At 37.5% G+C, this 144,179-nt stretch overlaps 8 protein-coding genes and 1 non-coding gene across 12 annotated transcripts in view; 5 read left to right on the top strand and 4 right to left on the bottom strand.

Moving 5' to 3' along the window:
• The window catches only part of PPA6 (pyrophosphorylase 6), a 2,264-nt gene extending 26 nt beyond the window's left edge, over positions 1 to 2,238 (top strand). The window contains exons 1-6 of the mRNA XM_086607114.1: positions 1 to 377; positions 462 to 622; positions 701 to 801; positions 878 to 1,059; positions 1,615 to 1,713; positions 1,831 to 2,238. The exon at positions 1 to 377 is cut by the window's left edge and continues 26 nt beyond it. Coding sequence (XP_086463240.1) covers positions 147 to 377; positions 462 to 622; positions 701 to 801; positions 878 to 1,059; positions 1,615 to 1,713; positions 1,831 to 1,923 — 867 coding nt within the window. The 5' untranslated portion in view covers positions 1 to 146 and the 3' untranslated portion in view covers positions 1,924 to 2,238. The remainder of the gene's footprint in view (positions 378 to 461; positions 623 to 700; positions 802 to 877; positions 1,060 to 1,614; positions 1,714 to 1,830) is intronic.
• Positions 2,239 to 3,093: 855 nt separating this feature from the next.
• On the bottom strand, positions 3,094 to 14,107 carry LOC147502158 (putative sphingolipid transporter spinster homolog 2). Its single transcript, XM_086607116.1, is given in 18 exon segments — positions 3,094 to 3,488; positions 4,109 to 4,187; positions 4,722 to 4,850; positions 5,540 to 5,659; positions 6,202 to 6,315; positions 6,400 to 6,476; positions 7,167 to 7,288; positions 7,511 to 7,549; positions 8,209 to 8,290; positions 10,197 to 10,218; positions 10,220 to 10,263; positions 10,346 to 10,448; positions 11,043 to 11,117; positions 11,242 to 11,317; positions 11,414 to 11,518; positions 12,393 to 12,494; positions 12,929 to 13,057; positions 13,810 to 14,107. Coding segments are annotated over 18 exon segments (1,671 nt in total). The 5' UTR covers positions 13,962 to 14,107; the 3' UTR covers positions 3,094 to 3,387.
• Positions 14,108 to 14,523: 416 nt separating this feature from the next.
• On the top strand, positions 14,524 to 14,606 carry TRNAL-UAA (transfer RNA leucine (anticodon UAA)). The gene has a single exon. It is a non-coding gene; the product is annotated as a tRNA-Leu (tRNA).
• Positions 14,607 to 42,107: 27,501 nt separating this feature from the next.
• On the top strand, positions 42,108 to 43,616 carry LOC147502156 (putative F-box/LRR-repeat protein At4g15060). Its single transcript, XM_086604457.1, has one exon. The coding sequence runs from the start codon at positions 42,108 to 42,110 to the stop codon at positions 43,614 to 43,616; it is 1,509 nt and encodes a 502-aa protein (XP_086460583.1).
• An 8,575-nt stretch (positions 43,617 to 52,191) lies between these two features.
• Positions 52,192 to 60,731, bottom strand: LOC147502155 (uncharacterized). The gene is made up of 4 exons (XM_086604456.1): positions 60,472 to 60,731; positions 59,012 to 59,882; positions 52,745 to 52,857; positions 52,192 to 52,315 (listed from the first exon to the last, which is right to left on the bottom strand). The coding sequence occupies exons 1-4, from the start codon at positions 60,729 to 60,731 to the stop codon at positions 52,192 to 52,194; spliced, it is 1,368 nt and encodes a 455-aa protein (XP_086460582.1).
• Positions 60,732 to 66,148: 5,417 nt separating this feature from the next.
• LOC147502154 (uncharacterized) lies at positions 66,149 to 67,379 on the bottom strand. Its single transcript, XM_086604455.1, has 6 exons — positions 67,227 to 67,379; positions 66,937 to 67,134; positions 66,695 to 66,781; positions 66,522 to 66,632; positions 66,345 to 66,443; positions 66,149 to 66,229 (listed from the first exon to the last, which is right to left on the bottom strand). Exons 1-6 carry the CDS (start codon positions 67,374 to 67,376, stop codon positions 66,149 to 66,151), a joined length of 726 nt encoding a protein of 241 aa, XP_086460581.1. The 5' UTR covers positions 67,377 to 67,379.
• A 21,041-nt stretch (positions 67,380 to 88,420) lies between these two features.
• LOC147502153 (putative FBD-associated F-box protein At5g50270) lies at positions 88,421 to 90,093 on the top strand. Its single transcript, XM_086603855.1, has one exon. The coding sequence runs from the start codon at positions 88,592 to 88,594 to the stop codon at positions 90,020 to 90,022; it is 1,431 nt and encodes a 476-aa protein (XP_086459981.1). The 5' UTR covers positions 88,421 to 88,591; the 3' UTR covers positions 90,023 to 90,093.
• A 26,093-nt stretch (positions 90,094 to 116,186) lies between these two features.
• Positions 116,187 to 119,185, top strand: IRX9-L (Nucleotide-diphospho-sugar transferases superfamily protein). Its single transcript, XM_086607109.1, has 4 exons — positions 116,187 to 117,176; positions 117,427 to 117,676; positions 117,807 to 118,011; positions 118,502 to 119,185. The coding sequence occupies exons 1-3, from the start codon at positions 116,377 to 116,379 to the stop codon at positions 117,975 to 117,977; spliced, it is 1,221 nt and encodes a 406-aa protein (XP_086463235.1). The 5' UTR covers positions 116,187 to 116,376; the 3' UTR covers positions 117,978 to 118,011; positions 118,502 to 119,185.
• A 683-nt stretch (positions 119,186 to 119,868) lies between these two features.
• LOC147502151 (symplekin) lies at positions 119,869 to 139,032 on the bottom strand. 4 transcript variants are annotated; one of them, XM_086607107.1, is made up of 27 exons: positions 138,689 to 139,032; positions 138,197 to 138,356; positions 137,608 to 137,700; positions 136,843 to 136,945; positions 136,557 to 136,719; positions 131,608 to 131,782; positions 130,771 to 130,899; positions 130,091 to 130,681; positions 129,257 to 129,874; positions 127,412 to 127,480; positions 126,551 to 126,664; positions 126,225 to 126,470; positions 126,073 to 126,120; positions 125,801 to 125,947; positions 124,946 to 125,110; positions 124,784 to 124,846; positions 124,548 to 124,667; positions 124,344 to 124,427; positions 124,202 to 124,249; positions 123,853 to 123,927; positions 122,815 to 122,910; positions 122,530 to 122,610; positions 122,384 to 122,455; positions 122,112 to 122,156; positions 121,864 to 121,947; positions 121,663 to 121,766; positions 119,869 to 120,607 (listed from the first exon to the last, which is right to left on the bottom strand). In XM_086607107.1, the coding sequence occupies exons 1-27, from the start codon at positions 138,889 to 138,891 to the stop codon at positions 120,490 to 120,492; spliced, it is 4,014 nt and encodes a 1,337-aa protein (XP_086463233.1). In that variant the 5' UTR covers positions 138,892 to 139,032; the 3' UTR covers positions 119,869 to 120,489. The 4 variants fall into 4 exon arrangements, 2 of the variants coding, with proteins under 2 accessions (XP_086463233.1, XP_086463234.1); XM_086607108.1 differs by having other exon boundaries at positions 124,548 to 124,658; XR_015221608.1 differs by having other exon boundaries at positions 120,046 to 120,607; positions 122,815 to 122,903.
• Between the last annotated feature and the right edge of the window lie 5,147 nt (positions 139,033 to 144,179).

Below are 144,179 nucleotides of genomic sequence, written 5' to 3'. Positions count from 1 at the left end.
TGAATCAGCGGTAGAAACACGACCAGATACACTGAAAACCCACAAAACATTTTCCACTCGAATACACAATCCAGGAACTTATGACTCGTGTGGTTGACATACAAACCTTTTTTTGCTATCTATCTATCAAGAGCAAATAAATAAAAATGGCGACTAGTACAAGAGCTATAGTAGGAGGAGGAGGAGTTCACAAAATTACTTGTTCATTACTTTTCAATAACCGCTTCACTTTATTCTCTCTCAAACAAACATCTTCAAATGCCAAGAGATTCTACACTTGTAAAGCTATTTACAAACCTCAAATCCAAGTCAAAGAAGATGGCCAACCTGAAACACTTGATTACCGTGTCTTTTTCCATGATGAATCTGGCAAAAAGGTACCCCCTTTTCATTATCTTTTGTTAATTGCCTATTATAAATGTTGTTATATATATATATATATATATATTGGCATTGTGTAGGTTTCTCCGTGGCACGACATACCATTGCACTTGGGCGATGGCATTTTCAATTGTATTGTTGAAATACCGAAAGAGACAAGTGCAAAGATGGAGGTTGCTACTGATGAGCCATTCACTCCTATAAAACAGGATACCAAGAAGGGGAAACTGCGATACTACCCGTGAGAAACCTTTTTTTTTTTTAAAAGCTTTATAAACGTTTGATGTCTTCTATATATGTGAACTATTGTCTTTCTCAGATACAACATCAACTGGAATTATGGATTGCTTCCACAGACATGGGAAGATCCGTCTTTTGCACATCCAGAGGTTGATGGTTCATTTGGAGATAATGATCCAGGTGAGTGAAAAAGGCTTTGTATTTATTTTTTTTATTAAGTGCAATCTATACCAGCAATCTTTTATTGTTTTTTCAGTCGATGTTGTTGAGATTGGTGAAACTCAGGGAAAAATTGGTCAAATTCTCAAGGTTAAACCATTAGGTGTTTTGGCCATGATTGATGAGGGGGAGCTCGACTGGAAAGTAATTGCAATTTCGCTGGATGATCCAAGAGCGTCACTTGTGAATGATGTGGATGATGTTGAGAAACATTTCCCGGTAACATCTATGGTCTATTTTCCCAATTAACAATTATCTCCTAGCACACTGCTGCTGATTTATGATACCTATACGATAGAATTCCTCATAGAAGAAAAGAGACGTAACAGTTTACTGCAATGGATCTTGCATAATATCATCTTCCAAGTTTACTGCAGTGTATCACTCTCAGCAATTTATTTAGCATTTATCTGATGTGAACAATCAGATAACAGCATTAGACCCACAATTCGAGTTCATGTTTGGGATGAATTACCAATATGTTTTGGCTAATAAGCACTTTAATGGAATTTTTTTCTGCATCTACACATAATCATGTGGTAATGAAGGCTTTCTAGAGTTGAGATTATTTTGAACTGAATTGTTACTCCCTGATCAAAAAAGGTCCTTGCAAAGTTACTGATAATGGGTAACGGAATTCATGATTCTAGAGTAGTACGAACTGGAAAGTTGACTTCATTCTCATAAAAAATGGAACTGTTGCCTTCATTTATCAAGTATGCTGTAAGTATACTAGAACATTATAGTATAACGTTTTACTTTGTCATCCTTCAGGGCACTCTCACCGCAGTTAGGGACTGGTTTAGAGACTACAAGATCCCAGATGGAAAGCCTGCCAATAAATTTGGTCTTGGCAACAAAGCAGCGAATAAGGTAATTGTATTATTGTCCATTTGTCCTAGGTTCAGATGGTCAGTGTTGTTTCTTTGATGTCTATATACCAAGCTCCTGTTCTTGTTTAATTAATAGTTGTACTCTTGCTACGAGTAGGATTATGCTCTAAAGGTCATCACTGAAACCAATGAATCCTGGGCTAAACTAATGAAGAGATCGATTCCTGCTGGAGAGCTCTCACTTTTGTAAAGTATACAATTGGTTGAATTCATGGCTGCAATGCTTGCTATTTACAACCCATCGAGACACTGATTCTTTTGGCAAGTCCTGGTATTTATTCTTGAGAACTATTCAGTATAGTTAATCACCGAGCGTGATTTTTGTTTAGCCAGTAAAAGGGAATTAGAAGCAGACATCTTGTTGACATTAAGAGGTTCTCGGATGAGTGATTTAATTTTCTGAATTTGGTCTTGAGAAAGGCTTTGTTATATCGGATGAAAGAAATACATCATATCTCTAGTATAATATATATCAAGGTCCTGCGCAGTGAGTTTATGCTATTAATGTCCTCTAGAGAAGATTGCATATAACTTTGCGTATTAGTGATATGGTGATATACATAGACATAAGTGTCACAGTGCGTGTCTGTTAATCCTCATTTCCAGTTGTAAATTCCATCCGAGTTTATTCTTCTTACAAATACATACAGTGAACACCGCAAGGCGTGATTGGGTTGATTCAGATCTTGGTTCTTCCTATTGTTCCTTTATCATTTCTTCAGCTTCCGTAAGGAAACTCAGTGAATAATATTATTTTGAACACATAAGGTTACTGCAGCATCTCAATCTCGTTGCAAAAAATAACTTTGCAAAGTACAATTTTCAAACCAATTTGCTCTGTTGAGAATATGGGGATACCGAACTAGAAATCCTTTCCGATGTTAAATGTTTAACCAACGCCATCTGGTACTCCACTTTTAATCCACTCCTGAGCTACATTCCTCTGCCAACATGTCTATATCACCGTCTGAGTTGTTGTTCTCATCTTGTTCCAGGCGTCCAGCAGAGGAAATTGGCTCAAGGAGAATAAGACATCCTCCATTTCATCACCAACAGCTATTTCCCTTCCCTTCCCTTTTTATCTGATTGCTCACAATCAAGGTTACTCATCATATCTCCCATTTTGTTTCTCTATTCAACTGCGTTGCTGTCTGAAGTGAGTCAAGTCTTTCCTTTCACCCCAAGTTGCTGAACCTTTGGCTTCCACACTTACTGGTCAGTATTTTATTTATAAATCCTTTAAAACAGGAGCATGTGCATCCGCGTCCCCAGTTATATTTGCAAGAGAGGTTTATGATTTTCGCGGTGACATATATATACTTTTTTAAGACAATACAACATATACAAATGAAGTAAACTCTTCCAGAACAAAACTGAATACAGTATAAATTCTATGAAACCATCAAATTGGATCATAGATTTAAAGAATGGTGACAGAAGTTTAACAACATTTATCATAGTCGGTTAAAAGTAAAAGAAAAAATAACCTATACAACTGCAAATAACTTGAAATTATACTGGAGACTTCTGTTTTTCCTAGATACATCTTTGAAGCTCTCCAACAGCCTTCTACCACCACAATGAATAAACAAATTAATTACATTAGATAAACTTGAAAACAAGAGAGCAAGCACACAGAATCCATTGTGCGTCTTTATGGTACAGCAGACTTTGGTAGTTCAATTGGGTTTCCTTCAAGCAATGGTTTTTGGTTAGACTCTTCATTAAACTTGTCCGCACTGTCCAAAAAGATACCTAGAGAAACGAAAAAACAGATATTGGATTTAGTACAGAGTAACCATACAGGTAATTCTACCCATAATAAGATTGTATGCCACTTGTTCCTAGATAGCAAGTGGCCTCTATCGTTCTTAATGCCTTGATGGTAATTGTGATGAGCTTGTTGGTAATGACCTTCAACTTTGAATTTAAAAACATCTCACTCAAACTCCTATATATTTTATTTTATTTTTGATTGGTAAGCCTGTTTTAAATGAGATCAGTAACTCTTTGATGCTGGCGGGGTTTGAGCCCCAGGCCTCTGGTATCATCACCCAAAGGTTTTACCGACTTTGCTAGTCGGCACCTATATTGGTTTCACCATTACAGTTATATATACCTAAAGATGCAAAAAGTTTGCTTCCACATCAAATGGCGACAGAACCACCATGAATCTCAGGATGAAAAAACTAGATAACCAGTGAAATAAAAAGTCCAACATACTACTTGTCCATCTGACTGCATGAGTACTTTTTATTCTCTTAAGGAAATTGTGATCCAATTTTATTCATCAAAGTGTTCAAATAAAACGATGATGTAAGAAAATTAAAACTTATTGCTATTTTTTTCCGGAGCAGCAGCAGATCACGACTTACCAATAAACCATATAGCAGCTGCTAGGAAAAGAATGGACGTGAGGATAAGAGTAGTCGTCCTCCAGTTGTTAATTTGATCCTGCACGACACAAAATATTTATTCCGTTAAAAACAGATCATAGATGTTAGTGGGCAAACAATCTATCACCTAATTGGTTGAGAATGCTATTAATTGCAATATCTGTGCATCTCTACATAAATCATGTGAACTTGTGAAGGCAAGTGAAAAAAAAGAAAAACACATTTTATCTTTGACCATCGAGTGTATGTTCATGTTAAATGATTTTATGCATCCAAATCACATTTTACGATATCTATATCTGTATATCCAGGTAACTGCACATTCTAAGAATTGAGAAAAATTTGATAGAAGTAACCAATTCCTTGATGTCCTTTCAATATCACGAGCCACTACCCTAGTACACAGACCATCAAATTTTTCAAGGAGGCAATCAGTTCACAGACAACTAGAAGGTGATTAAGTGGATTTAACTCTAGGCAACTAAAATGACATGGTCATATGATCATCAATGCTAGTCTAAGGACCTATATTCAACAAGCAACACTAGTTACTCAGTTCATGAAAATAATAGCGGTTAAGACAGCGAATAACCTGGAGTTCACCAACTAGTGGTGAAGAAGGAACATCTCCAAATATGTGGATACAAATTGTTGAAACAGCCATAGACAAGGGTCTTAAACTGGGTTTAACGCAATGGAGACAGACAAAGTTTACAGGAGCCTGCAAAAGACGAAAAAAATGAATTATAATAAAAAGGTTTCAAAATGTACCAAGTTTTGGAATATCAAGCTGCTACTTTGTGTTGATGGCCCAACAACATTAAGATTTTTATTTTCTGATTATACAGATATAGGTAAACAACTACTGAATAAGATCATCTAAATTTCATTGAATGAATTTTTAGATATTGCAAATCCAGTTATTAAACAAAAATAAGATAACCTGAAGGATTCCGATCTGACCATACCGGTGGGTTGTGCTATCACACAACTTGGTAGAGTCCTGGCTGTTATTATGTTGTTTGTGTTATACTCAACCGCTGATTAGGACTGTTAAAGACCTAAACTCGTCCTGATTTTGTTCCTGTTTGATTCTGCTCTGGTGAAGTAGAATTTATTTTTCCTTGCTACTGCTTGTCATATCGGTTGGTGTAGGTTATTTTTAAGGGCTAATTCTCCTCACCGTTTTGGTAAAGCTACAAATTAATGTGAAAACTCGCTGTCTCTCTCTCTCTTGGGGAGGAAGTCAATGAGTTCATTACACGAGTATGGTACCAGCCTACGAGGAGATTTATTTAATTGTTTGAACATAAAATGGGGTAAATGTCGCTCATGAACACTGTGCTGCCAGGTTAACAGCTGTATTAAATGAAATGACTGAAAGTAACAAATTAGCTCTTTGAAGAATACCTGTGTGGCAAAAACAAGTAGTTCACCAACTGCGAAAAGTGCGAAGAAACCATACACGTTCTGCATAGTAAAGGCACTAAAGCAAAATATCGCACCCAAAAATGTTGCTCCAGAAAGAAGCTGCCAAGGAAATCAAAATAGACATTAATGACAGACAATGAATGACAAAAAATGCTGTTAAAAACTGGCTTAGTGATGGAGAACATGGTTTACAAAACAACAAATTATATCTTTATATCTTTATTTTGTGGTGAAATGAGATAGCACAGGAGTAGATGGATTAACGCATCTTTTATCAAAAGTTCAGCATTGATACTTGCATTTGTTTTAATCTTGTGAAGAATCTGGGAATCATCCATAAGAATGGCCCTCACCCTAGTCATCTTCCTGTGTTATCTCAGAGATTTTTGGTCGAAGATTTTTCAGAGAATCAAATTTGAAATTTAGACTGACAGATGATATCTTCAGAGAGTTTATGGTTCAGTGTTTTGGTATAAAAAGTTGAAGAAAAGGACGCTAGTTGGAAAGTGGCAATCATTATATTCTAGCTCCTTGTATCTTTGGTCTAATCTGCTCAGTATAACAACATATGTTTAATGAGGCCGTCTTCTGTTGGGTGAAAGACACTCCATTAAAAGGCTTTCAAACGTTACTGAAATTACCTTAAAAGCATTCTTTATTGTGGAATTCATGCGATCAAGGATGAAGCCTCCTGCTAGTGTTCCCACTATTCCACAAATAATTGTAATCCCTCCAAACAATGTATCTGCATTATCCTGTCATAGAACTTGACTTGATAAGTACACTGTATGCAAGAATGATCACAAAGAACAATGTCATGAAAGTGATCGAGATCTCACCATATGATAGATACCATAACCAGCCTTTGGTCCCCAATATGAATAAGCTCCTATGACAAAGTTGTACGCTACGTAACCTGAAGGGAAAAAGAAGCAACATCAATAAATCAAAATCTTGTAAACATAATACAAAAGGTAACATAAATGATACGAGTATGACAAATACATGAAGTAGTTCAATAAAATAAGGCGAGTTCCTCAAGAAACAGAGAGCGACATGTTTAAATATCTAATTCAAATATATTATGTGTAATCAAAGGCATCAGAAGTCCAACAAATATATGAGAATCATTAATATATTTTCCAGGGTTCCAGGGACAACTAAATTTGATGCCTAAACAAACTCATGATCATGACTGCTCTTAGAAACCTTAGATTTGGCTTCTCGAAAATTTGTGGCCACGCAAAACGTGGTCTCCAACTAACGGTGAAGCTGAACGGTCCACAATTCTTCAATTTGTTAACTACATTAGATAAGAGTAGAAGTCTCAAAATGAAATAAAATTTCTGGAAATGTTTTACATTGTGACGAGATAATATATATAAAGATTAGCTGAACTTCGAGTGCACTAACGATCACGAGTTTATTTATGTGTCCCCAGAACCCTTCCCTTTATATATTAATACAAAAGCGGAATCAAGAGATAACTGGTCATTCAGAAGCTTATTGGTCTATATCATACAGCAAACAAAATCACATCTATATCAAGCTCCAAACAAAAAGATTGCAATTGAAGCACCAGGATCGAAGAATAGAGTCAACGTACCAAAGACATTAACGACGTAAACCTTATCAAACAAAGCTTTCATATCCTTATAAAACCTTGAACCTTTGAATTTCTTCCAATACCTCAACAATAGATTCAAATGCTTGTCTTCATTGTTAGACCTGGAACAAATAGGGAACTTAATACAGGTAGCTCAGTCAACTCGCTCTACTTCTGTAATCAATCAATTAAAAAATTTATTTCTATTACTTCTTGTGGGCTGATACCCATGTAAATATTTCTCGGTAAGTCCGTGCACTAATATGATTTCTCTATTATGCCTGGAAATTAATATCGCTTCCTAGTTGGAATAATATTAAATTCATATAGGGGATAAGACATACAGTTCACGTTTCATCTGTTTGCATGGATGTGGGTTTTGCCTGAAAATATATCCAATTTTCACTAATTAGTCGGACATGGAAAACGGAATAGATTTGTTTACTTCTCAAGATCACGATCAATTTTGAATTTTCTACTGATCAGGTTAAAACTCAAGCAGAATATAAAGACAAACACATACAATAAAACAGTCTATCCAGCTATTTACAATAATGAGATGCATTGTACTAGATTCAACTTGTAAAGTTGTACTATACAATATTGAACTACAAGCTATTATGTGAAGATCTTGGGATACATGCCATATATTATAAACAACCTTGTGATGTGTATCAACATCTGTTGCGAACCATAAATTTCTATTCACAGTGAATGCCTCAATTCTAAATGATAAATGACTCACCACTACGAGGAACAGGAAACTCAACTGCTTTTAGTTAAGATAACCAATAAACTACTACTGGATTACCCTACTCCACTTGCATCTCCTTGCTCTTATTGAACATAAACACTCTCTTAGCACACATGTCATTTGCTAAACTCAGTTATCCACAAACCAAAAGTGGTCATACTAAGTACCATTAAGAATGTAAAGAAATCTTGTCAATCAGACACAAATGCATGCATGCATATATATACTTGGAAATATACATAAGCATAGGTATGGTACTTAATGAGATATACTGTAAGAAACCCTTACAAGGAAGTTTTTTTAGACGTGTGATCATTAAATTCGTCAGGTCTAGTCAAACTATCAGCTTTGACACCAGAGGCCTGTTTTCCTGCAACCAAAATGTCATTATCAGTTGTAACCAAGAAAAATCACTTCGAAATAAGACAAAATTATGGAGAGACATCTATATAAATATTTAACTAAAAGCAAACGATAGTTGTTCATGTACTCTTCATTAAAAGCCATAAAAAGATAAAATTAGAGACAGACATCCACATGCATAAGTGACAGACGATTTCTAAATAAGTTAAATTATGGATAGACATATGTATGAATCATCTTAACTAAAAGCGATAATAGTTCTTCAGGTTCACTTAACGAAAAGCAATAATAAGGTAAAATTAGAGACAGACATCTACATGCTATGAAGCACGGACATCAACACCTACACGGAGACATGAGCATGTCCTAAAAAAGTAGGGCACGGACATGGCAAGGACGGGATATTAAATAATATTTTAAAGTTTAGTTTACATTGATCTAACCTTTAGATTTCAAGTCATATTTTAATAACTGAAGATTCTTAAACATAGGAGCAATAACTAGAGTCATAAAGATATCTCACACAACTACTTAAGTCAAGTCCGCGTCCCTGCTGTGTCCAAACTACCATGCACGTGCCGCGTTGGACACGTGTCCAGGCCGCAACCGTGTCCGCATCCGACACTGACACAATGGAATTTTAGAGTTGTCCAACATTCAGAATTAGTTATACTATAAGCGTTCAGAATTAGTTGCAATATTTTTATACTATGTACGCATTCAGAACCGCGTGTACAGGGGTTTGGAACCTTGAATAGCAAGCTTGGCCGGCTGTCTAGGTGTTGACATAATTGGTTTCCAACTAGTTATATCATGTCTTTTACTTGTTTTCTTAAACGATATAAAGAAATTAATAAATAAATAAATAAAAATAACCACAAGAGTTTCATCATTGGCTTTATGTTACACCTGTTCTATATTCAGCAAACAAGCTTTTTCTTGAACTTCAGTAATTGGATCAAAAGGTTCGTTAAAGATCACTTGGACCAGTAACCAGAGTATCAGTAGTTGCGTGAGCTTCTGTATTGAGCTTTTTATTTCGTGGTTCATAGCAAATGTGGTGTTTTTCTTCTTCCTAAGGCTGAGTCCAATGGTTTGAACCTCTAAAACACTAAACCACAATAGCACAGTATATGCGGTTAGTGGGATAGCGTTGTTCCACCCAATGGTTTTTCTTTTGTAGCCGCCACTCACACTGGCGTGTAGGAGATTTTTTTTTTTTTTGTAACTGCTGGAGAAAAAAAAAAAAAATTGTAACCGCCGTTCACACTGGCGTGTGGCTTGGAGAGAGAAAAAACAATTTTTGTAACCGCCATTTACACTGGCGTGTAGAGATTTTTTTTTTCTGGAGAGATTTTTTTTTTGTAATTCACAATGGCCATTTGATTTTTTTTTTTTTGCCATTCACGTGTGGCTTGGAGAGAGAAAAAACAAACTTTTGAAACCGCCATTCACACTGGTGTGTGGCTCTTTGTTCTGTTGGCCGCCACAAGATTTCGTTTTGGCGTGCAGAGCATACGCTATATCGTTAAAATTGACTATATACATAGCGAAACTTATACCGATAGCGTTAGCGGGTTAGCGATTTCACGTACCATTGGATCACAATTTACGTGATATTTAGTGTTTTGCTGCACCATTGGACTTAGCCTAAGGGGATAAAGCAATGAACCGAACTTCTTCACTAGGCTAGAAAACCAGGATCTCACCTATTATAGGTTCACTGATTGAGTCCAAGTTGAGGGGAGTTTCAAGCTTAGTCATTTGGATATAAGCATCCTTTGTACCTTTGTAGGCCTTTTCTTATAATTAATAGGATTACATTAAGAAAAAAATAATATCAAATGTGGTCTGCAGTGTACACTGCTAATTCTATTATTACTCATTCAAAGTTAAAAGAGAAATTGCAGTACCTTCAGCTTCATGAGGAAGCACCTCCCCAGATGTCAATCCCTTTAATTGATTTACCATCAGAAAACCCTTCATACATGAAATAGATAATCTAAGTACGTTTATATTTCATAAAAATTAGTAAATTCCTATTAGCAGGAAAACCACGCACCTTTCAGACTCAAAGGTTTTATAACAAAAGCTAAAACAGCCCATGGGAACATCAAAATTGCCTCCCCATAGAATGCCCAACGCCAACTGAAGTGAGTTGCAACCTGACATTTTAAGGGAACACAGTAATGTTATTTTCAAAGAAACGAAAGCCCAAACTCTGCTTTTACCAATTGTAAATAAGCCTGCAGTGATCTTTTACCAAATCTCAAAAGTTTTAATTTTATCTTCCTAACATTTACCAATAATTGCATTCACTATTTAAATCCAATATATATTCTCATAAAGAATATATTTATATGCATTGAGCAAACTGGTTCAAGTACGTTGGGCAGAGCAAACTAATAGCAACTGGCGAGTCAACTGACGTATGAATAACGTTGACGGTAAAACCAATGGTGTACTCCACTGTGTTGTAGAGGCAGTCAAGTTAGGGGTGGTCAATGAGAAGATGCAAATATTTATATTGTACTTGGTACAGGGCAAGGTGAAAGACATGCTATACTATTAAAGCTAGTCCATATCTTGCGATAAAAAAAAAATAAAATTAGAGGAGTCGTTCAAGAGTCTGCCAGGTTTCATTTTAAACAAATAAAGCCATATTAAAGGCAAAGTAAGACTAAGTGCATCTTAAAAAAAACTTCTTTGCATCTAATGTGCAACAAACAATCAATATTGTCCAAAGAAGAAAAGCTTACCAGTCCACCAAGGACATAGCCACAAGCAATTCCACCAGGTATACACATGTAGAAGGCTGCAAGCCATGCTGTTTTCTGACAACATAAGAGGGAAGTATATAGCATTGAGTGAATCAACACATGCACCGTTAACATTCATGATAAAAACGTATATGATTCGAAGACCAATGTATTTAGCCCACAAGTTAAGAAACGGAACCTGAGCAACTGGTGCATTATCATCAATGAAAGGAGCAGCAAGACTAACAAAAGAAGCTTCGCCAACACCAACAAACCTACACAAACGAAAAGGTCAATACTTCCAAGTAAGAAACATGAGCAGTTCTGATTTAGTATCTAAGTATGCAGGCCCTGTATGTTAGTACACTTACACACGGAAAACAGCAATGGTCCAAAAATTACTTGAAAAGCCACAAAGAGCGGTGGCAATAGTCCAGACTGACAATCCAACCCCAATAAGCCTAAAAGGGTTAAACCTGCAGAAAGAGAATAATAGAAGCAAAGAAACAGATGGATCAAGTAAATATAAAATAAATAAACTCTAGCTTTAAAAGGAAATACTGTACTACAGTATAGTATCAACTTGCTTATTTTTCATTTTTATTATAATGTTTTGGGGAAGAGGGTGATTAAATAATATGAAATCTGAAAACAGAGAATAATAATATTATTTATTATTAATATTAATATTAATAATAAAATAAATAAAATGAAATGAAATAAACCACCACCTACAGCATAAATGAACCAATTGAACAATCAAATTTTTTGAGGTGCTGATAGTAAGTTTAGAAATTCGAAAGCACAACAAACAAGGACTGTTTTTGCGAAATATTTACAGTTAATGTGTAGATCGTCCTACCTAAATCAACTGATTTGGACACCTCTTGAATTTGATTTGGTCATCTATTTAATGAATTTTAAATGTTCTTTAAGAACTATCTCCATATCACAAAGACTTGCTTCAATATTTTTTCAAGAATATCGTTTTGTTTTTTTAAGAATTATCTCCACTTACAGTTAATTTTTTCACGACTTGCATAGTTTTTAGGTTTTAAATATTACAAAGATTGCATAAAAGGATAAGTAACAGGATTAAATGATATCCAACCAGAGAAAAATGCAAGAATTAAGATTCCATTCCAGTGTGATAAATTGGACAGTTGCAAGTGGGGTTGCTGTATACTTCTATTGACCAATGAACTTCCATCATTAAAATGAAACAACAAAGGACTCCTAAATAGCAAATGCATAGCTCTATTTTGCGTGTGGATTAAACTTTACAAATTTAGAAGATGTCATTTACAAATTTGGGAAACAAAAAGAGGTGCACATTGTCTAAGCATTTACCTCTTGGCTAACGATGCGAATAGAAAGGACGACACAAGAAGCCCTCCAACGAAAGCAGTTGACAAAATACCATCTTCGAAATTTGTTAAGTTAAAATCTCCCCTGTAAGCGTCATGAAACCAATGAGAAGTTGAACTAGAAAAGTAGTAGTATGTAAGTTGAAGAAAACAAAAAAGAAAAGACGTTGAAGCAGAAAAGTGGAAGTATACAAGTCGAAGAATAGAAAATGGACGAGTCAGATATCGATGATTAGATCTCTTCACATACGTTTTAAAGAGAAGGTTACAGTTAAAATAGGAAATAGAGCATAAAAAACATCGAAAGCTAGAGAGATAGTAACTTAATATTATAATTAGATACAAAGAAGGATGGAATCAGTGTGAGCCGACAGTAACTAACATCTGTGAAAGAAAAGGGGAAAAAAAACAACAACAACTAGCATATGAGTCTCTTGCAGTCCAGATTTTTGGATACAAGGGTCTGCCCTTCAAAAAAATTACATTGAAACAAAAACTAAAGTTACAACTAGATCTTACTGTATTCCAGTTCCCGCCATGCATACATCATTCGTACACGTTCTCTGTCTTCCATTTACACCATTGCTTGACATTACTCCTCGATCAACATAGTTCAATAAATTAATGACACAAAAGATAAAGAGCAACCTGCAAACACAAATTTCCTCGGTTAAATTATAATTTGATAACTACAAAGACTAGGAACATAAGAACAGATTACCAAGTACCAACTAGAGCAAATTCCTCAACTCAAAATTCAATTGATATCCTAATACAAATATCTTGATAAAAACAAAAATAAATAGTAGAGTAGTACTCCATATTGCAATGATCAACAAGTACCACTACCTGGAAAAACAGCTCTACGGCACTACAAGTAGAAGCTTCTCTTCTTCTTTCTTTTTCCCAATAAAACAACAAGTTTTATTAAAATAGTTTGGTAGACAATGTCACATTACAATCCAGCTTACAAACAGGTTTTACACATAGGCACATGTAATATGAATTCGTTCCACCCTAATGCTACTCATTACATGGTAAAAAAACACTCAATATCAAGCAATTGTCTTGACACTAGACAAATTTCTGTGAAAACCCTCTACTAAAAGTCGAAGCATCTAATCGTTGCAAGTATGCCGAACCTAATATAACCCCTGGAACTTTAATTTTGTAGCTAGAAGCCTAGGATACATGCATTGTTTGAACTTTGATGCCTAGAAGTGCAACTTCAAAAACATGGGATTAAACAATAGGTAATAGAAGTACAGTGTGCGATCAAAGTTTCAATCTTTCTGACAATGTAAGACAAATTGCACCAGTTTTAACTCATAACATTCAACAATAAAAAAATAATAATCTTATTATTCCAGAAAATAAGAGAGAGAGAAAAGAAAGTATACCTCTTTGGGCCAAACCAAGAAGGGTTGGAAGAAGCCTTGGCCATTATCTCTGCATCATCAACATGGATAACAACTGATTCTGGTTCTAAGTTTTTTCGCGGTTCTTTTGTTTGTTGGGTGGCATCTTCTTCTTCTTCTTTTTTACCAAACATTATAAACATTATTGTTTACTGTTGTTAAAAATAGATACTTTTTTGTTTTTCCTTTTTTCTATAATTAGGATTTAAGGAGAGGTGGTTCACGGAAAAATAAAATATCTAATGAGCTTTGTGTTTTGAGCTGGGAGAGTTGAGTGTTTTATAAGTTTTAACTAAACCTGGATTCTGTCGCCAACCGTGTGGGTTAAAGTAGTTATATAGATCCAAGTCATCCAACTGTTTTTAGGAATTTTCATCGTCATTTACAGATGCGTTCGATGTATGATATCTGGCTCTACGTCCACAAGCCAAGTGCGATTTCTTAGCTCGCAACATCATTGGATTGTAAGGCCAGGGGTTGGAACCGTCTTATAAACCAGATTCTACACAGCCAACACCATAGCTGGTGTGACTCCAAATCTGGACCAGCTGAGTTGTGGACCTTGTGGTTTTGGGTACATGAATTTGTTAAGTGCAGAATGCTGTGGATTTGGGAAGCAAAATATACTGTTAATTTCTCTCAAGTTTCAGTTCATGAAACGTGTTGAGTCATAGACATAAGAAAACAAATCAATTAGCTGGTTTGCCCGAGAGGTTAAGGGGGAAGACTTAAGATCTTCTGCACATAAGTGCGCATGGGTTCGAACCCCATAGCCAGCATTGTTTTTGTTACATTTTTATTATCAAAGCCATAGCCATATTTTGTTGGTTTTTTAATCCATTTTGATGATTTCCATGCCATAGTGGAGAAATCATTTAAGGGTAAATGGTAAAACCCTAATAGGCCAGATTGATTGTTTTGTTTACATTTTTTATTGACCAAGTTGCTTAACTAGGATAGAAATTTAATTAGGCCAAACATAGTTCATGCATATATGGTCTGGGAGATAGATCGAATGGGATATGGAGAGGATGTACATGGTGGAGTAGATCCAGCCCGCCGCCTTCCCCTGATTTGGTGAGTCTCTTCCTTTTATAGCATTTTGCTTGAATCTTTTTCTTTTTGCGTCTTCCACTCAAGACCTGGCTATGAATGACATTAATGTCTTTAATGTGTGTCATCAATTTCTCCTGTGTAATTTTCTCCTATGCCCTTTTGATCAGAACCGCCGCCTACCATTAATGTGATAGAGCTAGGATGAACGATTTGCAGTGACCAGGTTTACTACGAAGTAGCATAAGTAGTGAGAATTGTTCCCAAGCATTGGCGGGCTTAAATTTGTTGAGATCCAGGGCGTTAGAGCTGCTAGTAAATATGATCGTAACTCGTAAGCTTATAAAGTTTCTACCTTGGAGGAATTTACTGTGAGAACCCATATTTGGGTGTACGTCCTCAAGATAGAGCAGGATAGAGCTGCAAAAGTTTAGAAAGAAGTTACTTTCTCTACCTATAGGCTCACCAAGGGTCCAAGTACATTTGGACAGTTTGATAATAAGACCTTGATCATATATCTTGTATGCTCGAGTGCCTTAGATTTTAGAATTCCTAGATCACAAAATTTCAGTGTTAATTGGTTAAATAATGAGAGTACATATCAGCAGACATTTTATTCAGCATACTATGTAAGATATGATATAATAGTCCAAAGACCACTATATCATATCCTCCATAAAGTGGTCAACAAGTCAAAACCTTTTCGGTTTCTAAATTGATGTGTGGGTTACTCCTTAAGTAAATATCTTTTTACTCATGTCTTAATTGCATTGACTAATTAAGAGAAGAAGGTTAAATGACTTACTCCACCAATTATGGGAAGATGGAAGACTAAAAGACTTTGAAACCACCGTCCTCTCTCCATCCTTTATATAGGAGTGGAGAAACCCCATATTTCTCTACTACAACAATCAACACATTAAAGCTTATAAAGGTTTGGAAGAGAAACGGTGATTTGGTATTCATCAACACATTAAAGTTTATAAAGGTTTGGAAGAGAAATGGTGATTTGGTATTCATTATTGGATTCTACACATTATTTTTTCTATGGATCAAGGTACAACATTTCATTGATTCATTATTTACATTCTTCATATTATGTTAAATAATACGTGATTCATGATCCACTAAACACTATTAAATTTGTGTTTACATACTAAAATCAAACCTTTTGCCAGGAATTGTTCAGTGTTAATTGTCTTTTCACTCTTTTGTTACATTTTACACAATAAAAAAACGATCGTTCATGTTTGTGGATATGTTTTGCTCTTTACATTTGGTTCCAAATACACGCTCATTGCCAACACTAGAGTCAAATAAGAACAGGGCCCTATCCTCAAATCTTTCACACACACACGCATAACCTCATTCTATGCATCAATAAAAATTGGAAGTTGAGCGCATTGTTGGCAATCAGTTGCGAAATTAAGCTTATGTGGGTGTCAAAATTGAGCTTAGGCACGCGGCAAAGTAAAGAAACATCATTATTACTTTTCCTTGTATATTATTGGTCGAATTTGACAATTGTACACGGGTTGAAATTAGCACATCCTCTAGACTTATTTCAAATAGAGAGTGCCTCTCAAGGACAAAACAAGTGAAATAATCACTCCCAAGCCCAAGCTTTTTTCATAATCACTCTCAAGGACAGGGATGGGGAAGTTCAAGTTTGCCCTTGAATACGTGTAAACCATCAAATACGGCTTCAGGCTTCAGTTACGTGTTTCGAATATTTCAAAAACACAAAACAGACGCAGAAAAAAAAACCCCGCAAAAAGTTCTCCATAAACCGAAACCCTAAATCTCAAATTTCTATCAAAACAAAACAAAATGTCAAATTCACCATTGCGGACTGAAGAGAACACATGCAACACTGAAAATTGCACAAATCTAAGACTTGAAAATCATATTTATTGTGAAGAACACCAAGAAGAATTATCAAATACTATAGAAAATGTTGTTCAGTTTTATGATGAGGATAGAAATTAAGAAGTTAATGTGGATGAAAACAGAAGAGAAGGTGATATAGAAGAAGAAAATCAAGGTATGAGTGAGAAAACAGAAAGTGATGATTTGAATGAAGAGGATGAAGTAAACCAAGAAATTGTGTTATTTTCAAAACAAGTTGAGGACGGGGAAGAAGAAGAACTACCATTAAAGGTACATTTAAATGATGTCGAATTATATTTTTCATGTTATAATTATCGAAATTCGTGATTTTTTTGCTAGAAAAAAATATGAACATTATTTGTTCATATCAATATTAGGATTTTCATGGTAACTTTCACAATTTACATGTTAGGATTTGAATGTTAGGAAATATATGTATGAACATTCATTGTTCATACTCTTATTGGACTATGAACAATCAATGTTCATACTCCTGTTGGACTATGAGCACCGCATGTTCATACACCCATTGTAATATGAACAATGATTGTTCATACTCATGTTGATTGTTCATACTCCTGTTAAACATGATGATTGAGAACACCCATTGTAATATGAACAATTAATGTTCATACTCTTGTTGGACTATGGTGTGAACAATGATTGTTCATACACCTAGTGGACTATAAACAATCAATGTTCATACCCCCATTGTAATATGAACAATCAGTGTTCATACCATGATTGGATTATGAACATTCATTGTTCATACACCTAGTGGACTGAATTTCACAAATTCTTGTCATTTAGAACCTGCAAATCAATAAATATAATTTTCAAACCTACAACAATTAAAAAGAATAGTGACAAGTTAGAGTCGAACCACACCTTGAAATGGAGAAATTAGAGCGAAGAGAATTAATGAACCAATAACTAACTAGGTACGTGAGATTTAAAAGAATTTTTGGATTTTTGATTTTTTCAAACTAATTTAATCTAATAATGAAAATTTGCTTCTATTTTATCAACTAATTAAACTAAATTTTTTCGGTTTTCACGAATTCAGTTAATGAGAAATCCTAATAGTGAATGACTTCATCCCTATTTTTGAAGAATAGATTATTTCAATATTTCCAAATCTTTATTCCCCTTTATTTTATAAATTTCATCAAACAAACTCCAATGCTAGTTGTAAATTTAATGGATGATTTTTTTCAATACAAGCATTTTATGGACGCTAGTCACGTTTAAAAGAATATCTCAATAAATAAATCTTCCATTTCTTCAAGCATATACGTTTGTTTATCTAAGTATGAAAAATCACCACATAAAATAGAGGAGCATAAACCATCCACGATAAATAATTAAACATCAAAACCAAACTTTAAAATAGACTTATATAAGAACAAACAATGGAAAATACCCCGAATGGTGATAGAATCCATGACTATTTTTCTCTAAGTTATTTTGGAAGAATATCATTAGACATAATTAAATCAACAAGATATGGGGAATTAAAACTTGAAAATATAAAACTAAATCTATATCTTCATGATAGGGGATTCATCTTCCACCATTAAGGTGAATATTTTACCCTGTCATGCTAACAGAGTAATCAAAAGAGTAAAAGAATACCACCATTATATTCAACCTTGAAATCACTTTATTGCTCGTCGGAAAAATATCATGTACACACTTTTATCTCTCTTCCTCACAATGTAACAAAGAGAACAAAAGATTAAAACTAGCCTAACACTGTGACGTATTTTTCTTCTCAAAACTTGGATGTCTTCAATGCCAATTCTCTTATCTATTTATAGCTTCTACAAAGAATATCTTGGTGCATATAATATCTTCACACAAAATGGAAATAATCTTTGGGATATGAAGAAGAAAATATAAGATAAAAGAATTTAGGAAATAAAATATAGAAGAGATATTATCAAGGTATGAGGATGGAATAAAATATAAATTGGTAATCAAATAAAGGATAAAATAGAATGATATGGTTTTGAATTAGGAATCACTACAAGAAAACTGACTTTTGGCCACAGATACAAGTTAGCTTTAGCCACGGTCTATGGCTGTGGCAGAGTATCTACGGTCTTTATCCGTGGCTAAAGCTTTTAGCAGCTGTGGCCAATTACGTATGTGGTTTTGAGTTTAGGTGAGTTTTTGGCCATGGTCATGTTTCTTTTTCTTTGAACCGTTGATGTAAATCTATGTTTTTGTATCCGTTGATCTCTTGAAAAATAAAGGAGCGTGAAATGAAATGTATCACTGAGAAATGTTCATCAAAATAGCTTTAGGGTAAACCCTCTTGCTCGGTTTTCTTCCCACCTCTCTCTCTCTCTCTCTCTCTCTCTCTCTCTCTCTCTCTCTCTCTCTCTCTCTCTCTCTCTCTCTCTCTCTCTCTCTCTCTCTCAGATATGGGTGGCAAGAAGGAGTGGGTATAAGGTCGTCTCTCTCCTGTCTTCCCCATTTCTTCTTCAGGTTGAGCTCTTTATGTTATCACCCCATTTATTTTCCTAGAAGTCATCTTCTTTCTCTAAATCATCTCATTTTTTTCAAAGAGAAGAACGACGCCTTCAATCGAAGGTAATTATTCTTCCTCATGTCTCCCTTTCCCATATCAAAATTTTACTTTTTTAGGGTTAGGGTTTACCAATTTCGGCTTTGAAGGTAGTGTTTTTCTTAAGATATTTTTGATAAATTATGTTCATATGAAATGACTTCATTCACTGTTTATTATATTTGATGTAAACATGTCTGTTCAGCGTATTCATTTTTGCATGTGTTTTTTTCCCCATCTCTGTATTGGTGTGGGTTTCGATTGTTACTCATGTTTGTATTATTCTTTTTTCCATAGTTTAGAACTTATTTATGGGCGTTTAATTTGTGTTTGGGTCATTGTAGTAAGGTTGTGGAGCTATCCATGCTTTTTTCCATTCACGTTATCCCCCTTCTTTCTCTCATGCCACCTAATAGTGTTGTACTTTGGCAAAGCAGGTTTGTTATCTTATCCATTATGATATATTTGATCAAATTGCTTGATATATATTTAAAATTGTGTAATACCTAATTTGTGATATATTAAATTTATTAGTTACATGTTTTTAAGAACTTGAGCTTGTAAGTTGTGTATGTATGCGCAGACATGGAATTGCATGCCTTTAATACTGTAAGTATTTGCTTTCCTTCTTTTAGTGTCTTAGGAGATATGAATGACAGAATTATATTATTGATTTAACTACTAAGAAAACTAGTAGGAAAACATTCTGATCCATGATTTAGTTGCTTCAATATTTTGTTGTCCTTTTGATAGTGAGATGCTCCCATTTGAATTCCCTATCTTCCTCTTTGTTATTACATATTTTTGCTATATACAATGCCATTCTAATTAATAATTTTACCAACAGTATTGGAAAACCCATGCTAGCTTAGGATGCATCCAATTATAAATAATTTTGATTGTTTTGGTTATTGTTTGCACAAGGTTGAACTCATTGCCCTTACAAGATGTTCAAAACTTATTGTCTTGTAATTTTAGTCTGAGGTCAACGTGACATGCTATTCCGGTCCTAATCTTTGAATTTTTATTCAAAAATACTTTATGTTTTCTCCATTTCAATCTGTTGAAGTAAATTTTTGTTCTAAAACTTATTGTGGTCCTTATGTTTGACTAATTGCAACAAAAAGCAGGTCCGAACTAACCAATTGGTGATAAGTGGAATGGACTCATGAACTTCTATGTTATAACTTATAAGCTAACACTACACCAAAATAGGATATTAGTAACGTTCACTTTTTTTAATTCCTAACAGTTTTTTACCGTGAAGAAAGTTTCTTTCATCAGATTACCGTTAGAAATCATGATAAAGCGTAACAACAATTTTTTATTATAATTGAGTTAATTTGTAACGTTTTTAGTAAGTTTTCTTACGAAAAATAAGCGCTACCGACTTGTGAATTATACGAGAAAAAACAAAAGAATTAGAAATTTGGAAATTTAGAAAAAAGTCGCGCTATTCTAAGTCCCAATTATTCGCAACTCTCTTTTAACTATTTTAACTAAGTAGCAAAGAAACTCCCTTTCATCGATTCTCTCCCTCTATCTCAAATCTGTTTTGACCTCTCTCAAATCTATCTTAATAAATCTCTCAAATCTCATTCATTTTCATTGTGCTCTATCACAGTCTCGCTACTGTTTGCTGCTGCCACCGTAAGTACGCCTTCCCTTTCCTCTTCATTTCAATTACCTAGAGTTTGCTAATTGTTCAGTACCACTTACTTCTCTCTCGCTTTTTTACTCCATTATGATGTAGGGTTTGCTCAGTCTGATTAAGTCCAAGTTCAGTTTGAGTTGGTGCAAAAAGGTACGATTTTTACTTTTAACTTGGGTGTGTTCTTCGAGTGAAACTACTATCTTGTAGTCTGATTTTTTTAGGATTCTAATTATGCGCATGGTTTTTTTAATTTTGTTACTTTTTTAACAACCATCAGCTCTATTGTAAAACCTATATTGTTTCTGTACAATGAAACTGGTTTGGATTAGGATATAAAAATTTAAATCTTGTAACTTTTTTGCTCCAAAAGTCAATGGTGTATATGTATATTTATCATTTTTTTACACTATTGGTGTTAGTGATGATAATTTGTTGCCATGAATTTACTTATTTATTGTTTTGTTATTGCCCAAGCATATTATTTGATTTGGTAAATATGGATTTTATGGATGAAATTTTCCGAGGAAAAGAAATCCAAGCATGGTATGATGAGTATATTCTTCTGTGTACAGACTTTGATTTGGGATTGCGATTCTCCTCTTCTGTAATAATTGTAGGTACTATATTTTGTTGTTGGACTATTCCCACCATACGGGTTGTTAGCTTGTTATTAGGTGTTTGCCTACCCTGTCTTATACCGAAGACCCCTTGGTATTCCTTACGTTTTTCTTGGGCACCTCTAGTGAAGTGGTAGTTAACATGGTACTAGAGTACGTGGTAGATCTTGAGAGGATCGGATGTGTGTTATGATATGTATTTGGCGGGTTTGGTGAAAGGAAGGTCTTGTGTGGTGTGTTGCCCTCCATTTATTTGTATATATTACTACTTCTCTCTTGTGTGCTATTCATTTTAATATTCTAAGTTTGTCTTAATTGTCACTAGACAGGCACAAGATAGTATTGCTTGGGAAGCTTTCAGTTCCAATATTGTTTGGGTTGCTGCAGGAAATGGTACGCAAGTTTTCTTAATCATTAGAATAGTAATTTAATTATCATGTTTAATTATTTGGTTCTTTGTAATTTATGCATCATGTATAAGTATTTATTGGTAGTAATGAAAGTGTCACCGAAAGTACCTAATTGATGAATCCTAGGAGATTGTTGGAACTTGGAATCGCTCAAACGCAAAATATTCTCTCAAAAATTTGTTCTTTCCAATGGACTAAAAATACTTTTTTTCCCCTAGGTAGTCTAGGATTCTAGGAGTATCTCTTTATTGTATTTTCTCCAACCAAATGCATCTTCAGCTAAATTATAGGAGCCTATGTTTTCAACAACATCTTGCAGCATCAAAAGGTTACGAGGATATCACACTTTTCCTTATTCAAGAAGGTGTGGACGTTAACATTTTAGGTAAGCCTTTACGTGTTGAACTAAATGTTATTCTATCCTTCTAGGCCAGTATTATTCTTATGGTTTGTTTGGTGTCTTTTGGAAGTGATACATCAGGAGTAAGCTGTCTTGTAGTAACTTGCCTTCAGCAGAGGTGAATACATACATCCATCTGTAATCAAGTTTATAGTTTACATCCATTTTTGTTTCTTTTTCCTACCTTTTAGACTTTTTAGAAGCTTGTGTAGCATTTGACCTTAATGCGGGGTGCTTGTAACATGCAGGTCACAGTTTGTAGTCACTTGGCTTTTTTGGCGGCACTTTCGGATAAAGGTAAATATTGTTCTTATTGCTTTTACATGGCTGTCCAAGCCCGGATAAAGGAAGGAAAATGGTGGTGCCTTGGACTCATCTCTTCCAATCTATAGATTTTAATTTATTTGATATTTTGGATCATGAAATTGGTATTTCTAGTCTGCATTACTTAAATGTGTTTCGTCGTCACAGGATGGCCTGAAGCCTATTCAAGTTGCAGCTCAAAGAAGCAACCGCTCAGCTGTTCAGCTGTTGAAGTTCTTTTACAAGTGACATCTCCTGTTCAAGTTATTTCCAACTGGAGTATTGATGGAATCATTGAGCATATGCAATCTGATGGCCACAAAGATCAGGTTTTTTTATCTGCTCATTATTCTTTATAGGTTCATATATTTGTTAGTTTTTTATTAATTTTGTTGAATTGATTGATGCAGGAAAGACCAAATGTGAAAGAAGTTGATGTGTGCAAAGAGATTGCCGAGTGCAAAAGCAAGAAATGCCCGAGGTAATCGCTTACTATATTTTTTCAATCTGCATTTTATTTTTCTTGTTTACATTTGTTAGTACTACCTTGCGTTATATATTAACTTCGCATGAATGTTTCCTTGTCGATATGCTCGGGCGATATTATACAAGGCTTCCTTTGTCTTTGGTTTTGGAAAGTACTTACATTACCGAAACTTCTAGTATGAGATCGAACTGAAATTTCTTAACTACCAACTCCTAATCCAACGCCTAATCGATAGTCACCTTTCAAACCAAAGAGAGTTGTGAACAGATTCATCTACCATCTTTTCGCCTGGTGGTTTTATGATTAATTTCAATGACGAAGCATCCTCCCACAAAACCAAAGGAGCGCAGCTTGAGCATCCGGTATGATTTCTATTTTAATTGGACCCCGCTTTTTATTTTGTCTCTATTCGATCGTAATAGCATAATATCTTCCAAAATTCAATCCATGCCGCGAAAAACTCAAAGCTTCTTAAGGAACTTCCCCAACCTTTGGGTTGATAACAAAAGCTTAAGTCGAGTTTGTAAGATAGAAGGTACCACCGGCTTCCCCCTTCTCAAGCAATTACTTAGACTAAAACCAACGTTTGCAATTTGAGCCGGAAGGTTTGTTCTTCATAATATTGACCACTCACCAATGATTCCCACAAAAGTAAACCCCATTACTGAAGTGATGGAAACGATTTGAATCCCTCGTGACATCTCTCAATTATTTACTAACACAAAAAAAACCCAAAATACAATATATTCAACAAAATCGGCAGATCTACAACGTCCAAACCACGCAAGAAGGAATAGAGAAGACACCAAATAATTATGTGGTTTTGAGTTTCTTCTTGTTATTGATGTCTGCCATGAATGTTTATTTCTGTTACATATAATTGAGTTCGGTTTGCAAATATATATGCAGTTAGAGATGCTTTTATTTGACCTTCTCTTTTTATAACTTTCTACCCAAAATGCATATGATTTAATTACAATTAATATAAGCTATAGTTGTTAATGCAGACCTTAGATCCCAGCAATGCAGCTTTACTCTCTAATAAGAGTCTTTGTTGGGCCCGGTTAGGACAAGCTGACCATGCTTTAGTTGACGCCAAGGCATGCAGAGCTCTGAAGCCAGAATAGGCAAAAGGTTGCTACAGAGAAGGTACACCTTTACGCTTTCTGCAAGTAAGAATTTTCTCTCTTCTTTGGCCGATCATTGAACTGTATATTCAATTGGCTTTTATATGCAGGTCTGGGACTTTAGCTCACATCTAAATGCTTTAGTAGAGATGTATGTAATAAGCACAGGAGACTCTAGCTCATTTTCTATGGATTTGTTAATGAAGTTTAGCAGGCACAAATATGAAGGTTTTGCTCTAGACTGGAGTTCTATGGTTCATGGAAGGCTTGTACCTGGTAATATTATACAATGTTTGTTTTTGTATCTTTTTATTTTGTTCACTTTGGTCTAAGAATAGATCTATTCGAGGGTCTTGTTGTATATTTGAAGTGATATATCTCTGTTTGGTGATGTATTGGAATGTAGATGGAGAGCAACAACAGGAGACCTAGCAGTTAATGAAAGGTAAGGTCCTTGTGTGGTTTTCTTTCGTTTCATATGTGACAAGTGTATGCGGATGTTGGAATATTCACGAGTTTTGTTTTGGAAGATGGGTTCTTACATATGAGTAGTGTGAATGTATGGTGTATATATATTCGAAGTGTAGTATCTCTGGTTGGAACTAATAGAGGTGTATAACACTGATATAAGTGGAAGTGATGTATATATTGTTTTCATTTTAATTTTGGTATATAATTTATAGTGTCCTTTTGATTCGAGGATTGGTTATTTTACTTAACTGGCATTGGTTAAGATGGTTAAGTAGTCAGTTCTACAAATCAATATATATTTGAGTAGTTGGGTTTACGACTGAGGTATGAGGTTTTAATATATTGTATATCATTTAATTTTCAGGTTATGATAGGATTTATGTCTATAAAATGTTGAAAATACAGAGGAGACTGTCGAATTTTTTTTGTCTTTTGTCAAGGTATCTGACAAGGTTATAGGGTTTTGGGGCGTTACATAAACTTTCATGTCTATACTATGCTTCTATTGCTACTAGTCTACTACCATACTCTATTTTTTGAATTCTGTAGTTTGAGTATAAGAAGCTATTACATAAGAATAAGATATAAGTATATATATATTTATACATATTTGTTTTCTACTTGCTTGACTCCTTTTTATTTATTTCTATTGGTGTATACGATGAAAGGGACTTTTCTGATGATACCATTCCAAAGTCATCCCTTGATGCTTGCAACTATTGAAGGTGAGAGTTATATACAAATGACATGAGAGCTTGAATTTAAGGACAAGTCCTATTGATTTGGAAAACAATGTGTATTTCATTCGTGGCAAATCCTATTTATGAAAAGACATTTTGGTGATGTTATTTTAATAAAAGATTATGTGATTGGATTTACTTGTGAGACTTTTTGTTTATGTTATGGATGATTGTAGAATACCCAATAAGTTGGGGTATCTTTATGCGGGTTCAGTAGTCTCCCAAAAAGGGTGGTTTTGGGGCAAAATTTTTTTTTTTACATATGAAATAGTTTTGTAACGGTGGAAAACCGTAACTAAGCTTTGTAATGAGTAACACTTTCGAAGCAACAAAACCGTTACCAAAAGAAAATTCACTGTTACAAATTTTATAAATCAGTAACACAAAAAAGCGTTACTAACTTTATAAAACTGTTATTATTGTTAGAAAAGAGTAACGGTCAAAAAGCGTTACTAACTCTATAAAACTGTTACTGTTGCTAAAAAAAGAGTAACACAATTGAGCAAAGAAAACTGTTAGTAAATATTTTCAGTTACGGAAAAAACCGTTATAATAAATAATTATGTAACGGTTTTAAACCGTTACGAATATTAATAACGAATTAGAAACGCCAAAACTGTGACACAAAAAAACCGTTACAAATATTTTTAGTAACGGTTTTTGACTGTTAGGGATGTCCTGTTTTGATATAGTGTAAGTTGTAAGCTCCCATTGTGGGACTATTAATCTCAACAGGATTGCATAGTTTTATTAATTGTTTGAGTGATAATTGTTCAGATGCCATGTAGCTAAAGTTCAACACCGTACTTTGCTAACCATGTGTGTCGCGATGCGATGGCGACTCTTAGAAAGCTTTTGCTCGTGGCAATCCTCTCGAGGAGTCTTGAAGGTTTGACCCAGTTCTTGATTTTGCTTGGTTTAGTATTTGTATTGGATCAATTTGTTATATATCTAATTCAATTTTACTATTAGCTCACTTGTATTAGGACCTACCCCAAAATTTTATTGAAGTATCTTCAAGTAGACTTTCAATTTGGAGAAGGTAGTTGACTTTGATATCTCATATTGAACTTTGGGCTATTGATCGGTTCCTTGAAAATTTGAAGCCTCTAGATGTCCGGAATTCCTATTTAGTTAACTATTGTGATTAATTTGAGTATTTGACAAGGTTTCAATTGTGAGTTCCAATATCGGTTGTTCCTCTTTTAAAGTTTATCGCTTTTAGTTTTGTATGAATTGGTATAGTTTTTTTTTCTATGTAGAGTTTGGAGCTGCGACTCTCGCGAAAAGAAGAGACTATATCCAAAGCAAACAAGATTGTCTATCTCTACCAAGGTGCGTATGCCGGGCTATACATTTTTTATATATTCGCTGAGTGGTATTGAGTTCTCTAGTAGATGCTTGGTGTATTCCTAGCATAGTCAGATGGATTTATGCAAGCAATTTGTTGCTGCTCAAGCAGACATGGTTGTGGTATCATTTATGCGATATGTTCATGATATTGTTGTTCTACAAAAAGAATTGAAGAAGTGGAAGTTTAGGAACTTGGGGGTTGTATTGAAGATTGAGACCCAGTGCATTTGAGAAATTGCCTCTTTTGTTTTTCGCAGTAATCGCGGTCTCCTAATCCCTTGGGGATTATGATTGCCAGAGGTAATCTTGCTTTAGAATGTGGATGGGTAAGGCTAGCAGACATTCAAGAAGAAATTATATCTATATGTGGAGCTGCTCACATTCCAGTCATCAGGGCAACACAGGTTTTGGAGTCACTTGTCAAGTCAGGTCTGCCTACTAGAGCTGAAATTACAGATGTGGCCAATGGAAGGAGGTAATTGGTGCTTTTCTTTGCTTTCTTTATTAAGTTACGATAACATTCCTTATTTCCTTAAGGACAAGTAGTCAACACATTTACCTAAGGATTTTACAGATATGATAACATTCCTTATTTCCCCAGGTTTTGATGTTTTCAGATATTTTTATCTCTATATTTTTTGTAAGGTGGCTTCACCAATCAATAGCTACCCACTTCATCCCATCCGGCGGAAGATCGAGCCATACATGTATCTGAAAACAATGCTACTATGAAGGAAAACCTAGTCAATAGATTCTCTAGAGGATTTCCAGATAGGCTTATTATTAGCTCATTCCTAATACTTTGACTACAATTTTATTGCTAATCAATTTGATGTTTATAAATCTCAGAAAATGGTTGGTTGATATGTTTATAAAAGTTGCCCATGCATTGGAAATCACTGCATTTAGCAGCCTACTTCTTCCAGGGTGTCAAATATGAATGTTATGCCAAGCTAACTTGGCTTGGTGAAGCTCTGTGCTAATGAAGAGTTTTCAAAAATTGATTGAAAAATATGTTTGCAAAATTTATGTCTTTGGTTCCATCTCAGTGTTAGTCAAAACTTGCAGGCTTTGATATTGTTTGGGAATAAGATAAAAGAATGGCCAGGTTCAGTTTTATGTTCACTTCCCAATCTCTTGTGCTTAAAGCTTGACATTAACTCTCTCAAACAGGTAAAACCAAATGTTATTATTGATTTGTTAGTTGGATGATTTTCTAGTGACTATTTTAGTACTTTCTCTACTTATACTTTTCTTAGATGGAGCAGTTTCTTAGAAGCAAAGAAGTTGGAGTCAACGACTAATTACAATGCAGCGTTCGGCTGGGATTAATTTGTACAACATTTTACAACACGTAATGCACGTAATTGATATTTGCTATATCACACGATTTTCTGTGCGATTGGTGTGTCGTTTTAGTTTTAATGGTTGCTTTTATATGGCTGTAGCTAAGTCTTCAAAGCTTACTCTCTAAGGTAGGATACATGATGATGAGGTACAACTAAGCGAACCTATGTATACAGACTTTGATCCGACATAGTTGAGGCATTGTTTAGATGGCTAGGAATGTAGTCTACCGAGTTTAGGCATTATAAATGGTGATGTTTTCATTTTTTTTTTGGAATTTTTAATAATTTTCAAATTTCTTAAAGAGTAGTTAGTAGTCTATTATCTTCTTTTATGTAAGTTTGGATTCCTAATTGGACCTTTGATGTAAAAATATTTATGTTAAGTACTGTTTATGAAATTTTAAATTGTGGAGAATTATGATTCTGGGGGGTTTTATTGAAATGGTAGATCTTTGTATGATATGAACTGCGGGTGTGATATAAAGGTACTGGAACAATATTTTTTTAAAACAATTGAAAGTTGTATGTAGGTGTGATATAAAGGTGCTGGAACAATTTTTTTTAAAACAATTGAAAGCATTTGCCACGACCTTCAACCGTGGCCAAACAATACATCCAGCAGCAAACCCCCACGATTCATATAAGCATTAGCCACAGTTTCTAGCTGTGGCAAAAGAGTTATTTGCCATGGCTCGTGGAATGGTTTAGAACTGTGGGCAAAAAACAAGCTTTGACCACAGCTAAAAATCGTGGCAAAAGATTAGCCACAGGCGCATTGGCCACGGTCGTGCAACAGCTAATGACCGTGGCAAAAGGTCTTTCGCCACGGTTAATGGCTGTGGCTAATACTCAGTATTCTTGTAGTGAATGGAGTGATTGGCAAGAATATGGAGGATATGGGAGAATATATATGGTCGAAAAAATATAAGGTATTAAGGAATGACTTGATATGATAAAATCAAAGGAATAAATGATTAATGGAAATGGGGATATTTAATGTGGTGAAAATGGTAAGAATATATAGCGGTAGTTGCAATTATTCTTTCTTGATTTCCTTCCATAATTATCAATTCTCTAACATTTCCTTCCATTCTTGATAGCACAATTTATTCCACGAGTTCCCATTTATTGATTCTTTAAATGATCATCTTTGGTTCATGGGTTCGGGCTTTGATTGGGCTTTGACCAACATCTTTATTTCCTACAAAAAATATTAAACGAAATTAATAAAACATATTTTGCATTAGACTTTTCCAAAGACATGCACATATATGCAAATAATCCTTTATGACAAAAAAATGTGCATAATGTCATGGAATAAAACAAATGTATGGTTTTACGTTAAAAATACGCAATTAAGCATAAATAATATTTTAAAGTGCCTATAAAACTATATATAAAATATACAATTTTAGGCACTTATTATGGACTATATATGAGCAAATGAATGTTCATACACTTCATTGAACTATGAACATTCGGTGTTCATACACCTAATGGATTGTGACCAATGAATGTTAATACTCTTTGTTAGATTATGAACATTCGGTGTCATACCATCAATCTATTTAACAATATTAACAATGAATGTTCATACCTATCGACTATGAATGTAACGCCCGTGATTTTTTTAATCGTATTTTTTATTTAATTAATAAATTTAATTAATTATTTATTTTCAAAATTGGCCGAATTGGACTCGGGATACGATGCCCCGGTTTTGGGCCGAGTCGTGTTGAAACTGGGTTTCGGACCCAAGATATAAACACTTTTTCTGAAAATAGGGTTAAATAAAATAATAAAATATTAAAAATGGGGCAGAGAGAGAGTTTGGTTTATTTGGATTGGGCGAAATGACGCCCGGACTATTTCTAGAGATTCGTGGAGCTGTTAAGACAGGTGAGTAGATTTTATCTCTCACCCCTACTAAAACTATGATTTTCGTCGGTTTAGTATTTATGTATTTTAATGTCAAATGTTTCCGTTCATTTTTGGTTTGTTTGGCTATGGTTATTCGGCTAGACAATGATTAGTGTACCTTTTGTCAAAATATATAACTGTTGAAGCTTTATGCTTGGTAACGGCGGCGCGAGCCCAGAGGGTAGATTAGTTTAAACTTGAATACTGTTATACTGTATTGTTGTGTTGGTTGATTTCGGTTTGGCGGTGGAACTGTCGGGGGTATGGAAAAAGAGTGTTGTCGGTTGAATTATGGTTGGGGAAGGGGGATCGAGCTATTGGTTTATGGGTACTGTTGGAAGCTCGAAGCTTCGACGTTAATGGCGTCGCCCACAAAAGAATAAAATCCTCCTGTTAGATATTGTTTGAACTTTTCTGTTGTGGTTTGTTGTTGGGTTGTGTAGTGCGTGATGTCGAGGCAGTGCAGCTGTGGAGGGAGGCGTCAATGGCGCCGAACGCCATTACTGCTATACTGGGGTGGGGCGATTTTGTTTGTGTTTGAACTGTTTGTTGTTGTGGATGAATGGGTTGATGTTTGGTTGTGAGGGGGTGTGTTTGAGGTTTGTGTGAGGGCTGTTGAATGGTGGTGGAAGCCATTAATGGCGGCGGCAAGAAATTTCTAGATCCAGTTTTGGTGATGTTGGATTGGACGATTTGGGATTTTCGTTTTCATTAATGTTAGAGGGTTTTTGGTTGTGAGTCCAACCGACTTGTTGAAATGGGAGTGGGTGGCCGGAAAATTTTGGTGGCTGCTGGTGGTGGAGCTGCTGTGAGGAAGATGACCGAAATTGGGCCTGGGGCTTGGGCTTGGTTCTTTGGGCCGGTCTAATTTGTTTTGAGTTGGGCTGATCCAAATCTTTTAGATGGGGCCAGTTCTAATTTTAGTGGTTGGGCCAAAAATCTAACTAGTTTTCTTGGGCCAGTTTGATTAGTGTGTTGGGCCAGTTTTGTTTTAAGTCTTTGGGCCAGAACTTAGTTTGTTTTGTGAACCAGTTTCAGTTCAATTTTTGGACCGAACCACTTAACCGCTTTTGGGCCCGTTTCTAATATTGTTTGGACCAGTCCATTGGACTTAAAATAGATCTTTCTGGGTCTTTACATGTTTAAACTTTCGGTTTAAGGTTTGGGGGCGGGTTAGGTCCGAACCATCGCTGTCACGAGCCCCATGAAGCTATGACCTCTTTTGCTTAAATGCTACTTAATGACCTGGTATTTATTACTAAACCGCCGAACACCTAAAACAGCAGTTTGAGTTTGATTTTGACTTGGACGGTTTGACTTTTGACTGGTGTAGAGACGGTTTGACTTTGACCATCGACCGTTGACTTTGTGGTTGACTTTGACCTTTGACTATGGACGGTTGACTTTCACATTTGACTTTGACCGGGATAGTTTGACTTTGACCATGACATGTTGAATTTGACCTTGACCATGAGGTGTTGACCTTTGACCGATTGACTTTCTTTGTTGACCGATTGACTTTGACCGTTGACCGTGAATGTTGACTTTTCCAGGTTTTCATATGTTTGTTTATATGGATATATATAGTAATAAAAAATCGCCGGATATCAGTATAACTTGGTTGCAGAAATTATCTAATTTAGATTCGACGAAGTAGTGTGTAAAAGCATATTGGGCTTTGATTTGATCGCGGGATCGCTTTAATCAGATTCACGCTTTTATGTGTATATTATATGGACACAATATATAATAATAAATCTTTGTGGAAGCTAGTATATATTTGGTGGTCATTATCTAAGAAAGATTTGACCTTGATGTTGTGTATTTTTGACACGTGATGATATTGAGATGTTAGGAGACATTATATTCTAATAACGTTATAATAAAATGTATGTGATCACGTTGAAGATTATTATGACATGATATCATATGTTGGGATATGTATATTAAACGCAATATCTTGGAGAAATGTATATACACTCCATTATTTTATATGTGAGATGCTAATATAAAGCGTGAATATTGAATATTTACGGGAGTGTGGTGTAGTCTAATAAGATATTAAGACGCGTGAAAGTATGAAAAATGGTTATGAGATATATTGAGATATTTCTAGAGATTGTGGCTTAGTGCAATAAAGGTAATTGACCGCGACGTGATATAGTAGAAATGTTTATGAGTCATAGATGTATTTATGACACCGAATAAATTACGAACGAAAAATCCTTAACCCCGACTACCAATAACTCATGTGATTGGCCCTTCCGGGCGTTTCGTTAAATCGAATTTGAATGGCGCCCTTCTTCCGGCGCTTCGATTAAGTTTCGAACGGAATGGCGCCTCCGGGCGAGCCGAATAGTGGCTTGATTATTCCGTTCGCAAAAAATAGAACGATGACGCTAATATTTTATGCCGAATAGTGGCAGTCTTACATAGATTTGGCTTCCGCGTGTGAGGATTTACGGTGTGATCGGCATCCAGTGGGTGGTTACGCAGCGAGCTGAAAGTGGCTCATTATGTAAGGGGGAGGCATGTGGATGTACATGTTCGTTGGGTTTGCGACATGTGGTAGCCGAGGAAACTAGGTAAAGACATAGATAATGACGTGATTTTAGGGACACAAAAGAAAGCCCGAAATAATCTAATTATGGTAATATGTTGGTAAATGATATATCTCAGATAGATGATTTGTATATGGTCATCGGGTTATAGTTTAGTTAGAACCTAAAAGGCTTCGATGGAGGAACTACATGCCTTATTTATTATGAAAGTATAGGTTGTTGTGTGTGGTTAGTGGGGAAGTTAAGCAGCCTCGGTGGAGGAACTACCGCCTTTAGTTATTGAACTTAAGGATGTTATATTAGTCGTTGAAAGTTAAAGCGCTCGATGGAGGAACTAACCTGCCGCGTATGGATCAGGGTATGTATATGTATAATTATATGTTGTATTTTAGTATTACTCACACCAAAGATTTTATAATGTCAACCGATTTGCATGTTTGTTTATCGGTGTGTTCATTCAATGAACATAGTTGATAAGTTTTTTGACAGTTTAGTGTTGAAGAAGAGAAGATCGGGTTGCTTGTGGTTCATAAGTTAGATCGTGATCTCGTTGTCAGGTTTTGTTTTCCCTCGAGGTGATATAGATTTTCGGTTGAGATAATATTATTGGCATTTTCATTTGTAAATTGTTTTATAATGAAGAGGACTTTGTTTAAGTTAAAATTTTTATCGGGTTTTAATTATCCGCGATATTTTAAACCGCGTTTATGGGTTTTGGGAGTGGAGAGTCGCCACACCCTGAGATCGAAGAATTAGGGGACAAATAATGTTTTTCCGAATTCTATCGAAATGAGGTGCGAATTTTGGTATCGAGCATTTGTTAGCTTTAATTTTAGGGTGAGTCTAGGTGATTCCGGATCGTGGTTTATGGGTAGTGTTTAAGGAGTTTTATTTTCAAAACTATTTCATTAGTTGTTTTATTTTTACAAACAAAACGAAAAAGAGATATAGAAATAAAGAGAGTCAATATTTTTTTCTTGATTGGATTGTATGTGTAATGTGTATATTTATATTAGTTACTTTGTGGAGTGCATATGGAATGTTTTATTTTTTCCTTATCATATGAGGAGTGGTTATATGTGTAATATGTTAATTATTAACGGGTTTGATCAAAATTGCGGTCGTTGTAATATTGATTTATTGTTTGTGTTCATTTTCACATGGATTATGGATTAAGTGCAATAACATGTTTGTGAACTTTGTATTTGAGTGTTATGTTATTATTCAATAAATAATAAGATATTTAATCTATATTGAATGAGTTGTATTATTTGATGGTTTTGTGGACGATCGAGTAAGGAACTAATTGCCTCGGTGTTGGAGGAACTATCTCACCACTGCATTAACGTTAATGGATGAATAGTATTTTAAAGTATAAGAGATTAAGTCGCTCAAGTGATTAATTATAAATAGAGAATAATAATAATAAATAAATAAAATATCGTGTATTCTTTTGAGATGTGTATACTTGAGCATGATACATCGTGTGTTCTTTTGAGATGTGTATACCCCACGATACACGCCAGTATTCTTTTGAGATGTGTATACACGCTATTATACTTTTTTATATATTATTGTATATACGTGAACTATTACCGCATGTGATATGATTGATTTATATCGTTAAATTAGTTCCACATGATTTTTGCATATTCGAGTATTTATTCTGAATTGTTCTGTTTCAGTCTATATGATTTTGATAGAGGAATATGAAAAAAAAAAATATATATATATATATATTATTTTTGATACGTGCTATATTTGATCTAGTTGCAAGCATGAATTAGGATTCAAGGGTTGTTTTAAATTTAATATTTCGGATAGCATGACTAAAGTAAATATAGAGTTTATTATAGTATCAATGACATGAGTGATTTTTGTTTTAAGTGTGTCAGGACACTAATTTTTCTTTTATGCATGATAATGAAAACTCCATAATGTTTTATGAACTTTTTCCATATTATTGATTAGTTACGTAGAATATTTTTCGTAGAGTCTACTACGTGTCAAGAAACTACATGCTAAAAAGATATAATATATTTATCTGGTGTTTAAGTGACAGTAATAATTTATTTTAATATAGACAGTTAAAATGTAATAGATTTTGTAATGGCATGAGGATATATATTCGGGTATTATTTTAAAAAAATAATTAATATCAATGTTATCTTGTTTAAGTTTAATCAACGTGTATTCTTGTATAGGTTCTAAGTTAATAACCAACGTTGTTTGTTCGTATAGCTTTACTTCCAAATCTCGGGACGAGATTCTTTTGAGATGATAACAGTATACTCCTCAGATTTTTAATAATGATTTTTCTATTTAATTAATAAATTTAATTAATTATTTATTTTCAAAATTGGCCGAATCGACTCGATGGATACGGCCCCGGTTTTGGGTCCGAAGTTCGTGTTGGCTTGGGTTTCGGACCCAAGTATATAAACACTTTTTCTAGAAATAGGGTTCATAAAATAATAAAATATTAAAAATGGGGCAGTAGAGAAGGGTTTTTTTGGAGAGGGTGGAGCGACCCTCGGACCACAGAGATTCGTGGAGTTGTTAAGGCAATTGAGTAGATTTTATCTCTCACCCCTACTAAAACTATGATTTTCGCTTCGGTTTAGTATTTATGTATTTTAATGTCAAATGTTTCCGCTCATTTTGGTTTGTTTGGCTATGGTTATTCTGGCTAGACAATGATTAGTGTACCTTTTGTCAAAATATATAACCTCATGGAAGCTTTATGCTTGGTAACGGCGCCGAGCCCGTGAGGGTAGATTAGTTTAAACTTGAATACCGTTATAATCGTATTGTTGTGGTTGGTTGATTTCGGTTTGGCGGTGGAACCGCGGGGGTATGGAAAAAGAGTGTCATTCGGTTGAATTATGGTTGGGGAAGGGGATCGAGCTATTGGTTTATGGGTACCGGTTGAAGCTTCGAAGCTTCGACGTTATCGGCGCCGCCCACAAAAGAATAAAATCCTCCCGTTAGATATTGTTTGAACTTTTCTCATTTGTGGTTTGTTGTTGGGTTGTGGTAGTCGCGGATGTCGAGGCAAGGAAAATGGTGGGGGGCGCCAATGGCTAACGCCATCGCTATAATTGGGGTGGGGCGATTTTGTTTGTGTTTGAACCGCTTTGTTGTTGTGGGATGAACGGGTTGATGTTTGGTTGTGAGGGGTGTGTTTTGAGGTTTGTGTGTGGTCATTGAATGGTGGTGGAAGCCATTAATGGCGGGAAGAAATTTCTAGATCATTTTGGTGATGTTGGATCGACGATTTGGGATTTTCGCTTTCATTAATGTTAGAGGGTTTTGGTTGTGGAGTCCAACCGACTTGTTGAAATGGGAGTGGGTGGCCGGAAAATTTTGGTGGTCACCGGGTGGTGGAGGAGCGTGGAGGAAGATGACCTAAATTGGGCTGGGGCTTGGGCTTGGTTCTTTTGGGCCTGGCCTAATTTGTTTTGAGTCAATGATCCAAATCTTTTAGATGGGGCCAGTTCTAATTTTAGTGGTTGGGCCAAAAATCTAACTAGTTTTCTTGGGCGGTTTGATTAGTGTGTTGGGCCGGCTTTTGTTTTAAGTCTTTGGGCTTAACTTAGTTTGTTTTGTGAACCGGGCCAAGTTCAATTTTTGGACCGAACCACTTAACCGCTTTTGGGCCCGTTTCTAATATTGTTTGGACCAGTCCATTGGACTTAAAATAGATCTTTCTGGGTCTTTACATGTTTAAACTTTCGGGTTCTAAGGTTTGGGCTTGGCCAGTTGGGTCCGAACCATCACCTTGGTCATGAGCCCATGAGCTATGCACCTTTGCCCTTAGCCATGACCCATGGCTATTGAATTATTTAAACCGTCGAACACCTAAAAACCAGTTTGAGTTTGATTTTGACTTGGACAGTTTGACTTTTGACTAGGACAGTTTGACTTTGACCATCGACCGTTGACTTTGACGGTTGACTTTGACCTTTGACTATGGACGGTTGACTTTCACATTTGACTTTGACCAGGATAGTTTGACTTTGACCATGACATGTTGAATTTGACCTTGACCATGAGGTGTTGACCTTTGACCGTTGACTTTGACTGTTGACCGTTGACTTTGACCGTTGACTGTGAATGTTGACTTTTCCAGTTTTTCATATGTTTGTTTATATGGATATATATAGTAATAAAATATCGGTCGGATATCAGATAACTTGGTTGGTAAATTATCTAATTTAGATTGACGAGTAGTGCCAGAAAGCATATGGGCTTTGATTGGGATGGGATCGTTTTAATTGTACTCACGCTTTATGTGTATATTATATGGACACATATAGAATAAAAATCTTGTGGAAGCTAAGATATATTTGGTGGTCATTATCTAAGAAAGATTTGACCTCGATGTTGTGTGATTTTGACACATTGATGATATCGAGATGTTAGGAGACATTATATTCCTAATACGCTATAATAAAATGTATGTGATACGTTGAAGATTATGACATGATATCATATGTTGGGATATGTATATTAATGCAATATCTTGGAGAAATGTATATACACTCCATTATTTTATATGTGAGATGCTAATATAAGCATTGGTGAATATTTTCACTTACCTGAGTGTGGTGTAGTGCAATAAGATATCGCACACGGAAAGTATGAAATATGGTTATGAGATATATTGAGATATTTCTAGAGATTGTGGCTTAGCGCAATAAGGTAATTGACCCGCGACGTGATATAGTAGAAATGTTTACGAGTCATAGATGTATTGACACCGAATAAATTACGAACGAAAATCCTAGAACCCGACTACCACAACTCACGGATTGGCCCTTCCGGCGTTTCAGTTAAAATTTGAATGGCTTCGGCGCCCTTCCGGCGCTTCGGTGCTTTAACGGCCTTCGGGCCGTCTCCCGGCGAGTCGAATAGTATTTGATTATTCCGTCGCGAAAATAGAACGATGACGCTTAATATTTTATGCCGAATAGTGGCAAAGTGCTTACATAGATTTGGCTTCCGTGTGAGGATTTACGGTGCGCGCATCCCGCCAGTGGTGGTTACGCACGGAGTGGCTCATTATGTAAAGCGGAGGCATGATGGATGTACATGTTGTTGGGTTTCATGCGATTGTGGTAGCCAGTGGAAACTAGGTAAGACATAGATACGACGTGGATTTTAGGGACACACAAAGAAAGCCCCGAAATAATCTAATTATGGTAATATGTTGGTAAATGATATATATCTCAGATAGATGATTTGTATATGGTTGGTCGGGTTATAGTTTAGTTAGAACCTAAAGCCTCGATGGAGGAACTACATGCCTTATTTATTATGAGTATAGGTTGTTTGTGTGGTTAGTGGGAAGTTAAGGCCTCCGAGGAGGAACTACCCGCCTTAGTTATTGAACTTAAGGATGTTATATTAGTCGTTGAAAGTTAAAGCGCCTCGATGGAGGAACTAACTGCGTGATGGATTATTGTATGTATATGTATAATTATATGTTGTATTTTAGGGTATTACTCACACCAAAGATTTTATAATGTCAACCGATTTGCATGTTTGTTTATCGGGTGTGTTCATTCAATGAACATAGTTGATAAGTTTTGACAAAGTTTAGTGTTGAAGAAGATCGGTGGTCGCTTGTGGTTATAAGCAAGATTGCATCTCGTGTTGGTTTTGTTTTCCCTCGAGGTGATATAGATTTTCAGTTGAGATAATATTATTGGCATTTTCATTTGTAAATTGTTTTTATAATGAAGAGGACTTTGTTTAAGTTAAAATTTTTATTGGTTTTAATTATCCGCGATATTTTAAACTGTTTTTATGGGTTTTGGGAGTGGAGAGTCGCCACACCTGGAGATCGGCGGTCGGGACAAATAATGTTTTTTCCGAATTCTATCGAAATTCGGGGTGTGACAATGAATAACCATTGTTCATACCTCAATAATTGTACAAAACACAAAAAACTTAATAAAATGGATGATATAAATCATAAGAGACTTTTAAAAACAAATTCCAAAACTCAGATTCATATTAATAAGTCAAACAAAAACAAAACATCAAATGGCCTCACTAGTGCTTCCCACATCAAAATATTATTGCAAAGCCCTAGATACCCCATCGTCACTAGGCAACTCTACCATTGATCTAGATTCCCCATCATCAGTTGGCACATGAACAGATTTCCCAAGGCAAGTCTTTCGGTCATGTCGGTCGGTCTTGTGGCATTTTTCGCATTTGTGGGCAGTATAGCGCATAACACTTGTGCTCTCAATTCTCTTAACTTGTGGGCTACCCGGAGCCCTCTTCATATCTGGTGGCAGAATGCCCACTTCATCAGAAACATCCGAACAGATCTCATTGCGGCTAATTGCAGTGATTCCATGAAAGCAGGTGCTGCTAATAAAAGTTGCGAGAAATGCAACTTCAATATATGAATACACTGAATCCCCTTTGCAATAAATACTTGCAATCGCATGCCAACAAGGAAACCCATCTATGCCCCAATTATTGCAAGTGCACTCTCTATTAAGCAAATCTACCCGATACTCATGCTTCTCTCAGAATAACTTGAAACACATGCTTATTTGACCTTATCACACCACACACCACGAGCCTCCCTCAATCCTCTAAGCCAACTTCGATTCCATTTTAGGAAAAAGAATAGTTTTCTAGTTCTTGCACTCCTTCCTCCGCTCGGATGCCATATTCATCATCTTAATGCTAATTTCATCTAACATGGTTGTAATGGGCAGATAACGCTCTTTGTCTATCCGGTTGTTGAAGCACTCCCGAGAGAAGAGCACATCTCACCATAGGGCACCACTTAAAGTACGATTTGACCAATTCTCATAAGGTGCCCTAGACATTTAAAATTTGAAACCGTGATTCCACCTATATTCAACAATTCAGCCATGCGCTCCTCAAACACCTCATGTGTGGCAACATAAACACATTTCTTGAATAAGGCCACCAACACTTTTGTCAAACCACATGTCTTTGACAAAACTGTTCTAAGGTTGTTCTCCATGTGCCACAAGCAAAAACTGTGATATGAGCCAGGAAATACAAGAGGAATGTTCACAAGCAAACCATGATGTCTACCACTCAGAAAGGTATACCTCCTCTCATACCCAAAAGCCTTCTTAAACATATCAAGAAACCAAAACCAATTGGATTCATTTTCAATATCAACAACACCAACAACAAGAGGAAACAATCCTACAAAACAACATAAGATAACAAAATATGAGATAACTGAAAAGGTATGAACACTAATTATTCATAGCGGAAACAGGTATGAACAATAGGTGTTCATACCTATTCATACCTAAAACAGGTATGAACAATACATGGTTATATTTAAATTAGGTATAAAACGTGCAAGTAAGATAAGGGAAACACCTTGATCGCCATTTTTGGCAGTAGCAGCCAAAAAACACCCTTTATATTTTGATCTCAAGAATGTCCCATCTAAATATACCATCGAGCGACAATATTTAAAACCATAAATACTTTATTCAAAAGCAACAAATACCCTCCCAAACTTCCCATTCTCACCATTCACTTGAAGATCAACACAATTCCCAAGATCTTTTCGCTTCAACTCTTTTGTATACCACAAGAGTTCATTATAGGATGAAGCAATATCACCATACAACTCTATAAATGCCAACTTCTTACCCGCATAACTCATACTCACGACTATAAAAAAAGTTAATATCCGCCAATGACAAAGAAGGTTTATCTCTAACAAAATCTAAAATATGAGTCTTTACAAGATAAGAAGTGAGAGGTGGATGTTTGTAGTCTTTAAATGCAAAACCACATGTGTGTGTGAGATTAATCTTCTTAATCTCAAAACATCCATATGAATCGCAAGAGTGTATACACCATTCACATTTCTGCTCTTTCTTATTCTCACAAACTGCGGTCACTCTAAACTCTTCATTCTTGATTAATTCATATTTGTAACCACTCACAATAGAATACTCTATCAATTTATAGCTTAAACTCAAAGCACCTAAAGCAAATCGTTACTCCAACACCGCCATCAAAGTTACACCACCAAAAAATCGGACTTGTAAGTTTTATGAGCAACAACCTCACCACCACCACCACCACAACTTGATGAACTTGCAAAACTAGCATAACTAGAGGTAATCAATGAACTCACACAAACAACCAAATTAATCTTTATAATTGGAATCTTCTTTGCAAAACAATAGCAAGCCAAAGAATGCAACTCCCCATCGATTGAATCAAATTATCTTTCACGGAGAAATACATATTAAAACACCTTAATCCCAATTCAGGGCCATTTGCCACATAACTCTTGTGTAATACCATCACGTAAGAATTCAACCTAATACTTAATAGAAAAGTGTCGACATTGTAGCAAAAGACTCCAATCACAAGATGATATATATAAACCGCAAAAAAATAGACAAAATCACAAATAAAAAATATTTCAGTTGATTCATACCAAACACTCAGATGAACAATCGTTGTTCATACCAAACAATAATATGAACAAATCTTGTTCATACCCAACAAGGATATGAACAATCTACCCGTTAATAATATAATCTTTAGAAACATAGCAAAACCAAATCAAAATACTAATGTTCAATTAAGAATGAACATAACAAACAAAACATTAAAATCTAAATCTCAAATCTCATATCCGATTTAACTAATGAACAAACAAAATTAAAAACTAAAATTAAATTCACGCTTTTAAACAAAATTAAAAGCATAACAACATGAAAAAATCGAAAAATCATTATATGATTTTAAATATGATTTCAAATTGGTATAATGATTGAATATACCTTTTAGAGAGCTTGATTGAAAGCTTCAGTTGAGATTTTAGGAAATAACTCGATCTTCGAGAGAACCATTGAAAGTTTCAGGTTGAGATTTGAGAAAATCACTCGATCTTGGTATAGCAACCCGTGAGCTGTAGCAGACGCGGGTGATTTTCCAAATTTGAAAATTAGTTTCCTTTATATACAAAATGGGGAAGGGTAAAAGTGAGATTTTAAAAATAGAAAAATAGTCGGGTCAACTTATTTTGTCCTTAATGGTTATTAAAATTTAAAAACTGGGTTGGGTTCCTGGGCTATTTAAATGTAGAAATTGGGTTTGTGAGTGATTATTAAAAAATCATGTCCTCCTAGTGTTGTTTTGAAACGAAATCAGCCCAATTTCTTGTATTTCAAAGTCGGCCAATAGGTCAAAATGGATTTGATTTAGGAATCACTATTCCAGACCAATTAGGAAAGCTTAGGTTACCTACATAGTGTAGGACGTACGTGCAAAAGATCCAGATTATCTTTTGATCAATCTATTATTGAAACTACTTTTCTTTGAAGATTTGACCATGAGTTGGTATTCGTCTGCTGATTTTTCTTCTTCTTATTCACCTGATTGGTCTTCTTCTTATTCACCTGATTGGTCTTCTTATTCAACTGAAGAATCCGAAGATGAAGAAGTGTGTTCTAGCGTGCCTCCAAGATCAAAGAGACAAAGAACGTCTCGCTTAAGAGTTGGAACGGATAGAATTAGTGCTTTACCTGATTCACTTCTTCTTGAAATCCTCTCTGTTCTGGACATGAAAGAAGTCATCGCCACGAGTTCTCTTTCAAAAAGATGGATGTACTTGTGGAAATTTCTACCTATTCTTAACTTTAGTCACTCTTTATGGAAGCAGCCAAGAGAACGAAACCGTCGAACTATAAAACACAAGTTTGTGCAATTCGTGAACAATGTTTTGTTGATGCGTGATGATTCCATTGACATTCAAAAATTCTGCCTATTTTGTTCCGAATATTGCGAGTTGAGTCAGATCATTAACTGGGTGATGGGTGCAGTTAAAAGAGGACATGTTAATGAATTGATTATTAATTTTGCAAGTGTTCGTTATACTCGACCAAAAGTAAAAGTGTTGCCTTCTTCCATATTTACATCAGCGATCTCAGTATACAAGTTATGTAAAGCTTATGGTACAGGATCAATTCAACTTCCCAGTTCAATGTGCTTGGCTTCTCAACTCAAAACGTTGGAATTAAGTCATGTTCTGCTTCCTAAAGGCAATTTGGACGGCGAGCTAGTATTGAGCTACCCTATTTTGGAAAACTTGTGCTTAAAACGCTGTGATCTTGGCCATATCGCTACTCTAAATATCTCTGCTCCTCGGCTAGAGAACTTGGTTGTAAAAAATAAGTACAGAGATAGTCCTTGCAAGATCAAGGTATCTGCTCCGAAGCTAGCATCATTCTTACTCAAAGGTTGGTTGTTCGGGGATTATTCTCTACATAACCTTTCCTCTCTAGTTAACGCACAACTTGATAGTCCTGATGAAATACATCCAAAATTGTTGAATAAAATTCTTAAAGGTCTCTATAATGCCACTTCAATTGAATTATCTGTGTCAGTATCAAGAAAAAGGTCTACAGATACGCCGGATCAGCAGTTCAATCATTTTATCAATCTCAGGTGTTTGCGCCTTACCGGATGGGAGGGTAGTTCTTCCGTCCGTCCTTTTTCTAACTTGTTAAAGAGTTCTCCTCGCATAGAAACCCTTGCCATGAGAATAAATCAGGTATACAGGGATGGAGACTGGGTAGAGTTGCTCCCATGCATTGACCATCTTAAATCTCTTGAGATCTTGGGAATTGTAGGTTGTAAAGACGATCTTAAGTTTATAGAATTTGTTCTAAAGTCTGCAGTTGTCCTAGAGGTTTTCACAGTGAGAACCTCTAGTGCCTTGTCAAGAAAGAGAGAGAAAGAGCTGGAAGATTTTGGTAAGAAGATACTTTCACTTCCTACTGCCTCAGCAAGGGTCCAAGTAGTTCTAAGATCTTATAGCCACCTCGATACCTTTGGTTGAAGTATGTAGAGTCTCACACATTCTATAAGTGTGAGACCGTATCTTATTTAGTAGTTTCTATTCTGGTGAAACCAACATAAATATATGAATTGTAGGTTAGAGTAAATATACTCTAAACCCTACCTTCTTCTTGTGCCTCCATCCTTTCTTCTTCATCTCTACTTCATCTCTTCAACCTAACCAACTAACCACTATATGAATCTCCTAGCATAATTTAACATGGTATCAGGAGCCGACTCTGTTTAGAGAATGCTAAGAGAAAGATCCGCAGTTTCAAGGTTCCAGTTTTAGTATTAGTTGTTGTCTTAGTATTGTTTCGCTTCCGCAATCTCTCGGTATTGATAAAGAGGAATACGTCAAGTTTTCAAAGGGGGAAGGCGTGCTATCGCCATCTCTCAGATCTCAGATTTCTATGTAAGCGCCAAGACACACACTTTCTTTAAGGAGTTTTCGAGGATAGCGCTTTCGAGATCTTGTATCTCGCATGATCTATCTTCCTTTCCATACAGTGAGTTTTTCTTCTCTTTACAATGACTGATGTTGTTCCAAAATCCGATGAATTCGGTAATACGTTTATTTTCTCTGTTAGTATGACTTTTGTCAAATTGGAGGGTGTTGCCAATTACCTTCAATGGGCAGAAGCAATTACTATTTATCTTATTGGAAAAGGTAAGAAGAGTCATCTGACAGATCCCCCAGATGATAAAGGAAAGACAACTTGGACGAAAGATGACGCCTTAGTTAAGAATTTTCTGTGGAATACTATAGAGAAGGATGTTTGTAATACTGTGCGGTTTTTCAAAACCTCCAAGGAGATTTGGGAATATCTACAAGAGTCATACTCTCAATCTCAAAATACTTCTCGTATCATTTAGTTGTATGAGAACATCTTTGATCTAACTCAATGCGATATGTCTATCTCTGAGTATTATAATTCTCTTCGTAGCAAGTGGGAAGAACTTAATATTTATCACCCACTTACTACAGACATAAATCAGTTAAAGAAACAACGAGAGGAATATTGAGTCTCAAAATTCCTATATGGGCTACGTCTTGAGTTTGCTAATGTGAAAGCCCAAGTTCAAGCCGAATCTAAGCTCCCTACTGCATGCAAGCATATTCTCGTCTTTTTTATCACATCGCGACCTCCTCCAAACCACAATGACAAGTCGCGGCTTTATTGATCCCTCCAAGCAGCAATAATTATAACAATCCCTCCTCTGGTCATGGTAATGGAGGTAGAGGGGGTAGAGCCAGTCGTGGACGTGGAAGTGGTCGCAACCAAGGGAGTGGTCGTGGTATGGGTGGTTTTGATCCTTGTGAGCATTGTGGGCGCACAAATCATAGTTCTAATTTTTGTTGGGATATAACAGGTCGCCCACCTTTGCACAAAGCCAACAATGCCACAGTAGTTGATCAGAAAGTGGCCGACTTTCAACAAGTTTAAGAAGACCTTGCAGCCCTGATGAAGCGGATACAAACTATTCCAGTCAGTTCATCGAGTCCATCTAACCAACATACTGCAACCCTAGCCGACTTAGGTAAAACATGTCTTCATACAAGTGGTAACAACTCTTTGGTCATTGACTCAGGAGCTTCTGATCATATGACAGGTAATCCCCAATTGTTTTCTAATCTTGAGTATACTCATACACCATCATTTATCATATTAGCAAATGGGGCAAAGGCTAGTATTCTTGGTCGGGGTACTATTCAGTTAACTCGTTATGTGTCACTTGTCTCTGTCTTGCTTATTCAAAATTTCCCCTTTAATCTATTGTTTGTTCATCGTCTCACCCAATCTCTTCACTGTAATGTCATGTTTTCTTCCACTCATGTTGTGTTTCAGGATCTACAGACAAAGACACTAGTTGGTGGGGGGTATGAGCACGGCGACATCTATTAATACTTTCAAGATGGTTATGGGCACTCTCACCAGAAGTAGGCTCTCACAGTCTCGGTCTCTCCTGTTCAGTGGCATAGATGTCTTGGTCATTTTCCTCTGGCTAGTTTGCGAAGTTTAGTTCCTAATATTTCTTCTAGTATTCAGTCTTTAAGTTGTGAGGTTTGTGAGTTAGCTAAACATCGTCGTGCTACTTACCAAAATAGGTTAAATAAGTGTTCTAGTGCTCCTTTTCAGTTAGTTCATTCAGATGTCTGGGGTCCTTGTAAAACCACTGGCCTTTGGAGCCAAGTACTTTATTACTTTTATCGATGATTTCTCTCGTGTTTGTTGGGTTTATATTATGGAAAATCGTTCTTAAGTATTCTCTGTATTTCAAAAAATTTATGCGGAGATTACTAATCAGTATTTTGCACACATGCATGTTTTTCGAACTGATAATGCCAAAGACTATACATCTGCAATATTCGAGTGTTTTTTAGATGACTATGGCATTACACATCAAACCTCATGTGTGGATACACCTCAACAAAATGGGGTTGCTGAGAGAAAGAACAGACCCATTCTTGAAGTTGCCCGATGCTTAATGTTTTAAACAAATCTCCCAAAGTTTTATTCAAGAGGAGAGATCCTTACGCCATATACTTGATTAATCGTATGCCCTCTTCAGTGTTAGGTGGAAAACGCCACACTCTGTTCTTTTTCCTGGTCAACCTTCTTTCCATATTCCCCCTCGTATTTTTGGTTGTGTCTGCTTTGTTCATAATCTTCAACCAAGTCGTGATAGATTGGACTCTCGTGCTATTAAGTGTGCTTTCCTTGGGTATTCACATACACAGAAAGGGTACAAGTGTTATAGTCCTCATCTGCGCAAATCCTTTGTCTGTGCTGATGTTACTTTTTTTGAAGATGTCCCGTTTTACTCTTTAGTAGGGAAGGTGTCCTCTGAACCATTTGAGGATTATGTTCTGCCATCTGGTGTTGTTGATCTTCTTGCGACTATTGGTGTTCATGGGGGAGCTAATGATCAGGTTATCACTACCGATATTGGAGAACTAGGAGACAGAGAGCGCGCGCCCTACAGATGCCCTTACTGGCGCGCGTGTGCGCCCTACAGATATTGGAGAACCAGTAGATGGAGACAAGCGCCGCTACTACGATGCACCTTACAGAGAGAACAGCGTCGCCTTTGCCTACAACTGATGTTCGCAAGTTTGAGGCCGAAAGTTCAATTGCTCCCACCGCCTCACCTCTTCACACCGTGGTTGCGTGGATCCTATTGCCATTCCGTCTGACCTCGATGTTCCTATTGCCCTACGGAGACTTGAACGTCCACCTGCCAGTATGCGTCTTCCTAGTAAGTATGCCCAATATTCAATTTCTTAGTATGTTTCCACTTATCATTTACCACCATTTGTCAAGTCTTTTGCTATGTCCTTGTTGTCTGTTTTTGTCCCTTTTGACTACAGGGAAGCTCTATCCCATCCTAGCTGGAAGCAAGCAATGGACGAGGAGTTGAGTGCCTTGTATTCTAATGACACTTGAGTCCTTACAGATCTTCCTTCTGGGAAGAAAGCGGTTGCTTGTAAGTTGGGTTTTACTATTAAGCATAATCCGGATGGTACTATTTCTCGTTTAAAGCCTCGCCTGGTTGCAAAAGACTTTACCCAGACTTATAGGATTGATTACTCCGAGACGTTTTCTTCTGTTGCAAAGTTAGCCTCTGTGCGTATTGTTATTAATCATCACTAGCCTCTGTTTCAGTTGGATGTGAAGAATGCCTTTTTACATGGAGATCTCCTGAAGGAAATTTATATGGTACAACCTCCTGGTTTTGTTGCTCAAGGGGAGAAAGTCTGTCAATTAAAGAAGTCTCTTTATAGGCTTAAGCAGTCTCCTAGAGCTTGGTTTGCGAAGTGTAGCCAAGTTTTGATGGCTAATGGAATGACTAGGTGTGAATATGATCATTCCTTTTTTTACTGAAAGGCCCAGCAAGGAATTATTGTCTTAGTTGTATATGTTGATGATATCATTGTCACAGGGTCTGACAAACAGGGTATTGCTCGACTTTAAGTCAATCTCTCAAGACAGTTCCAGACCAAAGATCTAGGAGAACTGAAGTATTTCTTAGGCATTGAAGTTATAAGGTTCCCTGGTGAAATTCATCTCTCACAGAGAAAGTATGTATTAGACCTGCTCAGTGAGACATGTAATTTAGGAGCTCGCCCAGTAGAGATTCCTATGGATTCGAACGACAAACTCTAGTCAGATGTTGGAGAGTTGTATGCCAATATTGAGGGATACTGTAGACTGGTGGGAAAGCTGGTCTATGCTACTATCACTCTCCCAGATATCTCATTTGTAGTCAGTGTAGTATCTCAGTATATGCATGCACCACGGATTCCTCACTACCAGGCAGTTATTCGTATTGTGCGGTATTTGAAAGGTTCTTCTGGTCGTGGATTGGTATATCGTTCTAATGGAAATTTTGATGTTGTTGGATATTTAGATGCTGATTATGCATGATCAGTTTCAGATAGACGATCCACCACTGGGTATTGTACCTTCCTTTGTGGAAATTTGGTGACATGGAAGAGTAAAAAGCATACAGTTGTGTGAAAGTTTAGTGCAGAGGCTAAGTATAGAGCTATGGCTCAAGGGACTGGTGAGTTAATGTGGATTCGTAATCTGCTACATGAGTTAGGTTTTGAGGTACAACTACCGATCCCTCTTCATTGTGACAATCAAGCAGCTATTCATATCACTTCTAATCCAGTATTTCATGAGCGAACTAAGCACATAGAGGTAGATTGTCATTATGGTTGACATAAGGTTGAAACAAAGGAGATAAGTACTCCTTATGTGGCGTCTCGAGATCAGTTAGCTGATATCTTCACCAAACCAGTGATTCGTCCAGTTTTGAATTATATTGGTACCAAGCTCGGCATGAGCGATATATATACTCCAGCTTGAAGGGGGGGTGTTGAAGTATGTAGAGTCTCACACATTCTATAAGTGTGAGACCGTATCTTATTTAGTAGTTTCTATTATGGTGAAACCAGCATAAATATATGAATTGTAGATTAGAGTAAATATACTCTAAACCCTACCTTCTTCTTGTGCCTCCATCCTTTCTTCTTCTTCTCTACTTCATCTCTTCAACCTAACCAACTAACCACTATATGAATCTCCTAGCATAATTTAACACCTTTCATCATGGTGCCTAGAGGCTAGATTTTAGAACTACGTACTCCCAGTTGTATATGCAAAAGAAAATTTTAGGATATTTTTACCATTGAAGATACATTATAGGAGGTCGTCAATGGATATATTACTATTCTCATGGTTTTAGGTTGTCCAATCCATTTTTTTTTTCTAAATCAACAACCATTGTATTAATGAAAGAAAAATAAGAGTACGGATGCCGGAGCAGAGCGTACAGAGTACAAAGTGTTTGTAGTCTACTGCGCCAGTAGAACTACCTATTCAAATCTAAAGTACAATTGTTCGGGGACCTCCCAATTTGTAATCCACATAGGTTTCCCATTACAAACATACTACTGCTCATTGTTTGACAAACCTACCGCAAACACGGCAGCCTGATCTGCACTAAAGTTGGCTTCTTGCCAAGCTGCGAATATCAATAGTAGTCCCGCTCATTTTTGCATTTATTCCGCCTTTGTCTTAAACATTATGGAACTTGTGAGCCACCGAAAACATGCACAGCAACGGAAGAATCAGAGTCTTTTCCAACCCCTTCAATTCGTATAGCATACTCCACGCTCTCTAGAATAGCATAGGCATTCGATTTGCTATGGAATTGGTTGCACATCCAATGTTTCTGCATACAACAGCTATTAAGTCACAACAGCTATTTCTGAATATGGAGCCATACCCAGCAGGGCCGGGGCCTTGAGAAGTACCATCTACATTGATCTTCACACTGTCACCATCCTCTTAGCTATTGTCACAGTGTCACATTGATCTTCACAATGTCACAGTGTCCAATTCACATCCTCTAAGCTAAAAAGAAAGGGGTGAACTCTGTAAACAATCTGAAAATTTTCTGACAGAATTCTTAGTGGTTGTTATTGGGGAAAAGTTCAGTTAAATACTATTTGTGTGCTGTGTGTAAATATGTAATTGTAATAATTTATGTGTTTGTATTTTTCTTTTTTCTTGTTACCTCTAGCTTGTCCGCTACAACCTTTGTATGATTGACATTAAATTCTCTAGTAATATTCGACATTATCAATCAAAATTGATTCATGACTCTCATGGTTACATATATTTGAGTCTAGTATAATATCATTCAACACCCATCTTCAGCACAAGTTGCGATTACTACAACAAGATATGAAGAGGCTGGAAAAAAACAATTGGAAGCTCTTCGGAAGAGAAACTACAATGTATTAGTCATTGATGCACAATAGACAATTAAATTCTAATGCATGTAGAGTACGCAAAAAGAGAGAAGATAAAGAGTGAGGGAAAATTAAAGGAATGAAAAACTATTTTCCTCTCCTTTAAGAAATGTAATCTTTTCAAATAAAATCATTCTCTATATAAGTGTACCTTATACATACACAAGGTATCAGTCCTTCTCTTAAACAGATATGTCCGTTGACTGACACGTTCTTCGAAAGCTTATATAGTGTCTTCGAAAGCTTATATAGTATATCGTCCAAAACTTTTTAATTTTTGGCTTATTAACTTGTTTAACGGACGACACTATATATATATAAGCTTTCGAAGGACATGTCCGTTTAAGAGAAGGATTGTGCAAGGTATAAAATGTCAAATATGGAGACAGTTAATCAACGGAGAGGCCAGGGCAAAACAGTCATTCACCTGCTGGCTTATTCGGCTTCTTTGCTTCCTTTCTTACCCTCTTCCACCTCTTCTCTGATCTTCAATTGGGTGTATTTTGTCCTCCACCTCTTTTAGCAATTCTAGCAATAATGAATGAGAATCCCAGAATAGTACATGAATATTAATGGGTCGTGTTGACTGTTGAGAATCATGGCAGAGCAATGGCTATTATCGAATAATACATGGAAACTCATCCTTTTAGATCATACATGCTTTTAAGACCCGACTGATGTTTTTGTTACCCTTGCCATATCTACTATCTATATACTAAAGCAGAGAGTTCTAGGTGAGACCACGTGACACTCTCTCATAAGAGTCCGCATCATTGCATAAAACAATCCAAGTCTAGAAAAGTTGATTCTCTTTAAATAGGCAATTATTCCCTAAAAAATAGGAAAGATAGATCTTATACTTACACCACAAATTCCATACATATAAAAGGAATCCTCACTTTTGTTCTAAACTGATGCTCATGCCATTAAAGGAAGGTTACCCCGAACTCCGCAATGCCTAGGCTCAATCAAGACCTAAACGGCTAATCTACGTTGGGTGCATGCACCAAAAGAGTTATCGTCATCTTTACTAACTAATTTTACATCATCACAATACCTAGGAGAAGGACCATGAGGAATGGGGTCGGTGCACAAAAGCACCTTCACACTACTATCAGTGTTAGTTTAGTTTTATTTTTGGTAAGGTCTATCACAGTTGGCTTACAAGTCCATCCAGGGGGTTTATATCCAAATCCATTGGATACTCAGAACTGCATGTGGTCAGGCCCATTACCATTTGGCATGGTACTAATCTTTTGCTCCTCGGATCTGACTTCCAATTTCTTATATCCCCAACCACCATTTTTATTGCTAACTTGCAAGCCAAATAATTCATCACAACTCCCTTGATCACAAGGTTCTAGCTATGTAACTGCTCTTTCTACTTCGACTAGAGCGCATAAGGCCAATTAATCAAACTACAAGAAAGCAGACTTTTAGCCACGGCCCAAGTCCGTGGGTAAAGTTCTTTTGCCACGGATATTGACTGACGCAAGATCATGGGGTTTCGACCTATCGCTAAAGGTTTAGCTACAACATAAGACCGTGGGTACATGCGATGGTCCACCCGACAGCTCAAGCCGTTGCAACTTGCCACTGATAAGGTCCGTGGGAATAGTCGTAACAGTTGCTAGTGCTAATGGTCGCGGGGAAGCAATGTAGCAATTTTCTGGTGGGCGACGTGGCATAAACCGTCGCCAGTTCCACTGAGGAGGGCTGTGGTAGAAGCCGTAGCATTCAAATTTTACGAGGGATAAAAGTTGTGGCATAGGCCGTAGCAAAACTTGCTTTGCTACACACATTTTAGTCCTATAGTCACGGATATTGGCCGTGGCTAAAACATTTCAGATTTAAAAAAAAATATATAAATATATAATTATTGTTTTATCCTATGTCCACTTTTGTTTTTCAATCCAACTAATAATTCATCCATCCTAATAACAATACCACAAGGAAGACACATATTCCCAATCAGTATTCCTTTTACCGAAAAAAAAGATGATAAAGAGATTAATATTTATACAAGTAAAAAAAAAAAAAAAAAATTGTAGCATTTACTATCCAAGCTCAATATAAATATGAATTTCCAAATATTTCCCAATAAAAATTCACCTCGTGCATGTTTCTCCATTACGTTTTATCATTGCCATGCACTCGAATATTTTCAGAAATGATTTGATGTCCTAGCTTTTTAGAACCTTAGCCTTAACCTTTTCATGAGCATCCACTGAAACTTTAATAAACTGGGTCAGGACTTATGACTATATTTATGGTCTCCAAGTATGACATTCTCGATATCTTCTCTACTTGGAGCATAATTGAATCTCCTCTCAACATCTTTTTCAAGAGTCCCAAGGCTACTCTTCAAGTACCTGCAACTCAAATAAGACACAAATTTGTATCACCAGTTAGTACATCATATATAAATTGTTGCTCACAATCCAGTTTCAAATCCCGAAGACGAAGTATGCTTGCTAAGTTGCGTCAACGTTTCGTTCAAGATGAGCAGAATACACTTGAGGCTGCTGGAAGGTGTGTTTTCCTCTGTAAAGGTCAATTTAATTCTTAGTTACAAAAAAATGAAGTCACAATCTGAATGCCTTAAAAGGGGGGAAAAAAAACTAGGACTAATTCAAAACAACTAAGTTAGAACTAGTTCAAACAAACTAATCTTGTGTGAGTGAAACAATGCTCCCTAAGTCATACATACTAATAAAAGAGTAGTATTTGCAGATGTAGAATAGAATAAACATACTAATAATATTGCTGATATGTAACAGACAAAAGATTTTAGAACAAACCCAGCCAAAACATTCAAAAACCCTTGGGATTCAGATGGTACAAAAGCTTGAATAGCCATGCACACAGTGGCAGAGCTAGGAAAGTAAGTGAGGGTGAGCCAGCCAGACAAAAACTAAGCATACAAAAAAATAATAATATATATTATATATATTAATGTATTAGAAAAAAAAAATCAAATCTAAATGTTTCGGCAATAACCTGCTTCAACACAACGAGAGCAATGGTAAAGAACGCACTAAGAAACAGAGGAATTTGATATTGGGGGGAGATGAAACTGAACCACATAATGGCTGCCTACGTACCCAAGATCTATTCTCTAGGGATCAAGTTTCAACGTAGTTCCTTATGAAAAATAATGTGGTATTTATATAGGTAGAGTGGAGAGTCATTGTAGCTCAAGTAATCTTGTAGCTTGAGTAATTGTAATGGAGTATAAGCTGTAACCGATAATTATCTTTTTGATAAGAAATGAATCACGGACATAAATCAATGTACATTAGTGGCAAGCCATGTGGCTAAGGTTCACCTTAGACACATGAGTTAATGGCCTGTATATTGATCCATGATATTCGCTAATGGGCTTTAGCCCCGCTGATTAAACGAATAAAATAGAACCCCCTAATAATGGGCGTTTGCCGCATTATGTGGAATTGAACGACCTCCCTCTTTGTCATGCGAACAAAGTTCACATGGCAAAGAAGAGAAGAAAAAGCAAGGAAAAAATGGAATAAGAAAAAAGTGAGCGTAGTGTATAACGAAGTATCATGCGAAAGGAAATGATAGAAAAATGGAATGTCGAAAAAAATGCCTGAAATATTGTGCGTTAAATAATTTTAAACTAATTTATATGAGGCTGCAATGTAATTAATTGATAGAGGGGGAAGCAAGAAGTAAAATAGGTGACAAAAAATCGATAAAGAAAACCCATTTTTAACTCGGATTGGCAGATCTAGTATTAATAGAAGTAAAAAAAAATAGATTCCTTTCAAGAAAGTGGTTTGGCTGTAGTGGCACACCCACTAGTTGGTGAGAGGGGTGAACAATGTTTGAGTCTCCACATGGACAAATTAATTTTTGAATTTCAAAGATTCCCAAACCTGGGCTATTAAGTCGGTCCAGTATATTGAAAATATCCGGGTTGGATAAGGTAGGAAGAATTTAAATCTACTAAGTCGGTGGAAGTGATAACCACATTCGTATCACTTCCGTAAGTGATAAGCTCCGTAACTTGGAACAGTGGACGAACACAACAAAAACATAACTCTCGAAGGAAAAAAAAATAATGAAGATTAGGAAGTGATAAGCTCCGTAACTTGGAACAGTGGACGAACACAACAAAAACATAACTCGCGAAGGAAAAAAAATAATGAAGCTGATGAAAATTTTCGTTCGGAAAAATTCTCATAGAAAGATCGGCAGAATACCTTAGAAAAAATAATGACGCTGACGAAATTTTTTGCTCGGAGAATTTTTCGTAGAAAGATCAGCACAATACCTTTGAAAAAATAATGAAGCTGACGAAAATTTTCGATCGAAATTTTTTTCGTAGAAAGATCGGCACAATGCTTTATAAAAAATAATGACGTTGACGAAAATTCGGTTTAAATTTTTTCAGAGAAAGATCGGCACAATGCCTTAGAAAAAATAATGAAATTCGACGAAAAATTTTCGCCGGAAAATTTTTCAGAGAACGATCGGCACAATGCCTTTAAAAAATAACGACGTTGATCTAAAAATTTTCGCGTTTGAAATTTTTCAGAGAAAGATCGGCACAATGCCTTAGAAAAAATAATGAAATTGAAAATTTTCGTTCGGGAAAATTTTCGTAGAAAGATCAATGAGAATACCTTAGAAAAAATAATGACGACGGATTTAAAAAATTTTGCTCGGAGAATTTTTAAAGAGAAAGATCGCACAATGCCTTAGAAAAAATAATGACGCTGACGAAAATTTTTGCTCGGAGAATTTTTCGTAGAAAGATTCGGCACAATGCCTTAGAAAAAATAATGAAGTGACGAAAATTTTCGCTCGGAAAATTTTTCGTAGAAAGATCGGCACAATGCTTTAGAGAAAATAACGACATTGACGAAAATTTTCGTCGAAATTTTTTTGTAGAAAGATCGGTACAATGTTTAAAAAAATCGAAAGATAGTTAACCGAAAGCGCTAGCGAAACAAATGCAGATTTCGAAGAAGAAAACGAAGATTTAATAGAGCGACCGTAAGACAATTGACAGAGACAATTGATTAGGTAATTGTGTGAATGTAATACCATAGAGCTAAAACTTCTTTTAATGAAAAATAAAAATAAAAATGGGTTTGCTATTGAATATTGTTGTTGTGTCAGATAACATACCTGCGGAAAACTGACAATGTTGTAGATTTATGTAATTGAAATGAAATAGAGCGACGAGCCCCATGTAGAAAAACACCCCAATCGTACTTAACTTTGCAAAATTAGGCTAAGCGAGCATAAAAGCGTTCAAACTTAGGGCCGACGAAGCTAAACGCGTGGTAACCTCGTCGATTTTGCCGGAACGATAGTAATGGACTAAGCGGCGTAAAAAGCATTCAAACTTAGACCGACAAAGTTAAATCGCGATAACTTCGTCCGATTTTGTCGTAGCGATATTAACGAACTAAAGCGGCGAAAAACGCGTTCAAACTTAGACTAAGCGAAGTTAAGCGTAGTAACCGCCGATTTTTGTCGTGCGATATAGTAATGAGTAAGCGAGCATAAAAGCGTTCAAACTTTAGACCGACAAAGCTAAATGTGGTAACTTCATCGATTTTTTCGTAATGATAGTAATGAACTGTTTGGTAAAAGCGTTCAAACTTAGACTGACAAAGCTAAATGTGGTAACTTTGTCAGATTTTTTCGTAATGATAGTAATGAATTAAGCGAGTGTAAAAACGTTCAAACTTAGACTGACGAAAAGATGACTGCAAAAGTGATGTGTCAAGCCCTTCGCTTCTAACGACGGCGGAGAGATAAGCCAATGAATACGCATGACGTAAAGTAATTTCGGTCTTTGAGTGATAGAGATGCTATCAAATTGTCGAGCAAGACTATGTATCAAACTAAGATAAGCCGCCATACGCTCATCTCTTGCTTCAAAAGACCCACCAAACTGATTTGCAACAAGGCGAGAATCCGTGTATAACTGGAGCTTTCGCGCCCCGGTGTCGAAAATTCGTTCTCAAGGCATAAATGACATCCTCATACTCGCGGCCGTTATTTGAAGCCGCGGCCAAGTCGCATCGCATGATTTCCCAATCTTTTCTCTGCGGGTTTAACAAAAAACACATCCAATTCCGACCTGCATTTACTATGGGAGCCATCCGAGTAAACAATACATAGGTCAATGGGTTTAGGAATGCGTTTTCAAGTTGGTCTTCGCCGCCCCGGTTATTGGTGGCGAGTGTCTTCCATAGATTCTTCCCGGCGCAAAAAAAATCGTCAATAGGAAAATCATCAATCGGAAAATCGGCTACCAAAGAAGCGGAGCATGTCCTTTTTTTGAGAATCTGAATTTCAAAGACAATGCTATATGCATTAAGATAACTTTCCCATTCGGCTAATCCGCTTGATTCTTGTGCATTACTTAAAGATCTTTGCGTAAGGGATACTCAAGATAAACTCGACCAACCTCCCCGGAAGTATGGTTTTAACCCGAAGCGGTATGAACCAATGCAAGTGCAATTTTTTCCATCTTTGAATAACGAGACTTCGGCTACGGTTAACGTCTTCTTATCGATAAAAAGACGGGTCTACCCATCATCGAAAAAGAACAACACTAACGAATTGAGTTGTAGGCGCTAGGTATATGCCAATAGGTTGACCGTTGAAGAACTTGTCAATATAGGAGGATGACCAAGTATTTCTTCGATTGTTGCAATGCCATCTCACAATCAACGTTCCAAGTTGCGCCCTTTTAAAGTCCGGAAGAAGGGATGACAACAATCGGAATATTTAGAAATAAATCTATGAAGAACGGCAAGCCGACCAGTAAGTCGTTGAATTTTCTTCTTATTTTTGGGTGATGGCATATCAATAACGGCGCGTATCTGATTAGGATTAGCCTCAATACCTCTACGAGTCATGAGGTATCCTAGAAATTTTCCAGAAGAGAGGCCCAAAAGAACATTTGGTGGGATTGAGTCTCATGTTATACTTGTTAAGCCTATCAAAAACAAGTTAAAGATCGGAAAGATGATCACCCGTATCCTTCGATTTAACGACTATATCATCGATATAAGCCTCCATTATTTTTCCCAGCAGATCGGAAAAAATTGTATTGAAGAGTGAAATTCATTTCACCCAGAAGATTTAAACAGACAGACGCCCCCGGTCGAGCCTATGTGGAAGATGACACCTGCCATTACCTCTTACAAGAGTTAGAGATTTTAGGCGGTACACACTTTCGAGTCCGACTGGAGATTGTCTTTTTCTTTGTGTGTAACCAACCTATCTAGGTCGGTAGTTTGTCTGGGATTGTGGTCTTCCCTCTAGTTGCTTCTGTGACACCTTCCATCCCCTCACCGGACACATGCGGGATGGCGCTTTTTCTCAAATCTGCGAGGTCGGCCTTCCTCGTCAGTCGGTCCAGGTCTAGGATGAAGGTTTTCCTTATACTTTCTTCGGACGCCTTTTTCCCCTGTCCGGGCCGGACTGTCTAAGATGGCGATTTTCCGTAAATCTGCGAGGTCGGCCTTCCCCGCCGAGTCGGTCCGGTCACGGGATGAAGTTTTTCCTTATACTTTCTTCCGCGACGCCTTATTTCGGAGGCGTTTGTACTGCCGTTTGTGGTAGCGGCGGCGGCGGTGCTGCTACTACAGTTGTATGTTGCGAATTGATCATACCACTAGGAGCAACTTGATTGTTCAACGGTTCTTGCATTGGCCGATTTGAATTTCAAGGGTTCGAAGTATTATTAGCGAGGAGGAATATGTCGACTATTTGGTCCGCTTCTTGTGCTTACCATCTTGATTGTTTTCACGGATAATGAATTCTAAAGTCCCACAGGCGGCGCCAATTATGTTTGGCAATAACCACGCTTCAACACAACGAGAGCAATGGTAAAGAACGCGACTAAGAAACAGAGGAATTTGATGTTGGGGAGATGAAACCGAACCACATAATGGCTGCCTACGTACCAAAGATCTATTCTCTAGGGATCAAGTTTCAACGTAGTTCCTTATGAAAAATAATGTGGTATTTATATAGGTAGAGTAGAGAGTCCTTGTAGCTCAAGTAATCTTGTAGCTTGAGTAATTGTAATGGAGTATAACTGTCAACTGATAATTATCTTTTTGATAAGAAATGAAACTAGACATAAATCAATGTACATTAGTGGCAAGCCATGTGGCTAAGGTTGACCTTAGACACATGAGTTAATGGGCCTGTATATTGATCCATGATATTGCGAATTGGGCTTTAGCCCTGTTGATTAAACAAATAAAATAGAGACCCCTAATAATGGACGTTTGCCACGTATGTGGGGGTCGAAACACTAAACAAGTACTTGTTCATAGTTGTCCTCGGCGGCCTTCTTTTTCATCGTTCTTTTTCATCTTCTGGAAGCGTTGTAAGATCAACTCGGTATCAATGCTATCAAAAACTTCTTTTTCAATGTATGTTATTAAACAATTATTCAACCATTCATCCGCTATTCGATTGCGCAGACAATTCTTTATGATATTCATATCAGAAAATGCTCTCGCGATCACGCGATTAAGCAGTAAGGTAAAATTAACGCCAACTTAATCAACAAATAAACAAGTGGGTACACAATGTCTTTCTTCGTCTCAACCATTTTTGGATAGGCCGCTAATTCCATTTATTTCACCAAACTTAGTATCGAGCGCACATCAATGATATAATTCTCAAGCTGATCCGCTAATTCCATCTGATCTATCTCGAAAAATCATCGAGATAAAGTCTAGCAAAAGCGGATCAACTTTTGCTTATCGAAAGCAACAAAGCGATTCACTAGGATCAAGACATGCCATACAAAAAGTAATTACGTGTTTGCTTCATTAAACCGGTCGTTTAAATCTTGAATTTGCAAATCAATACAGTGATAGAATAATCCAACACAATAGTAATATAAATTGGTGTTTCCTTCTGCTCTTCGTCGAGACCTCCTTCGAGCCATATACCTCTCTTCCATATTTGGAACAACCACATCATGTTTGGCACATAGTGAAGAAAACTTCAGTCAGGAGACTATCCCACCCATCATCTCTTATCGCCTGTAAGCGTACCTTTGTTATTTTAACAAGAACCATGGCATTGACAATGTTTTGGTCCTCACGCTGCAAAGCCTTTGACAAATTATTGCTAATTCCTAGTATCGCTTTCATCAAATGCAAATTGAAGATAAATTCAAAAGACTGCACTGAATCCAATAATCCGTAAGCCTCACCTCTTTGTTCTGAGCTTGAACCATTTTCCGCTACATTATCAAGCACATCAACTACTGAACCATAAGTGGTTATCATGCCAAGAAGTGTATAATAGTGTGATCCCCATCGAGTGTCACCAGATCGTTTAAGACTAGTCTCTTGATTCAACCCTTTGCCACTTGAAATTTCTCCGCTTTGTAACGCTGCAACAACTTTAGCCTTCATTGCATCTCGTAACATATCCCGTTGCTTACATGATGCTCCAACAATATTTACCACATTAGAGAGAATACTAAAAAGGTTAGCGATTGACTCATGGTTCTTTGCAATTGCTACAAGGGCTAACTGAAGCTGATGGGCAAAACAATGAATATAAAATGCAGACTTATTCTCCTTCATTACAAGTGCTTTTAGGCCATTCAAATCACCTTGCATATTGCTGGCCCCATCACACCCTTGTCTACGCAGTCTAGATATGCTCAACCCATGCTTGGAGAACAACTCATCGATTGCCTTTTTAAATGTTACTGCACTAGTTTCCTTAACATGCACAACTCCAAAAAATCTCTCAATAACACAACCTTTCTTGTCGACATAACGCAAAACAACTGCCATTTGCTCCTTAATTGATATATCACGTGCTTCATCAACTAAAATAGCAAACAATGAATTCCCATAATCTTTTAGAATAGCATTTATAGTTTCCACAGCAGCCGAATTCACAATATCTCTTTGGATATCAGGCGAGGTCAATTTTCAATTTTTAGAAGCATTATCAATAACTTTCTTAATGACTTCGTTATGATCTTTCAGAAATCGTTATAAGTTCAAGAAAATTACCTTTATTGATCAACTCATCGATTCATCATGACCACGGAAAGCTAAACCTTGTCTCGAAGAAACCTAATGCAATCAGTTATTGCAGTTAGGTGGATTTGATAATCCCTTCGAACTTGGTCAGATTGTCTGTGAAGAAATGTCTCGATATACTGCTCTTAATTTAATAAAGCTTGTGCTGCCCTGTAAGCAATATTATGAGCACTATTTGGTCCTCCAACGTGCTCTTTTAATTTGGTTTTTCTTTCCCAATTAGTAAACCCCCTGTGAGAAAAAACATCTCCACCTCCTTGTGGCCCCTTATTAGGTTTAAAGAGATAACAATATAGACAAAACACGGCATCCTCGTGAATACTATATTCCAACCAACTAAACTCCTCATACCACTCTTTCTAAAAGCGTCGGATTCTCTTACCTCTTGTTCTTGGAGGAAAAGCATGATTAGGCTGGCAAGGACCCCTAAGAAAATATGTTCTTCTCACCGAGTCTTGATCATTAGGATGATAATCTGAAATCTTTTTCCTCGGGTCGAGGTCTCACGAAGACTAGACAAGTCAAGTTCTTCACGATTTTCACGTTGAACCCGCTTTGACGTGGGTTGTTCAACACCACCATCCTCAGTTTCTTGGTGACTTCGCTTTGAGGAGGATTCTACTTCAACACTGGCAACATTATTTGTGTTATTAGGTGGTTGGGTAGGTTGAGCGGGCAACGACTTTCCTTTGATCAAATACTTTAACATATTTGTTTAAATAATTAAAATAAAACATTAATCAACTGAATTGAAATTGCACTAACTAAAATAAACCACCAATATTATTATGATATTCACAAAATTAAATTAAATAAAAATATGTGGTTTAATGAATTCACAAAAAGAATACAAAAAAACTAAAAAACATGGTTTAGGAATCAACTTAACATGAAAAGATAAAAAATAAGACAAGAAATTTAATAATATTAGGCTTACCTAACAAACTTTAGAAATTAATCAAATTATGGATAGCTAATTAAAATAACAGAGAGAAAGGTGGAATTATGGAAAAGTGGGTAAGTGGGGGCGTGGGTTTTGTAATTTTGTTTAATTTTTTGATTAGGCAAAAAGTCAAACTTGAGTAAGGTATTGGGTTTTTTTTTGTTTGGTTTCGGTGTGTGTGCTGTGCTTTTATTTTGTTTTTTGTCAGTTTTTAGTTCAAGTTCAATACTGTTGAGTCATGGTCTAAATTCTAATTCAAGTTTGAATACTATTGAGTCACGGTAAGTCGGTAATAGTCTAAAGTGCCATAGTCTAAATTCTAAAAGACACTGCTAAGTCGTTAAGGACTGTAGTACTTTATGTACTTTTGTCATTTAGTTAGCTGTGTTTTTCAGTTTCTATAAACAGTAAAACTACTTTTTTTTTTTGTCAAAAATTGAGGGTGAGCCAGGGCGTACCCTGGGGCCCCCCTGGCTCTGCCACTACATGCACATCCCTGCCATAACATCACAAGGTAAAGTCAACTAAAAAAAAAAAAAGTAGCAAAACACAATTATAAACTCATAAGCTTATAAAGACAATAATTGACGGATGGGTTGGAGACTCTAGCATGATACGGAAATGATCAAACTCTGCAATTTAATTTAAAAAATAAATAAAGAATAATAATAATAATATTAATATTAATAGTCTTACCGAACCCCATTCCTAATTTAGAACCACAGATATCGCAATGCCATGCATCTTGAAACAAACATGATATAGTTCATGAGGTAACACGAAATAGAATGATTAAGATAGGATACCAAAGAGAAAAAAAAATCGGTATTGTGATGATCTATAATTCTATATAGTGAAGATATTCGAATGAAAATTTACACGTTCAAATGATTTTTACTGAACAAATGACCAGAGGTGCTGATGTCATTAACTTCAATGATAAGACACTGGCCAATAAAACTAACCTTCGTTGCCTGAGGGAATACTCCTAGCGCATGTTGTCCAACATTATCATATAAAGATAGACACCACCTTTTCTTGGCACGAGGGGAGAAATATTCTGCTACAAATTTCCTCCAATAAACAATTGTATTCTCCTAAAAAAGGAAATAGCACACAATTAGAGATTACTTGTGTAACTGAATGAAGAATTTTTTACGTGAATTCACCAAGCAACATATATAAAAAAACACCATATAAAAAGTTTTGACTTGGCAAAGATTGAAAAGTTGGTAAAGGAGCAGAGAAACGGTATGCTTAAGATCAATGTATAGGTAACTTACAGGAGGGCGATGGCGTTGATGATAAATGTACTGCATTAATCGGCGAGCACATACACCACTCTCATAGGGGCGCTTAACTCCAGATACAGAATGCAGACCTTGTTGTTGCATTTGCTGCCTCAGTTGTTGCTGCTGCTGTTGCAATTGCACTCGCTGCATCTGTGGCATAGATTGCAAAATCTGTTGTGGCTGCTGTTGATGCCGCTGTAAAAGTCTCTGCTGCTGAATTAAGGCTTGAATTTGGGGATCGTGTCCTTGTAATTGGATGGGGTCCTATCTCTGAAGCAGCTGCTGCATGACCTGCTGTTGGAAAATATCTTCCTACTTGATGTCTAATCTAGGCTTTTTCTGTATCTGAGTCAAATAGTTTGCCTCTAGATTTGAGGAGTTGGGGACCTGGCCATTTGGAAATGAAACTTGGCATGTTCGTGATGCCGGCTGAGACGAAGCAGTAGAAGCCCCATATTGCCCCTTCTGACCTTGTTGAGGACTCTGATCCTGATGAGAGCCTTGTTACACTATAGACGATCCACCTATCACTGAAGAACCTGAAATGCTGATGTTATTGGACGAGAATGACATAGGTGAAGCAGGTAATCACATGTAAGATTCAGTATCATAATTATGCATAGAAAATAACTAATCACTAAATAGCAAATATTTACTTAAATAAAGATGCACTACTAGATATGGACACTAGAATGAAGTCAACCAATGTTTATCATTTAAAACAAGATGCGGACTGGTAATCAAAAGGCAATGCTGTTTTTCTTTTCTTTTTTTCTTCTCATTATTTCTATTAATGAAAACAGTGTTATAGATACAATTAAACTGCAAGTACTGAAATGCAAAGAGAAATTATGCGACAAAGGCACAAACCCATTACAGATAATTCACTACAATGGCAAGGCATATTATCCAAACATAAGACTTACAAAACCACCAACGAAGAATATATTAGAATCATCAAAATGCAGTTTAGAGCAGTTAAACTACTGCTCCATGGCCAATACTGAGTATCAAAATGAACATATGCCAAAATCTACTCTATGATGAACGTGGTTTACATGTCTGCCATGATTCAATGACATACGCAAATGGGAAAAGCAAATTCATCATGTGTATAAATGGAAGGAGTTGAATGTTCGATATGCAGCATAACTATTGAGTATATGGCTAACCTATTGTGAGAAGGGCTACATAAACAGTAAAAAATGGTATAAGCATAAACACAAACCTCTTGCCTTTGTACCATGATCCAAGGAGCTTCCATTGCAAGACCGAGGTAATCGTGCTAGCCGCTCTGCACTATTGAGATCCCAAATCTCAACCTTTGGATATCCATCAAATAGTAAGATAAGGCAATAATACGAGCAATCAAAACGCTGAAATCATTAGATTTATGTACTCACCCCAGAAGATTTCTCTCCAGCTATAGCTATATATTGTGTTCCTTCAGTAGGCACAAAGTCTGGAAAGTAGTTTAAGAAGATGGATAAATCAATAAGGAAAAAAAAACGTGCTAATTGGCAATTTACTACAAGCATAACATTAACCGATAAAAAAAAAAAAGAAATTATCTGATAAAACATACCAAGGATCGCAAACATTTTGTGCATTCATCTGCAATATTTGCTTATAGTTTAGGCTTCCTTGATTGTAAAAAGAATACAAAAATGAGTATTTGATAAAAAAAAAATGTGTCAAGGGAAATATAATGCAATACCATGAGAACGATATATGTCAATAATTCTAACGTCTAGCTTTAGTTTCTGTTGAAAACCACTTTACTCCAAAGCAAGTAAACAACCTTTAGGAGGAATATGTAATAAGGCATTTTAAAGGTATCACAGGTCTGACCCATGCTACCAAACGCAAACCCTCCCGCATCTGAACTGCAGTCACAATATGGCAACATAGTTGCATTCGTTCTATAGAGCATTTCACTGAAGAGTTGCCGTACTGAATGATCATTTATATGCTGTGTACAGGTGTAGAGTACCAACTAATGGAGCACATGCAAAGCCAATACTACAAAGACCAAATAAAAATGAAAAGGGCAATGGAAGTCTACTTAATCTAGAAATAAGAATGGTACCTTCACGACAGATGGGGAAATCCTCTTCTTCTGTTACGGACAATGACTCACTCAACTTCGAGGGTTCAACTTCTTCCTCTGACGATGGAAGCACATAATCCACTTGACCTTTGCAATCTGACTCCTTAAGTTCATCACCTGAAGTAGGAGTTCAAACCACACAACCACTAATTATCCCTTCCATAGACTGTTAAACCATCGACATTGTCATGTGAAAGGATCCCAACAACTTACTAACCAAGCTAGCCATGTGAGAGAAGCTTAGTTCCTTAGCACCTATTCTTTCCTTTGCAATCACAGGATTTTCGTTAACCCTTGAGTTCAAAGTCCCTAGGTTCATTTTCTATTCTTCCCTTGTGTAGATGAAGATCTTGCGAACCATGCTACAGAATTCCCTGTAGACAAATAATGGGAGAGATTGAACATAAATGCAACTTTTGCTTTAATTTCGCAGTAAAAAATATAAAGAAAAAAAAATGAGTACTTACTACCAAGGGTCATCTCCCACGAGCATCGTATCTCCTTCATTATCAGTGCAGATAAGTTGCCAATTTTTGCCATGAGCCATCAACTCCCTATTAAAATCAAAGATATGGTATAATTCAGTGAGTAGTTCATCATACCCATTGAACTTCGAAAGGTCCACACACCTTCCAAGAGCAATCCTCTATTTGAGAACCTGAAATTAGTAAAGAAGTTAGAAACTAGCATCAATACTAACAGACATTTCTATTAAGTCCTTAAAATTCTGAAACTGGTATAGATACCTTGGTACAACTTCTGGTTGAACCACTCTGAAGCTTGCTTTTGGATTTTGATGCCTCGAATTCCCATTTACTGTTGTAACTTTTGTTGAGCCTACATACCAAAAAATATAAGGGTTTACCTTAAAATGTCATAAAGTAGGGAATGCATGTAAGGCTCTACCTTCCTTTGTGAGAACGGAGGAATCAGGGCATGTAAGGCTCTACCTTCCTAATGCTTGTTATTCCAAGAAGAACCTCCAGAAAACTCAAACCTCTCAGGCTACGAACAATTCTCACCGTCAAGAAATTATCAAGAGATTCAGTGTTCATTGGAAGAAAAAAAAAATGGATAAGTATCAAAGTAACACGGCTATACACAATAACTTACCAATAACACTTGAATTGCAAACACTATATTATTCAACTCGGGAACTAAATCTGCATATTATTGTGCTTCAAGGGACAGGTGAGGTTGCTCTCACTTTATAACCTGTAAAAACCAATCAGTTCCGCCTTTTCCCTCCTCCTTTATCTGGGCTTGGGACCGATGCGCATAAATATCTAGTTTCAACATGAGGAGCTAAAAACAGTGAATCTCACCACCTGAAAAAGTAAACAAACAACCATACAATTGCAAGTACCGCATATAGCACAACCAAAATATCTATAAAACAAGCTCATCCAACATATAACACAACCAAAATATCCATAAAACAAAATAACACATCGAAAGTATCCATAACAAAACAACATATCCAAAAAGTAAAGTAACACGTCCAAAATCCTGACTTGACTAATACAAAATAAAATACTTCCAAGTCCAAGATGAAAATGACACTATGTGTCTACTAAAAAAGGAGAAATGGCCTTTAACAACGAGGGGGGAGAAACTGCAGAAATTCCTTAGGCCAAATAACATATCCCTACCCAACTTGACCAAGGGTACGAAAGTGATTATAGGTCCGGGCAATTAAGAACCTCTGATGTCGCCTCAATGTAAACCAAGAATTTTCCATCCCCCAAAGTTCTATCTCCAATCTTAAATGTGGGATCAACTTATTTCACCCTCCCAGATGCAACCTTTCTCAATGGCCAAAAGGCTCTCACATTGACTTCAGCATTCATGTAATCGGGTCCCTTCAAAAATAGATAAAAAAATAAAATAAAATAACATTAGTTAAAAGTTCAAATACACAAACCATTAAATTTTACTATTACTATGAGAATAAAATAAAGTTATACGTATTCGTACCTGAGAGAATATATCATGTGATCCAGAAGAAGAGGGTCCAGTAGGGGAATTACATGTGGGTGGCATATGGCGGACAAGATTCTGCACCGTTTCATTAATCTGATTTACGTTTCCATCAAATGAGTCCTTCAGCTCATCAATTTTCTTTTCAAACTAATTTTTTAACTCCTCAGTGACCTTAATTTGTTTATGATATCTCTTCCTATAAAGAGTTGAATGCTTAAATGAAGATTTAGAAACACCAGAACCCATGACCCGCATGCGCCCTCTTGAGTCTTTACCAACAACCTGTGTACTTGGAGATTTTAATTCGAGGAATAAAAAAAAATGAGCAAAGTATAAATTCATACCTCTATCACAACATCATTGTCGCATGCTTCAAAGTCGGAGTTGGAGGTCGTGTTAGAGTTCAAAGGGGAACGTTGAGAAATCTTATCCTATTCAATGGAAAACATAAAAACATTCTAAAATCATATAGATAACACAGATGTATCACTGACTAAGCATACACTTTTAAATATTATATATATATATATATAAGTGATGTATTGATTAAGCATCAAAGGAAAAAGCATATAAAATAAAGACTTACTGCCAAACTCTGTCGTTGGGGTGTACCACTTTTTTTAAGTGTGTGCATTTCTACGTACATATCACCTCGATCAACTTCTTCCACCGACACACCTTGTTCATTTGCAATTTTACGGCGATAAACTTGTGTTGGTGTCATCCCCCCACAGTTTGGTTCAATTTGCATTGCACGGTTCTGAACATTTCTCGCACTTAATGCCTACATAACATACACAAATTAAGTTACAGTTTGCTTTGCATCTTATAAGCTAGTAAGGACAGGGCATATCGTTAGAATGTCTAAGACAGTACCTTAAATTCATTTGAATTACAATGATTCACAAAAGCTTTCCAATCTTCCAAAGGGATTCTGTCTGGTGCCTTCATTTTCACAATTTCTGGATCCTTACCAGCAACATATTTCTTTTTCAGTTCACCCTTGTGGCTCCTCCAAGCGGCCATGACTTTATCCTAAACATACTTAGAGTCTACTCCCTTGTCTTTGTCACCATTAACAAATACAAAAGTGTCGTTCAAGCTTTTAATGATGTTGGTATAGTGAGTTTCTTTACTAAGTTTCATCATAGTTGGCCAATCCTTATAGAAGCATGGGATCTCATGGTCCGCAAGGTGAGCAGCTTCACTAGATAGTCTATTGACACCTTCTTTAGGAAAATCAGGCTGGTTATAGATATTAAGCCAAAGTTCAATTCTTTGCCCCATCAGTGGCAAGGCCCAATCGAATGTTACATGGCTCAGAAGAAAAGCTTGGGTGTGTCCTATCAATGTGTTTCCAAGATGATGAGTCAACTGGGTGACCCAACTCACCATCCTCCAATCTATTTGTGGAATGCCAACACATAGCTTTGGCTACCCAACCGACACTGTACATTCTCTTCAACATATCCCCAATTGGAAAGTACCATGGCTGCTTAGCGGTAGTCTTACGGTTTTTCTCTCCTCAATTGTTGCAATTTTATATCTCGACACTTTACAAGTAGGACATTCTTGCAACAATTCATTTTTCTTCCCTCAATATAAAATACAATCATTTGGGCATGCATCAATCTTCTCATAAGTTAGCCCCAACTCCTTAACTAATTTTTAAGATCGATACGTGTCTTTCGGAACTTTATTATCTACCGGTAATGCTGCCTTAAGTAACTGAAGCAACTCGGTAAAACTTATGTCAGACCACCCACGTGTAACTTTGATTCTAAACAGCTTTATGACAAACCTGAAGACAGTGAAATTCTTGCAACCAGGGTACAAAGCACTCATGGCCTCTTCAAAATTCTTATCTGACTATCGATTCAACATCATCAATGCCCGGTGCCTCTCCATTATCAACTCTGAGACCTCCAAGAAATGAATCTAACTCTTCACCACCAAATTCTTCAACCACGGTAGTAAATGCATCATTTATATTCATCTCATGTAGATTAGAGTTCCCATGGGACTCCACATTCGGATCATGTCTTTCTCCACCATGAAATATCCAATTTAAATATGTTGGGTGAATCGGTTTTATAGATGTGATACCTCACGAAGTTAGAGTTTTTGTTTTCCCTCCATTTTACACACCACACGGGGACACGGCATGAAGAGCTTGTTACGGTAGTTTTACCACAAAGTCCATAAAATAGTTTACCCCATTTATAAAAGCGGGTGTCATGGCGAGTCCTAAATTAAGCCCAACTACTTCTATCATTTGGAGAAAAACCCTCCATGATGTATCTACAAATAAACAAGAATCATACAATTTCAAACTATATACAAGATAAATAGCATGATCCATTCATGAATATACCTATCCTAAGCCCTCATCTCAAGCAAAAATGTCTAACCAAATTAACAAAATCTCTAAACATGAATTATTTTACTGGACATAAATCTATATTTAAAACCTAAGCAAAAATTGTAATGAAAAAGAAAAATATTTGTAAATGATAAAGCAAAGGAGACAATAACAAAACAAATTAAAGATCAATGTAAATCCATTTTTTAAAAGGAATATGTGTGCAATATATATGCTCCAACTAAGAAAACTAAAACTCAACCATCCAGGGAGGTCACGCACATTGATTGAAAACAAATATATATTTAGAGAGCATATCCAAATGAGCTATATTGAAATGAAATAAATCCATTTTACATAGTTGTTTTATTCACACATACAACCAATAACAAAATACATTTAATAATTTGGCAGCTCACCTCTGTAGTAAGTAAAACACCTACAAAAGAACCCTATGAGCACTGAGGCGTCACCTTCTTGAGCTGAAAAAAGCGTAACAAATAAATATGTTTTTAGCAATATATTTCAAAACAACAAAGAATCCGTATTTTAATAGTTATATATTATGACTATACAGTTCAAAGTTCAAACCAAAAAAGTAAGTGGCAAACCAAGCAAAATTTGTGTTTTGGCACATACAAATTCACTAATGACGACAATACAAACACAATAGAAATATTGTCGATACTCCCAATTTGGAAAACACACAAATGAAACCTCCAATTGAATTCATAGTGAAACTCATCCCCTCAAACCCAGCAAATAATGTTTTGAAAAGCATATACAACTATTAAAAATTGATTTTTCCAAAATAGAAAAATAATAAAATTAAAGGACAATAGGTTAAAACCAAAGAGAAATAAGCAACAAAACAATTAGGAGATGAAAAACAACGAACCCATTTTAAAACTACTCAAAAAACGATCTTTTATAATTGCATCTCTTCGATAAGGAAATTGTAGCATAAACACCTACCAAAAAACCTAAAAAACAACCTATTCTACTTCAAAATAATACCTTATTCTAGCTCAATTTCACTTGAATAACGTTACAGACAAACAATCACACCCATTAACAAAAATCTTATCGTTCTAATAATTTGGTTTGGTGAATATTAACTTGTTGATAGTTTGGCGATGGAAAATTCTATTTAAAGTTGAGATAGAAAATTAATGCTATTTAAAGTTCTAATAATAGTTTGTTGTGTTTTGGAAATGGCATCCTCCTTAGATATTTTATAATACTCAAGCATAACTATCAACAAACACTTTGTCAGAACCTTCAGGGAGTATTAAAATTAAAATTGTCACATGTTAAAGATCAGCCATACCAATTCTTCAAGTGAAACGGACTATTGACTGGGTTTAAGCTCTCACATGAGCACCATTTGTAACACACTAACACTTAAAAGTTGAAGCCTACTTTAAACTTTTAGTTTCTTCTTCTTGTTATCAATACAATATTATTTAATAAATGGAGAGGAGAAATAGTAAAGATGGTATATGGATGGAACCAATATCCTAAGTTCCAGACAAGGTTGGCCACTCTTGGCCAGTCTTCATTACCTCTTAAGGCGCTAAGGTGAGAAGTACATAGCAAAATAACTCTACAAAGTTACAATACAAAATAATTCTAGTTGGAATCTACATTTTGTCACTTGGAAGCAAAATTATTAAATTTCACAGAAAGGGGCTGGAAAGTGAATTTGATTTTGATTACCGATAGTTTGGCGATGAAGATGATCGAAGTCAACGAAGACCAAGAGTTCAGTGGCTGTGCAGATGTCTTTGAGTTGCCAAGAATTCTGAAACAACAAAAAAAGGAACACCCTTTACTCAATTTCCATCCAAAACAAAAAAAGAACCAACCTTTAATAAAACAAAAACTTAAAAAATAAAACTTTAAACATTACCTTTGATGAGAGAGAGGTGATGGTGACGAGCTGTTAGAAAAGTGGTGCTGGCGCTGGTGGACTAATTGTAAGAGAAGCCGATAAGAGAGATGGTGAGATAGGCGGTGGAAGAGGTTTGTTAGAATAGTTTCTCTTTAGGGTGCGTTTGAAAACGAGAAATGGAATTCTCGTGAGAGTTCGAATTCTAATGGAATCCAATTCTCATGGTTATGCGAGAATTATGGCTGTTTGGCAAATTGTGAGAATTCTTGGTAATTCTCAATGTCAATTTCCCACATGTTGTTTGGCTGCTAAGAATTCTCACATCAATTTTCTATACTATTTTTGTTAATTTTTTTTGCTCAAGTATTTCACAAAACCAAAATAATAGTCATTCCAAAACACAATAGATGTGAATCAAATTTCATACCTTACAACGTGGGACTTTGGGGTGTCGGTGCAACACAAATTTTAATGGTGTGAAATTGCGAAGTGTATTGGACTATTGGCCCTTTCACTTGGTGCACTGTGAAGTGAAAATACTTGGATTTGATTACTAGTGTGTTTAAGATCAGTAGTCATAAAAAAAAAAGTTACTGAATTTGTTAAATTAATAATGGACTATTGTACATTGAACTTGTGAAATACAAAATTGGGACTGAACTGTATGATGTAAACTTTATTTAGTATAGAAGCCATTACAAAATTTTGACGTGTATATTGTATTTGAGGATACACTAGACCAGTGTTTAGAAAACCGGACCGGACCGGTGGTTGAACCAGGGTCCGACCGGAACCGGTAAATTTTCGATTCGATTAAGTTAAAACTTGAGTTTATAGTTGGACCCTCGGTCTAAGCTTAAACCGTGGTTGAACCGGTTCAGCTCTAAACCGGATCACCCTTATATAATTTTTTTTTTTTGAAAAATTGATAATATGGAGAGTTGAACCTAACACCTAAACAAGATAATCCAAACTCTAAACCAACATACTACTATGTATTTCTTGTATAATAAATTTATTTTGATATATAATACCAATTAATATTGAATTAAAACATGTATTTATTCATTTTATTATTGTAATTATTAAAAAAATTACTAAATAAACATCAATCGGTCCGACCGAGTCGAACCATGGTTGAATCTGGTTGAACCATTTTAACAAAAAATCGGTTCGATCACCGGTTCGGTTTTCAAAACATTGCACTAGACCACTCAACAGCACAATCATTCTTTCGTATCTGACCTGTCACTTCAACGTGCCTATATATAAGTTGAGGCCTTGAGCAGTTCGTTAAAAGAACTATGCTGCTTTGACAATAGGAATTGCTCTCAAAGAGACCGGAGAGCATCCAAGATTTTTTTTCTTTTCGGGTATGCTTGGAATTGCTCCTTAACTTGAACACAAAGAGATGTTTGTAGCAGCTGCAATAACAAACAGTTATTTTGTGAAAACACGAATAAGATCAAAACAAAAGAATGAAACGAACAGAAAAGCGGTCGCGCATGCAAAGCAAATCTCATGCATTCCTCTTTGGACTTGCCTCTACTAGTGCAACAGCAAAAGCAGCAATAAAAAGTATCACCGCACGGTTGTATCAATAACTTCTGCGGCGGCAATGATGGGTTGCCCGATTGCTTCCTCTCCTTCTATGAATAAAAGTGGCCCTTTCACCGAAGTTTCACGGGACCGCTTGACACGCAGAAGAATAAAGATGTTCAAATGAGAAGTAGTTCGAATAAAATAGTTTATTGATCTGAAGTGTGGATCACCGGGAGAATGTAGAGCATGTACAAAAGTTTAGATGTTCATATAGAAAACTAACCATTTCATGGCACTTTAACACAGCTTGACTTATTTCACTGAAGCTTCGTGTCGTCATTCCAATCAAACGTTCCAGTTCAGTTTCATTTGGGCTCAGTATATCGACAAAACAAAGTAATTGTACTGGGATTTCTCCCTCCATTCCCCCAGCATCCATAATTACTTGAACACATCAGAAATCTGTGCACTTATGACGACTTGCACTCGGTTCATGAAGATAAACGGAAGAACTGCTTCTTTTAATAGAAGCATAACCTTCTTCACAAAACACGCAAACACCAACTGAGCATTTACCATTATATATATTCATTCTTAAAATGAGTTCCTTCATTGTTTTGTTTAAGATTACGCAGTGGTCAGAAAACTTGAAAATAATAGAAAGTGAAAAAAATCAAAAACAGCTGACAAGTGTGCTTGCCTGCGGCACACCAAGTGCGATGGAGAGTCTAGTTGGCCAGTCAAGAACTTTTCTTTTCGCAACTTCACTTGTAAATAAAACGTGGCGACAATGCAGAAAGTAGAAATTAATAATCAAGTTAAGATCTGGTGCATTGTCAAAGATTCTACGACCTTTTGATTACTTTAGTTCTTAGGCAAATCAGTGTCTAGCTTTTCAGGAATTTAGATTGAAAGGTACCATAGAGGCGATCTTGAAGAGATCCATTCGACATGAAGGGGTAGACAAGTATTTGTTGATCACTTTCAGAATAGTACCAATAAGAGGAACGAAATTCTCATGCCACACATAGCTGACGGAAGGTTTAGCTGTAATACAAATAAACAAACATGTCATATTCTTGAAGATAATAATGTAATAGACCCACTTGCTTGAATTCAACCATATGCACTTATGTAGCAGACGAATTAGAACTGTTGGACCTGAATTCATGCAATTTTCCTATATTCACTAAAAATTTGGTAAGAATAAAAGAGATATGTTCTTCTGGTTCTGATAAAAAATAAATGTTCTTTCGGTCAAGTAGTGATAAACTTAACCATAATAAGATCAAAGATAGACTATCAGCTGTGGATATGTTTATGATATGATGACAAGATGTCAAAACATGGCTAGCAATCATAGAATTTTTGAATCTACATAAGGGAACTAATTGGAAAGACATATACCACAATCATCAGTTATAACCAAATCAGAAGCTAAAAACCAAAAGAAGTAAATAAACCTCTAGGTTTAACTTTTGCATGGCATCAAAGCTTAGTCGGAGGATTTATAGCAAAAATACAAGATAAGAATAAACATCTTTCTCGTAATTTGGCAAAGTGGTGAAATAACTCAACACCATTTGAAAGGGGCTGAAATTGGTGTCCCACATACATGGGTAATTACATTACTGTGTTTACATTCAGTTTCTTCAAAAGAACGTTTCAATCAAATTTTTGGTGTGAATTGTTAAGCTTGTTGCAAAACAAAAGTTACACAACAATGTGAAATGCACAAACTGTTTAACTCATTTTCGAATTCACGAGTTCCCTGAGTTGATGTTGCTGACCGAACCTTCACGACCACTTCGCGGACCATCGGGGTAGTGTGCCACGATAAACGTGCCCAAAGCCCCCTCACCTACCAAGGTTTTATATTTCTTGGTGGCACTTTCAATGCATTCCAAAGTAAAAGCTGTTGTATGCAGATAAAAGAAAACAATAGAAGACAAGGACAGAATAATAGGTAATAACCAAGGCGCGGATTAGGCTGTCCTTAAGGAAAGATTTCGCCCCTTCCAATGGTGCGAGAAAGGCAACATGGCGTCTTCCTCACAGGATTCAATGGTTAACGAGAGGCGACTTTGCACTAGAACAGACTACCCTCTAGAACAGCAATATAACTCTCTCTGGCGGCTGACAGGAAGAAGAGAAGAGAAGAAGAATAAAGCAATTAAAGACTTATCTGTTTCTCTGATTCATATAGGGTGGGATAAAGGGACAGTATCCACGAGTTCTGTTTCGCTGATGTATAGAGACAGCAGCACGACTTCTGACTCTCAATATAGAGGCAGCAGCAGCACGACTTCTGGTATACACGAGTTCTCTCTCTCTCTGTGTTCTATGATTGATCTCTCTCTATGAACACAGCAGTGTTTATATAGAGGTATGATCGGTTATCATAGAGGGAGAAGGACACCTCTCCAAGTCGGTTTCACAAAACCAATTCGAAGTAGAACTCTAGCTATGAGACAGAATCCAACTGGAAGTGGGACTCCAACCGAAACTTCTTCAAAAAGAAAAAGTTTAGGCATTTGGTAATCCACTACCCACTAGTCATTTCGAGCTGACTGACGACGCGATTTCGGTCGCGGGCGGTAGCTGATGTGTGTGTGGCTTTGGGTGAGTCCTCCTCCTAAACACAAAGCCTTTTGTACCCTAAGGGCACGCCCTTATGCTAGAGGATCACCTCATATACCTCACATCCTAGTGGTGGTTCACCAATGTGGGACTAAACAACACACAAGTGTTTTGAAATACACTTGGAGATTCCAACAATCCCCCACTATTTCAAAATACTAATAGTCCCCCACTATTTTGGAATAGGATATTACAAAAGAAATGGGTTAACGAAATGCCGAGAGAATTGAAAAACAATGCATAAGATAATCGGTGCTTTTTAGGGCTTGAACCGGTCATAGGGTAACATGTCTTATAATACATTGAAAGTGGTGGATTAAAAAATCTTTGAACCAACATTCCCTTGTAGTAAAATAGAGGACATGCACCCACATTGCTCTTTCATTATATGCATTGCTAGCGGTGTTGCTTTTGGCCCTTTGTCTTTGTGTTATGTGAATGCTCTAGAGTACCTGAATACTATAGAACGACCAGTTCTACATTCACGTAGGTGGATATCCATCAAGTGTACATAGCGGTTAAAATACACTATCTCATAAAAAAATAATGGACTATGGATTCCATTAAGAGTAAAAATAACTCATCCTTTTCTCATTGCTATTCAAGTTATACAAAGTATACAAAAATGCTATCTAGTCATAGGGTGGGACGTCTCAAAGAAAGACAATAGCATACGGGCGGCGAGGTGACTTGTTTTTCCTTTGAACCTACTTCATGGGATCTCCAATCACATAGGTGGGGTTGCCGTCGATGTAAGCCCTCTATCTAAGGCAAAAGTCCCATCCCTCGACGTATCAACCACTTGTCTCTGTTAAGTGGTTTTGTCGGAGGATCGGCCAAATTTAACTCGACCTCACATAATCTAGAGCCCACAACTCCAGATTCCAAAGAAATGCTTTATAGATCTGTAGTCTCGCATAATAATATGCCTGCTTTTCCCATTATACAATTTGCTCTTTGCCTTTGCTATTCGCGGCCCGATCAAATACAATGCATAGCATGTACAATTTGGAGGTGGTTTTGTACCAATAGGAAGATCGCCAAGAGTTCTAAGCCACTTCGACCTCAAAGACTTGCTTTATCTAAAGCAATAAGCTCGGACTCCATGGTTGAACGAGCTATCAAGGTCCGCTTAGAAGATTTCCAAGCGATCGCACCTCCACCTGTGGTGAAAATATAACCACTAGTGGACTTGATATCATGAGAATCGGATATCCGTTTTGCATCACAATAACCCTCTATCACGGTGGAGTTTGTCTATACCTTATGCCGTAATTCATAGTTCCTCTCAAAACTTTGGCTAGTCTCTACAAAGGTACTCCAATGTTCCCGGCTGGGACAATGAGTGTATCCGCTTAGCACCGCTAACTGCATAAGCAATGTCGTCTAGTGCAATTCATCAAGTACATGAGACTACCAATAATTTGGGCATATCTAGATTGAAGTACACCATGTTGAGCATTTTTCTCAAGTTCACTATTTGCCTCATAAGGGTGTCTTCCATTACGGGCTTACTATCATAAAAGTTAAACTTCTTCAAAAACTTCTCAACATAATGCTCTTTGAAAGCGAGATAGCCATCATCGTTTTCGATGATTTTGATTCCAAGAATCACATCGACTTCTCCCAAATCCTTCATTTCAAATTGGGAGGATAAAATTATCTTGGTGTTTCTCACAACATCAAGGCTAGGACTCATGATTAACATGTCATCCACATATAGACAGATAATCACATATGTATTCACATTAAAAGATTTAAAGTAAATACATTTATCAAGATCATTTATGTGATATCCATTAGACATCATGACATCATCAAACTTTTCATGCAATTGTTTTGGCTTTGTTTCAACCCATATAAAGACTTAACTAACTTGCATACCTTATGCTCATTCCCCGGTACTATCGATACCCAAAGCATGCATCATATATATTTCTTCATCAAGATCACCATTCAAAAAATGCAGTTTTACATCCATTTGATGAATAAATAAATTATGAATAGCGACTAGATCCATTAGAACTCTTATAAAAGAAATCCTACTTACAGGAGCATAAGTATCAAAATAGTCAATGCCTTTTTGCGGGAGAATCCCTTGACTACAAGTCTAGCCTTGTATTTCTCAATGGAACCATCTAGTTTCAATTTCTTTTTGAAGATCCACTTGTAACGTTATAGGTTTAAGCCCCGTGAGGTAGATCCACTATCTCCCATGTGTGATTAGCTATAATCGAATCTAGCTCGAGTGTATAGCATCCTTCCGGAAAGGTGCATCTCGAGAACCGATTGCCTCATTTATCGTCCACAAGATCATCATCAAGAAGAAATGTGTAAAAGTCATCACCAAAATTGGTGGATTTTACGTCTCTTTTACTCTTCCGAATTTCTTGTTCAAAAATTTCAGGATCTGTTGATTGTTGTTCACTAGGAGCTACCAACCTCTCAATGCCAATTTTCAAAGGAAACAAATTCTCAAAGAAATCAGCATTTTTACTCTCTATAATAGTGTTAGCATCGACAAGGTTATTATCAGATTTTACTACTAAAAATCTATATGCAGCACTATTATGAGCATAACCAATGAACATACAATCAACAGTTCTAGGTCCCAATTTTCTCTTTTTAGGTTCATTCACTAGAACCTTTGCAAGACACCCCCACATTTTTAAGTATGTCAGGTTAGGTACATGACCTTTCCATAACTCATATGGTGTCTTATTCCCTATTTTCTTGTTGGGTATCCTATTCTGTATATGGCAAGCAGATAGGATTGCTTCCCCACAAGTTCGGGGAAGCTCGGGGAACTTACAAGCATAGCATTAATCATCTCTTTAAGTGTTCTGTTCTTCCGTTCGGCTACTCCATTAGACTCAGGAGAGTATGGTGGAGTAGTCTCATGAATAATGCCACTCTTGTCACAAAAGTCCTGGAAGGGGTTAGACTCATATTCTCCACCCCTCGGACCGAAGTCTTTTAATCTTCAGTTAATTTTGGTTTTCAACCCGACTTTGTACTTGAGAAACATCTCACCTGCCTCATGCTTGTGTCTAAGTAAATATACCATGGTGTACCTAGAGAAGTCATCTATGAATGTAATATAATAAAACTTCCCCCCTCTAGACATGGTACTTCTGAATTCACCCAAATCCGTATGAATAAGAGTTAGTAATCCAGTTTTATCTCTAGACACAGTTCTGCAGGGTTTCTTCGTGGCTTTAGTCTCAGCACATATCTCACATTTATCATTAGAAAAATCAGAAATATTAGACAATAAACCACATGCTTTCATCCTTTTCATATACTGAACATTCACATGTCCTAGTCTACCATGCCATATATTAAAAGAGTCAAGCAAGTAAGCAGAAGCAGATTCATTCTTATTAATAATAATGTTGTCAAGTACATTCAACATGAAAAGACCACTGTTATTACAATAACCTTTACCAACAAAACCCTCATTCTTTGTCAGAACAAACTTGTCACTCTCAAAAGTCACCTTGGCCTTGACTTTTCCCAAGTAGGGGACATTTAAATCAGATTCTGACGAATCTCAGGAACATGAAGAACATTACTAAGTGAAAGGGTTTTCCCTTAAGTTAACTTCAGAAGAACCTTGCCTGTTCCCTCAACAGGAACAGACCTTGAGTCACCCATATAGACCTTTTCATCTTTCACTAGTATGTAGTCTGAGAAGGCTTCAACATCACCACGGACATGGCGGGTGGCAAATGAGAATCTAGTACCGGTTCCTCTTCCCGGTGGCTATGAACACTTGTGACACCCAATAAAGAACAATATCATCTCCCTCAACTAGATTAGCATTGGGAGGATCATCAGTGTCTTTCTTGTGTCTGCACTGAAAAGCCCTATGTCTAGGTTTACCACAAACATAACAATTTCCATTGCCAGTATCACTCCTTTTAAAAGAAGTGCCTTTGACCTTGAAATTCTTATTTTTGTTGGACTTCTGCTTTTTAGAGGTTTTGTTAGATTTGCTGGGATTACCTTCAATGATATTGGCTTTAGAATGGAATTCCTTAGACAACACCTTATCCCGAGTCTTGTTCTTTTCCTCTATGTGAATGTGAATGATCACATCCTCAAGAGTCATCTGCTTACGCTTATGCTTCATACTATTTTTATAGTGGTTCCAAGACTTCGGGGAGTTTCTCAATCAAACATCCAAGCAACAAAGGTTTGGGTAAATTAATACCCTCGGTTTTCAAATCATTAATCGGCACATGAAAATCATGGATTTGAGGCGTTACATCTCTATCCTCTCATATGGAACTTTAGAAAAGTCCCAATAGCATATTTCGAAAGTACCAAAGCATCCTCTATTATGTATTTCTTGTTCAAACTCTCCCATATATCATGTGCATTCTTATTTGAACAATAAATATCAAAAAATTTCATTGGACAAGGTACTCAAAATAGCATGACGACATACCTTATTCCCATTGAGCCAAGCGACTTGATTTCTTTTGAAATCATTAGAACCTCCATGGGTCTTTGTATCGATGAGATACTTGGCATAGTTGAGTACATCTAGGGCTGTGAACACCCTTTCTCTCCATCGCTTGAAGTGTGAACCATTTGAAGGATTCAATCTTTGACACATTGGGTAAGTTCTTGAGCATTTAGTAGAGGTGCGCGACATCTCTCATAGACAAAGTTACTTCCATGACTCGAATTGGTTTCTTTGATCGGCGTGGTGTCAACAGGTGTAGACATCTTGATCTTTCTTTAAGATTGTTGTATGCAGATAAAAGAAAACAATAGAAGACAAGGACAGAATAATAGGTAATAACCAAGGCGCGGATTAGGCTGTCCTTAAGGAAAGATTTCACCCCTTCCAATGGTGCAGAAAGGCAACAGTGGCGTCTTCCTCACAGGATTCAATGGTTAACAGTAGCCTGACTTTGCACTAGAACAGACTACCCTCTAGAACAGCAATATAACTCTCTCTGGCGGCTGACAGGAAGAAGAGAATAGAAGAAGAATAAAGCAATTAAAGACTTATCTGTTTCTCTGATTCGTGTAGGGTAGGATGAAGGGACAGAATCCACGAGTTCTGTTTCGCTGATGTATAGAGACAGCACCAGCACGACTTCTGGTATACACGAGTTCTCTCTCTCTATGCGTCTCTCTCTCTCTCTCTCTCTGTTCTATGATTGATCTCTCTCTATGAACACAGCAGTGTTTATATAGAGGTATGATCGGTTATCATAGAGGGAGAAGGACACCTCTCCAAGTCGGTTTCACAAAACCAATTCGAAGTAGAACTCTAGCTATGAGACAGAATCCAACTGGAAGTAGGACTCCAACCGAAACTTCTTCAAAAAGAAAAAGTTTAGGCAATTGGTAATCCACTACCCACTAGTCAGCCCAAGCTCGAGCGCGACGCGACTCGACTCGGCTCGGTGCGGGGCGGGCGGGCGAGCGCGTGTGTGGCTTTGGGTGAGTCCTCCCTCCTAACACAAAAGCCTTTGTGCCCTAAGGGCACGCCCTTATGCTAGAGGATCACCTCATATACCTCACATCCTAGTGGTGGTTCACCAATGTGGGACTAAACAACACACAAGTGTTTTGAAATACACTTGGAGATTCCAACAAAAGCTTGTATGGATATTGACTTGAAACCAAAGTCATCCTTGCTCGCTATAGAGAAAACTGCGTCTGCATTTTTTCAGGTGGATTGGTTGGGAGAAGAAAGAAAATACAAGTCGTAGAATATATGGGAACACGAAACAAAAAGCCCATAAAAGTGACAAATCTTCGTTATAAAAGAACTTTACTGATCACAAAATGTTAAAAGTAGCAAGCGAAGTGAAGAAGACATGTTAAAATCGGCAAAAAAAAACATAATTTATTATGAGAATGGTTACCTCGAGTGATTGAATAGTGACGACAATGACGAGTTGAGTTGGTTTTATAGGCACGTGACAACCCCACAACTAACTTTGAGAGAATTCCCCCAAAATCTTATTCCCGTTTCTCACACAAATGGGTGCGACTTCGAGTATCGCCGAAAGTGGTAGTCCTATTCTCACGGGAATTCTAATTCACCGCCGTTATTTTTACCAAACAGCCCATGAGAATGGTAATACCCACGAAAATCAGTTAACCGTGAGAATTCCCAGGGTTACCAAACAGCCTTATCTGTTTTTTCTGGGAGAGGGAAATTTTGGAGCGCCGCACCCAAACTTTTGGACCAATTTTCTAGCTATCCCGTCGACTTATTGCTGTGGGTTAAAATCCACACCTTTCACATACCATCAAGATTAGATCCGACGGTCCAAATTGTGGGAATACCAACGGGTATGACTGTGGAGAAAGGTAGCCAAATAGTGTTACGTCATTCTACATCTATTATAAGTATACCAACAGCTACCAACTGTAGGAAATGATTCTACAGCTTGGAGCCGTGGCAAATGTTCCGGGTCATCCGTGGCTAAAGGCCCATTTTCTTGTAGCGTTAATGGACCCTATCGTATAGCTACTATGTTAAGTGCGGGTTGTGCGGCACGCCGACACAAAGTTTTCTCTGCAAGAATGAAAAGGTCGGCAGATTCAAGCTTTGACTATGGATACACGTAGGGCTAAGTCGGCTAACTACCAGGAATGAAGACCTTCAATGTCTTGCTTAGCTAAACCGATCGAGGGCTGCACAGTAGATTTTGAGCTACACTTTTAGCTTTGGTTTAACCTCATCACTGAGGTCACGTAATTGTATAACAGCTCATGAGAGTAACACTATCACAAGCAATAATAGGGAATTAGAGAAAAATTTTAAAAATTGTCTATACCTACACTACCACGAGCAATATGTAATAGGGAGTCCATTAGTGAAAAAATTTACTGTGTTCTCTGTCTAGGTTCCGTCTCTAGCTACATAGAATACATTACATTCCGAAATTAAAGATGAGAAGGAAGCAGGTAAGATGAGAAGGCATATATGGATCGTTCATTAGATCAAGTACTACTTGCACTAATTTTGGTTTAACATGTTATTATTCCACTTAGGCTGACATATATGAATCATCGATCACATTATCAAAATGATATTTGAGAGTATAAAACCCAAGCAAAGATGGAGCAAAGGATTCTTAATATATAAGCAATTACATGAACAAAAAGAGATTATGTACAGCTGAGGTGGAAAATCAATCCTAGGTGGCAATTTCTTATAACAAAGCTCTCCCACGTGGATCAATTAAAATTGTCACGTAGACTCATCTCTCCACTAAAACTCTTCACGAGACAATAGCAAACCCAATTCATCGCCACTTCTAAACTCACTTGGTTTCTGCTGCTATAGCTAAATTAAAGCTTTACCTAGACACGAGAAGAGAAAAAGAAACCTTTCAGTCGATCAAGTTTCGAGCCCAATTCGCATGCCTTAAAAGGTACAACAGCCCAAGCATCATATCATATAGCAAAACCCAATTCATGGATGAAAATTTTGCTAGATAACTGGTGGTTAATGCGTCATTGTGGAGTTTAACTACCAACAATACATGTATGTCACCAAGATGCGAATCAGAAACATCTTTGAGAAGATTAGAAGATTTCCCGTACCCCTTTTAATTATACAGAAAACAGTCCTCAACAGGATACGATGTTCATCAAATTTCAGTGAGCAAGTGTTTTCAAAATTGAGCTTTCCCTCGGGAAATATTATATTATACTACACAATTGTCGACTACAAGTTTGGCCGAGTCCGGACAAGTATTACATTCAAGCATCACATAGTTAACTTATTAGAGCAAATTCTATTAGCAATCGAATTGTGCTGCTCATCTTCTATATATTAACAATAACTTTTCCTACTCATCGTCCTGCTCACCTTCTGATTACTATTTTTTTTTTATTACCATTGTAAAGGTTATATTTCGTTGACCTTACAAATGTAGGCAGTTAGGGGGAAGATGGTGTTTGTGATTGGGTTTAACCGAGTTCGTATGGACGAAATGCCTACGTATCAAGTTCTCTCTCTAGGGGGAAACTTGAATCAGGTCAGACGTAGTTCCTCATCCTCTTTACATAGGCAAGGTGCCCGCGCCTCTTGCATTCCCGCGTCAGGTCAGATCCAGGTCTTCAGGTCATTCGCCAGCCTTGATGGTGAGTTATGGACATTTATCATGAAGCATGTCCGAAGCTCCGGTCTTGATGGTGGTAATAAAGACATACGTTATAAGCCGTTGCGGAACGAGAGGAGTGAGTGCTATGTAGGTCGCTTCTGGATGAGATCACCCACTCGACTCGAGTCCCTTTGAAGTGAGCTCACAGGACGAATGTGTGAGATCGGTTGGTGGTGAGGTCGCTCTGAGAGCGAGTTGAGTATGTTGCTTGCCTGATTCGAGTCACTATGAAGCGATCTCTAAGGACGAGGATACGAGGTCGGTTAGTGGTTCTATATGTGTTGGACACGTGTCTGGTATCCATTGGTTGTGGATATTACTCCCTCACACAACCCCATCTCAGTAGGTCGCTATATTCGAAATAGCGATCTGCTGAGAGAGAACGGTGACACGTGTATGGCACATGTGAGGGTGTGGGCATTTTTTAAACTGGATAGAAACCGCTTCATTTTAGGGTGGGTGAAAATATCACGTACTTGAAAAGACCATGCATAAGAAGACGTGTCAGTCTAGGTCTAGGTGTAATGATGATTTACGTTAGAAACTGAGACCTCTAAGGGAGGATTTTCTCTCTCCTAGGTGGCACTCTAATATGAGAGATAGTCTTTTTCTAATAGCCTACAATACCACATGGAACCTATTTGGAGAGTTTGAGTGTATTTCTACTTCCTATATATTTTACCAAAGAAAAAAAAAACTTGCTAAAAAATAGTTTTCTCTCTCCTAGATGGCTTTCTATCATGCTCTCTACCATGCCACGTGGAACCTCCTTAAAGAGTTTGATTGTATTTCTACTTTCCATGTTTGGGCAAGAGAGTTCTAATTGGCAACCATATAGAAAACGTTGCTAAAAAATAGGTAATTCTAAGTCCAATTTGGAAACTACCAAGTATGGTCGCAAACCAATCCTATTCGCCATGAATTGATAAGAAAAGACCTACTAAAAAGGTCTAATTTGATAGAAAACATTGGTATGATCTGCACAAGAAGTTCAGATTCAAAAACGCACTGCATTATTAAATTTATTAAGTGTTTTAACTAATTAAGGAAAGGATTTAAGGAAACAAAGGATTTTTTTCCCAAATAGCGTACAACTTACTAATGACCCTAGCGTTCCTTATATTTGTGGGAAACTTATGAGAATACAGTTGGGTACCAAGTTAAGTCCATACCAATTTCTGCCTAATTGTTTTATTTTTATTTTTTATGCAGGGACTTATTGAGTACATAAGCGTGAAATAGATTTTAGCTTTTGAAATGTGCAAGATTAAAAATGGTGAAATATCAACGAAGCATTTTTGTATTGTTTGGAAATCAATGCTAACCCGTATTTATATATATTTTTTTCAATAATCAATATCTATTGTATGGCAATTGTGTTAGGTTGCTTATGATTCAATAACTGAAAAGCGTTTCCTTCAGAGTTCAGATGCTCATGGCTGTAAGGATGTTATCCGTCATTACATCAGATCACATTAATTGGGTCTTAGGGACATTATAGACCATGCATCTTCCCTAGACTCCCAAAGGCACATATATTTTACGGTCATGTGAGTGGGGTGGTTTACACTTTACACACAAAAGGGTGGTTTCTTTGGGAATTCAACATACACACTCCAAGCTGTGTGCAACAATTCTAGAGAGGACATGTTATTTATAGAACAATCCTTAAATAGACGACCTTTGAGAGTTAAGGATACAAGTTTTGGAGTAGACATCTTGATCTTGCAAGACTTCCTGTTGTACTCATTTACTACTACCAAGTTCTGAAGTTGAGGAGCACAGATGATAAGACTATTGATAGGGCCAATATTACAGTATTTTAAGCTCAAATTTTCCAAAATAGGATAATTCAATACTACTTCACTAGAGGAAATAGAGCATGACTTAATTTCAAAGTTTTAAGTTGCATTGAACTAGGAAGTCAAGAAACTATGGAACTTGATACTGAGATTGTTGATGTATATATGTCGTTGAACTGCAACTATAATCCAGTTAATGATTGCTCCACATCACAGTGTCGATCACAAGATAATTGGAAGTTTTGTATATCGGAATCATCACGGAGTAACAAAACTTGGTCCACGAATTCTAAAGTTTGTAAGGTTGACATGTAGTACTTAACACAACCAAATTGAAACTAATTTAGTGATGATCGAGTTAGAGAATGATCCATCTATTTGTATGGTTCTCCAAAATGATAATGAAGGAAAGGAGAGCAATAATGACGACATGGTTAAGATGTTGTTTGATTAGTTGCTGAAAAAGCACATTCTTCAAAGGAAGAAACCAAATTAAAGGAGAATCTCAGGAGCGATTGTGTATCTGGGGACTTTTCCACAAAATGCATGAACTGAATATAAAACATAATGTTGTCACCTTCTCATCTATTTTGAATGCTTGCAAGTAAACTATACTCTATAATCCTGTTATGTCATGATATGTTTCTCTCTCTTTTCTCAAGATAATAGAGTTTGATGTGAGTGTAGCAAGGCCATTAAGTTTGATAGTACAAATAGTCTAGACAATATGAGTTCAATTTGTGTTCAATTCCTATATGTAATGCATATATGCAATATAATTATTTTAGTCATGCAATTGCACGTATTACATGATTGAGCGGTAGAGAATTATTGAAGAAGTTAACAAGTGCAGAAACGTTGGCAGTGTATGTGATTTGGACAAGACACAATAAGTTGAAACAAATTTGCAGTGGAGAATATATAACCAAGTATGGAACACATGGAGAATGGTAGCTAGCAATATTAGGAAGCACTCAAGACTCGGTAACAAATATGTTAGAATAGAAGAATGTGTATTAGTGAGAAATATGATTGTGAGTATATGGCCCGAGGAATTAATTACTACTCACTCTGAAATTCAGTGTGATATGGGTAGGGGATGAGTTTGGTTTGAGGATGACGACTGGGCAAGAAAAAGCTTAACTCAACATTGTCTTAATCTGAAGGTGTTGTACATCTAAGCTCGATCAATGCCTAAAGTAGAGCTCAAGGCTTTCAATGTCCTGTTCAAATTCATAAATAGAATATATCCACTAAAAACCTTATGCATAATAGTATGGCAGCATATGCAAGGGAGTCACTCAAATGTAGGTGAAGATACTGGCCTGGACAAAGATAATGCTTCTAAAATTACTAACACTTTGAAAACTAAGACCACTGATGCTATTTTAAAGTTGTAAAGCTGTTAAAACTTAGATACTCAACAATTAGCTCATTATCTTGCATTAATTCTTCTAAATATTTCCTATTCTTTTTTCTAATTTCGCGGACATCTAAGCATTAAATTTTATACGTTAAATTATGGGTTTTTTTTTTTTTTTTTGCTATAGTCCATGGTACAAAGGTTTTTCACATTATAGAGCGTTGGTACTTTAGCTATGAGGGCATGTAAAAGTTTTTTTAAAAACAATTAAAATTGTCATTATTGTACGTGTATTTGTTGATTGTTTTCACCCTTTTTTTAGGGTTAACTAGTTTTACCCCCTAGATGAGCCAATTTTAAAATTGTCATTACTAAAGGTGAGCGTGTATATGCTTGACTTGATACTAGTTCACCTTTTTGGATTAAAAAAAATTCATTTTGAAATGAAATTATTAAAAAAAATAATTAAAAAAGGTCGAAGAGGTCGTATGCGTATGCACTAGGTCCAAAATCTAGTATCTAGTATACTTCTTCTATATTGGTGATTATCAGCAAATTAAACTAATCATAGGAAGGTATGTAATAATGAAGCAAGATTTACAAACTGCAAGGTTCGACACATTAATGTTCGTTGAACAGACCATCAAGTAACTTCTGGTTAAATCAAATTTGACATTCGATTTAACATGTAACTAACGAGTTTATCAACTTCAAATTCATCTTTGGATGTGCCAGTAATGATAAAACAGTATAAAGCCACTTTTCCTATAATACTCTGCATGGTGAAATCATTAATTAGGGTGATAATTTGTTCAAACCTTTGACGCATCAAAAGAGCTAATTGAATATCACAAATTCACATAAAATCGATCATCATCTGTACTCTTATTTGAAACTTTGTTTCAAAGAAGAAATAAAGACAAATAGTTCAAGCTCTAATCGAATAATGTCTCAAGCCTTTACTCGTCGCTCCGCCGCATAATATCACACACACCTGCAAATCTGTAAGAGCGTAAAAATCACGCCCCCAACAAATATCACCTACTAATTAATCTTTTTACTTTAAATAAAATAAAAAGAATACACCGAATTAGCAAAAGTGACCAAGAGGTAATTTAGCTTAAACATTAACACATACTGCTGTAGGAAATAAGAGTCACCAAAGCGGCATTTAAACTTCAAATTATTACTAACACCCAATCTCGCATGAGAAAGTAATTCAATATAGTTATACCCGCACAAATATTTTCATATATCCCGTGGTAACCAAAACACTTTAGTATAACCTTAAGAAAATGACTTAACTTAGTAGATGGTGTAAAACCTCACTTCCCAACTGTAATTGAACAGTCATAGTCACCTACTCATCTCAAATATCGAACTCATCCCATTCCAATACTATATATATATATCACATAACTTTTCTAGACATATAGGCATAACATGTAGCAGATAACACCATAGTAAATGAATACACAACCACAATCATATCATATTATAAAATCAACAAAGAATACCAATTCCATTAGACAAAAATTCCAGATCAAACATAACTGTTCAAGTAGACAATATAGGGAGACTAGACGCACTTTAACAATACACCAATATATTTAAATTCTACACTCAAGACTAACGTAGACTTCACAATAAAGAGCCGACGGTTACATCGAACCAGATATATTACTTGACAGTCAACATCAATAGAAGTAGATATATATTTTATTCAAGATAAAAAGAATAGGTAGTAGATATACTTGCTTTCAAGTCGATAACAAAACGAATCCAAGTGAAATGATTCTCCAAGCATATATACCAATCTTTGGTGGGCTGAAATAGGGGTGTCAAAATGGCCCTTTGGTTGCCCAAAACCAAAATGAGGATTATCACTAATACCAAAGGGCCTCTTTGAAATTTAATGCCCCATTTAAGGGCCTCAACATTTATTACATATATTTTAATAATTTTTTTTTTACAATATAGTTTATTTTAATATTAATATCTTAAAAATCACTTAAAAACGTTTAATTAAGTTTGTCAAGTATAATTTAATTATAATATTTTATGAAATGAATTTAATTGATCTTTTAGTAATACAACTTTAACAAGTTTTTTAGTAGTTTGAAGGTTTAAAACGCGATTTGATTTTATCATTTTTAACTAATGTTTTAAATTTATTTCAGAATCAAATTCATAAGATCCAAGCGATGTTCTTTGAGATTTAAATTACCAATCTTTGGTGGCCCCTCAAAGCATGAGGATTACCGTGGGCCCATTTGACACCACTTGAAACCGTGGGATTATCACTAATACCAAACTCTTATTTAATGGGCCTGTTTTAATTCCTCAAAACCCACTACTAACCTCTTTATGAGTCGATGTTCTAATCAATTTGGAAACCTCCATTAGTTACCTATAAAAATACCAGCGTACAAGAGATACTAACATATTTATATCCCCCAAAGGTTTTTCTGAGGGTTTTAGTCTCTGAACCATGAGTATTGATAGTTCGTCTTCTCCAAGCTATACTGGGTCTTATGATTCTTATGAACAGTCCGAATCTGAAGAAGATTACTACTACGGTGTGCCTTCAATACCAAAGAGACGAAGAACTTCTCTTTCTAGCAATGGACAAGATAAGATTAGCACTTTACCTGATTCACTACTTTATAAAATCCTCTCTTTTCTGAACGTGCAAGAAGTCATCGCGACAAGTTTTCTTTCAAAAAGATGGATGCCATTGTGGAAAACTCATCCCTATCTAAACTTTAGCCACTATTTGTGGAAATCTAGAAGAGGTACTAATAGGTTTGCAGGATTCGTGGACAATTTTTTGTTACTCCGAGAAGACCGTGATATAGAAAGATTTCATCTATCTTGTACCAGATCATGTGATTATTTTGATCAAATTCTTAACTGGATAAGGGTTGCAATTAAACGACAAGTTAAGGAGGTCGTTCTTGATTTTGATTCCCTTCCTTTCAATGTATTGCCCCGTTTCATATTTACTTCGGAAATCTCTGTATTCAAGTTAAATTATCATGGTAATAAGAAGCGCGAAGGCATACAACTTCCTGGTTCAATGTGTATGGCTCCTGAACTCAAAACTTTGAAACTAACATGTGCTACACTTCCTCAATCCAATTCAAACAGAGAAGTAGTTATGAGTTGCCCTATGTTGGAAAACTTGTGCTTAAGTTACTGTGTTCTTGACAATATTGATATTCTAAATATCTCGGCTCCTCAACTTGTGAACTTGGTGATAGAAACTGAGGACAAAAGTCGTTGCAAGATCAAGTTATGTACTCCAAAACTCGTATCACTATTATTGAAAGGTAGCCCGCACAGAGATTATTCTCTACATTGCCTTTTCTCCCTAGTTAAAGCTAGACTTCAATTTTCACATGGAGGAGTACATCCCAAATTGCTGAATAACATATTTATAAGTCTCAATAATGCAACAACAATCGAATTATCTGGTCAGTCGTCAAGAGAAGTACGGTCTCGAGATATGCCGCCGGATGAGCTGTGGCCTATTTTTTATAATCTAAAGTGTTTAGGCATTACTGAATGGTCAGGTGTTTCTTGTAACCGTCCTATTTGTAACTTGCTAAGGAACTCTCCTTACATAGAAACCCTTGTACTGGGAATAAATCAGATATACAAGGAAGACTGGGGAAAGTTGTTCCCATGCATTGATCGTCTTAAGTCTCTTGAGATCTGGGGAATTGAAGGTTGTGAAGATGAACTTAAGTTTATAGAATTTGTTCTGAAGTTTGCAATTGTACTAGAGAATATCGCAGTGAGAACCCTTAGGGCATCCTCAGGACATAGAGAGAAAAAGCTAGAGATGTTTGGCAATCAGATGCTTTCTCTACCTACAGCATCAGCAAGGGTCAAAATACTTTTCATGCTAAGAGCTTGATGCTGTATACTCTGAGTGCGTACATCTTAGAATAGTTAGTTGTTATGGTGAGTTGATAACAACAACAACAACAACAACAACAACAACAACAAAATACTTGTCTTCATTGGAATCCTCTGTCTGGAATTTTTTTATTAAAGCTATTGTTCTGTTCTATTGTTGTTCATTCTTGAGTCATGACTCCACATATATTAATATCTAATATAATCGTGTCATTTGTAGTATCTTGCAGTACTTTCTCTACGGTAAAATCACTTTTCATGCTTACAGCTTGATCGTTGATATGTTAAGTTGCTAATGCTATCTGATCTGACATAGTCTTCAAAGAAATAAAGCCTTTTTTTTTGCTGGGTGAGCTTGTTCGATTGTATTAAAAGGAAAAAAAGAACAAAAAAAATGGTGTGAGTGGATTGTGACAAGTTCACATCTCACTTAGAATCAGCACTAGGTCTTTACAAAGATTCAAAAAAGTGCAAAGCACTATCTAAATCTATAGTAGGTACTAGCAGGATGCTCCCATCTTCTAATCCATAAAGGTCTACCAAGATATGTTCTTCCCATGTTGTCTGTAAGTGTAACTCCCTTTCTGGCAGCAGCATCAGCAGAGAAGTTTGCTTCTCTCCAAATTGGAGTGATGACAAACTTTTGTAGCATATTTTGGACATGTTTCCATCTGTGCATAAACCGCATGGCAGCTGTGACGATCTAAAAGCCTGGACGCTTCAGAGTCTGTTTCAAAGAAATAAAGTCTCGATCGACTTTGTAAGTGTAAAGGGGTGTTTTGGTTTTCCTTTAGAAGTAGTGAAGAGAAAGGGGAATGGGTTGAGGTTTTTGGAGAGACCGAGTTCACTGATGAGCGAGCTGCCTACTTATCCTCTCTTGGTTTTTCAGGGGAGAGAGGAATCAGGTCTCACGTAGTTCAAGTAGGTAGTATTTATAGGCTTGTGGAAGTGTCAATCTTAGAGACACGTGTATCTCTTGCACACGTGTAAGGTGGAGATTGTGAATGAGTGTTGGGCTGGTTTTAGTATAAGTCGTGTGCTGATTGGGAGTTGGCGCGGTAGTCCCTATTTTCCGGTGGTGGAAAGTACAAGTAAGATTTTGGTAATGATTACCCCTGGTGGTGACTTTATCTGAGGCGTTCTGTCTCTGGCCGTTTGTTCGTACTGAGACATCTTTGTTCGTACCACCTACATGAAAGGAGCTGCTCACAGATCGGTCTTGGAGGTTGGTGTCTTGGGTTTGCCTATGCTGCGCGCGTATGTCTTCACAAGGGAGCTGCTCACAGATCGGTCTTGGAGGTCGATGTCCTGAGTTCGCTTATCCTTCACGTGTGCGCGATATTCCTTAATGAGGATATTACTCCCCTACACAGCCCCCTCTCAGTAGATTGTTTATGTCCGTGGAAACGATCTGCTGAGAGAAAAACGGAAGAAGGTGTGGAGCATGAGCGAGCTGTGGTGGACGATCCGACTGGGATGCCGTAAATTTTGAATCATGTGGCATGTTGATTTGGCGGGAAAGGGAAGGTAGTCCGTGAGTGGCACGTGACAGAATCATAGCAGTTGGTAAAGAGACGTGTCGCCGCGTTATTCGGAACTCCTGAAAAGACAGGTCCTTGGAACACGTGTGCGGGCTAGGGCATAGGCTGTAATCATAACTTCTTGGTAACTGAATGGGCGGTTTGTACAAAATCAAATTTGGGACAATCAAAAAGGTATTTCCTGTTTCCTTCTCCGCAAAAACGCAAGCTAGGGTTTCTCAGGTGAGTGCTTCTGCTGCTGTTATTTTTTCATTTTCAATTTGCTTTCCTCTCGTTCAAGTGTGATTTGTTAAGTAGGTAGGCCAGTGTTAGGTTGTAAGGTTTAAGCTTGAGTAATTGATAAAAAAGAAACGTTATAATGTCTGATTCTGATGACACTCGATCGGAAGAGGTTCGTGAGGTTTCATTAAGTTGTGGAGAGTATGAGGATGATAACGAAGAATCGGTGAGTGTTGGCATTCAGACTGAGTTGGATGAGGAAGTTAGGGTAGATGAGGGTAACACTCGATCTGGGTCAGAAGGTGTCGTGGCCAGTACGTCAAGTCGAGGGGAGATGTCGTCATCAAGTGAGTTGCCCCTTAGAGCGATAGATCGTCGTGCTGCGAGCTCGTTCCCCAAACTGAGGGCAGCTTATGAGATCAACATTCCTGACCTGGAGATATACGAGCCACAGTTGAGTGAAAATGTACGTAGTGAAGAGTACAACCCGCCGAATGGGGGGTAATCATCTGTGAGGGCCAACTGAGAGCGCATATGCAACTACCGTTCTCAAAACTGGTGTGTGACTTCCTTGCTCATTGTTGGAAGTCTCCTTGTCAGTTCGTTGGTAACACCTGGCGATTGTTTAAGGTGTTTGACCTGTTGAATGCGAGTGGGGAATACGACATAGGGGTATCCGACATAGTTGAGCATTATGTTGTGAGGCGATCTGGTAATTTGAACTTTAGTTTACAAATAATGACGACGCGTTCTGCTGTGATCGACGATGTAAGCAACGAGGCCTGGACGAAGAGGCCGTTGCTGCTAGTTGGCAACTACTGTACTAACGGATGTAGGTTGCAAACTAGGATTTGTAACATATCCAGTGGGTAGGAATATTTTTCTTTTGTCGCTTTACTTAACAATTGATAGTTATTCTAACAGGCCCATGTTTTTGCTTTGTCTGTAGATTTTTCTGTGAAGACGCGAACTGATCGTGGGGAGATAGAGAGGTTCGCGTGGCTGACTCAAGCAGAAAAACAAGCGAAGTTGCCCGAGGTTGCTCATTTCTTTGTGGAAAGGGGTGGGCCTGCGATCCAGGAAAAAAGAAAAGCTCAAAAAGACCGAGCTCGAGGTCGGACAAAGGCGAGAGGTGATGGAGGAGCGTCGACAGTGACTTGGTAACGCGGGAAGATAGGAATCGGGCTCATGGCGGCGCGAGACGACCTGCTAGAGGTGGTGCCTCAGGGGCTGGTGGGTCGAGCTCCCGACCTGAAGGGGGTTCGATCGATGCTCCTGTAGAGTTGGAAACGGTGATCTTCAACCCTCGTGCAAGGAGCAGGTCGGAGAAGAGACGACGTGACGCCTCTGAGCAAGACGTTGTCCGAGTTGCGAAAGTAGCGCGGCACGCTCTTGGGGAAAGCTCCAAGCACAGGGGGCGGTTCTGATGGTGGTCTGGCTGGGGCTACCGTTGCTCGCCGGAGTCGGGCGCGACCGGAGTAGGTCATGGACTTGGCCACTTTTGGGGCGGGGCCTAGTCTGTCTCGACGGGGGCGTGAACCCAGTCCGCTGGCAAAAGCAAAGGCTCCCCGCAAAGCGAGTGGAAAAGCTGTTGTGGTTGCTGACGACCTAGAGGCACAGTTTGTGTATCTGGACGACCATGGGGCGCAACGAACTGTGAAGCGAAGTGATTGTAGCTTCAGGTCGAGTAAGGTATCAGCCTGTCTATTAGAACAGATAGCTCTGGACGGCAACCGTAGAGAGCTGGATGAGAAAGGGCTAGCTGATAACCTGAAGCGAATGGAAATTGCGCAATGTTTGGTATGCGGGTTTGTCTTCTTTTGATGTAACTGTTCACCTATACACGCTGCTATGATTTGGTTATTAATCATATATGTGTAATTGCAGCTGGTAAGTGGGTTTCAGAAGTTGAAGGAGATTGCTCAGTTTGCGGATGCAGATAGAGAAGCTGTCCGACGAGCTGAAAAATGTTCAGGAGGCCGCGAAGATAGAACGCGAGGAACTGGAAGACCTGAAGAAAGCACATCAAGCTCGAAGTCGACCAAGATCTTTGAAAGATACCGGGCCGGAAGAATTTGAGGCAAAAACTAGGGAGCTAAAGAGAATGTTCTGGCAGCGACTGTGGAAATTGGAAGGCTGAACGATTATGCCTTACACTGCAAGAAGGTTGCTCAGGACGCCACAAAGGCCTATGATGACTTGAATGCTGATTTTGTGGAGCTGGAAGTGGACTATAAGGCTCTGAAGGAGGAGCAAGCACGCTGGATGTCTTGTACCTCAGTGGAACAAGTGGAAAGAGATGTTGGTGGCATTCTTGCTTCTTCAGTGATCATTCCAGAAGCCGTGGTACCGCGAGCTGAAGCTGCTGCGTATGATGTGCTAATGAGTTTGAACTTTGATGGAGTGTCGGTTGTGGTGGATGGGAGGGATGCTGAAATTGATGAATCGCTCGTGCCTGGAGAATTAACTGTTGTGCCTAGAGAGGACGAGCTGTAAATTTGTTTTGTTATGCTATCAGCTTATAAGCTGTGATACAATAGAGCTGGTTTCCTGGGGTAACCTGGGCAGTTCGTCTTCTTGTGTTTATGTGTTATTACTGTGAACGATTTGGTACCCCGTTCTGGTTTGGGGTAACCATGTGATGACGAAGATTGTTTAGCCGGGTTGGATTTCCTGAGTAGTCTCAGCAACTCGGCTAAAGAACGAATGGTAGTTCAGGTCTATTAGAACAGGTCGTTGTATGCTTATATGCCATGTTTATTGTTTGTTTCTAAACTGTGCGTGTGTGCCGCTTGCTTGATTGTGTTTACGAATGATGATACTGCTATAACTATGCATGGCTGTTGTGCTGCGGTGATAACTGCATTGCCAATAACTGGTAAGCTTGTATGAGCGTCCTGTTGTTAACTTGTCTTCAGCTGTTTGGTGACGCTCGGAATGATGCCACCAGATCGCTGGGCTCTCGTACATAGAGCAGGACAAATTGTGTTGTGTTCAGTGCCGCAGACGGCAATATTCCCTCATGTGCGTGACACGTGTAAGAAAACGAGCGGTTCAAAGGACATAATGATGGCGGGCAGATGGCGTTTGGCGTCTCAAGGTAATTATGAGGCGCTTAGGGAAAAGACGTTTTATATTAAATAAAATGTTCGCAGAACACCAAAAGGCATTTGCTTGGCTTCTTGTCTTAGCTCTTCTCTGCCCTATCGCTGTGCACTACCCTCGTCGCTGCTTCTACAGGTACGTTTATTTTTCGTTGTGAGTGCTACTCCGTTGAGAAGGATTTGGTGTATAACTGTAACTCATTTAGTAGTATCTCTGTTCTTAGGTTTGACCATGGCAAGGTGTCACCCATATGTGAGAGGAGAAGGGAGTATGAGGGAGATGTCGCCTCTGATAATGGAGGAGATGGAATTTGATCCTCATGTGCATGGTGATCGTGGTAAGAGGAAGGTTACTGCTGTAGGAGCCAAGGATCACAAACGACCTAGGAGAGCTGGTCATCCAGCTGGCGGCATTGTGTTTAGGTCGCCCAAACGGGCGGCGGTAAACCGATCGTCATCTTTCGCGGAGCGTAACAACTTGGGGCAAAAGGTCGCCAAGTCATTTGGTGAGTTCGATCCCCGCGAGGTGGGGATGTGGGGAGCGAATTCTACTACATGGGGAAGACGGGGAAGAAGCGTATGGTGAAACGCTCAGGTTAGCTTCCACTCGGCACCCATAGCGACTAGCGTTCTGAAGGGGATCGTATTGGATGGTGACAAGGCAGAGGTGAAAGATGAGGACATGGAGACGCTGTTGGGGACGATGGACATGGCCGCTTGTTTGGTGAGTTTCTGACACGCTAAGTTGTTGCATCGGTTTCCAGGGCAATCTGGCTCTTTAACTTCGTTCGTTAAGTTTCTTGCAGGGTATGATAAATTAAAAGATGTTGTGCAAAACACCGAGACTGATGATAACCCTCACTTCGAGCTGGGGTGTATACGAGTTGCGTGGGGAGCTGACAAGAGGAAGCTAGAAGTGATGACCACCAAGTACCAGAATGTTGCTGCCGAGAATGCTGCATTAGTGATTGATATGACTGAGCTAGAAAGGGAACTAGCTGAAGTGACTGCTTATGCTAAAAAATGCCAAAAGGTGGCGCGCAAAGCACATGAGGCGTATACCAGAGCCTGTTTCGCATTTGCCGCTCTGGACGAGAAGTATGGCCATACGAAGAAAGTTTAATAATCGCAGGAGCGGGGGCAAGGTATGCGGCGTGATCTTTGAGATCTGCGCAGCACACCGCTTTCTACCGGTAGCGGCACGGAAGATAAGCATATCTTGACTGATATTTGATGATGCGATCTACCTTTGTCCAAGTCAGCAAAATATTGTAAGTATTGTTTGCGTTCTCCTCTCTTATATGAGAGTTAACAATAGAGTTGTGTCTTCAGGCTTGCCTGAGCAGTTCGTCCTTTTGGTACAGAGAACTGGTTTCCACGGAAGTGGCAGTTCGATACTTTGTTAAATTTATAATAGACACCGATCTGGATTTTCTGGGTAATCCCAGCAGATCGGTGGATGTAACTGTTGTGGCGGTTGGTCACATATTGCTACTGGTTGTGCTCAGAATGCACGTTTTTGCTTACTTGTTTATATAGCTAGCGTCCTGCTTATTATGCATGTGGCTTAAAATAACTGAGGAGCTTGAGATTTAGTTTAGAAACATGATTTGCCTGTGATTAGCGTTGTCTTTCTTGTTGATCATGTTATAAGAGAAGAGACGTTAGGAGTATGCTAGATAATCTGAGTCTAGAACTAAGAGTTCTTCCCTAAGTGTATTGCGATGAGTCTTAGAAGTAAGAATCAAAGGAATGCTATGTTCAGGCAGAGCGTGTGGGCTTGTATAAGCGTGACGCTCATGGAGAACGCTTTCGTATGGTCGACTCTAGGAGTATAGGGTGTTGTCGATAAACGAGGCTCTAGGGGGGGGGGTTGTAAAGCCTACGAGCTCCAGAGAGCTATCTGCTCACGGAGAGCGTTCTCGTGTACTCGATCCTAGAAATATAGGTCCTCGACGTGATAAGAATTGGAGAGGCTATGGAGCATGTAAGCTCCAGAGAGCTGTCTGCTCACGGAGAGCGTTCTCGTTTAGTCGATCCTAGAAATATAGGTCCTCGACGTGACAAGAATTGGAGAGGCTATGGAGCTGTGAAAGCTCAGAGTCGTCATGCTCCGCAGAGTCGCGTTCTCGTTTAGTCGATCCTAGAAAGATAGGTCCTCTACGTGACAAGAATTGGAGAGGCTATGGAGCCTGTAAGCTCCAGAGAGTTGTCTGCTCACGGAGAACGTTCTCGTTTAGTCGATCCTAGAAAGATAGGTCCTCGACGTGACAAGAATTGGAGAGGCTATGGAGCCTGTAAGCTCCAGAGAGTTGTCTGCTCACGGAGAGCGTTCATGTTCATGAGAGCGTATGGTTCATTTGGCGTGTTGGATCGGTAAAGTATATCTTGGGTCGGTGCTTACGATCTAACTGTATGACTTTTTGATGCAAGTAAATGGAATACCTTGTACTAGGTAACATAAGAAATTTAACCTTGAACTTACAGTGCTTGAAAAACGGAATATACAACAACAATGGTTTTATTGATAAAATCTTTTCAGCAGATAAGTATTCCAAGGGCGAGGTAACAATTTCCCATCTTGAGTTTTTATCCAGTATGCTCCGTTGCCTACAACGTGTTCTACGATGTATGGGCTTTCCCATGTAGGGGCTAATTTGGAGTCGTCTTGCGTCTTTTTTAGCACTAGATCGCCAGGCTGGAAAGATCGAGGATGCACCCGTTTATTGTAGGAGTTCTTCAGAGTTTGCTGATAAGATGCGACTCTGATGGCGGCTAAGTCACGTCGTTCTTCTAGCAAATCGACCTCTCGTGCTAAAACAGAATCATTGTGTCCCATCTCGACGAGCTCGGACCGAGTCGTAGTGACTGTCAGCTCGGTGAGAATGACAGCTTCTATGCCATAACACAAGGAGAATGGAGATTCGCCTGTACTGGACCGAGCTGTGGTGCGATGAGCCCACAAGATGTTCTCCAACTGGTTCGGTCATTAGTTCTTATTCTTTTCAATCTTTTTCTTCAAATTTTCTAAGATGGCCTTGTTGCTGGCTTCTGCTTGACCATTACTCTGAGCGTATTGTGGAGTAGAAAATGCATGAATTATCTTCACTTGGCTAGGAATTCTTTAACTGTTCTGCCTTTGAATTGGGGTCCATTGTCCATCACTAGTGTATGTGGCAAACCAAATTTGGTGATGATGTGAGTCTAGATGAAGTTTCTGACATGTGATTCTTTGACATGTGCTAAAGGAATGGTCTCGACCCACTTAGTGAAATAGTCTGTTGCAGCTAAGACGAATCGAAAACCAGTGCTCTTCTGTGGGACGAATGGTCCCATGATGTCCATACCCCACATGTGAAATGGCCATGGGCTTGCTATATTGATCAGCTCGCCAGCGGGCTGAATGATGTTGTGGCTGAATGTTTGAGATTTTAAGCACTTGAGGACGTATGCTTTGGCATCGATCTGCATACGGGGCCAAAAGTAGCCTTGGGAAATTGCCTTGTGGGCTAAAGAGCGACCTCCGGCATGGTTTCCGCATTCTCCTTCATGGATTTCGGCAAATATCAATTGGCCCTACTCTGGAGTAATGCATCGCAAGTGTGGTCCACCAGCAGATTTCCTGAACAACTTATTGTGCAATAAGCAATAACGACGTTCTTGATATAGGATTTGCTTGCTTTGGCACGTTCTGCAGGGAGTGTGCCATGGTGGATGTAGTCCATGATAGGCTGCATCCATGTCTGACTCAACTGATCTTCGGAGAGAGGGAACAGATCGGTTATAACTAGGGCATGCTTTCGCACAGTGCAGTCGGTCGACTACTTCAATGAGGAGTTGTCGTGGAATGCAACTCGGTGTTTGAGTGGCTAAGTAAGCTAGACTGTCTGCGTGACGGTTCTCATCACGCAAAAAATGATGTATGGTAGATTTCTTAAAAGAAGGCAATAAATGATGAACGACCTGAAGATACTTCGAAAGGTTACCTTCATGGGTAGTGTACTCTTTTGCAATCTGGCGAACGACCAGTTGCGAGTCACTAAAGACTTGAAGTTCTTGCACACCGAGCTGTAGTGTCATACGAAGGCCCATGATCAACGCTTCGTACTCCGCCTCGTTGTTGGAAGATGCGAAGTTGAGTTGAACTGACTTTTCGACCATAGTTCCATCGGGGGACACTAAGACGACCCCGATGCCACTCCCTCCATGGTTGCTAGAGCCATCTACAAAGAGAGACCAGATTGATTTGACACATTCCTTTGCGTCTGCGAGCTCCATTTTTGGTTCCCAATGTGGGTCCTCAACAGGGAAATCTGCTAGGAAATCGGCGATGACTTGACCTTTCTGAGAAGTGCGAGGTACAAACTCCATGTGGTGTTCACCGTGTTCTTCGGCCCATACTGCCATACGAGTAGTCTTGTTTTCTTTGTGGAAGATCTTCTTCAAGGGGAGGTCGGTCAGTACTTTGATCGGATGTGCTTGAAAGTACGGCCTGAATTTTCTTGCCGAATACACCAAAGCAAGTACGGCTCTTTCAAGGAAAGAATAATTCCTTTCCGCTGGCGTGAGCGTCTTACTTGTAAAGTAGATCGGCTTTTCTGAGTTGTGCTCCTCTTTGAAGAGAACTGAGCTGATGGCGAAGTCTGATATTGCCAGATATAGCCCCAGTGTCTCTCCATCTATTGGTTTGGCTAAGACGGGAGGCGTGGTGAGGTATTCTTTGAGAGTGGCGAATGCTTGGTGGCATTGATCGTTCCATGAGAACTGCTCGTCTTTTTTGAGGAGTTGTAGGAACAGGCGACACTTGTCTGACCCCCTGGATATGAATCGGTTGAGTGCAACGACCATGCCTGACAACTTCTATATCTGCTTCTTTGTCTGTGGATCAGGCATGTCTAAGAACGCTCGGATTTGGTCTAGATTGGCTTCGATCCCTTGCTGTGACACCTGATATCCTAGAAACTTTCCGGAGGACGCTCCAAAGAAGCATTTCTCTGGGTTCAACTTCATTCGAGTGCGGCGCAATCTGGAGAACGCTTGGTCAAGGTGACTGAGGTGTTCGCCTGCTTTCTAGCTTTTGACGACCATGTCGTCTATGTAAACCTCCATGGTCTCTCCTAACATGTCCTGGAACATGTTTGTTACTAGACGCTGATATGTCGCTCCAGCGTTCTTAAGGCCAAACGGGAGAACGTTGTAGCAATAAATTCCTTGCTCGGTAATGAACGAGGTCTTCTCTTGATCTTCCTCAGCGAGTGAGATTTGGTTGTATCCACTGTACGCGTCCATGAAGGAGAGAAGTTCATACCCATAGGTCTGGTCGACAAGTCGGTCAATACGAGGTAGGGGAAAACTATCTTTTGGGGTTTCGTGATTGACATTCGTGAAATCGACACATAGGCGAACTGTTCCAGTCTTTTTGGGGACCGCGACAATGTTCGCGATCCAGTCTGGATAGTCGACCTTTCTGATGAAACCGACCTGCTTGAGTTTGTCGACCTCGTCGTTAATGGCTTTTTGAAACCGCAAGGATAAGCGGTGAGGTCGTTGGCGAACTGGTCTAGCATTGGGGTTTACATTTAATCAATGACATGCTACGTTGGGATCGATTCCGGGTACATCGATATACGACTAAGCGAAAACATCTTTATTCATGGCCAAAAAGTTTACAAGTTGGGCCTTGAGTGTAGGGTCAAGGTTAGCCCCTACATATACAAACTTGGGATCATCATCAGTTCCTAAGTTCACTCGCTCTCTGTCGACCTGTTGAGGTGTTGTCTTGGGTGGTGATGCTTCTTCATATGGTGATACTTTAGCGATCTGAGGGAGAGTGAAAGTAGTCGCCCGAGCTGGATCAGTGTCTTTGGTGACGAGAACAGGGGCTGGAATGGCCTCTGTGATCATGACAGCAGGGGCTGGAGTGACTGCCGGAATTGAGATTTGTTGTGCGACACATGGCGGTGAGGCTATTGGAATGCTAACTGGTGGGGCAACAATAGTGGAGGTGACCTCTGGGGTCGTGACTGCTGTGTTGACAACAACTGACGCGACTTCTCGGATCCGTCCTGATGGATCGACAATGGTTGGGCTGACTTCTGGAGTGGAAACAGACAACTGCATCTTCTTACTGGAGCCCCCAGCGTGCTGTTTTGATGCATTGGCTCTGACCTCGGCAAGCAGGTCGTTGGCCATGGTATAACTGGTGGGCTCGTTGCTTGTGTGGATTGGTCCACTGTTAATCCTACTTTCTGACAAGATTTGGTTACAATGATATGCTTCCAGTTGATTGCTTTTCAGCTCCATCATTCCTCTGGGGCTTGGGAAACGGAGAACTTGATGCAATGTGGACGGTACATCTTGCATTTGGTGGATCCACCGTCGTCCTAGTATGGCATTATAGGACGACTTGATGTCCAGAACACTGAAGTGTGTATTGCAGCTGACTTTGTCCTCTTTAGACCCTACGGATACTGGAAGGATGATGTCACCGATAGGGTCGGCCCTGGAGCCATTGAACCCATAAAGGGGAGCAATCGGATCTATAAGAACTGACTTGGGAAAACTCATTTCTTGGACGGTGTGATAGAATAAAATGTCGCACGAACTCCCCGGGTCGATCAGGACGCGCTTTACTGTCCAGTCGCTAATATTGACGTGGACGACCAATGCATCGTTGTGAGGAAGGCAGACCTTGTTGAGGTCGGCCTCTGTGAAAATGATATCTTCGGAATTGCAACCTGAGCTGCACGGAGCGTGTGCTGCCTGGGAAGTAAAATGATACACCTCCTGAAGAGCACCGACACGAGGTCTTTTCTCTCTGGATGAGGTGACGGAATCATCGGGGAAGGTAATCATGTGAATGGTTCTAGCATTGTCACGATCTGAGGAGTGTTGTTCGCTTAAGCTAGTAGTAGAAACGGTCTCTGGGACGTCCTCTGCTGTAGGGGCGAGCTTGAAACTCTTGGTGGTGACGGCGAGGTGGAGATCGACTGCGTACTCGGCGAGCCATGAGTTTATGGCGCAAATCACCGTCGGGGAATGTTGGTAATCTTGTTTAATATGACCGGCCGATGAGGTCACGGAAATAGTGCTTAAGCCCCCAGCACGCATTGGTTTCATGGCATTTTGCTTTGTGGAATGCGCAGTAGGGCTTGTCAAGTCGATCTATTGGCTGCCTCACATCTGGTCGGAAGTATGAGGCTCACTGGATCTTGTCCAGTATGTAACTAGGGGAGCGTGTCAAGACAAATGAACTCTCGTTGTTATCCCGCCGAAGTACCGCCGGTGCCGCCGACTGGATCGCTTTTTGGCACGCGGGATCGAGACCGCTGCCACCTCCTGGACCTCGGCTAAACCACTGGACTTCAAACTTTCTTGCAACTTGATATACTTGTCGACCCGGGCATACAGTTCGGACAGCATTTTTGGGCGGTCTTTCATCAGTGATCTGGAGAGGTCGGTATTACGCACTCGACAGGCGTTAGAAAATGTCAGTGTGGCAAAAGACTCTTTCAGTCCGCTTTCCATACACAACAGTTCAGTCTTGAACCGTCCTAAGAATTGGCGAATGGTTTCATCTTCCCTAAATGAGAGCTGGAACAGCGAATCAAGATCCGCCTTCTTTCGTTTGTTGTGCACGTATTGGCTAGCAAACAGATCAGTAAGCTGTTCAAAAGTTTTAATAGAATCAGGTTCAAGAGAGAAGAACCAATCAAGTGCGCCATCCTTGAGACTGGCCGGAAATAGTCGACAGTGAAGATGATCAAACTCAGGAGAACTGTAGAGGGCCAGACTTTGAATGTACCGAGCCACATGCTGACCGGGGCATGTGCTGCCATCATACATTGGGAAGCGTGGCTGGATAAAATCTTGAGGAGAGGGTTTATTGAGAACCTCAGCACTGAACGGAGACGCGCGGTATGTCTTGAGCATCTTTTGAACAATCTGGGTCGCATCCTTTCTGACTGCACTCTGACCTATCCTATGTGATAATTCGTTAATCTGTTGATTAACCTCGTTGATGCCGTTCTCCGCAACGTTACCGACTGGCTGCTGTTGGTAAGCGTCTACTTGTGCTCGTAAAGCAGCATTTTCTTGCCTGAACAAGGAAATGCTCTTGTTTGTTAAACCCAGCTGGTCTGCGAGGTTTTGAACTTGAGCTTCGAGGCTGACCATGCTTCGTGGGCTTGAGAATTGTAGGTTTTTGAGTTGGGTTAAGGTGATTTCTTAAGGAATCGAAACCACAGACGGCGCCAATGTAAAGGGGTGTTTTGGTTTTCCTTTAGAAGTAGTGAAGAGAAAGGGGAATGGGTTGAGGTTTTTGGAGAGACCAAGTTCGCTGATGAGCGAGCTGCCTACGTATCCTCTCTTGGTTTTTCAGGGGAGAGAGGAATCAGGTCTCACGTAGTTCAAGTAGGTGGTATTTATAGGCTTGTGGAAGTGTCAATCTTAGAGACACGTGTGTCTCTTGCACACGTGTAAGGTGGAGATTGTGAATGAGTGTTGGGCTGGTTTTAGTATAAGTCGTGTGCTGATTGGGAGTTGGCGCGGTAGTCCCTATTTCCCGGTGGTGGGAAGTACAAGTAAAATTTTGGTAATGATTACCCCTGGTGGTGACTTTATCTGAGGCGTTCTATCTCTAGCCGTTTGTTCGTACTGAGACATCTTTGTTCGTACCACCTACATGAAAGGAGCTGCTCACAGATCGGTCTTGGAGGTCGGTGTCTTGGGTTCGCTTATGCTGCGCGCGTATGTCTTCACAAGGGAGCTGCTCACAGATCGGTCTTGGAGGTCGATGTCCTGAGTTCGCTTATGCTTCACGCGTGCGCGATATTCCTTAATGAGGATATTACTCCCCTACAATAAGCATATCAAAATCAATCAAATCCTTTGCATTAATTGAACAAACCATTTGTGAAATATATTTATTTCCGAAACATTCTACATAATCAATCAAAACTGATTCAAGATTCTAATTTCTACATATACTGGTATATATACATAAATCCAAACTGCTAGTGTGATACATTTTGCACATACACACTTAACTTCAGCACAATCAGAAAAGATCAGGCTGGACAAATATAAAGTAAATGATGTTGAAGATAGATAAATTTAATGTCGAGTACAAAGTGAAAAATATGTGGAGTGATAGTGCAAAGATCAATATGTGGAATGTAATAATGGATATAAAAATATTTTCCAACACAAAAAGAGATAATAGTTAACGAAATAATGCAATGTTTTCCAACAAAAAAGAAAATGAAAAAAATAAGGGTTAGATAGTAATACCCCCCAATTGCAAGATCCAACGGTCAGATTTCTTCATCTGAAAAAAAAAAATCATCCCGTAGCTGTTAGATCTTGCAATTGGGGTATCACTAATATTTTTGAAAATGGGGTAACACTAATTGCAACTATTAATGGGGTAAGTCTAACTAACCCAAAAAATCCCAAAAAATAATGCACGGTCTTTTATTCTAGGCATTGTAATCTTTGATTTGGGTTTAATCTTAGAATTCCACAAATCACCAATATATGTACAGTGTAACATATTCATCTTCTAATGATGATAGTGCACCAGTGTCTTTCTTTTTTGAACTCCATGAGACAACTCCTGAACCAAGACCACTAGGGCTTTTCCTATCATTCACAAAACTAGCCCAATCGCTATCACTAAAACCAATCAAGCCAAACTTAGGAACTGGTTTGTACCAAATTTCATAGTTGCTAGTTGACCTGACATAACGGAGAATCCTCTTTGTAGCTCCAATATGATGTACGGAAGGACTATGCATGAATCTGGAAATTAAACTCACAGAGAACATAATATCTGGGCGAGAGTTTGTTAATAAGTACATGAGTCCACCAACCAAACTTCTAAAATAAGTTTCATCAGCCTTCACAGTCCCATCATTAATAGACAACTTCTCACTGGTGTTCATCGGTGTAGAAGACGTCTTACAGTTCACCATATTGAATTTCTTAAGTAAATCCACTGCATATTTCTCTTGAGAAATAAAAATGCCGTCAGGAGTCTGCTGAATTTGAAGACCCATAAAATAATGCAACAAACCCTAGTCAAACATATCAAACTCATGCATCATACTGTCCTTGAACTCTTTGATAAGACTGCTAGAACTGCTAGTGTATATAATGTCGTCCACATAAACACAATCAAACAATAAGAGTTTCAGTACCTTTGACCTTCACGTATAAGGTTGGCTCACTTTTACTTTGGTTGAAACCATGACTTTCAAAATAAGAATCGAGTCTGTTGTACCATGCTCTTGGCGCTTGTTTAAGCCCATAAATTAAAGTGTCTTTGTCAGTTTGTACACTTTCTCTTCCTTTCCTTCGACAATGAACCCTTGTGGCTGTTGAACATATATATACGTCTTCATTCAAATAACCATTGAGAAAAGTTGATTTGACATCAAATTGATATACACGCCATGTCATTTGAGCTGCTACTACGAGAACAAATCTAACAGTTTCAAACCGAGCAATCGGAGAGTAAGTGTCGAATAAATCTAGCTACTCCGTATTGTTGCACATACCCTTTAGCCACGAGCCTTGCTTTGAACTTTTGCACTGTCCCATCAGCATTGTACTTAACTTTGTAGACCCATTTCATCCCCAATTGCATTTTTTCAGGTGGCAGATCCACAAGAATCCATGTCTGATTTTTTTCAATGGCTGCCATTTCATCTTGCATAGACTGCTCCCACTCTTCTATTCCTTCCGCTTCTTCATAACACGAGGGTTCTGCAGCCATAAGGGCAAAAGTTGTATCATAAATATCCTTCAAGCATTTAAACTTACGCGGAGGTATGTCAGTATCAAGTGTAGGATCATATAGATTGTTGCCTATTCTACTTGCATTCCTTGAACCCTCACTACTTGAACTCCTTGAACTCGAGTTAGATGACAGAGATTATAACACCCGGCTATTTCTATTTATTATTTTTATAATATATGATTAATGTTAATAATAAGAATAAATAAAATAAAAAAGGATAAATATTAGAAAGAGATAGGGTAAAGAGGATAAACCCCATTTCCTTGTTTTGGGGGTTTTTTAAAACAAAAAGGAGTTCACACATAGAGATTATTTTTACCCAGAGAAGAAAAGAAAAAATAGAGGCGGAAAGGAGAGTAACATCAATGAGTGGTTGTTGTTTGAGAGTAAAAAAGAAAAGGTTTCGAACGAGGAAGATCGTCTTCTTCACGCGACAGTCGTCTTCGGTCTTTCGGATTCTTCCGCTTTCGGAAATCTAACTGTTCGGTTTACAAACAGTGAGTAGTCTAAACCTTATTTTCATATAATTGATTTATTACTATGGTTTAGATTAGTTGCGTATTTAATTCTCTATAATGATATAGAACTTTGAGATCGAAATTATTTGTTTAATCAGAGACTTTCAGTATATTGAGTTACTGGCACCAAAAGTTTAGCTTTGATATATAGGTGTTGTTGTGTTCAAGAGTACTTGTATACGGTAGTGAGTAAACCATGTGTTTATTGATTGATTGGTAGTATTATATAGGCCTGCAACTGTTTTGAATGATGTGAAGTCATTGGATTCATGTTATAGGGTTTTGATTTTCAGAATTTCAGAATTGTTCTTAGTAATTTAAACATAGAAAATTCGTTTGTGATCTTTTTTTATATGAATCTAACGCCTGTCTACTTTAGACACGCATATCTACAACTTTCATGTTTTGTAAAATTTCATATCTAGTCGTTTTGCATACTGAAATTTAAGTTGAAGTCTGATGTAGAAACTGGGACTGAAACTGAGCAATCTGCAGCAATAAAATCATATAAAATAAAATATTTACTCTTTTGTGTTGATTCCAAAACCATTAGAATCTATACTTACAGAGGTACAACCTCATACTTTGACCCAAGTTCATACTCGTGTTTAAGATTATGAAAACTGACTTCAATATATGATAACTGTTTGTGCACATATTCTAGATATGTTGCATTGTAGGAAGTGTATAGGACACTATACTTTGTAGATTTGTGCGAAACCAAAACCAAATGAAACCTTAGAGAGTCTTTTATCCGACGCAGTGAGCCTCACTTAATTTGGATGAGTGACGGAAAAGATATGACTTCGACAATTATATGCGTCAGAAATTCCATTTGTCAAAAAACAGTTTTCTGCATAGGGTTTGATCACAAATTGCATAAATCTAGGGGGAGAGTTAGAGTTTTTGTAAAACATGAAAAGGTGAGTTTTATAAGTCTTCTTTCTAACTCAATTGGCCTCATCATATTCCGAGGTCTGTGGAGGTAGATATGATGTCTAGAAGTTTGCAGAAAAACAAAAAGGCCGTAAATCAGTTGCGGTACCTGCGTGTGTTCTAACCTAGTTTTTGTATACTTAGAATGAGATTGAGTATTTTTGTAAAACATTAAAATAAAAAAAAAAAAAAAAAAAAAAAAAAAAAAAAAAAAAATCTGTGTGTTAGCTTTTCAACACAAAAAGCCTTGATGTATTTGGACACCTGTGGAAAGAGTTGTTCCATTCTGAAGATAGTCCGTCAGAAATCCAATTTGCTGAAATTATGATTTTTTTCCGTTTTCAACCTAAGTTTTCTTTTAGATGGGCTGAGGTTGGGACTTCGAGTTATACATGAAAAAGTATGTCTACATACCCTAGTTTCTAAATAATTAAGTTACATGTCATTTGGATGAATATAGGAAAAACTATAGCATTGACTATGTGGCTGATAAAAACTACAAAGGCTTGATTCCAATCTTGAGAGATTTGAATCGTAGGCAGCTTTGAGCAAAAGTGCAGCCACTACACTATACTATATTATATATTAGTTATTAGTTATTAGTTATTGTGATAACTATATGTGTACAATGTTAGTACTTAATTGTGTACGTGATTACGGTAGTTTAAAATGTATTCCCGAGACATGTAACTAATGCGTTATTTCTGATTGAACTTTTTGATATCTAAGATTTATATAATTGATAATGAGGTGAGTTGATTAGTTATTGTGTTTGGAATCTTTAGTAATGAATTATTGTTTGAGACGATGTTTGTTTTGTAATAAAAATATTATAATAACTAAGAACTCTTGAGTGTTAAAATCCGGTGTAAAAGTGTCCGGTGAAAATTTAATGTGTCACCCACATCTTTAGATCTCTCCACACCTCTTTGATGAATGTACTCCCTGGTTGTGATTCTTCTCATTCTCATAAATAGACAAGTGGTTTTAAAAAAAAATATTAGCTTTATGTATGAGCGAGTTATTGGATATGATTGGTTGTGTATTATGATATGATACATATGATTTCTTATGAAAGAATGTAAATATTGTTAACGTGATATAATTGATACGGTGGGGTGATATATTATGTTAGATTGTATATTCTCATGGTTATGGTGAGAGAAATAGATGTACGAATTAAATGTTTAGGTTTGGGAAACCTAACTTTGTTTTGCAGGAGGGTAGGACTTAATGATATTTTGTGGAGGGACGCTGTCCTACCCTTATACAATAGTGGATATCAGTAAGATTTAATTCAATTACTAAGTTATTATAATGAGTTAATATAATGGATGACTTGCTTGGGAAGAAACTATGTCGGTTGAAATGACGGAACTACCTGTCTTTCAAGCTGAGAATGGTTAAGTTATGGGTACATATAAAGTGTTGTTTGAATAATTTAAGTATGAAACTATTTTATATTTTCAGTCTTACTCATACCAGCAAATTCAACTTGCTGACCCATGTTTGCTTTGTTTTGCAACGTGGGTGTGTTCTTGGAAACATAGATGGTGGAACGCAGCGGATGAAGACGCTTGATTGGGATTCGCTCTTAGAGTTTTACTGGTATAAGTTTTATGATCGAAGTATAAAATCTTGATTTAAAACAGATGTAATAGAGTTGTTTAGAAATTTTTGAATTCGTATATTAAGAGTTGTTCTTTTGGTTTTCTATTGATTTCAGTTTTTTTTATATCGTGTTTGATACAGGGTATTGGGTTTTGTTTCACCCCGAGTTTCTAGATGATTGATTTTAAATATTGTCTGGAAATTTTGGGTGTGACAGAGATGAAATTGAAGAAAGGAGGACTCATATGCATGGGAGAAGAACGCTGAGGTGAATTCAAAGGAGAAGCTCAAAGAGGTGTACTGGAACCACTCATCTCCTTTAACTGGTCCGACTCTACTTGGTCTTCAACAAATGGCACATTCGGTTTGTCCTTTGCTTCCCGATCCCAGAAACTTTTCTCATCGAATATAACATCTCGACAAATAATAAGTTTCTTAGATTCGGGATTATAAAGTCTATAACCCTTCGTATTAGCACAATACCCAACAAAAATGCACTTCTCACTTTTCTTGTCAAGTTTGCTATGAGAACTTGAATCAATCAAAGAATAAGCTATACATCTGGAAACTTTTAAATAACTCACATTTGGTTTACGATCTCACCATGCTTCATAAGGAGTCATGTCGCCTTGACCCTTTCTTTGGAGAAATATTGAAGAAGAAACTGAGATGAGGGACACTTACGCCTAAAAAATATTAGGCAGCTGCTTTTTAGTTAACATACTCTGAGCCATCTCTACCACAGTTCTATTCTTCCTTTTCGTGACCCCATTTTGTTATAGAGTTCTCCTTACTGTGAGTTGTCGTTGTATACCATATTGCTTGCAGAAAGACTCAAACTCATTGGATAGAAATTCTCCTCCTCTGTCGGTTCTAAAAGTGCGCTCTGATCACATGGCTGCTTTCTTTCTCACAAAAGTTTTAAACTCCTTAAACTTGTCAAATGCTTCTGACTTATAAGAAAGAAAATACACCCAGCTCATACGAGTATAATCATCTGTAAAGAGCAGAAAATATCGACTTTTTCTGAAGGAATGAGTACGTGTTGGGCCACAAATATCTGCATGGAGTAGTTCTAAGGGTATATTTGCTCGCCATGCTTTACCTACTGGAAATGGAAGACGGTGCTGCTTCTCGTATATACAACCTTCACATACATCGTCAACACAAGTAATAGATGGCAAACCAAACACGAACTTCTTCTGTCTTAATAACTTCAGCCCATTAAAATGGAGGCGTCCATACCAGAAGTGCCACAATCTGGAATCATCATTAGCATGAGCAACAAGTGCATGTTGGAGTTATCCCTCACATGAGGAGAGAAAGAAGTTTTGTTTGCATGAAGAAGTCTGAGCACGCGCGCTCAGATTGGTCTTACCCAAGGCGTGCCCGCGCCCATGCCGTGAACAAGAAACAGTACGTTGAGGGCGCGTGCGCTCGACATTGGCCTTGCCAAGAGCGCGCCGGCACCCATGCCTAATTTCAGCAGAATTCTATTTTTGTGAAACCGCGAGTTTGCAATATAAGTTGGGGTTTTTGGCAAAACCTAACACACGAACCAAGGCAACACAAGAGAGAGAAAACCCAATCTTGAAAGCAATAAGGATTGATAGATAACCTTTACAGATAGACAAACCTGTAAAGAGAGAGGAACGATCTAGTAAGGTGAGAGACTGAAAGGAGTGATTGTAATCTTCATTCCCACTTTATAAAAGGATTAACTCTTGTGGAAGTAGGCACCATTGGCCGAACCACGGTATATCTTTGTGTTGTGGTATGCCTATTATTCTCTTTACGTTATTATCTGTTGTTAATAGTTATTTAGAGAGTTGGGCATGCTAGGTTGGTTGTATTGAATATTTAGAATTGTCTGGAGATTGTTGTTGGTTCAAATACAAGTTATCTGTGTAGTATGGATCGATTGATATCGTTATTCTCCAACAAGTAGTATCAGAGCCTTTGTTAGATTAATCTAGGTTATTATCCAAATTTTGCTCGGAAGGTGTTTGACAAAATTCCTGAGAGAAGATTTGAGTTGAAACAACTTGTAGAGATGGACCATTCTAGAAACACTCGCATGATTAGTTTGAATAGAGCTAACTACACCATCTGGAAAGCCAAGATGGAAGACTTGCTATATTGCAAGGACTTGGCACAACCCATTGAGAATGGGGGCGTAAAACCAGACGTAATAGTGGCGGTTGAGTGGACCAAACTTAACAGAAAAGCAATAGGGTACATTCGACAGTGGATTGACGACAGTGTTTTCCACCATGTAACCCAAGAGACTACTGCTTTTGGCTTGTGGAAAAAACTCGAAGACCTCTATGAGAGGAAGTCGGTCGGAAACAAAGTGCTGCTCATTAAGAAGTTTTCTAACACGAAATACAAAGAAGGTTCTTCAATGTCTGAGCATCTTAATGAAGTACGTACAGAATACCATCAATCAGCTACATTTGATGAAGATTAATATGGGAGACGAAGTTGAGGTTTTGTTCCTATTAACCTCCCTACCCGACAATTGGGAGACATTAGCAGTTTCTCTTAACAGAGCCGCTAAGGATGGAATCATTTCCATAGAGATGGCTACCGGGATATTGTTGAATGAGGAGACAAGAAGGGGTTCACGAAGCAACTCCTCTCACTCAGATATTCTTGTCACAGAGAAGCGGGAAAGAGGTAAGAGCAGAAAACCATCTCATTCTAGAGGTGATGACAGAAGCAAATCTAGGGGTAAAGCTAGAACTCCTAAGGCAGAGAGATAATATTACTATTGTGCCACCAAGGGTCACTTCAGGTACGAGTGCATAACACTGAAGAGGGATGAGAAGAATAATTGTGTACATTAAGACATGGTACAGAGGAACGGAAACACAGGTAGAGATACTACCGCACTAGTCGACGATGGTCTAGTGGGAATTGTGTCAGAATGTGGTGTGTGCTGTCTTAGTACCTCATGCTAGAATACAGAGTGGGGGATAGATATAGGAGCATCCTATCACGTCACACCACATAGGGAATTCTTCACTACCTACAACTGTGGTGATTTTGGTGAGATAAAGATGGGTAACAAGGGAGTCTCAAAGATTGTAGGCATTGGTGATGTTCATGTAGAAACCAATGTTGGCTATACCTTGACACTCAAGGATGTAAGACATGTCCCTGACATTTGGCTAAGCCAAATTTCCGCTGGGAAGTTAAATGATGATGGCTTTCTAAACTCGTTTGGTAACGGGGTGTGGAAACTGAGCAGAGGTTCCATTGTAGCTGCTAAAGGGAAGAAAACGTGCTCTCTTTACAAGACACAGGCTAGTTTGTGTAAAGCAGAAGCAAATGCGGCAGAAGAAGAAGCTTCCTCCGAGCTATGACATAAGAGAGTATGTCATATGGGTGAAAAAAGCATGGAAGTTCTTGCCAAGCAAAAGGCCTTGCCAAACATTAAAGGTATACATTTAAATAGATGCACTCATTATTTGGTAGGAAAGCGCGCAACACAGGGTGTCTTTCTAAAGATTCCCGTCTCACAGAAAGGACAATGTCCTTGAGCTAGTTCACACTGACTTATGTGGTCCTATAAGAGTAAAGTCCCACGGGGAAGCTTTATACTTCTTGACTTTCATTGATGATGCATCAAGAAAGATATGGGCATATAGTCTGAAGACCAAGGATGAAGTACTTGGCGTGTTCAAGATTTTCCATAGTATGGTAGAAAGAGAGACAGGGAAGCCTTTAAAGTGTATTCACTCAGCTAATGGGGATGAGTACATTAGGCCGTTTGAAGAGTATTGCCAGAGTCATGGGATTCGTCATGAGCAAACCGTTCCCAAGACTCCGCAACAAAATGGTATAGCCGAGAGGATGAACCGGACCATTGTAGAGAGGATGAGATGCATGTTGTCTCACTCTAAGTTACCTAGAAGTTACTGGGTAGAAACAATGCGTACAACCATGCATGTGATCAACTTATTGCCGTCAAAGCCTCTGAATAGTAATTATCCAGAGAGAGTATGGTCTGGCAAAGATGTTGATTATGGATACTTGAGGGTATTTGGGTGCAGGGCAATTGTTCATATTCCCAAGGATGAGAGATCTAAGCTTGATGACAAAGCCAAGCAGTGTATTTTTCTGGGTTATGGGGATGAGAAGTTTGGCTACAAACTCAATGATCCGATTAACAAGAAGGTAATCCAAAGTCGAGATGTGTTCTTGGAAGACCAAACCATAGCAGATTTCAAGGAGGGTGAGATACGACAGGCTTTCACTAATGATCTTGTTGATTCAAAACTAGAAGTTCCTACTATGGAACGTGTAGAAGGCATTGAGAATGTAGAGAACCATGAGTTTGAATCTCATGATGATGATGATCCTATTGCTCATGATGGGATATAACCTATTGATATAGAAGATGCAAATGAAGTGCATGAACCACCACCTGAGCAAGAAGAAGTGCATCCTCCTGAGGCACCAAAAGATGGGGCAAAGAGGTCTGACAGAGAGAGACAAGCTTCAACCAAGTATCCACCACATACGTATGTTTTACTATCTGATGGTAGAGAACTTATATACTATCAAGAGGCATTTGAAGGTACAGACAAGGAGAAGTGGTTGAAGGTCATGCATGATGAGATGGATTCTTTGCATAAGAATCACACTTATGAGTTAGTTGAGAAACCAAAAGGAAGAAAAATTCTCAAGAATAAGTGGATTTACAATAAAGTCAAGCATGAGGAGAATAATCCACACCCAAGGCACAAAGCTGGACTTGTTGTGAAGGGATTCGGTCAAATGAAAGGTATTGACTTTGATGAAATTTTCTCTCCTGTAGTAAAGATGACTTCTATCCGGGTGGTATTGGGTATGACCGCAAGTATGAATCTAGAGGTTAAGCAAGTAGATGTCAAGACAGCTTTTCTTCATGGAGACCTTGAAGAAGATGTCTACATGGACCAGCCTAGAGGGGTTTGAGGTCAAAGGCAAGAAACACCTAGTATGCAAGCTGATAAAGAGCTTGTATGGGTTGAAGCAGGCACCGAGACAGTGGTACATAAAATTTGATTCCTTTATTGCGAAGTAAGGATACAAGAAGTCTGCTTCCAATCATTGTGTATTTGTTCATAAATTTCCAGATGGAGATTTCATAGTGCTCTTGTTGTATGTGGATGATATGTTGATAGTTGTCCCAAACATCAACAAAATATCCAAGTTAAAGAAAGACTTGAGTAAGTCCTTTGAGATGAAAGATTTGGGTCAAGCAAAGCAAATACTTAGGATGCGGATCACTCGTAACAGAAAAAGTGGGAAGTTGTGGCTTTCTCAAGAAAGCTACATTGAGAAAGTGTTGAAGAGATTTAACATGGATCAAGCGAAGCCAGTCAGTTGTCCGCTTGGTGGCCAGTTCTGCATTACCAAAGATATGTGTCCAAAAGGTGAGCATGAGCAGAGTCAGATGGAAAAGATTCCTCATGCATTTGCAGTGGGCAGCTTGATGTATGCAATGGTGTGTACAAGACCGGATATTGCTTTCGTCGTTGGTGTTGTAAGCCGATTTCTATCAAATCCGGGTATAAGTTCTGTCAAATCCGGATAAAGAGCATTGGAAAGGGTATTAAGTGGATATTGAGATATCTCAAGGGAACTTCCAAATCGTGTTTGTGTTTTGGTGAGTGTATGCCCTTACTTGAAGGTTACACTGATACAGACATGGCAAGTGATGTAGACTCAATGAAGTCCACCTCCAGTTATTTGGTTACTTTTGCAGGGGGAGCAGTTTCTTGGCAATCTAAGTTGCAAAAGTGTGTTATCTTCTCCACTACAGAAACCGAGTATATTACAGCCACTGAGTGTTGCAAAAAGATGCTATGGATGAAGAGGTTCTTCGATGAATTAGGGATAAAGCAGAAACAGTTTGTAGTGTTCTATGTGACAGTCAGAGCGTCATCCATTTAAACAAGAATTCAAGTTTTCATTCTAAATCCAAGCACATATATGTGCGTTATCATTAGATTAGAGAAATACTCGAAGACAAGCATTTGTGTATTGAGAAGATCCATACCGACAAGAACGGGTTGGATATGATGACCAAAGTCTTATCGAAAGGTAAGTTTGATGTTTGTTGTGCTACCGCAAGAATGGTAGTACACTCCTCCTGTTGATTTGGAAATTACATGGAGGTATCCCCCCTCACTGTTCGGGAAGGGGAGATTGTTAGAGTTATCCCTCATATAAGAAGAGAAAGAAGTTCTATTTGCATGAAGAAGTCCGCGCGGCGGCGCTTCAGTTAGTCTGCTTCTTGGCGCGGCGCTCATGCCATCTTTGTGAACAATAAACAATACGTTGAAGGCGTGCACGCTCGACATTGGCATTGCTGATAACGCGCCCGCGCCCATACCTAATTTCGGCAGAATTCTATTTTTGTGAAACCGCGAGTTTGTAATATAAGTTGGGGTTTTTGGCAAAACCTAACACACAAACCAAGGCAACACAAGAGAGAGAAACCCAATCTTGAAAGCAATCAAGATTGAAAGATAACCTTTACAGAGAGACAAGCCTGTAAAAATATAGGAGTGATCTAATAAGGTGAGAGACTGAAATGAGTGATTGTAATCTTCCTTCCCACTTTATAAAATGATTAGCTCTTGTAGAAGTAGGCATAATTGGCCGAACCACAGTATATCTTTGTGTTTGTAGTATGCTTATTCTTCTCTTTGCATTATTATCTGTTATTAATAGTTGTTTAGAGAGTTATGCATGCTAAGTTGGTTGTAATGAATATTTAAAATTGTTTAGAGATTGTTGTTGGTTCAAATACAAATTATCTATGCAATGGGGATCGATTAATATCGTTATTACCGAACAGTGCAAAATCATCAACTCAAGAGGAAACATCTTGTTTTTCGTCATGGGGACAAACATCAACTCAGAATACGGTGTTATAAGTTCTAGAGTACAAGTGTCCAGCAAAAATAGTAATAATAATTATACAAACTAGCAAGAAGGACAAAAATGAAAATAGAAAAGCAGAATCGAATTAGATTATATCACCTACAACCAACGTACCAATAAAAAGTTGACCATATTATAGAGAACCAAACACAACCAACGTCGTGTTGCCTCACTTTAGACAAAATTATATCCAGCTAGAGAGGTTCAGGCCATTATATTATGATCCAGCATTCCAGCCATCCATGTACTTGAATTGTAGGAAGAACACCTATAGAAATTGATGAACATAAAGAAGCAAATGACTGATCCTTGAGTTCAACAATAAAAATAAAAAAGAATACTGATCGATTCTTGGACAGTGTCTGCCATAGTACGAAATGCTGAGAGAAAACATTTTATGCACTTACGCACAAAACACATGGCTCAATGAAATGGACCCAAATCCACCATAAATTTTGGTCAACTGAAGGAGACCAGGTGTGGTCCATCTACTGTCTTAATTTTGACTTTTGAGTACACACCTCCATCATCATCGCCCAAATCATTGCCCCTTCTTCTCTCTCTCCAATAAATACAAAAAAACAATCTTTACTCAATTCCAATTTCAAAACAAGCCCATTCTTTCAATCTCTTCAGATAATGTATAAATGAATCACCTTTGATTCAATCCATTTCGAGCTATGGCCTCATTTCGACGAGCTCAGTCACCAGCTTATAATAAGTATCAATACAATGGTGGGTCATCGACTTCGAGTAGTTTGAAGTCTTTGGGTATGTTTTTTATTCGATTGTTTTTAAGATTTTTACTATGTTTCAGTAGATTTCTAGCTTGGGTATTGTTTCAAAGGTACCCACCCAAGAAAGGTAATTTTTTTACTTGGAAATGGTCATTGAAACGTTTCTTGATATGTTTTACATTTGGTTTTGTAATTGGTTTGATTCCATTTATTAGTCCTTTCGATGATATTACTACAAGTAAAGATTTTTCATTTGAGATTAAACAACAACAACTTTCGACGAGAGCTCAAATGGATTTGAATAATGTTGTTAGAAGAGAAAATGCTGTTTTAGAGAATTTAATTCTTGAGACTAAACCAGAAGTGGAAGATGACAAGTTGAGTTTTTTTAGTCCAAGGAAGCAGTTGATTATTGTGACACCAACTTATAATCGGGCAATGCAAGCGTACTTTTTGAATCGGTTGAGTCAAGTTTTGAGGCTTGTACCGCCTCCGGTTTTGTGGATTGTAGTGGAGATGAGTAAGGAATCAATTGAGACTTCGAAGATATTGAGGAAAACGGGTGTCATGTATAGACATCTTGTGTGTATGAAGAATTCGACGAATGTAAAAGATAGAGGGGTTCATCAGAGGAATACTGCTCTTGAGCATATTGAACACCACAAGCTTGATGGGATTGTGTACTTTGCCGATGATGATAATGTCTATGCCCTTGCGTTGTTTGAGAGCTTGAGAGAAATCAGGTATTTTTTTATTATTATTTTTTATCATTTTTTGTAGTATTTATATTGTTTATGTTAGAAGAAGAAATAGGACAAAAGATCATTTCAGCAAGATTATACCGTTAGTCATCTATCAGGCAAATTCATGTAACTTCCATTGGTTGCAAGTAGGCTAGTATGTGTTCTTGCATGTTTCAATGAGCCTTTAGATTGTAATTTTTTGTGTTTTCTCTTGCATCTTCAATAATTTTCCATTTTTGTAAATTTTCAGCCGATTTGGCACTTGGCCTGTTGCTATGCTTGCACCAAGCAAAAACAAGGCGATACTGGAAGGTCCTGTATGCAATGGTAGTCAAGTAATTGGATGGCATACAAATGAAAAAAGTAAAAAACTTCGAAGGTTCCATGTTGATATGTCAGGATTTGCATTTAACAGCACCATCTTATGGAACCCTAAGAGATGGCACCGTCCAACTTCAGATTCCATACGACAGCTAGATACAGTCAAAGAAGGTTTTCAAGTATGCTTCATATCCTCTATTTGTTTCTGATCACTTTCCACACCATAATATTATTTTCTACTTAAATGTTTTTAATACTAATCTATCTTTTCAACTGCTAATGCTGTATTTGTGCACTTTGTATATCTAGGAGACTACGTTTATAGAACAGATCGTAGAAGATGAGAGTCAGATGGAACCCATACCTTATCAGTGTTTAAGGATTATGAATTGGCATCTTCATTTGGAAGGTCGTAATTTTGTTTATCCCAGAGGATGGCACCTTCAGAAGAACCTTGTTACTGTTGTACCCCTTCACTGACAAACTACAATTTTGAGATCCTTAAAACAGAAAGGTTAATTCTTATAGCCGAGTATTTCGTTTATTTTGCTTATTAGATTGTGATTGCTGAACTTAGCAGTGACATGATTTGTACCGCCCTTAATAGGGGAAAATTAATTTTGTAGGCCAACATAGTTTTTCTTATTAACACTTCGATTCTGATTCATCAAAGAATACAATTGAGCTTCTATATTTCCCCAACCATTAGTAAATTAGTATGCTTTTAGTGGATATTCTGTTTTTGTTGGCAATTGTAGTTCACAGGATTCTTACTGTATAACCTAGATGACTAGATCCACTCATGACAATGAATTTTACAAGCATAACGTGGATTTTTCTTTCCAACTTATTATACCAGACAGGGACATAATTAAAGTCACTATTTGTGGTCTGATAGAAAAGATAATGCCCAAGCTTGCAGTCTATGTTAATATTCAGTCCTCTTTTCTCCTTGAATGAAATTCACCTGTGGTCTTACATTGTCTTGCACATTAACCTGACAGCACCTGAATCATGTGTTTGATGGAGAGCGATTCCTACTGCCACAGATAATCATCATGACCCTTGTTGTCTCCAACGGTGTATATATCTATATAGCATCACTGGAAACAACCCAACAGTGGAAGAATGGTCATTTATGGTGTTCATATTCTTTTGCTCAACACTGAAAGAATTGATTTGTATCTTGCTCAATATTCTTTTTCTGGAAACTCTCAGAGTTGATATTGTTCGTGTACTGTTATATTTTCAAAATCGACAAACACTCGGAAAAAAAAGTGGTACTCTGAAAAAAAAAGTGGTACGTGTCTCAGATGCGGTAGGTCATAAATTTGACTGATAAGAAACTTGATGCAGTCATCCTGCCAGAGCCACTCATCTAACTTTGAAGATTCATCAAGTTGGGATCCCGCGAAGCTGAGCTTCTCCAATGTTAATTTCAGCGAGGGGAACCTCAAGGAGGCAATATGCTCGAGAGTTTTTAATTTTCTTTTCCCTATCCTTGAATGTAACATTTGTATTATGGGCTTATGGCACAACGTATGGGGATTGTCGTGACCAATGGCCATTGAAACATGGGGAATCCTTGAACCCCTTTTATCTGAAAGCACAAAAACGCACGCTGAGCAACACAACAAACTTCAAAATGCGTGTTCACCTGTTTAATATATGATTTAGTCATTGCTGCATATTAACAGGGGGCTCTTCTTGTTTCCTTTTCATACAAACGGCATCAGTTCAGTTTTGTGCCTATCATGTGTATTTGTCCCTTATGCAGTTTCGTTTGAGTCCAAGGGAGGGATCAGTTATCTGGTTCCCACGATCAGTACACAGTACACAGACTGGAAGCATCATCTTCGCATGAGACAGAATCGATAACTGATCATGCCAAAAAAGAGTGGAGAAGGAATTTTAAAAATATACTTGAAGGTCTCCATCTTCAGTAGGAGATGGGATAAAGCAAAGTCGAATGAGATGTTTGGAGGAAGTGAACTATTAACAGAATGCCATAGAAAATACGATTATTGCTTAAATTGAGAATGGTGTTCTAACGTAGAGTTATTAGTAATTGGCAAGGCACGTCCAAAAAAGTGAATAATGCTTCGGTAACCATTTCCACGTCGGAATTCAAGGTAATAATAAGCTTCTTTTCGAACGCTATGATATGTTGTCTGTGCCAGGTTTACTCAAGGGGTGGTACAAAATTAGAAGAAAGACCCGTCTGCCACCCCCACCCCGACCCCCAAATTTTTGGAAAAAAAAAAAAAAAAAAACTAATAAATTAATTAAGTGAATGGAATTTGGGTGAACGCCTTGTCTGACAAACTTTCTACGACAGTAAGTTGTCCCTCATCCTCATTATTCCTGTTCGAATAGCAAACACAAAGTTTTACCTCGATTCTGAGGCAATCATTTTACTCAACAAAAGATGTGTCATGCTCCTAACCAGGCCAAGCACATCTAACTTACAAACTTGCAGAAAGACCGTACAGCACTGCAATTTTTCTTTTTTTCTTTTTGTACAACAGTCCCTTTGAGAGTTGAGATCTTAGACCTTAACTTTAATTAACTAATAAAGGAAAAAATGTACACGTTACACACTTACACACCCTACCAAAAGACATGCTTTTATTTGACATGCTCCGAATTGAGTAGGGGTAGAAGAACGCGATAAAGCCCGGGGTGAAATAATGCAAATAAATAGGATACAACTATAGCACATTTCCCCGCAAATATCTGAAGAATAAGTTGCCCTGAGCAGCTACTGGGAAGCTTCACTTATCTTTCTCATAGGAAGAGAAACCTCTTTCTCAGTACTAATGAAGCTGCCAGGGAACAAAATCTTTCAACTTGGCATTGCTTTAATTGATATATCTATCCCATACCAATCTCTCCCTGCAGCCAAATCTCCTTGTGTCAGTTGAGGATTAGCATTTGTCTGGCCATCGAAGTGTAGCTGATAATATTGCAGCCTTTGTTGGGCATATAGGTTTCATGTCAATGTGGCTCCATGAAATGATGAACTCGTTTCTGAAGCATGCAAGGCAGATGGAAGAAACGATTTCTGTGTCTGTGATTCACAAGCAAGACCCAAAACCACCAGCGTAGATCTGCTTTCATACAATAAAGTTACATCATAATCCCTTTTTAACTGTTTGATGCCAAAGCCACAAGTATACAATAATGTGGAGCAGTGACAATACCCAACGCCAAAATACTACTAAATTGTATCTTCATGAAGAATGGTGCAGCATGCATATAATAGCAATATCTGGAGGAAATTTCTATATAAAGCACAAAAGATTTGAAAACTACAATTCTTTCAGATGTCTGCCATGAAACTCTTTAGTTTTCTATACAATGTGACATTTGACTGCATACTATATCCCAAGTACAGACTACTCCTTAGAACTAGTAATGACATACGACCACAACTGTATGTTTATCTGTAGTTTTCTTTTGATAAAATTTGCATATAATTATCGAAGGCTTAATGTTGTGACCATGAAAAAAATGGGTCCTAACTTCGAGATACAACTTAAACTCATTGATGAGAGAGCATTCATTAGGAATGATCAAAAACGACAGGAGTTTTCACATTTGAACATTTTTAGTGAATTATACCTGTCCTATTTTATCTACAACACAGGGAACTTTTTTTTGGTAACTGAGGTACAGACGACTTAAACTCACTGATGAGAGAGCATTCATTAGGAATGATCAAAAACGACAGGAGTTTTCACATTTGAACATTTTTAGTGAATTATACCTGTCCTATTTTATCTACAACACAGAGAACTGAGGTACCCGAATGTAGCACATTAGAGAAAAGGTACACAGTTCATTCGGAAGTGAGATAGTTAAGAACTGCAGAGGTGAAGCATCATCTGAACCATGAAGCCACGCTTCCATTATACAAACACCACTATGGTCACAGAAGCAAATGTCTATAATAAATTGCTGAAACATTAGAGCAAGTGCTTCTTGTATAGCAATAAAAATACTCATCACCCCGGTTTTCTGCTATGACCTTACTTATATTTGAAATTCCAAAAATGCGCAGGCAAACAGGCTTCTGAAAGCCAGTAACAAAATGTTGTGTGCGAGTTGTGTGCTGGTTTTTAAAACATGAACGTACTGCTTCCCAGATAGACTTGAAAATTACCTTGGTAATGAAGATCGTATATTGGGTTGGCTAGAGTGAGCAGCAAGTGGACCTCTAAGGTTAGCATGTCTATTCAGAGCACTCTCAAGCTGCTGGGGAGGTAACTGCAAACAACAAATAGAACAACGAAAAAGTAAAATGAAACAAGTCTATGAGGGTAACCCAAACTTCTGCAATTCAGGATGCCAACCATAAAAATACCTGCAATAGCACGCGAAAAGAATGTGGCTGTGTCTGATATGCACATTTCAAGAACCCCACCCACAATTTTGGCATCTTCCAAATCTTGACATACAGGAAGAAGAAAACATATATGTCACCACAACAAAATCACGTTTTTCATATACGGTATCTCCCCACAGCTCCCACCCCCCACCACCACACATACACACCACCACCACAAAGTCAAATAAAGCAGTAAATGTAGAAATACACATTACTTTGCTTACCTGTTTACTCACAAGCTTTGAGAGTATCTCCATTACAAAATCAACCTGGAAAAATAAGCAAGGGATGGTAATCAGAATCATCTCTTAACATATTTCAAGCTCGAAGACAAGCACCTTGAGATAAATTACATCACTTCGAAGAGTAATTTCTCAAGCATGAGACTCAGAGGCAAATCAGTAACTCAAGAAATTCATGACAATACCCAAGCCAAAAATAATTAAAAAATGTAGAGCGGACGATAACAAGAGAAAGGTAATGAAACAGACTTTACCAGAGAAGGAAAAGCGTCAATGGCTTGAATAACTGTTCTCATAAAAAGCAAAGGAATAGGAGTTTTGTCAACCTGAAAAACAAGCAGTCATTACAGAAACATAAAACAAACTAAAGCACATTACATATTGCTTCAGGTGTACGCACCAGCTGGTTTAAGGCCTTTGCTAAGACCTGCTGTGTAAAGACCGTACGTTGCTCAAAACAAGCAGAACAAGCATCTGTTATCTGAATCGACATGAAAATGATTTACAGACTGTAAGTAAACAAATAGACATTGAGCTCGAGTAACCAATCTGGTAGACAGTCAGTCTACCCACAACAGTCATCCATGAACTGTTGTGTTTTGGGTTGACTCTGAAGTTCATGCATACCCCAAGTATTATCCAAAAACTAAATTTAATTGAAACAAAAATTTACAGGGAAACTTGCCTTTTTCAGTGGAATTCGATCTTTCTCAGGATGAATATCATGAATTGCAACCAACACTTCTGCTGGTGTCAATGCTGGACCTGTGTGAGCTGAACCCTGTCATGCAAAACCATTAAACACTAAACTAAGAGAGCAATTTTCATTGATAGAAGCAAGGCATAACTTAGGTTTTGTACAATGGAACAAAAACGTGGGAACAAAAATAGGGTCACATCTCCAATAAACATAACATGAAATACCCAGTAGAATTAGCAGTTAGATCCCTCCATCTAAACACACAAATCTTTAATGAGGTAGGAGGTATCTTCAGAAAGTTTAAATCATTTTCCCCCAAAAAAACCCCACTGCTCCAAGAGATGGTCTGCTCTTCAATTCCGTAGAACCATCATTGCTTCTCCCCCACCATATAGCCATGCAAAAGAGTTCTGCCCCCAAAAGCAATTACGTCTTCAAGAACATCGGAGATGTAGCAAATTGGCTGAAGCCAGAAACTTTATTTTTGGTAGAAGGAAAATATCATTCATATAAAAATATGATTAAGTACAAGCAACAATTGCTGACAGAGGGGGAATGCCTTCGCCCATCACCCTTGGACTCATCTCCAGGGGCAATCTTCAATCTGACCAGGTGCTCGGTCCAAAGATATCATATGGATTATGGATTAGCCTTCGCCATCACCCTTGAACTCAACTCCATGGCAATCTTAAATCTTTTTATTTTATTTTATTTTTAGAAGTTATTTACAATCTGACCATGCACTAAGTTCCAAAGATATCATATGGGTTAGCAGGCACTAAGGAGCTTCTAAACCGACCATAAAGTTGTTGACCACAATCATAGACACAAAAAGAAATTAACTAAACGCTACTGAATATCCAGAGTAAGACTATCTGCTATTGAATCAAATATAACTCTCCTACCAAAGCTTACAATACACACACACACACACAGAAAGAGAGAGACAGAGAGTGACAATAGAATATCTTGCTCAATGGATAAGGACGAATGCATAACAAAAACACATGAAAATAAATGTACCTGAAGAATTCGAGCTAAAGCAGCCTGAAACTTCTCTAGTGGAAGATCAACAAGACGAGCAAAAATAGGCAAAACCTGTACATGCCAAAGGCCATATTTCAACATTTTCATGTGATAGCATAAATAGGCAACATTTTCATGCAAGAACTGTACATGCAAAAAGGCATGGGCCCCCATATCCATTCCAAATGGAATAGCATAAATATATTTGGAGAAGATGAACTACAAGCATATCTCTAAAGAGGTGGTGGCGATGGCATCAACTCCAAAGAATTTATTTAAGAGAATCAGGTTATTCTACTATACAAGTATAAACAGCAAAATAATAATAATAAACTGTAACAAAAACCTCGTCTTTGGACAGAAGTGATAGCATTGGAATAAGAACGGCAGCATCCTGTAAGGGAACAAAGATTCACAAGAATCAAATCCTAAGAAAATTCATCACAGACAAGTAACCAGATACAAAAAGCTCGGAGAGCGTTGAGTACCTTCAGTTTAGTTTCATATAAATATTTAACAGTGGATATCAGTTGAGCAGAAGGCGCTGTTTCTTCAGTTAATATTTGCAAGACCTTGCAGATGAAAAAATAAAATAAATTGAAATCATTCACAAATGGCTAATATGGCATCAAAGATTATGTAGGATCTCAAAGAAAATTAAGGAAACGAGGCCGTATAAAAAAAGAATATACCAGCATCAGAAGATTTTCACTTCCTTGCGGAGGATCAGAAATTATATGCAATAATTCAGAATATGATGATCCAAGATTCTTCAAAAGAACTGGGATGTGACGATGGACAGCCTGCAACACCTCAAAAGGTTGCAGAACTAAAATTTTAGAAAACTAGCTATGATTGATACACAGAAAGAATATAATCCAACAATTTTCTCGAGAGCTAGAGAGAATCCAGTTAACACGAGAGGAACCTGCTTAATAATCTTGGGAGCGCGTCCATAAACATCAAAAACAAGTTGAAGAAGACTAGGTTTCTGTAAACAATATATACCAGTAATAGATTGTTATCTTTTAATGATCCCCTCCAATATTCAAACTGAATCCATTCGAAAGACACAACAGTGAAGGCAAACCTTTGTACATAAAGCAAAAAACAGAGACATCCTGCGTTGAGCTTGAGAGACGGATACATTTGAAAAACTTTGCAAAACCTGTTGAGGGCCTCTCATAGAGTCATTCTCTGAAGCTCCGGTTTCTGAATTTTGAGAGCCACTGACTGATGTTTCTTGACCTCCCACCTGGATGTAAAACACACGGAAAAACCAAAAATAATAAAAAATAATAATAATGACATATAGGGTGTTAGGATATTTAGACCAGTTAGGGGGTGGGAATAGTTTGTTTATTTTGGAAATGCTTTCACACCTCGGAAATCGAGAAGTTTGGTACAAACATTCTTATCCGATTTTGTCGAAATTTGGGGTGTCACAAGGTACATGGTGCAGCGGATAGAAACCAGAATTCTACTAATCATACTTCGTGAGTTCGTGGACTAGTTTTACGTCTTTTTAATATTTGCTGTATTTTCCAGCAAATAACTTTCTTTCCTACTTTAGTGCATTGAGTAGAAATTAGAAAGACATCTTTTTCTTTTAATCCAAGTCTTCTAATTAGACTGGGATGAAATCCTTTTTTCTTTTCTTCCAGGTTTTCAAATTACATTTGGTTTACTTGGCTAGCAGAAGTGATTAATTATAAATACCACATTCTCCATCACGTGTACACAGAGTCACAGAGTTCGGTTCTTGAGTTGATAAGTTAAGAAACGTTTGGTATAGATTCTCTGTGTTTTGTGATGAATTGTACAACTTATTGACTTAGGATTTATGAATGAAAGTCTAACCCTGCAATTTAACTGCGTAAACCGTGTTTTGCATCCGTGGCAAATTTACATCATAAAGACGAAGGATGAACAGAGAAAAACATACATTTTCTTCCATTCCTTGCGTGTTGTATCCAGCTTGTGAAGTCTCCGCATCTGGAGCTTGCTGATCAACAACTGACAACAGCATATCTGTTGCAAATTGCTCAATGTTTTCTGACACATAGCCAAGTGGATATAGTTTGTTGGCAACCTGGCAAATACAAAACCCAATATCAACCCACTAACAATCACACCACAAATAATGGATACCGAATGCATTTATACAATTTTCTAGGAGTCCGAGCCATAATATCCAACTATTCCGTCACCACATACCAGTCGGATAGCTTTTGCTCGAACATCGTCTTGCGGATGAACAGCACACTAACATTTGAAAAACAAAAAGGGTGCATAAGTAACACAGAACAACCCTTCAAAATGGTATAGCATGAAAACAATCTGTCAAGAAGTATGGATAAGCAAAGTACCCGTAAGGCTATATCCAAGCATGCTTTCCTATAAAGTGGGCGTCCCAAAACTAAGCTCCAAACAGCACCAAGGCCTTGAGTGACACGATCAACATCAGGCACATCTCTCCCATGATAATCAGAGCCATCGGAATAACAAAGATCCTCTAACAGTTTCAAAGCAGACTCAGGCAATAGAGGAACTTCACCAAGAAACCTACTAAATGACTTGTCTGAAGACGGAAATTTATCCCATAATGACTTTGCCTGCACAAAAAAGTGCAATTATTTACTGACAAGTAAAAAACATAACCAATTTAAAATTTTGGACAAGCAAAATTGTGTACCACAGCTAGGAGAAACTTTTCATATGTATTGGCAGCGGATGATGAACTTTCATCTATGGCTGAGACCACTATGGTATGCAGGTAGTACAAGACATTCAGTGCGAGTTCGTGCCCCTGGAAAAACAAAAACCAAAATGGTGTAATGAATGGAAAAATTCTGAAGTACATTAACTGTATTAAAGTATATAATCCATCGATTTAGCAGTATCTAGGTGCTAAAGTGCATTGACCTTATCAATCTATCACAATCCATATTGTCTTTGACAATTTCTGATATTACGTACATAATAGAAATCAATTTGTTTCTTTACAGTTTCTTCTTACGTAAAGGATATAAAAAAAGGGCCAACAACATTAATTAGAGTGATGGAAGCAGAAAGAAAGAATCGGACATGGATAGGGTGTGAAAAACATAAGCCAGCCAATGCAACACTTGAATTTTCTAATCAACAACCAAATTAGAAAGGAAAAATGCAATATATAAGATGACCAGGAAGCCATATTTTTATTGCATTATAATGCCACATTCATTTTGCAGCACTTGGTCCCATGATTAAAGTCCAACGCTAAAAAACAAGAGAAATTGTGCGCCAAGAGATTTTAGTGACTGTGTAGTTCGGTACGTTTTTTCTCCAGATATACGTCTAAGGTTCCTCATCATTTTTACCAACACATTCTGGTCAGTCAAACTGCAAAATCAAAATGTAAGGTGGGGGTCCTTAAGATTCCAAGAAATCTGGTCATGACCAACGAATTTTTAAAAATATTTCAGACGAAAAATATGAACCACAGTTCCTATAAGAAGCTTCCACCAACAATGGGAGGAAAAACAGAAAAGTGTGCGTAATTATAATTTTGTACCTTCTGGTGTTGATAGTCCAATATCGTATGCTTTTGCAACATCGAAACAATATCCTCGTCCACATCTGTCTGCAGAGAGAGAATACAATCAATATCAATGTGTAATATGCTATCAATAGTATCTCACATTATAAAGCAAACACATACTACTTTTCCGAAAATGATCACAAGTTTCAAGTTGCTTAAAAGTTGAAAGAAGACCTGATTTTGGCTAGATGTATTATCGATGAAAGGTGACAAACGACCCCGATACATGAGGTTAGATTTTTCAAACAGCCCTAATTAAATTACTGCAAATTATTAACAAGAACTCAAAGTGGTTCAGCCTAACAAGACAACATTATTTTCATGGTACTGTTCCCTCAGCCAAAGTGTTTCCTTCAATCAGCTTAAGTCAGCTTATAAAAAAGTTGAACGAGATAATATGAAATCATACACTAATAGTCTAATACTAATAACACTTCTATATATCTGCAACATCACTGTACCTTACCTATCTATAATACTCCTTGTCAGTCAATAACTCAATATTAATAAACTTCAATGCTTATCAGTATACCCTGGGAAGTGCTTGGGTTGCAAGTGAAACTTTGAATATTGCTAATTTCTTAAACATGCTCCTCATGTCACGTGCTTTTGCCACTTTTTTGCTAATATCTTTATTTCCTCTCATTATTTTGTGATAGAAAAGGAAATTTAATTTTATCATCTTTGTCCCCTCGAAATTGTTCACATTAACAAGACAACATGATAATCATGATCTTGTTCCCTCAAACAACATATTATCATAATATCTTCATTTCCTTTTAATAGTTAGTATCACTTGAAACTTTTTTAAGTGCTTTCCATTCACCCTAAGTAAAAAAAAACCAATATGCAGATCAAAAATCAAAAGTTGCGAGAGTTTAGAACTTGCAACTTTTATTTATGCATAAAAGTAATAAGCAGAGCAATATCCAGTACTCACAGTAGTATAACAATCTAACAAACATCCCTAGAGTATCTTGAGTTTAGAATAAGCTATGGTAGCAATGAATAAAGATTCATTAGAATTTAGAAGTAGAAAAGCAAGCTAGAAGATAGGCAGCCCTTTCATCCTTTGTAGGTCTGCCTGAGAAGTTAGTCTTGAAATGATCTGATCTAGTTGTGGTCTGTCTAACCCCAGCATGATTCTTATTTTTCGCCATGTGTGCATATGTGCATTAAATTTTCTACTTCTAAAGAGTGAAAAAAATCAAAAATTAATGCCAACTCTTATCATTCTTATGTAGTTATGTCTACACAATTTCTTTGTCCAAGGAGTTCTGAAATGCCAACGTGAGGATAGGACCAGAGTGCAATATAAGAGATATCTACCATAAAAATAAACATTAAAGATCAAACCTCGTACCCTAAGGAAATGTATTCTATTTGATGCAATTCCGACTGGAGAGCAAGGAGGATTCAAACAGCCATATTATCAGAAAAGTAACAGACAAAATAGTTCCCTTGAACAGACTTTTCCCTTCATGAGGAAGGGTGGATCTTTCTCTGAGAACCATTAGGATGATTTGTTTGTCTTTACTTATCCCCCAAAAAACTGGAAAAAAAAACAGAGATAAAGGGACGGATTTACTTATCCCCCTAACTCTAGATTTTCTTTTCGTGCAAATTAAACTCTGAGATACTGGACTAATCTGTGTGGTAAGCAGACTATTAACTCCTCATAGTGCAACAGTGAAAGGGTTTGCATGGATCATGTCACAAGAGGTTCAGAATACCAATAAGTAACGTGAAAACTAAAAAAAAATATGAACAAAAATACCTATCAATGGAGATAGTGACTAATATACATGCATAAGCTACCTGTGCCACCAAACGAGCAAGTATCGCCATGCGTGTCTGGCCATATCCTGTTGATTGTATTTCTTTGTAAGAATCAAATATTCTCTCAAGTGCCATCTTACTCACACTGCACTTCTGTTCTTCAGTCATCTCAACATATAATGGAATAGGGGGTAAATCATGAGATGTCTCTTCTGAGGCAGATGTACTTGAGACAGCAGGGGAATCCTGATCAGACTCCAGCACATAATCGTCAAGCTTTTCTGTAACAACGGCATCCGAGGTTGATGTCACTGTCTCCTGGTCCATAATGTGATCAGGAGAAAGCGCAGTATGCAAAGGCGCAACGGCCTCTGCACCAAAGTCCATGTCCCTACCTTTCATAACCTCCAAACTTTCAACGGTGATCGGTTGATCAGTTGAGATAGTTGCTGATATTTCTGAAATCTCTATGTCATTCTTACATGTCAGAGGTTGTGGACCATTGTCATGCTTAGTCACCACAGGTAGAGAAACAAGACTACTTAAATTAACTGAATCAACAATTCCAGACTGTACATCACCGACATCCTCCTTCAAGGGAACTGATTGCACACCAACAGGTGATGGTGCAAGCCGAGGATCAAGGCGGCGAGGATCCTGAAAGGACCAAGACTACATTAATCCTCAACATGTCTTTTAATAATTGGCCATAAAAATTCAATAAAAAGGACAAAATTTGAAATTCTAGACAAGATTCCTTTTTATTTTTTAAGAGATTTCAGAAACATACAAATTTAAAGAAAAAATAAATAAACAAAATCACAAATGTATAAAGGTGCAGTAAACGCCAAAATTACATGCTGGCCAGTTTACCCTTCGTGGATCACGCTTTAAATCTGCAGGAAGATTAGAAGTTGAGGTAGTATCAGATGAATTGCTCATTGCTGTCCTAGAAGAAGAAGATGAAGCAACTTGTGAAGTGAAAATTGGAGATTGCAGAGAGACAGTAGAAGCAACCGTTGGCACAGCTGGTGATGGAGTACTTGAAGATAATGCCTGCGAAGTTACTTGATTGTTCCCAAGTCTACTTGTTAAGGGAGGGCAACTCTTAGGCAAGTGTTTCATATTAGCCATGACGATATCAGCCATCAGGTCAGGTTGAATATTTGAGATCAAAATTTCAAGTGATTCCGCACCTCTTTCCCCTTCCGCCAGTAAAGCACCAATCATGGCAATCATTTGCTGAACAGGAGTAAAACTACCATCCAAAAAGGGCGCTGTTTGAGATGTTCCATTTAAAGTAATGTCATCTTGGCCAAAATCAGTTGGCATTAGGCTCGAATTTCCTACAGGACCATAACAAGACCGTTTTGCAGGGGGGTCATCAATGCTATTCAGTCCCTCAGTATCCAGAAGCATAGACCTTTTTTTTGTGAAGTCCCCAGTAGCAGGTAGCTGATCCTCCTGATGATCAGAAAATGGAGAACAAACTGATTAATGAAACTCTATCAGAAAGTCAGTCCAATGACATGACCAGATGGAAAACCGGTTACCTTGCTAAATCTACAATCACGGGAAGCACGATCACCGCTCTTTACCATTTTATCAACTTTCCTTATAACTTGATCAGCTGCATCTCCAGCATTCATCCCTCTCAACTCCCCAAGTAATCTATCTCGTGACTGAACCCCCATCAATCCGGAAAGAGATTAATGAAAAATAAATAAAACTTGCCAGGAATATATGATGCATACAATGAAATCCCTCCCATCTAAATGATAAATTTTCGTTAGCTATAAACCTAGATATTTACTTATAGAACCTGAATTGGTAAAATAAAGAAGAGGAGAATATGAACCAAAAAACAAGTTTGTCTAGTAGGCAGTAATAAAAGAAATCTGCTGAAGCAGGAAGATGTGCTACCAATCCAACAAGTGTTAAGGTTGTCGATATATTTGTTGATAGCTAAAAGACATTTTTTGATGTAATCGAAAGAGAATTACATCAAAACATGAGGATTAGCCAGCAGTTAATACCTTAAGACCATCACCCAAAACCATGATACACCTACAGGAACCCCCTCTCTAATATTACAGCCTCTAACCTAACCAAAAGGCTAAGACCGACGACACAAAAATAAAATTTGACCAGACTCTGAACCCCTCAAATCCGTGCCAACCAGACACCACCACCAGCCTTCAACATCCTCCATCTCCTGCAAGCCTCACATTCTTAATTTACGACTCTCTATCTCTCTCCTGATTGATCCAATATGGCCACTAACATTGTTATTGATTTTCTGTAGTTTCCACCTTTTATCGATGATGTAGTTTGGATGCAAATTACCCCATTAATAACACTACTACACAGAATAGATGAAATATCATTACCTCAATAATTACTGGATGTGTACACCGTAAAAACCCCAAATATGCAGTCCTTAATGAATACTGGATACTAGCGGCATGGCCACCTTTAGGCGTCTTCAAGTTGGGATCAAAGCCAATGAGTGCAGAAAGAACAGTTTTATAATGAAGGGGCCGCTTCCTTCCAATGGCTGCAAGACTGTCAAAAACATGGTTTAGGTCAACTACTAGAACATACTTAGTCGAGAGTGAAATGAGCAGTAAGATATTACAAATACTTCAAATTTCATATGCACGTACAAAGTCATGAGGAATGTAAAAGGATGTAGATAAGCACAGAAGTCAATACAGCATCATCTCTAATATTAGTGTTGGTTGAACGATTAAATTGAACTCCTTGGATTTCTAGAAAAAAATTGTTTATTATAACTTATAAATCAAACAATACGCTCAGTCGCTCAGTGTAACAAACTAAAATCATGCAAGTAGTGAACGTCTGATTCCTCAAGGGAAAAAGTAGGTCGAGAAAACCTACAACTGCTAAAAAAAGGTGAAGTTGAAAAATTATATATAAACAAGAGAACAACCAACCACACAATCACAAACTGCACACACCACAGTCAAGTATCTCTATAAACATGAACCCTAAATCTAGCTACAAACTTATCAAAAAGGGTATAATAAGATCAATGAACACTTTGCTCCAATAACCAAAAAGTGCACTTTATGGCTAGGATGACCTTCTGGGTCTCCATATCTGTACTCAGAAAGACTGCTCTATTGCGTTCCAACCAAACAGCTCACACAGTCAAGTATCTCTATAAACATGAACCCTAAATCTAGCTACAAACTTATCAAAAAGGGTATAATAAGATCAATGAACACTTTGCTCCAATAACCAAAAAGTGCACTTTATGGCTAGGATGACCTTCTGGGTCTCCATATCTGTACTCAGAAAGACTGCTCTATTGCGTTCCAACCAAACAGCTCACATGAGTGCAAATCGGTCTATATTACATATCCCCTACCAAGAATGGCCCTGTTTGGGTATGAGTAAAAAGACCACCACCCGACCAGGACTAGCACAGCACAACTCAGATTCCCCACGGAAAGGGCCACTCTTTTGAATTCATCAAATGATGTGCCCAACTGAATTGCACCAATATATCTCCAACCTAAGAAGCTGAAGAATTATTTACTGTTACTTGGGCTAGAAGAACCTGGCCCTGTTCACTCAACCAACCAACGGCTAAATAGGTTATAGGAGATATAAATCATACTCCGACTGACATGAGAACCCTCTTCTCGTGTACAAACACATTGAATTCATGCCTCATCCACTCCCACCACCACCAAATAATATATACGCATATCACATATCTATTACAAGATCTGACCAAACTCCAAAATATTAAGTTCTTACCAAAAGGAGATCTTACAGACCCATCATTTGGCCTAGAGACACCTACAGTTAGCAATCTTAGCATTTTATCTCATTTGCCTCATCAGAACAATCCACTGAAAGAAGGGATCTTACAGACCCGTCATTTTGCCTTGAGACACCTATAGTTAGCAATCTTAGCATTTCACCTCATTTGCCTTGTCAGAACAATTCACTGAAAGAAAGAATTGCCAAAGGTGCACACAAAAACTATTTTTCAGAAAACACTGCCTTTTCTTTTCTTTTTTCTTCTTTAAGTTTCCGTAAGCTACCGTTTCTTTAAAGTCTAAACTGCAAAATTAAGTGTCAGGAAAAAGAATTGTAGGTATCACTTGAACTTAAGATGAAGTTCTAGACAACACTATGCTGTTGAATAAGAACTTCGTCTACTTGCCAAATATTGACACATTTGCAGTACGGGTGTGATTATTCACTTGCAACAAATCGAAACGGCTTAAAAAAGAAAAGAGATACGTTAAATGAATGTCTGCAATATCAAATATGGCATCAGGTCATCTGTACCTAATCAGAACACACAATAACAGCAAGATTAGAACCTAGGAATTTAGTGCCCAAACAAAAATGAACACCAACCTATTTACAGGATTCACGGGTTTTCATATAAAGTCACTGGAATACTCCCTCCTAGATAATAACAGTATGGTGATCAAAATCCTCAAAGAGTTTAGATTTGTCATTTCAATATATATAGGTAATATTCTTAACAAACTATCAGATTAGCAAACATTCTGTGAGTACATCAAGTAACGAAAAGCATACTCTGCAAGCCCTTTCTCTACAGAGTTTGCAAGCTGTGAAGGTTCCTTTAGTGTACTATACGCTTGGGAAACGCAATACTGACAAACTTAGTACTCAAAATAATAACTGCAATACTCTGAAACTTATTAATGTGTCCTACAAAAGATTGGGATTTCATAAAAGAATTTCCATCCACAACTATCCTGCAATCATTTACTGCTGACATCTGTTGAATGAAACAGTGGCAGAAGTAATAATTCATCTAAAAAAGATTTGAGTTACTGAAACTGATAACATAAGCTTCCTCAGCTTGCAGGTTGCAGGCTTCAGAGTTTTTAAAATAGAAGTCTACTCTGAAGCTCCATCTTTCCTTCACAGACTATGTGTTAAGTCACAAGGCGACAATATAGAAGGCCTGGGCACTATGATGCATTTCCCCTATACTTCCAAAGGAAAACCACAATTTCATTTCTTTTCACCATAAATCAGCACGGTTAGAGCTCAAAGTTGATTTAACTGTGAATTCTGAAAAACATAGTTATGTGAAATTTTCAAGAGTTTCAGTTCATATACAAATTTACAGTGTCCCCTTGAACTTTACTTCTTCTATGTGTTGAATGCTTATCTTCTGCCAATTTACGCCACGATTTATTGTCTACTGTAACAGGTTTGATTGTTCTCCTATGCCTATTCTATTTTTCAATATATCATTTAACTCGTTCTCCGTGTGTTTTTTATACAGGACTTCACCCTGACAATTTTCTATCAGAAAATATCCATTCACCTTTTAGCTTACTCTAGCTTTCATTATAACGTCAACTTGTTCTCCCTGTGCTTTGTGATTTTACACAGGACTTCACTCTGACAATTGCCTGTCAGAAACATATCAATTCACCGTTTACGCTACACCTCTGGTACCATATTGACAACTACTTCAATTTGAAAGCAAATCTCTTTGGTGCTTTTCATACAACTCGCCCTTTTTTCGACAAGTTGGTAGTCAACATGTTACCATAGCATTACATCCTCAGAGGTCGCAGGTTCAAGTCTCCAGGGGAACCTATTAGTGAAGAGCTATTACGTGTCACCGTAAAAATGCTGTTCAATGGAAAAAATAAACAAATCACACCAGACGAAAGAAAATGAAAAGACAGGCACACCTAAAAAGAACAGCAAGTCAACCACAACTATATCAACCGAAAAAAATATGTATATATTATTATAAGGACTTAATGAGAATTAATCATTGAGCTTTAATATGCCAGAAATACTTTGTGATTATTATATATGAATTTTGAGTGTCAATTTCTACAAATAGTTATTACAAAGCTGCAAAACAACAGCTGCATCCAACATACAGTAGGAGATACTCCCACAAAAGTAGAGCATATAATCTCTGAATCAGTTTACAATGTAGACTCTGCAGCTAAATGAAAAATGAAAATTCTTTCAGCGTGGGGATGGCAATTCCATCCTTCAAATTTCAAAACCATAGCTGGACAATGTTACTGGCTTCGTGGTTATACGAAGTGTGGCTTTATACATTGAAGCCCAACTACCTCCCATTAGTTTGAACCATCGACGTAGCTATTCAGGCACAAAACCATACGGTGCTTAACTCCAAACGAGAAAGCCGGTCAGCATGCCGCATAGTGACATAGAAAGCATTTGAAAGAACCTGTTACAAACTACAGAAATCCCTTGAAAGCTTTCATCAAAAATAATATTGCCTTGAAATATTAGTGCAGTACATGATTTGGTACGAACCTAAGGCAAATATCTCTCTTAAGGTAATAGCATCAGTCATGAAAACATGTAACCAAACTGGTAAGACATGCAGGGTATTCCCAAAAAAGAAAATAAACCTAGCGGCTGATTTTACTTTTTCTTTTCTAAAAGTAGCCGGTAGTAATCTCACATTCAGGGAGATCTGTGACTGAGATTTAATAATGAAAACGTGTATATAAACTGACTGAATATTCTTACAGAAACAGCAAAAGGAACAAAAAAAGCACCACAGTACATACAATGCCCGACAACAGCTTAGTATTACATGACTTATTTGTGCAACATATAAATCCCATCAAAAAATTGCAATCGCATATTCTATGAGAAGTACAGAATGACCTAATCAAATTGTACTTTTTGTGATAATAAATTTCTTCTAAAGAATCAGATCCTTTTCTCATCTGGAGGAAATTTCCATCAACCAAGAACTTAAAAGAGAAAAATGTGCTTATCCAAATAAATAGTAACCAGATTGGGTGCAGAAGCTACAACTCAACTCTAGAATATAGAGCATGGACTGGTAAAAAAAATGATCATAGGATGGCGGAGAGTCAAACATAACAAAGATTTTACCAAAATCATCATCCCAGTTATATCAATGAGAGGAAAATTCATACTCCACCCCCAGGGAGCCTCATAACACTTCTCACATCAATGATACTGAATGTTACTGGTAGAAACAAATAAGTATAAAAATAATCATAATTATTCACAAGCAAAAGCAAACTTATGAATACTTGAAAACTTTATCTGAATCTTACTTCTTCACTATATAACAATGTTGCAGTTGAAATCATATCTTGTCCACTACCAGAATTTCACCAATTAAACCAAAATCACATATAACCAATACAGCCACTGAATAAACTCGCAAATTTCAAATAAAATAGCATGTCAACAAATTTATGCGATAAAATAAAACAAAAGAGACAAACAAATAGTTAAAGTAGCTAAGAAAACGTACTAAAGAGTGAGTCAAACTCACCAATTAATAACAGCGATCATCTGAGAACCGCAGATAGCATTAGTTGACTGAAACAGATCCAACAAAAGGCCAAGACTCTTGTTTGCCTCTGATGCAAGCCAGGCTGGATCCAGAATTGGATGGCCTCCAGACACCAACGAAATGTTAAACCTCTTTCTCTTTCCTGTTAAAGAAAACAATAAAAAACATAGGCTAATTAATATGTTGATGAATTTGCTTAAGCCAAAAGGACCAGGAGAGGAAATGAGCAAAGAGTTTATGTTATGAGAATAAGTTACATTGTTACCTTCTCTAATGGATGTTTCAAAACCATTGGCATCAGCAGTAAAAAGTAAAACATGCAACTCCACAAATTTTAATGCTAGCAACTTCACTCCAACAGAACCAGGCTACAAAGTTGAGTCCAACATAAACTTGAGTTAGCCTTTTCTCTTTTCGTTTTTGCTGAACACTATAAAATGATTATTAGATGGAAAACAAACTGAAAACTACATTTGCAACCCTAATGGAAAAGTTCAAATGAGGGAGACAGCCCATGCAAAATATTCGTGGTAAGATAGTAGCTGTCAACGATATGCAAAATGAATTCACCAAGGCACATTCCTTTCTTGACTATGTCTTCTAAAGAACGTGTTAATGAACCAAATGGATGGAGCGGGCAAAGACCTGTACCTCGAAAACTTATTTCTCTTTCTCATGATGCCTCCTTGCAAGTGAAATGTGTGTGTGTGTGAGAGAGAGAGAGTGTAAGCTAGTGGCAAAAAATGCTTAGTATCATAAATTATCCACCCCCCCCCCCAGGAGAGATAGAAACAAATCAATATCCACAGTCCCATCCTCTAAACGAAGAGTTACTACTGAGTTTGTTTAAAATGTATTCTTCTTGATGAAGTCGGTACGGACAGTTTTATCCCTTAAAATTTATTGATTTAAGAAGCACACAGGCACCTTTGATTCTTTGAATGCGTATGATTCCAAATGTTGAAATCCTCCATAAAGTCAGTAACAGATTCTGATTCTTTAAAGTAATTGTTTTAGGCTTAAGGCTTACCTTCAAAGCAATTCCAAAGATAGCATCCTTCAACTTAATCATCCATGTCCAATGTTCGTAAAGCCATCTTTCAACTTTACCAGATTTCTGAAACTGCGGTCATCAAAGAAAGTGCATCGAGATATATTAGCAGACGATATGGCATGTTAGAAAACGAAAAACAACATGTGCATTGAAAAGATGAAGGGCCACCAAGGATTTTGATCTACAGTGCATTGAAAAGATGAAGGGCCACATGGATTTTGATCTATACTTAATAGTTCATAGAAGATATGGTGGAAACCTGGGAGTTTGATTTCAAGGAAGAGGAACAAAATACAGGAAACTCTCCTATTTGAAAACTGACCTCATGTACCTTGAATATGCCTGTTCAAGAAGATTCCCCGAGCCTAGTTGTGAACGATGCTATTGTAAATTATGGAACATCAAGTACAATAAATTTCCAACACATTATATCACAGTTATTGTGACTACAATTCTTCTCAGTGTTATAAACGTTGTGTTATTGTGTACCCATTCATTGACACAACTGAGAGAAAAAGAATAACATTTCAAGTACTATAAAAAAACAAAAGATAAGGAAAATGACCTGTAGTGCCATTTCTTCCAAGCTGCTGCAGTAGATACGCATGGAACTAACAATCGACTGTCTCACAACAACAGAAGCATCATCATTTAAAAGTGACAATAAGATCGGCATCAACGCAGGTGACTGGTCCATCACCTTCAAACTAAGTTCTTCCACCAACCTGCCAAAATGCATTGGTTTTATAAGTATTAGACAAAAAACACACAAATATTTTCCTCTTTGCCAAATCCACACAGATATCAAAAATAGATGGGGCCCTATTTTTGTATTTCAACTCTTACATTGTGCGAATCACATTTGCATTTAAATACATTTCCAAAAGATAACTTCAATCACACATTTCACTTTCTAACTAACCCTAAACCTAATAAAAACTCAAATTCCACACAATTAACAATAAAAAGAAGAATACAATTGCACAATTGAACTAATCGAAATCCAAAAACAAATTCCGAAATAGTAAAAAAGATGAAATTTTTGGAAAAAACTTACTCAATAAGAAACTTTCTAACAAGAAATTCAGAAGAAGTGTTGAGGTCAAGAATAAAAGGAAACAAATCAGCAGCAAGAGAAGGTTGGATTGACAATAGAATCTCTTTGGCTTGTTTTAAAGAAGATAATTTGACTGCTAAATCTCCATGGTTTTTTGCAGCGGATAAAAGTGACACTGCTTGTTCTCGTGTTGGACTTGCCATTTTTTTTTTTTAAATATATATTGAAGTAATTAATTGTAACAAATATATTTGCTTAGAACAACATCAAATTAATGAAAATGGGAAAATTGGGTTCTTGAGATAATTGGGAACAAAAAAAACGAAATTTTTGGGTAAATTGGAGGTGGGAGGTTTTTATTGTGAAAGAGAAGCCCAAATGTATATTGTAAAGTACCCGGTCCATATTAAAAAAAGGGCCAGATTAGACATGGACTATGGAGCAGTAAAAGGCCCAATTTTCTATTGAGTAAAATTAAGAAAAAAAAATAACGGTTTGTTCTTAGAATAAATTAGAAGAAAGTCTTGGCACCCCACTTTATGCTTTATGGGATTGGCACTCCTTTGGCAAAAAGTAAAACAATAATAGTAATTTCTTATATGTCTCTTTACACCCCACATGTCTAATAGTTCTACGGTATCGGCTTGCTGCGAGATCTCATATCCCACAGGCGAAACATTTTTTTTTGTGTTTTTTGTTTTTTTTTACTTCAAATTTTGCGTATTGACCACACACGACATATGGATACCTCATTTTCTTCTTTAAAGCTTATTTATACACTCCAAAAACAACGCCAAAACTATTAAGAAGAAAAAAAATGTACAATCGAGATATAATTTTGCTATCTTGCAACAAATATTTTCATATGTTATAAGAAAAACTTGTAATCAAATTAATAAATAATAGTTTTGATAATTAACACAAGCAAATACTCTATTTTAGTGAGCACAATCATCTCGGACAACTAACTTTTTTTACAATGGCTATTAAAAAAAATTTAAAAGAAAAAAAGACCCACGGTAACAACCTTCCGTGGATTGTGCGCTCTCGCGGCAACCAGATGTTGTAGATTGTACAATCTCACGGTAATTTCTTGCCGTGAGTGTTTTTTTATGTGATTAATTGAGGGGTGCCAATTCCATAAAATGGGGTGTCAATACCGTGACCCGAGAATAAAAGCTTTAAGATTATCCTGGAATCTGGAAGATCAAATATGCTTTTATGATATTAAACTTTAAAGAAATTGGTCCCAAGGCCCCATTTGCCCATTTTCAGGTGAAAATCACTTTCATTTTTTTTAAACACAATTTTCGAGTGAAAATAACCCATAAGGACAAATAGCCTTGATCTAAAATAAATATTTTTCGATTTTACCCCTTTATGTTATTGTTGTATACGAACAGTGATTTTCATAGCTCATGTTGATGTATGAACAGTGATTGTTCATACTTCTTACTAACCACACATTATGTTGAGGTATGAACAGTGATTTAAGTATGAACTTAATGATTGTTTTATATATATACACAGGGCCGTTTGTTATTTCGCGTCAGGGATATACTTGACCTTTCATCTACCCGAACCATTTTTAATTTCGCGTTAAGGGTATATACTTGACATTTCATCTACCCCGTCCTTGCGAGTGATATAAAAAAAAAAATTGGTTATGAGAGTTACTTTTTCCCCGATTTGTCTTGGAGAGTCACTTCCTATTGAAACTTTCTTATCAACAAAAGTTATGAATCACATTCCGCTTATTTAGGAAAACTTTATTTAATGTATACACAGTTTGATGAAATAGATCGAGGTTTCCTCTTCTCAATCAATGCATTATGAAGCTCAAGAAATGAGATGACATTTTTTTTTTTTTTTCAGTAAATGGTCGAAAGATGGTTAAGGGTTATAAATCTTTATATTATGATTAAATTCAATACATCTCATGTGTATTCTATATCTTTTAAATAACATTGGTATTCATAGTGGGATAGTGAGGGGGTAGTGAGCCAACAAAGATAGTCATATTGGTGAAGTGGAATAAACCTATCAGGTTTTATAAAACTTAATCTTGATGGTATGGTTATTCTCTTAATAATTCAAGATCCAGGAGGCGGTGGTGGTGTTATTAGAGATGTGAATGGGTGTGTTATGTTGGTATTTGTAAGGAACATCTATCAAGCACGTGATGCACATAGTCCACACACAACGACTCCACAAGATCAACTATAAGAACACGAGCACTTGCTCACTCGATCGAGATCAACATCTCATGACTCAACACTTGATTTCGCCTCATGACATCATCACCTACTACTCTCTCATCATTGTTATCATTATCATTAGGTCTCTACCCATCGTAATACCCAAATCATTACAGCTATTTATCATCATTACGGTGGTTTCACTATCATTACGCCCTATGCCAGCTCAAACAACCTAACGCCTAGAGCTATTACACACGTGCTCATCTCAACCGCACATCTGTCTAGACCACCACACATGTCTTACATACCATATGCACACCCTCAATGTCTATAAAATCCACCCTCAGAGCTAAGTTGGCTTGATTCCAGCACTCCTAATTCTATTATCACACACAGTGCTGGACACGTAGGCATCTTTTTACCCACGAAGAACAACCATTTCCATCGATCAAAACTATCTCCTTCCTTCACCCAAACTAGAACTAAGTCTTAATTAATCATTGGTGTAATGTCCTATTAATCACAAGGGATAAAATTAGACATTTACAATTTTCTATAAACATTTTGTTGTAGTGAGTAGTAATTTGGCGGAGTGTTTGGCTTTTTTGTTGAGGGTGTCAATGTTTGCATCACTCGGGGATTTAAGAAGATACAAGTAACTTTTGGTAGATTAGGTTGGTGGTAAAGCAGATGTGTTGTGATACTATTATAACACTTGGCTTTTGTCAAGAACTTTAATTATGTCTTATTATGAGGTTACTATTATACATGTTTATCGAGAAACCAATGCAAGTGCTGATGCTCTAGCAAAATTAAATAGTATGAATCATAGGTTTGGTGATTTCGAAGCACTGAGTGAGGTGCCTAAGCTAGGAGCAGCAAAAAAAATCATTATTATTGTTGGATAATTGTGGATTAGGAAACTTACGCATCTAGCCATTCAATAGTTTGTAGGGATAAGAATGTAAGATTGATGTCCCTCTCTTGTAACCTATTATCAGTTTTGTTTCTTTTAATATTGAGTCCAATGGTATGGGACTCTATATCTCAAAACTCAAAAAAATAGTGTTTTAAGGATAGAGAGTATAGTATGATTTTTGGTCTAATGGTTTGGAACATAATATGCCACTTAAAGTGGAGTAATTTGGTTAGATACATTATACTCTAAACGAGCAAGCGCCAAATGAGAAAAAGTGTTCCATTATTCGTCACTTAAAGTGGAGTAATTTGTTTGGATACATTCTACTCTAGATCAACTGGCAAATGAGAAAAAGTGTTCCATTCAACGCCAGTTAAAGTGGAGTAATTTGGTTGAATATATAATTAAGGATTCATAAATCAGCAGTCAATTAAGTTCAGTCAAGTAAATAAAGGACAACTCAGCATAGACAACTAACTAACTCTAGAATCTATAACAAACTCTGTAAGTGTAACTATTTTATGTTATTATATTCTGTAATGATAACTAAGGGGTCGTTTGTTTTTCTGAGCCTCTGAATGCTAAATGCTGAATGTTAAATGACAAATCTTCTGAATGTTGAATGCTGATTGCTGAACTCTGAAATACATGTTTGTTTTCCGTCAGAATGATCTGGCTCTGAGTACTGAATATAAATCATTTGGACAATTTCACCCGTTGTTATCTATTTTGAGCACAACTTAATTGTTTATAAAAACAAAATATATGAAAATACCAAGTTAAATTAAATTACATGTTATTATTATAGAAGCAAAAATAAATACATTTATCTATTTATTATTTTTTCGGCTAATTAGTTAGAAAAATGAGATGAGGTTATAATAAATCATTTATCTATTTAATTATTTCGGCTAATAATAAATCATTTATCTATTTATTATTTATTAAGAAAAATGATTGTTTTAACTTTTAAATATGAGATGAGGTTATTATACATGTCGACTATTGGTGGACATTGAAGAAAATTTTGATTTTTCAATTCAAAGTTGGAGAGACAAATGTGAGGGCAAAAAGGGAACCGTACTTTAACATCTCTAATTTCAGCATTCAGCGAGACCTTAGGCGTGGAACGCTGAAGACACTTTTAGCTACTGATCACTGAAACAACTTTTACACCTCTTAATGCTTAAAACTTATGATTCAGAAGCTCTGAATGCTGAAAAGTCAAAAAACAAACAACACCTAACAAAAGTCACTACTATATAAAGTGATCTGTAATTAGAATCATCAAGAAATGAAATTATTGTTTTGTTCAATTTCTATTTTGGTATCATAGCAGTTTTCACCAAATGGTGTTGATCCACCATTAACGAATTCAAGCTCAATCCTATTTTCTTCCATTTAAACAATTGCAAAAACAAATCAGAATCAGTTACCTTCTTCTTCAACAAATTTTTCTTCAAGAATAAATATGAACTCAAATCCTAACTTACCAATTGATGATGGAAACATCAATATAAGTTATTCAATTCAGTTAAACAATGGAGATATCAATCCATCTACAGCTGTTGCTCCAATTCCAGCATCGCAAGATCAAAATCAAAATACTTCTACAACCAACGCTTCAAATCTGGCTTTTCAATCTCAAAGTCAAAATATTAATGTTCTTACAGCCTCCGGTTCAATTCAAACGGATCAAAATCAAGTTCCTTATGGTTTTAATGGATTCAATCAAGTTCCTTCTGGGTTTAATGGATTCAATCAAGTTCCATCTGGGTTTAATGGATTCACATATGGTTTTAATGGATTCAATCAAGTTCCATCTGGTTTTAATGAGTTCAATTAAGTTCCACCTGGTATTTCTTTACAATCAACTCAAAGGATCAATCCACTCAATCAAGGTGTTCGTTTTGGTATTCAATCTCCAGCTGTTAATGTATCAAATCAGCATCAAGATCCCTTTATGCACAATCAAGGATTCACAACCCAGAATCATGTGTTTAATTCTTCTGCTTTACTAATGGTAACACCACCACAGTCTCAATCTTATTCTTTTCAGAATATTTCTAATATGGTGTCAATTAAGCTCAAGAAGGACAATTATCTAATGTGGAGGTCGTTATTCTTACCTATTCTCATAACTTATGATTTGTTTGGTCTAGTTGAAGGTATGGATCCTTGTCCATCTCAAATTATTACAACTGGTAATGGAAATGTTATTAATCATGCATATATATCATGGATCAAGCGTGATCAAATGCTTCTTATCTGGTTAAACGCAACATTAAGTGAAGATATGCTTCCTTATGTTGTGGGAATTCCAACTTCTAGACAGTTGTGGTTAACTTTGGAGAAAAGGTTCTCAACAGTT

The sequence above is a fragment of the Coptis chinensis genome, chromosome 4 (assembly GCF_015680905.1).
Source record: "Coptis chinensis isolate HL-2020 chromosome 4, ASM1568090v1, whole genome shotgun sequence".
Taxonomy (NCBI): Eukaryota; Viridiplantae; Streptophyta; class Magnoliopsida; order Ranunculales; family Ranunculaceae; genus Coptis; species Coptis chinensis.
Note: the sequence above shows the minus strand (reverse complement) of the source record. Positions and strands in the feature narration are given on the sequence as shown.

Excerpts from the sequence above, each read along its gene's own strand:
- LOC147502153 (XM_086603855.1), top strand. The coding sequence starts at position 88,592 with ATGAGTATTGATAGTTCGTCTTCTCCAAGCTATACTGGGTCTTATGAT.
- LOC147502154 (XM_086604455.1), bottom strand. The coding sequence starts at position 67,376 with ATGGCCGCTTGGAGGAGCCACAAGGGTGAACTGAAAAAGAAATATGTT. Across the intron at positions 66,782-66,936 it reads CCCAACGACAGAGTTTGGCA|GATAAGATTTCTCAACGTTC; the intron begins GTAAGTCTTTAT and ends TCCATTGAATAG. Across the intron at positions 66,230-66,344 it reads CACATGATATATTCTCTCAG|GGACCCGATTACATGAATGC; the intron begins GTACGAATACGT and ends CTATTTTTGAAG.
- LOC147502155 (XM_086604456.1), bottom strand. The coding sequence starts at position 60,731 with ATGTTAAAGTATTTGATCAAAGGAAAGTCGTTGCCCGCTCAACCTACC. Across the intron at positions 59,883-60,471 it reads ATCCTAATGATCAAGACTCG|AGATATTGTGAATTCGGCTG; the intron begins GTGAGAAGAACA and ends TGATATCCAAAG. Across the intron at positions 52,316-52,744 it reads TTTTTGAATGTTTTGGCTGG|GTACTTGAAGAGTAGCCTTG; the intron begins GTTTGTTCTAAA and ends TTTGAGTTGCAG.
- LOC147502156 (XM_086604457.1), top strand. The coding sequence starts at position 42,108 with ATGAGTTGGTATTCGTCTGCTGATTTTTCTTCTTCTTATTCACCTGAT.
- IRX9-L (XM_086607109.1), top strand. The coding sequence starts at position 116,377 with ATGGCCTCATTTCGACGAGCTCAGTCACCAGCTTATAATAAGTATCAA. Across the intron at positions 117,177-117,426 it reads GAGAGCTTGAGAGAAATCAG|CCGATTTGGCACTTGGCCTG; the intron begins GTATTTTTTTAT and ends GTAAATTTTCAG. Across the intron at positions 117,677-117,806 it reads CAGTCAAAGAAGGTTTTCAA|GAGACTACGTTTATAGAACA; the intron begins GTATGCTTCATA and ends TTGTATATCTAG.
- LOC147502151 (XM_086607107.1), bottom strand. The coding sequence starts at position 138,891 with ATGGCAAGTCCAACACGAGAACAAGCAGTGTCACTTTTATCCGCTGCA. Across the intron at positions 126,471-126,550 it reads AAAAGTTTCTCCTAGCTGTG|GCAAAGTCATTATGGGATAA; the intron begins GTACACAATTTT and ends TTTTTTGTGCAG. Across the intron at positions 122,611-122,814 it reads ATCGAATTCCACTGAAAAAG|ATAACAGATGCTTGTTCTGC; the intron begins GCAAGTTTCCCT and ends ATGTCGATTCAG.